This window comes from Muscardinus avellanarius (genome assembly GCF_963383645.1).
Source record: "Muscardinus avellanarius genome assembly, chromosome: 14".
Classification (NCBI taxonomy): domain Eukaryota; kingdom Metazoa; phylum Chordata; class Mammalia; order Rodentia; family Gliridae; genus Muscardinus; species Muscardinus avellanarius.
The window spans coordinates 65,548,673-65,692,851 of NC_137800.1; the positions used below are offsets into that span (position 1 = coordinate 65,548,673).

General features: G+C 41.9%; 3 protein-coding genes across 6 annotated transcripts; 1 reads left to right on the top strand and 2 right to left on the bottom strand.

Annotated features, from left to right (window-relative positions):
- Nucleotides 1-2,119: 2,119 nt before the first annotated feature.
- SSR1 (signal sequence receptor subunit 1) lies at nt 2,120-25,588 on the bottom strand (the record flags this gene model as incomplete). Of its 4 annotated transcripts, none has more annotated exons than XM_080710012.1 (8): nt 2,120-2,187; nt 6,264-6,357; nt 10,109-10,187; nt 11,880-11,956; nt 13,939-14,201; nt 16,882-16,969; nt 22,440-22,552; nt 25,510-25,588. In XM_080710012.1, the coding sequence occupies 8 exons, from the start codon at nt 25,586-25,588 to the stop codon at nt 2,120-2,122; spliced, it is 861 nt and encodes a 286-aa protein (XP_080566138.1). The 4 variants fall into 4 exon arrangements, with proteins under 4 accessions (XP_080566138.1, XP_080566137.1, XP_080566140.1 ...); XM_080710011.1 differs by having other exon boundaries at nt 2,120-2,217; XM_080710014.1 differs by having other exon boundaries at nt 13,939-13,997; nt 16,882-16,965; nt 22,436-22,552.
- Nucleotides 25,589-32,581: 6,993 nt separating this feature from the next.
- On the bottom strand, nt 32,582-86,215 carry CAGE1 (cancer antigen 1; the record flags this gene model as incomplete). The annotated part of the gene is made up of 16 exons (XM_080710270.1): nt 86,045-86,215; nt 83,444-83,528; nt 78,019-78,542; nt 73,842-74,900; nt 70,620-70,766; nt 66,478-66,588; nt 60,487-60,567; nt 59,444-59,551; nt 54,653-54,757; nt 53,557-53,627; nt 50,614-50,682; nt 45,401-45,437; nt 44,465-44,566; nt 38,958-39,104; nt 33,897-33,957; nt 32,582-32,673 (listed from the first exon to the last, which is right to left on the bottom strand). The coding sequence occupies exons 1-16, from the start codon at nt 86,132-86,134 to the stop codon at nt 32,582-32,584; spliced, it is 2,889 nt and encodes a 962-aa protein (XP_080566396.1). The 5' UTR covers nt 86,135-86,215.
- A 4,279-nt stretch (nt 86,216-90,494) lies between these two features.
- Nucleotides 90,495-121,182, top strand: RIOK1 (RIO kinase 1; the record flags this gene model as incomplete). Its single annotated transcript, XM_080709890.1, has 17 exons — nt 90,495-90,565; nt 92,342-92,543; nt 95,941-96,031; nt 97,715-97,784; nt 99,141-99,183; nt 103,583-103,675; nt 104,575-104,687; nt 104,782-104,862; nt 106,211-106,297; nt 106,676-106,813; nt 107,703-107,806; nt 108,244-108,350; nt 112,079-112,144; nt 114,586-114,705; nt 115,485-115,538; nt 119,009-119,158; nt 121,029-121,182. The coding sequence occupies 17 exons, from the start codon at nt 90,495-90,497 to the stop codon at nt 121,137-121,139; spliced, it is 1,701 nt and encodes a 566-aa protein (XP_080566016.1). The 3' UTR covers nt 121,140-121,182.
- Between the last annotated feature and the right edge of the window lie 22,997 nt (nt 121,183-144,179).

Here is a 144,179-nt window from a genome sequence, read left to right on the forward strand (position 1 = left end):
AAAAATACATTCGATGTTTCTGAGGCACTCATCTGCACCTCAGAAATGAAAGCGCGGGTATCCAAGGGAAATGACGTAGGAATAAGAAGGACTGGCAGCTCTAACACTATGGTTTTGCAACTGCCTACAGTGTCCCTGGTATTCAACATTACCCTCTAGAGGCCATTTAAATTTTGTAATTGCATTATGTTCTAAAAGCTTCACAAACTTAACTCACAAAAATGTTTTGAAAAATGTCCCTCAAGAAGGGTCTATGTTACATTAAGCCAAAAAACATAGTTAACTTAGACCTTACAGAACTTTTTCAAAATAAACTACTGAACATACAGCCCAATTAAAAACTCAAAACACTTTTATATAAAGTGACACTTTTATAGAAAGTTTATAGTCCAACAATGCCAATATAGGTAATTTGACATCTCAGCCCCTACTTGAAGTGATTGACAATTAAACAGTAGCTTCTTTTGTCACTGGTTTTGGCTCAGACAGATCTTTAAATACTTAAAAAGCTTGGAGAAGACTTTTCTGTTAGTGTATGTATTGTTTTGTTGTTTTCTTCTTCGTTTTGGTGGGCATGAGTATGTGGGGAATACACAGAGGATGAGAATGAAGACAGCTCAGAAATTAAGGAGCCACTAAAATTTCATTTACCATTATAAAATATTATGTTGAGAGAATATGGCTTAAAGACAAAGGGGGAAAGTCTCTTATTTGTCCATACTTTTACTTTATTCTTTATCCAGTTTGACAATAATGTCAAACTTAATTTACTGTGTATGGCAAAAGTAACTAAGAGGATTTTATGAAGTCAAATTTCATTGGTTTTGAGGTCTTACATGCTTAAATGATTGAAATTTTCCAGATTTTTCTAATTTCCAAAAGATTAGAAAAGAAACAATTATGTAACTGCTTTAAAAATTTCCAATTCACATTTTTGTATATTAAAGTTATCTGGAATATATCTTTGCACCTATAATGTGATCTATTCAGTCTGTAGACCAAGGCACCTTTTCTGAAGAGAGGATACTTATACAAAAGAAAACAAAATTCTCTCTTAAATTAAAAAAAGACAAGGCTAGGGATCTAGTTTTTGCCTATCATGCAAGAGGCCTTGGTTCAGATCCCCAGCACTGTAAAAACCAATGACAAACAAGAAAAGCTCAACTAGGTCCAAGATCATTTCAGAGCTCACTCTCAGTCAGAAACAAAAACAATGGACAACAACTCAGCTTGTACAATGTACCATTTTCTTTTTTGTTTAAAAAAAGGGGTGGGGCTAGAGGTGGGATTTATATACTGATGTCAGAATTCTCATGTTTCACAATTTTGTTTCCAAAATTCCTTGAATCCATTTGGAAAGTTTCCTGAAGGTGCGCATTATAGTAAACAATAGCAAAATACCAAAAACAATTCTATTGCTAAAAAAGCAGCTACTCTTGCTCATGCCTTTAGAATACGTTATAGAAAAACAATTTTAAAAAGATGCTAATTTGTGCCATCAACTGGGATTTGAGACATTCCAAATTAAAAAAAAAATAGATTGAGTCAGGACATCTATAATCAAATTAGAGGCAAATACTGAGTTTGGGGGCAAAAATCAGAAAATGTCAAAAAGTAGAGATAACAGCATTATATTTAGTTTTTTTTTTTTTTTTTTTGGGGGGGTGGTACTGGGGATGGAACCCAGGGGCCTTCTACCTCCGGGCTACACTCCCAGACCTATTTTATATTTTATTTGGAAACAGGGTCTCTTAAAGACAGTTGAGGCTGGCTTCGAACCTGTGCGATCCTCCTGTCTCAGCCACACCCGGCTTATATTTAGTATTCTAAAGGCATGTTGCAGGCAGTTCAACAATGATTCTGGTAAGACCAAATGCTCACATACATACACACGCACACACATAGATTTTAATGGTTTAAAAAAAAACCAAATTTGTTACTTTAGAAAAATGAATGCAGTGCATTTTCAGCAATATTATCGCCACAGACTCTGATTGCTCAGTCCACACATAAGTAGTAGTTGCCTTCTATGGTGATATGGCTTCTCTGCACTAATTCCCATCAGGCCGAAAACATTAGGGCAGGGTAAGTACAGACTGAATTGTTGCACAAAGGACATTTACTCATCAGATCCCACTGGTCTCTTCTGCGCCCGCTTCCTGGGCACCCTTCTTGGCGAAGCTTTATCTGAAAGAAAAGAGAATGTTTTAAACTTGTCTGATTATCGTAAGTCTATTGGATGCAAAGAACATTTAAAAAAAAAGTATTTTCCTTCAACTTTACCACTAAGTTCAAAATACACACACAACTCATGCAAGGACGTGTAATGACAAATGCCTCCTAACTGGCTACAGGTTTCTAAAATAGCCTTTAAAATGATCTTTCAAGGGGAACTACAGTTAAAATGAAACTTGTTTTGGAACTAGTGAGAAAAACATCTGATCTTGATTGTTCTACTACTGTAAAATACCATGCAAAATCTTGAGTACTACAACTTAACATGTTTATACATGCGTAAGTAAATACTTTTAAAAATAGTTTTTTTGTTTTTTGTTTTTGGGTGGTACTAGGGGTGGAGAGTCTTTCTACCTCCAGGCTATACTTCCAGACCCATTTTCTATTTTATTTGGAAACAGGGTCTCACTAAGTTGCCGAGAGCCTCAGTAAGTAGCTGAGGCTGGCTTTGAACCTGCGCAATCTTCCTGTCTCAGCCTCCGAAGCGCGGAGATTACAAGCATGTGCCACTACGCCTGGCTAAAAAATAGTTTTAAAAGTGTTACATCTGCAGCTCAAAAATATTTATGTAAGTTTCTAATCGAGGATTTACTTTTTGTGTGTGTGTGTGTGGTACTGGGAATGGAACCAGGGGCATTCTACCTCCAAGCTACACCCCCAGCCCTATTTTTTATTCTCTATTTTCAAACAGGGTCTCACTGAGTTGCAAAGAGCCTCACTAAGTAGCTGAGGCTGCCCTCGAACTGTGAACCTCCTGTCTCAGCCTCCCAAATGCTGGGATTATAAGTGTGCGCCACCACGCCCAGCTGGAAGATTTACTATTTATAAATGCAATCATGCAGTTTGCTTCTTTTTTGGTAATAAGCAACCAGATACACAAAATTAATACTTAAATGCTCAAACCATTCTTTTGCACATAACATCATCTTTTTATATCTCTTTATCTTCTACATTAAATTCTTAATATGGTTTATTAAATAGAAAATAAACTTGTGGTTTTTCCACTTTTATTCATTAAGAGAAAACATCTAGGCATTTCTTTAAAAAAGGATAGGCAAGCGGGGCATGGTGGCGTACGCTTGTAATCCCCACGCTTGGGAGGTGGAGACAGGAGGATCGCACTGGTTCGAAGCCAGCCTTGCTGGCTTAAGAGACCCTGTTTCCAAATTATAAAATAGGTCTGGGAGTGTAGCACGGTGGGTAGAAGGGCTTCCAGGAACCCCAGTACCACCACCAAAAAGAAAAAAAAGGCTAGGCATATCTTCTCCCTGACCATTACTATCTTCTTTTCTTACTTTTATTTGCAGTACTAGGGATCGAACCAAGGGGTATGCTACTTTTGAGCTGTATCCTCAACCCTTTTTAAATTTTATGTTTTGTGGTACTGGGGATGAAACTCAAGGGCATTCTACCTCCAAACTACACCCGTAGCCCTATATTTTATTCTTTATTTTTGAAACATCACCTCACTAAGTTGTAGAGAGCCTCACTAAGTAGCTGAGACTGGCCACAAACTTGCGATCCTCCTGTCTCAGTCTTCCAAGTGCTGGGATTACAAGCGTGTGCCACCACAGCTTCAAATTTTATTGTGAGATAGGATCTCACAATTTCCCAAGCTGACCTCAGACAGAGATCCTCCTGCCTCAGCTCCCGAAGCATAGCTGGAATTACAGGTGCCCATCACCATGCTTGGCACTTTTTCTTATTTTCTAGAAGTAAGTTTTCTAACTGATCCCTGACTTAACAAGAAATTTGGAGCCAGGTGTGGTGGCATACAACTGGTACTTGGGAGGCTAACACAGGAAGATGACAGGTTCAAGGACAGCCACAGTAAGTAGTGAGAATCTTGTCAACCTTGCAGGACAGTTTCAAAATACAAATTTAAAAAAATAGTGCTGGGGTGAAGCTTCAAAGTAGAATGTCCTTGGGTTCAATCCCCAGTACAAAGAAAAAGAAAAGCTGAGCCAGAGATGAAGTTCAGTAGGAGAGTATTTGCCAAGATAAGTGAGGCCCTGGGTTCGATACCAGCAAAACACACACACACACACACACACACACACACACACACACACACGGAGGAGAGACACACATAGCTAGAAAGTTACATTTCATAATGCTTCATTCTTAATTTAATTTCTGGTTAAGGTTTCCCTAAATATACATTTAAAACAATATCATTAAGCAAAACCCCATACTATTCTATGAAAATCTGGTAACCTGTCACTACATAGTTAACCTAGTGTGGTGGCACATATCTGTAATCCCAGTACTTGGGAGGCTGAGACAGGAAGATTACAGGTTCGAGACCAGCTTCAGTAACTTAACAAGACTCTCAGCAACCCAGAGAAAACTGTTTCAAAAAACAAAGAATAAGCCTGGTGTATGCCTGAAATTCTAGTACTTGAGGAGGCTGAGAAAGGAGGAGTGCAGGTTCCAGGACAGTCTCAGGATCTGAGTGAGGGCCTCACCAATTTAGTAAGACCCCACTTCAAAATAAAAAATAAAAAGGCATTATTAGTGGTACACGCTTGTAATCCCAGCATTTGGGAGGCTGAGACTGGAGTATCCCGGTTCGCGGACAGCCTTCAGCTACTCAGTGAGGCTTTCTGCAACTGACCCTGTTTCAAAATAAAGAATAAAAATAGGGCACGTGGTGTAGCTTGGAGGTCAAATGCCCCCTAGGTTCCATCCCCAAACCCCCCCACACACACAAAAAACGGCATAATTATGTATTATGGCACATTTATATAAAATACTATCTAGTTATTAAAACAAGGCAAATATATATGTAACTTGCATAAAAATATCTAACGCATTAAAACTGAACTTGAAGAACTGCATGGCCAGCAAATCCTTTGTGCTAAACATTCATATAGGAACACATATGTAGAAATACTTGTAAAAAATAAACATCAATTATTTATAGAAAATGTGATTAATGGCACTAGGAATTAATGGCCTTTTCACTTTTGTATAGCTTTTTACAATGAGTCTGTACTGCTTTCATAATACTCTTAAGTCCTTCAATAAACAAAAAATTTTTACATTTCTTTTTATAAACTGTTATTTTAACAAGCTGCCATTGTAATAAAATGGAAATGTACCTGTTACATAAACTATCATGTAGTATTTTAGGTTTATTCTTTCGAATAGCAATGAGTAGCTTTCCTAATGAATATTGTATTAGAAAACTGTCCCATTACTCATTAAACTTGTAAAATATTCATATGCTATGCAACCCCCCCAAAGCCCAAAGCTCTTGCAAACACCATCAAAAAATAATCTCCTCACCTCTTCTACTCTGCACTGAAGCAACAGGAGGAAAAAAAGAGATAGGAAACAGATTAGGATTGTAGAGAATTAACAACACATTTGAGAATAAATTGCAGGTCTGGAAGTATTTCTAATAGAAAGCATGAAAATACTACAAAAATATAAATCTTTAAAGTCTTCATTAATCATTTCACTAAAGATTATACAAATAATGAAGAGAAGAAATAATAAATAAGACTGACAGCCTGGCGTGGTGGCACATGCTTGTAATCCCCACGCTTGGGAGGCTGAAACAGGAGGATCACACAGGTTTGAAGCCAGCCTCAGCTATGAGTGAGGCTTTCTACAACTTAGTGAGACTCTGTTTCCAAACGAAATATAAAATATGTCTGGGAGTATAGCCCGAATGTAGAAAGCCCCTGGGTTCTACCCCCAGTACCACCAATAAATGAATGGATGAATGAATGAATGAATGCTGACAGCCAAGCCTGGTGGTGCACACTTGTAATCCCAGTACTTAGGAGGAGGCTGAGACAGGAGGATCATTCAAGTTGGAAGCCAGCCTCAGCTACTTAGTGAGGCTCAGTAACTTAGTGAGACCCTGTTTCCAAATAAAATACCACACACACTAATAATAGTAATAATAATAATAATAATAATAATAATAGTACAGACCACACATTTTTGCTAATTCTGAAATATTTAATTTCCACTTAAAGAGAAAAACACCCTAACGAGTTTGGAAGACTACTTACTGATCTGATTCAAAGTTTCCTGGGGAATCCAACTCATGTCAACATCGTTCTGACTTGACGTACCCATTTCTACTTTCTGTATGGGTCTCTTGCGCTAAGAGAAATAAAGACATTTTTTAAAGGTGTTCCATTATATAGTTCATCCAAATTTTAAAACACAATCAAGAAACTCAAATTTGAATGTCTTAGTAAATAAACTGCTCTTTTCTAGTGTTAAATGTATTTTTAAAAAAGCCAGATGTGTTGCTGAGCGTGGTGGCGCACGCTTGTAATCCCAGTACTTGGGAGGCTGAAACAGGAGGATCACATAGGTTCAAAGCCAGCCTCAGCTACTTAGTGAGACTATCAGCAACTTAATGAAACCCTGTTTCCAAATAAAATATAAAAAATAGGACTGTGGGTGTAGCCTGGAGGTAGAAAGCCCCTGGGTTCCATCCCCAGTACCACAAAATAAATAAATAAATAAACAAATAAACAAATAAATAAATAAAGCAAGCCAGCCAGCCAGCCAGTTAAAAAAAAAAAAAAAAAGAGCCAGGTGTGTCAACCATGCATGCTGGCACACGCTTGTAAACCCAGCATTCGAGAGGCTGAGACCAGAGGATCGTGGTTCGTGGACAGTCTCAGCTACTTAGTGAGGCCTGTAACTCAGTGAGACCCGGTTTCAAAATAAAGAATAAAAAATAGGGCAGGGAGTGTAGCTCGGAGGTCAAATGGCCCTGGGTTCCATCCCCAGACCCGCAAAAAAAAAAAAAGTAAAAAAATAAAAAAGCCAGGTGTGGCTGAGATAGGAGGATCACACAGGTTTGAAACCAGCCTCAGCTAATTAAGCTCTCAGCAACTTAGTGAGACTGTTTCCAAATAAAGTATAAAATAGGTCTGGGAGTATAGCCTAGAAGTAAAAAAATCTAGGCTATACTCCCAGACCTATTTCTAGTTTTTTAAAAACCTAGTTTAATTTCTGGTTAAGGTTTCCCTAAATATACATTTAAAACAATATCATTAAGCAAAACCCCATACTATTCTATGAAAATCTGGTAACCTGTCACTACACAGTTAAACTAGTGTGGTGGCACATATCTGTAATCCCAGTACTTGGGAGGCTGAGACAGGAAGATTAAGGTTCTAAGAAGATTAAGGTTCAGGAAGATTTAAACTAGTCTTCTAGTTTAAAAAACTAGAAGACCTAACTTCTAGTTTTTACTACAAGTAAAAAAACGGTTCCACCGTCAGACAGACAGACAGACACACACACACACACACACACACACACACACACACACACACACACACACACACACCTGGGCATGGTGGCACAAGTTTATAATCCCAGCATTTGGGAGGCTGAGACAGAAGGTTCACGGACAGCCTCAGCTATTTAGGCCCTCTGCAACACAGTGAAACCCTGTTTCAAAATAAAGGAAAATAATAGGGCTGGAGGTGTAGCTTGGAGGTAGAAAGCTCCTGGGTTCCCGCAAAAAAAAAAAAAAAAAAAAAAAAAAAAGGTTTTCTCTACTCCCAGACCTATTTTATATTTTATTTGGAAACAGGGTCTCATTAAGTTGCTGAGAGCCTCACTAAGTAGCTGAGGCTGGCTTTGAACCTGTGCGATCCTCCTGTCTCAGCTTCCCAAGTGCAGGGATTACAAGCATGCGCCACCAAGCCCGGCCTAAAAGAAAAGTATTCTTAAACCAGGCATGGTGGTGCACGCTTGTAATCCCAGTACTTGAGAGTCTAAGACAATGATTGCAGACCAAGTGAGGCTCTTGGGAACTTAGTGAGACCCTGTTTCAAAAAATAATGAAAACTAGAAATGCCAGGCATGGTGATACATGATTGTAATCCCAGCATTTGGGAGACTGAGACAGGAGGTTGGTGGTCTGCAGACAGCCTCAGCTACTTAGTGAGGCCCTTTGCAACTCAGTGAGACCCTGTTTCAAAATACATAAAAAATAGGACTGGGGGTGTAGCTCAGAGGTAGAATCCCCCAGGGTTCTATCCTCAATACCTGGGGAAAAAAATTCTTCACAATTATTTTCAGGCTTTTTCGTTTTTGGGGTACTGGGAATTGAACGCAAGGGCATTTTACCTCTAACCTAGACTTCCAGCCTTATTTTGTGTGTGTGTATGTGTTTGAGTACGTGGTACTGGGGATTGAAGCCAGAGGCATTCTACCTTTGAGCTACACCCCAAGCCCTTCTTATTTTTTTTTTGGTGGTAGTGGGGGTGAAACCAAGGCCTTTCTACCTCCCGGTTATACTCCCAGACCTAGTGTGTGTGTGTGTGTGTGTGTGTGTGTGTGTGTGTGTGTGTGTGTGTGTGTGTGTGTGTGTGTGTGCGCGCGCATGTGCGCGCGCGCATATACATATATATATATTTTTTTTTTTAATTTGGAAACAGGGTCTCACTAAGTTGCTGAGAGCCTCACTAAGCAGCTGAGGCTGGCTTTGAACCTGTGCGATCCTCCTGTGTCAGTCTCCCAAGTGCTGGATTACAAGCATGCGCCACCACACCCGGCCAAGCCATTTTAATTTTTTTTCTATGAAACAGTCTAGGTAAGTTGTTCAGAGTTTCGCTAAATTGCTGAGGCTGATCTCAAACCTGTGATTCTCCTATGTCTCCCAAGTACTAGAATTACAGGGCTGCACCATCACACCTGGCCCAATTTATCTTTCTGTTTTTGAAACAGGGTCTCACTACATTGCCGAGGCTGGCATCAAACCCGAGATCTCTTCAGTCTCAACATCCCAAGTACTGAGATTACAGGCATGTGCCATCACATTCAGCTTGTTTTCAGGCTTTAAAGACTCCATTATCAGGAGCCGGGCATGGTGGTGCATGCTTGTAATCCCAGCATTTGGGAGGCTGAGACAGGAGGATCAGGTTTGCAGGCAGCCTCAGCTACTTAGCGAGGCCCTTGCAACTCAGTGAGAGCCTGTTTCAAAATTAATGAATAAAAAATAGGGCTGATGATGTAGCTCAGAGGTAAAATACCCCTGGGTTCCACCCCCAATACCACAAATAAAATAAAACTTCATGTTATTAGACCATTGATGGACGAAATGATACAATGGTTCTTTTTTCCTTTATACTTAGGAATTAAATAACAATAAAAAAATAAATTTCTTTCCTTTTTTTTTACGGTACTGAGGATGGGACCCAGGGCATTCTACCTCTGAGATACATTCCCCAGCCCTACTTTTTATTCTTTTTTTTGAAAGAGGGTCTCACTGAGTTGCAAGGGCCTCACTAAGTAGCTGAGGCTGTCCACAAACCTCAATCCTCATGTCTCAGCCTCCCAAATGCTGGAATTACAAACATGCATTACCATGCCCAGCTCTGAGCATACTTTAGAGTTGCAATAACAGTAAGAATAAAAGTAACTCTGGAGGGTGTATATAAGACACAAATTGAGTCAGGTGTAGTGGAGAACACTTGTAATCCCTGCATTTGATGAGAGACTGAGAAGAGATGATCCTGGTTCAAGGACAGCCTCAGCTACTACTCAATGAGGCCCTTTGAAATTCAGGGAGACCCTGTTTCAAAATAAAGAATAAAAAACAGGGCTGGGGGTGTAGCTCAGAGGTAGAATGCCCCTGGGTTCCACCCTACTAAAAAAAAAAAAAAAAAAAAAAAGACACTAATTGCAGGCATGTATGAAAGTCTGAACAAATTCAAATCACACAAAACAAGGTCATATTTTTGGATTTCATTTTCAAAAGTACAATAAAGCTGTAAATCTATAAACCTATAGTGAGAGTAATAAACCATAAAGAACTAGGTGTGCTTAACTCAGTATCACAACTTCAGAAATACGGTATTAAGAACTGTTTAACTCTAATTACCTTTCTAGATTCTAGGAGCTGATGAAGGCCAATGACAACCAGAAGTCCAAGACCAGCAAGGAACATATACATAAAAATTCTGCCATAAAGGAGAAAATAAAAACTAGCTTTAATTCTTTAGAAATACCATAATTAATTATAACTATAATTCTAACATATGACATAACTTGTGGGGAAAAGGAATAAGATTATTTTTAACTCAGATCCAGACAATCCATTTTATAAATTTTCTTTGATATTAAAATCAGTTTCTCAACAAAAACATAATTTGATCTATAATGAATAAAATTTTGATAATTTATGCTTTATTCAAAGCTCAGTTTATATAATTACATTAGGTTTTATCTGTATTAAATTTTAGATTTTGCACAACTAAGTTTAAAAATTACTTTAGTAGTTGGGAGTGGTGGCACACACTTGTAATCCTGATCCTTTGAAGGCTGAGAAAAGATGACCACAGGTTCACAGCCAGACCCAGCAACTTAGTGAGACCCTGTTTCAAAAAAAATAAAATTAAATAAAATAGGGCTGGGCGTATAGTTCAGAGGTAGAATGCCACTTGGTTCAACCCCCAGCACCAAAATAAATAAATAAATAAATAAATAAATAAATAAATAAATAAGTTAATAAACATTACTTTAGGTGAATTATATATAACTCCACAATAAGAAATTATGATTACCATCATTCACGGAAAAATAATTTTTTAAAATAAAACACTATAATTTATACAAAATTAGTAACTTTAGAGGTATGACTTAGCTTAATCATTAGCTTCAGCTTGAGAGCATAGAACAGTTAAGAATTCAGAAGGCTAGAAAGCAACTTTCTAAAAACAACCTTACTTTTTTTGTAGTACTAAGGAGTAAACCCAGGGCATGTTACCTGGACTACACACCCAGCCCCACTTTTTTTTTTTTTTTTTGGGGGGGGGGTGTCTGGGGATGGAACCCAGGGGCATTCAACCTCAGAGCTGCACCCCCTGCCCTAATTTTTATTCTTTATTTTGAAACAGGGTCTCACTAAGTTGCGGAGGGCCTCACTAAGTAGCTGAGGCTGTTCGTGAACCGTGATCCTACAGTCTCAGCCTCCCGAATGCTGGGATTACAAGCATGTGCCACCACGCCCGACATCCTACTTTTTGATTTTGAAATAAGGTCCCACGAAATTTCACAGGGCCTCACTAAGTTGCTAAGGCTGGCCACGAATCAACTACTATCTTTTAAAAAAATTTTTAGTTTCAACCATCTTTCTTCTTGGTATAAGAATAACCTAACCTAAAGTACGAACGTATATGTTAAGGATTTCACCAAATCTGTATAGTCCATTCCATTTTAATCACTTAAAAAATACTTTCAGCTGGGCGAGTCGGCGCATGCTTGTAATCCCCGTGCTTGGGAGGATGAGACAGGAGGATCGTGCAGGTTCAAAGCCAGCCTCAGCTACTTAGTGAGGCTCTCAGCAACTTAGTGAGACCCTGTTTCCAAATAAAATATAAAATGGGTCTGAGAGTATAGCCCGGAGGTAGAAAGCCTCTGGGTTCCATGCCCAGTACTACCAAAAATAAATAAATAAATAAAATAAAACAAAATAGGTCTGGGAGTATAGCCTGGAGGTAGAAAGCCTCTGGGTTCCACTCCCAGTACCAAAATAAATAAATAAATAAATAAATAAATAAATAAATAAATAACCAAAAAACAAAATTTTGAAATCAAAGCACGCCTTCCAGTTGTACCTTATGAGATATCTACACACTGCAACTTTCACTTACGTTTCTCCATCTAACCCATCCTCTCTTTCAATAATTGTAACTGTTTGATTGAAGACAGCATCTTGGAATACATTGCCCTGTTTAAAAAAAAAATTATAAAAATCTGAAATGAATTTAAAGGAAAAAAGTTTAAAAGATTTCTTAAAACTACCTTAACAGATTAATAAAGCTTTCTTATCACTAAGTAAGATTCAACAAAATTATATATAATTGCATTATTCATTACCAGGGACTCAACTCTTTGATGTTCATTTCTATTATAAAATTAAAACATCTCCAATTTTGCCAAAGTTGTCCTCCACTTCCCTTGGAAAGTGGTGAGAAGGCAGTATAAAGAAACAGAAAAGCAGAGTAAAAAATGAGACAAAACTTGCAGAAAGAAACAAAGTTGTCGGGCATGGTGGCTACATGCTTGTAATCCCAGCATTCAGGAGGCAGACAGGAGGATAGTGGTTTGAGGACAGCCTCAGCTACTACTTAGTGAACCCCTTTGTAACTCAGAGAGACCCTGTTTCAGAATAAAGAACAAAAATGGGGCTGGAGTGTTGCTCAGAGGTAGAATTCTCCTAGGTTTGATCCCCAGTACTACCCAAAAAAAAATGGTTTCAGGCTAGTTCTTAGCAATCTGCTGCTACAGCTACTGTTATACATTTCTATGCTTTCTTCCTTGTTTTGCAAGATTACAAACAGCAGAGGCTAGAGTGCTAATATCACCAATAAAAGTATATTTTTTTATTTTTTTGGTGGTACTAGGTTTCCTGGAAGCCTTCTACCTCCCGGCTACATTCCTAGACCTATTTTATACTTTTTTATTTTTGGAAACAGGGTCTCTTAAGCCAGCATGGCTGGCTTCGAACCTGCGCGATCCTCCTGTCTCCACCTTCCAAGCGCAGGGATTCCAAGCATGCGCCACCATGCCCGGCTAAAAGTGTATTAAAAAAAAAAAACAAAAACTAGTTATAAGCTGGGCGTGGTGGCGCATGCTTGGAATCCCAGCATTCGGGAGGCTGAGACAGGAGGATCGCGGTTCACAGACAGCCTTAGCTACTTAGTGAGGCCCTCTACAACTCAGTGAGACCCGGTTTCAAAATAAAGAATAAAAAATAGAGCAGGGGGTGTAGCTTGGAGGTCAAATGGCCCTGGGTTCCACTCCCAGACCCGCAAAAAAAAAAAAAAAAAAAAAAAAGTTAGAGCCGGGCATGGTGGCACATGCCTATAATGCCAGTACTTGGGAGATGGAGGCAAGAGGGTCACAAGTTTCAGGCCAGCCTAAGCAACTTAGCAAGGTCCCTCAACAAGACCCTGTTTCAAAATAAAAAATAAAAGCTAGGCATGGTGGCACACCCTTGTAATCCCAATAGTTAGAAAGCTGAGACAGAAGGATCACAAGCTTGAGGACAGCCTCAGCAACTTAATGAGACCATATTTGAAAATAAAAAATAAAATCGGATTGGGGGTGAGGTAGAATGCATCTGGGTTCAATCTCCAGTACAACAAAAAGTAAATAAGTTATAGCTGTGCTGAAGTTATAGCTTGGAAGTAGGATCGCTCTGGGTTCAACCTCTAGTACCCCCCCCCAAAAAAAAAAAGGCTGGGGTATAGCTCAGAGGTAGAATCCTGAGGTTCAATACCCAGCACTGCATGTGCACAGAAGAAGCTATTTATATTTTATCTATGAATGTAGAAAATAATGGAAAAAGTGTTACGGAAAACAGTAAGATAGGCAAAAGGCAAAGAAAGTTGGTACGAAACAAATCAGCATGTAAGCATGTAACAGACCCACTATGGGACTCACTGCTTCCTAAGACCCAGCCCACAGCACTCCACACTCATACAGCTGCACCTAATTACACAAAGCTGAAGCTTAGAAGTTTCAGTGCCTCTTGTGACCATCTCCCCACTGGATTACACACTTGAAGACAATTGTGCAATTTATCTTTGCATTCCTGATTTCTATCAGTTTCAACCAAAAAATAGGCACTTGAATAAATATTAATAAACAATGTCATCTGTTCCCACCCATCTGCAACCTTAGAAAAAAAGTTTTAAAGGGCCTTACATTCAAATCTTTGTAGTTCAGATTGATGACCAAACCAAAGGGTCGTCCACCCATGGGCTCTGCGGGAATGAAGGAATACTCAAACGTAGCCTGTCTCTGGGGTGGGACTACAGTGTTCAGAGGAAGAGCTGTGAAGTTCTGAATATAAAACTGGTAGTCCTGAGGATAACGAAATGAGGCATCTAGGGATTCCACAATAAAATCTTCTGTCCCCTTGTTTGTGAAGCCTACCAGGAACTTCACTATGTTATTTGCTGGAAAATCTGAGAAACAGAACAAAGACAAGAAATTAGAACAATTCGCAGAGTATAAAATGAAACAGACATTACTAAATAGAATTTAGCAAACTTTCCTACTGTATGTGGACTTGGTTTTCAGAATCCTTTTCAAAAGAGTACTCCAATCACATACCAGCAACTGACTGAGCTGGAGTATGAGCTGAAACTCTCGTCTGCACGCCAACTCACGGGCGAACTGCGCATCTCAACTTCAGACCAGACTGCAACCCAATTACGTGGTCTAAGAAAGGAGTTGTGCACTTTTGGCAGTAAGATTATCATGCAAGGGATTACACAACTCAGTATGTTGATCTATGCGAATAAATGTAGAGGAAAATAATAAAAAGCCTAAGAAGTTCATCGGAAAATGAGTACTAGAACATAAAAAATTATTCTGGCAGTCCTCATCCAATTAAACAACTATTCAAAGTGCAAATCCGAAGGTAAGTCAGCTACAAAAATAAATGAAAAAAAAAATCACCTAATCAAATTATACTTTGTGTAGAGTATGTTGGGAAAGTTGGAATACATGAAAATAAAATAGGAAATTCAGACCTAGAAAATTAGTAATTTTCAATATTAAGTCTTCAATAATTTTACTGTAGTCTACTGAGCTGAGTTCCTTCCAGTACAGCACAGGATATGGGGTCAGACAAATCTGGGTTTGAACAGTCACCACAACCTATGAACTGAGTAACCCCAGAGAAGTTCCTTAACCTCTCTAAACCTCAGTTCAACAATAACTATAGGCCACAAGGTTTGTTAGGATTAATAATACATGTAAAATATTGAAAACAGTATCTACTGCAGAAACTCTCAATAAATATTAGCTGTTACAGAGATAGGTTGAATATCCCTAACAGTAAGATAGGAAATGCTCCAAAATCTTAAACTTTTTGAGCAGTGACATGATGAGGCAAGTGGAAAGTTCCACAATTGATCTCAACCAATGGGTTGAAAATACTGTCTAAAATCACCTTCCATCTATGTGGATAAGGCATATGTGAAATATAAATAAATTTCACCTTTTAACTTGAGTCCCATTCCCAAGGTATCTCATTTTGCGTATGGAAATATTTCAAAACTCAAAAACATCGAAAATTTAAAACACTTCTAGTCACAAGCCTTTCAAATATGGAATATTCAACCTATATTTTCTTTTAATGAAACCTACACTTTAATTGAAGCCTAACCGGAAAGCTTTAATATTTCACTATTTTTTTTTCTTTGCAGGTCTGGGGATGGAACCCAGGGGCATTCGACCTCCAAGCTACACCCCCTGCCCTATTTTTTATTCTTTATTTTGAAACTGGGTCTCATTAAGTTGCAGAGGGCCTCACTAAATAGCTGAGGCTGTCCGCGAACCACGATCCTCAGGTCTCAGCCTCCCGAATGCTGGAATTAGAAGCGTGGGCCACCACGCCCAGCTATTATTTCACTAATATTTATTTATTTATTTATTTATTTATTTATTTATTTATTTATTTATTTATATTTTTTTTTGGTGGTACCGGGGGCAGAACCCAGGAGCTTTCTACCTCTGGGCTATACTCCCAGTCTTACTTTATATTTTTTATTTGGAAACAGGGTCTCACTAAGTTTCTGAGAGCCTCACTAAGTAGCTGAGGCTGGCTTTGAACCTGCGCAATCTTCCTGTCTCAGCCTCCCAAGTGCGGGGATTACAAGTGTACGCCACCACGCCCGGCTTTTTCACTAATATTTAAACACAAAAAATATAAGACTTATTTGCTGGGGCAGTTTAAAAAAGTTTAAAATAGCCAGGTGTGGTGGCCCACGCTTGGGAGGCAGAGACAGGAAGATCACGCAGGTTCAAAGCCAGCCTTGCTGGCTTAAGACACCCTATTTCCAAATTAAAAAAATATATATAAAATAGGTCTGGGAGTGTAGCCTGGAGTTAGAAGGGTTCCATCCCCAGTACCACCAAAAAAAAAAAAAAAAGTAAAAGTTAAAATAGTATCTTAGTTGGGCGTGGTGGCACATGCTTGTAATTCCAGTACTTAGCAGGCTGAGACAGGAGGATCTGGGTTCACAGACAGCCTCAGCTACTTAGCGAGGCCTTCCACAACTTAGTGAGACCCTGATTCAAAATAAAAGATAAAAAAAATTGGGCTGGGGGTGTAGCTCAGAGGTAGATGCCCCTGGGTTCAATCCCTAGCACCACAAAAAACCAGTTCTGAAAAATTGTTGTTTGAAAAGAACATTCATTTCTAGATAAAAGGGATAGGATTTATTTTCCCCTTACTTAAATTCCAGCAATCCTACAGTACAGACACTTGTATGTGTGTGTGTGTAAAATTTTTTCAAAATACTTGTTTGCGAAATATTTGTTATGTTGAAGAGGAATATGAATAAATATCTTAATATCAGCAGGGTGTGGTGACTCATGCCTGTAATCCCAGTAATCAGGAGGCTAAGAAAGGAAGGTTGAAGGTTCAAGGACCACCTCAGCAACCTAGTAAGACTCTACTTCAAAAGAAAAATATAATAAGGCTGGAGCGGGAAATAACTCAGAGGTAGAATGCCCCTAGGTTCAATCCCTAGTACCAAAAATTAAATTAAAAAAATACCAATAGTTTTTCCCAAAAAGCAAGTTTGACACTTATAAACTCCTATATACACATTAAAACTAACAATTCTGTATTACCTTCTCCTTTTACAAACAAGATAGTTGTATCTGCACTTGGTGATGCTTCTGGTTCACCAGATGCATCTTCTTCCTCTTTATCTTCTGCCTAAGAAGAGCATTAAAAATTACTATGAGAGGAAAAATAATCATCATTTAAATATAGAGACTTCTACAAATTTCGGACAAAATATTGCTTCTTCACTGTCTTGGTATGAGTGGTATGAAGTTCACTGTATCGCATCAGTTCTAGAACACATCAGTTCCCTGAGGATATGGTTGATCTGATCTGGTCCTCGGTGAAGCCTGAAATTCTGTATTTCTAACAAAAACATCCAGGAAATGCCGTCACTGCTAGAATTCTGACATTTTGAACTGTGAGATTTTGGAGTCAGGATTAGTAAACTTCCTTTTTTAAAGACCTAACAGCAAATAGGGCTTATTGGGCCCTATGATTCCTCTTGTGAATACAAAACTTTGAGGCTGCAGCATCAAAGCAGTCACAGAAAATAGATGATGGAGCTGGGTGTGGTGGCACAAGCCTGTAATTCCAGCATCTGGGAAGGTGAGGCAGGAGGATTCTAAGTTCAAGGGTGGCCTCAGCAACAGTGAGACTCAGCAACCTAGGGAAACTCTGTTTCAAAACAAAACAAAACAAAAAAAATGGGCCGGACGTGGTGGCGCACGCTTCTAATCCCCATGCTTGGGAGGCTGAGACAGGAGGATCACACAAGTTCGAAGCCAGCTTCAGCTACTTAGTGAGGCTTTCAACAACTTAGTGAGACCCTGTTTCCAAATAAAATATAAAAAAGGTCTGGGAGTATAGCCTGGAGGCAGAAAGCCTCTGGGTTCCACCCCAAGTACCACCAAAAGAAAAAAAAAAAAAAAAAAAAAAGCAAAACAAAACAAAACAAAAAAAAGGAATTGGGGTGCAGCTCGGAAACAAAATATGCCCCTGGGTTCTATCTCCTGATAAAGAAAGGAAGAAAGAAAGGAAAGAAGGAAGGGAGGGAAAGAGGGTAAAGAAAAGAAAAGAAATCAAATGCTGGGCTTGGCAGCGCACATCTGTAATCTCAGTACTTGGGAGGCTGAGTAAGGAGTATCACTGGTTCAAAGCCAGCCTCAGCAACTTAAGTGATGCTCTAAGAAAATTAGAGACCCTGTTTGTAAATAAAAATTAAAATAGGCTAAGGGTATAATTCAGATGTAGAAAGGCCCCCTGGGTTCAATTCCAAGCACCACAAAAAAATAAGTAAAATAAAATTAAATAAAGTGTGAACAAACTTTTTACTTAAAATGTTAAATCTCAGAGCTGGGAGTGGTGGCGCACGCTTATAATCCCAGCATTCAGGAGGCTGAGACCGGAGGATCGTGATTCATGGACAACCTCAGCTACTTAGTGAGGCCCTCTGGAACTTAGTGAGACGCGGTTTCAAAATGAAGAATAAAAAATAGGACAGGAGGTGTACTTCGGAGGTCGAAAGCCCCTGGGTTCCATCCCCAGACCCACAAAAGAAAAAGAAAAAAAAAGTTAAACCTCAGGACATCATTTCTTCAGACACTAATGGGGATTTGAAGTAATCATCTATTTGAAATATCCTGGTACTTAATAAACTGAGATACTTACGGGTATCATTATTTACCAACATTTGACCTTTCATATATGTAAAACACTCTTTTTTTCCCATAGGTAAGACTTCTCAAAGACAAAGACTGCACCCTACTTTTAAAACTCTCCAGAGCTGGGCGTGGTGGTGCACGCTTGTAATCCCAGCATTTGGGAGGCTGAGACAGGAGGATTGTGCAGGTTCGAAGTCAGCCTCAGTCAGCCACTTAGTGAGTCCCTTTCCAATTCAGTGAGACCCTGTTTCCAAATAAAAAATAAAAATAGGGCTGGAGGTGTAGCTCAGAGGTAGAACCCCTGGATTCAATATCCAGCACTACACACACACACAAACATAAATTTTAAAAAATAAAATTCTCCAGACCCAGCTCATACTCTTAAGAGAAGGCATTCATTTTACCTCCAAGCCACACTTAATAGGGTTTGTATTATAAGTACCCTTAATGATACCATTCATTTACTTAGAGTCAGTTGTTTTTTCTTCTTTTTTTGTGGTACTCAGGATTAAATTCCAGCATTCTACCTCTAAGCTATACTCCCAGCCCTATTTTTACGTTTTATTTTGAAACAGGGTCTCACTAAATTTCACAGCTGAGACTGGCTGTGAACCTGCAATCCTCCTGTCTCAGCCTCCCAAGTACTGAGATTACAAGCATATATCACCATACCCAGCTTTTATCTTTCTGGTGTGTGGTACTAGGAATTTTTGTGTGTGGAACAAAGGGGCATTTGGCCTCTGAGTTACATCCCCATTCCTTTCTAATTTTGTTTTGAAACAGGCTCTTGTTAGGTTGCTAAAAGTCTCACTTCATTGCTGAGGCTAACTTTTAAACCTTTCAGTCTTCCTGTCTCAGTCTCCAAGTACAAGGATTACAGGAGTACATCACCATGTCCAGCTCTGGTTAAGGTTTTTTTGTTTTGTTTTGTTTTGTTTTGTTTTCTGGTGGTACTGGGGGTGAAACCCAGGGGCTTTTCTACCTCCGGGCTATACTCCCAGACCTATTTTATATTTTATTTGGAAACAGGGTCTCACTAAGTTGCTGAGAGCCTCACTCAGTAGCTGAGGCTGGCTTCCAACCTGTGTGATCTTCCTGTCTCCGCCTCCCAAGCACGGGGATTACAAGTGTACGGCACCATGCCCGGCTGGTTAAGGTTTTATTTTGGAAAAAAAGACCAAGTACAAAGAGCTGATCACTGTGAGGTGTCCCTGTAGTGTCAACTATAATGGAGGCTGAGGTGGCAGCTTGAATGAAGTTCTAGACCAGCTTAGGCAAAATTGCAAGATGCTATCTCAAAAGAAAAAGACACTCAAGTTGGAAAGAGAACAGAGACAGAGAGGGTAGAACTATAAGCTGTAGGAATACAGTGGAAAAGGTATACGTGAGAAAGAATTAAGAGAAATCACAACTAAGCATTGATTAATGAGTTGCAGAATAAACAGAAATAGAAGATATAAGAAGGCAACATTCAAATCACTGGAGCCAGCCGGGCGTGGTGGCGCACGCTTGTAATCCCCGCGCTTGGGAGGCAGAGACAGGAGGATCGCGCAGGTTCGAAGCCAGCGGCGCGCGTTGGCTTAGGAGACCCTGTTTCCAAATATAAAAAAAAAATGTAAAAATAGGTCTGGGAGTGTAGCCCGGAGGTAGAAGGGCTTCCAGGAACCCCAGTACCACCAAAAAACAAACAAACAAACAAACAAACAAACAAAAAAAAAACAAATCACTGGAGCCCTACCAAATGGGAAGTTATCTGCAAAGGTGGGATGGATGATAAGTGCTTTTTTTTGGACATATAAAACTTGATGTACAGCTGGGCATGGTGGTGCATGCTTATAATCCCAGTACTTGGGAGGCTGAGGCAGGAAGATGACAGGTTCTCAGCCAGCCTCAGCTGCTGAGGACCTTAGCAACTTAATGAGATCCTGTCTCAAAATAAAGAATAAAAAAAATGGCTGGGGGTGTAGCTTGGAGGTAGAATGCCCCTGGGTTCAATCTCTGGCACTGAAAAAAAGACAACCTAATGTACTCAATGGAGCACCCAAACAGTGCTATCCTGTGAAAAGCTGGAAATGTAAATATGCACCTCAATAAAGGAGGTGGCTATAAATGAGATCTGAGTCATCAATATTGATCAATATTGGTGGCAGTGGTTAAAACCATAACCATAGGCTTCATCAACATTAAGAGAGTGAAGCTGGGCATTTGCAGACAGCCTCAGCTACTTAGTGAGGCCCTTTGCAACTCAGTGAGACCCTGTTTCAAATTAAAGAATAAAAAAATAGGGCTGGGGTGGCCGGGCACAGTGACGCACGCTTGTAATCCCCACGCTTGGGAGATGGAGACAGGAGGATCGCGCAGGTTCGAAGCCAGCTGTGCTGGCTTAAGAGACCCCGTTTCCAAATAAAATATAAAAAAATAGGTCTGAGAGTATAGCCCAGAGGTAAAAGGCCCCTGGGTTTCATCCCAGTACCACCAAAAAAAAAAAAAAAAAAAAAAAAAAAATAGGGCTAGGGTGTAGCTTGGAGTGAGCAGAAGAGAAGGTAGTAACAGAACCAGCAGCAGCATTGGGCAGGGAACACTAAGAGAGGAGTGCCATTGAAGACAACATGAAAGGTCCAAAGTGTCATCAGCAATGCTAAGAGCTCAAACACTAGAACTATAAAAAATGGGGCAGGAATTTAGCACTCAGATTGTTGGTGACCTTGGCAAGTTGTTTCGCTATATATATATATATTTTGCAGAAAAGAAGAACTGTACTGGTTACTCTTTAAAGAAGAAACTAGAGCTGGGCATGGTGGTGCATGCCTATAATCCTAGTACTTTGGAGGCTGAGATAGGGGGACCAGCCTCAGAAACTTAGAGCCGCTACAAATTAGTGACACCCTGTTTCAAAATAAAATAGGGCCTGGGGTGTAGCTCAGGGGTAGAAGACCCCTGAGTTCAACTCCCAGTGCCACATACACAAGAAAAAAGAAAAAAATTTAAAAAAGAATAAACTGGGAGACAGGTATGGTGGTACATGCATCCAATCCCAGCTACGTGGGAGGCTGAGGCAGGAGGATCATTTGGTTTGAGGCCTGCCTGGCCAACTTAGTCTTAGTGAGATCCTGTCTTAAAATAAAAGTTTTTTTTAAAAGGGTAGGAGATATAGGCAGTATAGTATTTGCCTAATATAAACGAGGCCCTGGTTTTGATCCCAGTTTAAAACACACACACACATACACTTTCTCTCTCTCTCTCTCTCTCTCTCTCTCTCTCTCTCTCTCTCTCTCTCTCTCTCTCACTAAGTTGCAGAGGGCCTCTCAATAAGTATCTGAGGCTAGCATTGAACCATGATCCAGCTGTACTTTTACAACAGTCAAACATACCCTAAAAGTCTAAGTGTAAAAACAAAAGCTATCAGAAAATGTTTCCTAAGCTGGACATTATAGGTTCAAGTTTAACATGAAAAGAGAAAAACCTGTGTAGGATAGATTACAGTAGTTCCAAAGAGGAAATGAAATTAGCTAGAATGCTGCAATGATCCTGATTCCAGCTGAAACTCTTACTGTCAAACAGTAACTATATCACAAAAATTTCAGAGCTGGATGACATCTAAGAGATTTTCTCTACCTCTGTGCTCTTCTCAGGACCTTGTTCCTAACACCCAGCACAGTGCTGGCACTCAATGTATGAGACTCAATGACAGCTGAGTGTATGAGAGAAAGCAAGAAAGAGGAAACAGAGACCTAGACAGAAGCCAGAAAGCTAAGTGCAGTGCCAGTGCCACCACACTGTTACCCTCCTAAACCCATCTGTGTGACTTTAAACTCTTCCTTCAGTGTACCATCTTTTTCTCTGCTCTAAAAAATGTTTATACTCCATACTCAAATAACTAGCCCCAATTATTCCAAGTTCAATAAACTTTAATAAACCTCTAAAAGAATATCAAACTTGTCTATAAAAAGAACACTAACCAAATCTGTGGGTTCATCTTCTTCTACCTCAGCTTCATCATCTTCATCTTCAATTATTGAATCTTCCACTGTTTCTTCATCTTCTGTCAGATCCTGAGCTGCTGCTAATGAGCCTAACAATAAAATACAAAATAAGCAGTTAAACTTTACCCAGAATACTAATGTTTCCCTTTTTTTTGCAGTACTGGGGATGGAACCCAGGGGCATTTGACCTCTGAGCTACACCCTCTGCCCTATTTTCTTTTCTTTATTTTGAAACAGGGTCTCACTGAGTTGCAGATGGCCTCACTAAGTAGCTGAGGTTGGCCGTGAACCGTGATCCTCCCGTCTCAGCCTCCCAAATGCTGGGATTACAAGTGTGTGCCACCACGCCCGGCTCTGTTTCTTAATATCAGGTATATATAAGAAAACATCCCACTATAGTAGTTCAATCTTCAGGTCACTTGAATGATGCTAAATTAGAATGCATTTCAGAATATTTGTATTATTTTATCAGTAGTCTTTTAATTTTTTTTTTTGTGGGTCTGGGGATGGAACCCAGGGGCATTTGACCTTCAAGCTATACCCCCTGTCCTATTTCCTATTTTTTATTCTTTTTTTTTGGGGGGGGGTGGTACTGAGGGTGGAACCCAGGGACTTTCTACCTCCAGGCTATATTCCCAGACCTATTTTTATATTTTATTTGGAAATAGGGTCTCACTAAGTTGCTGAGAGCCTCACTAAGTAGCTGGGCTGGCTTCAAACCTGTGATCCTCCTGTCTCAGCCTCCCAAGCATAGGGATTACAAGCGTGCACCACCACGCCCAGCTTATTCTTTATTTTGAAACAGGGTCTCACTAAGTTGTGGAGGGCCTCCACAAAGTAGCTGGGGTTGTCTGCAAACTGCAATCCTCCTGTCTCAGCCTCCGGAATGCTGGGATTAAGCGTGCGCCACCACACCTGGCTTATCAGCAGTCTTAACAGCGGCATGTTGATATTAATTGGAAATATTGCTCAATTTTAAGAATCACCCAACTTTGGAAAAATGAACTGCAGAAATTAAAGATGCCTTGAACCCCAAAGAAAGAAGTCTAGAATGTTGGTTAAATAAATTAAAAAGTAAGTTTGTTGCAAAAGTAGAAATTCCTTAAATTTCATCCCTATCATTAACCATATGAAAATAAAACATAAGGACAACAAAACCCCTTAGGTATAAAAGCTAGTAACATTTTCAGTAAGTAGACAATAAATGTTGTTAGAACTGACTACAGTTAAAACTCTTAGAATTTGATAACATGCGCCGGGCATGGTGGCGCACGCTTGTAATCCCCGCGCTTGGGAGGTGGAGACAGGAGGATCACGCTGGTTCGGAGCTAGCCTTGCTGGCTTAAGAGACCCTGTTTCCAAATAAAAAAATATTTTAAAAAATAGGTCTGGGAGTGTAGCCCGGAGGTAGAAGGGCTTCCAGGAACCCCAGTACCACCAAAAAATAAAAAATAAATAAAAAAATTAAAAAAATAAAGAATGTGATAACATGTAATTCCAAGGGGCAAATATCTATATCCTATCCATGGCAAAAACTAACCCGCAGGAAAGGCATTTTGCTTAGTACAACAGGTTTATAATTTCAAGACTGAGAGCAAAGAAAAAATTCAATTATTTTTGCCAAATATATTTTAAGACATTTTGTGTGTATATGTGCATATGTCTGAGAATTGAACCCAAGGACATTCTCTCTCTGAGCTACATGCCAGCCTTATTTTATTTATATTTTTATTTTGGAACAGCATCTCACTAAGTTGCTGAGTGTCTTAAGTTGCTGAGGTTGGCCCTAAACCTGCAATTCTCCTGTCTCAGCTTCCCAAGCATATGACCTTACCCAGAGAAAATACATCTTAACACCACGAAGTAAAAATAGAAACGTTAATGCCCAAAAATGATAAATTATAATTTTACAGGTAACACTATTCTAAATAAGTCACATTAAATCTATTTCAGCCAAGACCCTTAAAAGCATTTTAAAAAAGCAACTCTTCCACCGCTTCTAAGAAAGAGTGATGATGTGGCAATCCAGTGGTGGGAAGGGCAGCACATGCGATGTCCAGGAAAAAGTGTATAATGAGCCATGCATGTCAAGTCTTCCTCACCTTGGGCTCTTACTCGCCAGGACTAAAATAATACATTCATGACTTAAGAGATCATTTAAAAAAAAAGTTTAAAAGATCATTGGGATAGTAATTTAAAGTTACACTAGAACTATATAGAAACCAGTCACTTCACTTTCTTTGGCCAAATAACTCCTGGACACCAGTCCTCATGATTAGGCAACAGACTGCTAAAACTAATTCAACGGAATGAAATTCTAGTGATCACTTAGGCTAATTCTTTCGCCTTACAAATTAGAAAACCAAAGTTCATAATAAATACCATGTCAAGAAGCCAAGGTTGCACATTTTTCTGTTCTGCCATCTGAGTTATTTTCAACCCAGGTTAACTGTTGGAATGAATAAACCTGTATTTTTTAAGAAAAGGTAAAGTTCAAAATCGACTGTTCCCCCCCCCCCAGCACAAAACTATGCTTCCAACCAACAAAAGATGGTCACAAGATAAGGAGAGAGTGGGCAGAACGACGAGAGACCTTCCACCGGGATCCTTCAGTCCACCTGGAAGTAGAGAATGACAACTGGGGGGAGGATGGGGAGTTTTTTGGGAACCGGGCCTCCCGATCACACAGGCATCGGGGTGCTGACAAGGAGAGACGACGGCAAAACGATGTTCTAGTAATTTAAGTGCAGAAAGCGAGTTTCAGGGAATGAGAATGAATTAAGGCGGACGCCCGGCGTGGCCGCTAGGGACACGTCAGCCCAGGGAGCGCGGGGCGGGGGGCGAGCCCGGGGGCCAGGCCGGCGGCGGCGGCTCCGGCCCGGCTCTCGGCCCGGCCCGCGGGCGCCGCGGCACCACGACCCGAGGGCGGGCGCGGGGAGAGGCCGGCGGGCGCCGCGGCCCCCAGTCCCGCCGCCTCCAGCTTCAAACTTGCCGTCGCCGGCGCGCCCTCGCCAGCCCAGCCCGGCGCCCTCGCCTCTCGCCTCACCTCCCGGGCCGCCCCGGAGCAGATCGGCGTCGGGGAACACGAGCAAGAGCAGCAGAAGCAGGCGGGGGAGGAGTCTCATGGCGCGGCCGGTCCAGTGCCCTGTCCCCGTCCGCGAATGCTCTCGGCCGCTCCGGCGATAATGGCGTTACCCTACATCCGGGCCACGGAAGGGGCGGGGCGGGGCGGGGCGGGGCGGGGCGCGTACCACGCACCGGCCTTTGCCACGCCCCCTCCCTGGCCGCCCGGCGCCGCCGACGTGGCCGCGCGCCTCCGAGAGGCTGGGAGCGCGGGCCCCCTGCGCGGTCACGTGGCCGCTGGCTGGGCGGGGAGGGAGAACGCGGCCCTGGAGCTCTCGCGAGAGTTGTAGTAGTCGTGGGAGTCGTGCATCACGGCTTCCAGCGGGTTCTCTATTCTCTGGTCCGTTCCCTCCAATTAACGTTGTTGGTGGTTACTTTATTTGAATGACCATCCGCTCCGAGCGATACACCCTTTGCATAATTTTAAGTAACTGTGACATCAAGAACAGGAGCATGAGCAGTATGTGACGTTAGGAGCAAAAAGACGAGGGAGGGTAGCATTGTTCAAAAATAAAAAATAAGAGAGTGGAAAGTCTGTCCCCTATCTACCCACTCCCTTTCCTGCAGTTAGGTAAAGATAAAGTTTCCTTATATGACATTCCAAAGTTACGCTTGTAATCCCAGTACTTGGGAGACTGAGACAGGAGGATCGTAGGTTCGCGGCCAGCCTCATAACTAGTGAGGCCCTACACAACTTAGACCCTGTTTTAGAATAAAGAAAAAATCCGGCTGGGAGTGTAGCTCGGAGGTAGAATGCCCCTGGGTTCATTCCCCAGTACTAAAAAAAACAAAAATCACCTAGAAAAGTACCTGGCAAGCAAGGCCTGGTGGCGCATCCTTGTAATCCCAGCATTTGAGAGGCTGAGACAGGAGGATCGCGGTTCGCGGACAGCCTCAGGTACTACTTAGTGAAGTTTTTTGCAACTCAGTGAGACCCTGTTTCAAAATAAAGAATGGAAAATAGGGCTGGGGGTGTAGCTCGGAGGTAGAATGCTCCTGGGTTCTATCCCTGGTACTGCAAAAAAAAAAAAAAAAAAAAAAAGAAAAAGAAAAGAAAAGAAAACCTGGCATATACTAACTAAGCAAGTGGTAACCATATAATAAATATAGCAATGGCTGTACACTTTTCTTTAGTTTTCTTCTCATATATTTTATTTAGGTTTGTTGCAGTAATTGGGTATTTCATGCAGTTAATCTGAACACTGGTTAATGTTAGCCAGGACCAGCATGAAATGCCATACTGAGACTTCCGGGAAGATGGCGACCGAGAAAAGCGGGGCTTAAGAGTCCCGCTAACAACCAATCTCCATTACCACAAAAAGAGCGCCTTTCATAGCCAGAAGACACCATCACCAGAAAAACAAAAAAAACCACCAGGCTCCAGAGAGAAAGCGGACTGAGAACAGAGCTCAGGGCCACAGAGGAGACACACGAGCCCGAGGACGCGGCAGCAGCGCCATACTGCCGGCGGCAGCGGCGAACTCAACGGACGGCTACAGCAAGCCAGGTGAGCCGCTGCGGAACAGCCAGGCGGGATCTTTCGGCGCAGACAGCATTTAAAGCTCCCAGTGGCTGAGCTCAGCACACGCTGCAGGGATTCAGAGTGGAAATCAAAACCAGAGAAGAAAAAATACGCCAGCCTCATGGCCGAGGGCGTGGCAGAGGCGCCATATTGCCACCGGCGGCGGCAGCAGCAGCAGTGAATTCACCGAGTCCAGTACAGCTACATCTGCGTACTCAAGAACAGTGAGTCAAATTGCGGGCCACAGAGGAGAAATCGCAGTATTGTGCCTTGTTGGGGCCCACTCGGCAGGACCGAGGTGGCACCCAGGCTTGTTGCCAGCGTGGACTCAAGATGGCGCCTGGGCTTGCAGCCAAGTCACGAGGCTCACGAGGCTGGCGGTGCCCTGAGCCTGCGCAGTGAGCCCTATCAGGCGCCTTACGGATAATTAGTGACGCAACGCCTCGTGCTACCACCTGCCCGCCCAGGAGAAGGTTAAAAAGCGCGCATGCCCTAGCGGGGAGGAAGAAAGGAGAAGGAGCTAAGAGGGTTGGTGGACAGGAAGAGCAGTTCCTTGGCGGACTGCTCTGGGCTCCGAGCTGGGACGGACATGTTCACAAAGCCACCACTGTGACCGGTGTGTGCTGCAGCAGAGACGTAGAGTGCCACGGAGGAGGGTTGGTGGAGTGATGAGGGAGAGGATAGAGGACTGATGTTGTTTTTACCTGAGAGAGCATTGAAACTGGGGTAATAAAACTGCTTGAGGAAGATCGTGTAAGAGTCGTCACTGCGTGCGACAGTGCCTCCTGGGACTTGACCCAGTGAGGGAGTGGTGGTGGCAGAGATATCACACCATAGGAGAACGTGCAACCTGGCACCCCCCATAGTTTAAAGCAGCCTCTATCGACTCTCTGGGTCGGAGACTCTGTGATACAACACAGTAAAGGAGTAGTGGGGTCTGAGATAATACAGACTCGAGATCCAGAGCACCTTAAGTGAAGCCATAGTGACCCAAGGGAAGAACCCAGAGAAGGCACAAACCTCCGAAATCATGGGAAAGAGGAATAACACTGGAGTAATGAATGTGCACAACCCCACAACATCAGAACCTGATAAAACAGAAAATCAGAGATTTCTAGAAGATCAAATCAGGAAAATAACTGTAGAAATAATAGAGGTGCTTCAAAAAGAACTCAGAGAGAGCCAAAAAGAGATAAAGGATGCAATTAATGAAGTAAAGCCCTCAATTCAAAGCACAAACAACTGATTAGACCACATGGAGAACAGAATCTCGCTCTTAGAAGATGAGCAATCCAAAAATGAATGCATAGTTTCTAATCTAGAAAAAGATATCCAACAGCAGGAATCTGACATTGAAGAAATATGGGCCCATCTTAAGAGAGCTAACCTAAGAATAATTGGAATAGAGGAGGGAAAAGAAAGTGATACCAAAGGGATCAACAATCTCTTCAAGGAAGTAATAGCAGAAAATTTTCCAAATATAGAGCAAGAGGTTGATACACAGATCCAGGAAACTTATAGAACTCCCTTTAGACAGGATCGGAGAAGAGGATCCCCACGCCATATAATTGTCAAAATGACCAATGTGGAAGCCAAGCAGAGAATCTTAAAGGCAACAAAAACAAAGGGCCAACTGACATTCAGAGGCAAACCAATTAGAATCACTCCAGACTTCCCAAACCAAGTCATGAGAGCCAGAAGGGCTTGGAGTAACATATTCCAAACTCTGAAAGAAAACAACTTCCAGCCAAAAATTTCCTACCCAGCAAAACTTTCTATCAAATTAGATGGAGAAATAAGAAGCTTCCATGACAAACAGAAACTGAAGGAATTTATGTCTTCAAAACCAGCGCTAGAGAAAATACTCAAAGAGATTAACTACAAAGAAGAAATAGGTAACACTCACCAGAACCAGAGAAACAAGAGTTTCCATCCAACAGACAACTAAGATTGGTTATCTGTGGAGATTCATTATTTATGTTAGTCTTTTATCTATCTCTAAGTTGTATTGTTTGCCTTTATTGTTGTTAATTTTTAGGATTTCTAGTTGGAATATTAATATACCTTCAGATATAGCATTTGGAAATATTTTATCGAATTCAATTAGTAACTTTTAACTCTGTTTACATTGTCTTTGGATATACAATATTTTCTTTTATTTTTTAGGGAGTTTGTATATTCTTCTGTTGCCTGTGCCATTGAAATCATATCCAAGAAATCACTGCCAATTTCAATGTTGTGAGGTTTTATGACCCAGATTTTCTCCTAAAAGTTTATAGTCTTAAGATTTATATTTAGGTCTTTTATCTATTTTGAGTTAATACTTGTATATGGGATTAGGTAAAGGTCCAATTTTATTCTTTTCCATGTAATTATTATTTTTCAACAATATTTAGTTAAAAGATTATTATTTCCACCACCAAATGTTCGTGGAAACCTTGTCAAAAATAACTTGACAATATAGGGAAGAATTTAGCTCTAGGCTTGTATTTAACTCCAATGGTCTATATATCTGCCTTTAGAACAGTACTACACTGTTTCAATTATTGTAGCTTTATATGGTTTGAAATCAGAAAATATATATCTGCTTGCTTTGTTCTTTTTCAAGATCGTTTTGGGTATCTAGAATTCATATTCCATATTAGGATAGATTTTTTTCTGAAAAATAAATATATAAATATATGATAGTTTCACCTAAAAAAACAGAAAAAAATATGCTCTAGTAAGAAAGAAACCAAAAAGAAATATTGAAATGCTATCTTTAAATCATCAAACACTTGGTATCAGACAAATGAAACTGTTATGTGAGATTATCATTTTTAATTTTGGATAAATTGCTATAATACTAGATGTCAACCACTAAGCCAAGCATGGGAAGGAGGGATGGGGAGAGAATGGGGTGGGGATCGGGTGGGGGCTGACTGGGCGATGTGTGCATGTATGTCTACAAAAGTTTGTATCCCACTATGATGTATGAATACAGTGCACCAATAAAATAAAAAAAAATAAATAAAAAAAAATGAAATGCCATACTGATGAAACTAGCTTTTGGAGGTTATTACTAGTAGTCAGTTACTTTTCCTTAGAAATGTGCTCAACCACGAACTCATTTAATCTTCTGAACATTCCTGCTGAGACAGTTAGGGACCACCAACAGGACTGGGCAAGTACGGTCCTCGACCTTAACTCATGTCCTGACAGCCGTGAAGATAGTACAAGCCAGGCCCCTGTTGCAGGCCTATAATCCCAATACTTGGGAAGCTGAGACATAAGGATCACAGGTTCAAGGCCAGCACTCAGTAACTTAGTAAGACCCTGTTTCAAAATAAAAGATCTGGGGATGTAGCTCAGAGGTAGAAGGTCCCAGGTTTGAATCTCCTGTCTGTCTGTCTGTCTGTCTGTCTGTCTGTGTCTGTCTGTCTGTCTGTCTGTTTGTCTCTCTCTCTCTCTCTCTCACACACACACACACACACACACACAGCCAGTGCATGTTCTCCCTCCCCCTCCTCATCTCTCCTTAACTCACAGCTTGTTAGCTATTAAAAGGTTGTTCTGTGTGTCAATAGCAGAGACCCCTAAACAACCCTATCAGTTCAGAAACTAGGCACATCACATGGGCCAGCATGCGCTTGCCAAGACTCTAGGGACAAACACTATAACAGATAATAACTTGAGAAGCCATCAAAACAGCCAATTCCCAGGACCCTTGTTACTTGCCATGAGTTGTATTCTCTTCCATTTTCTATCTATGTACTCTCTTAAGGCTACAATGACTTGTGCTCATCACGAGAGACAGATGTTTCTACATAAGGAAAACTAAAATAGGATGCGAGGATGAATGTCCTCCTCAGGGTCAGAGTGCCTTCAAAGGAAAAGAAAAAACACACCTTTGAAATGTATCTAATGCAGCCTGGCGTGGTGACACACGCTTGTAATCCCAGCTTTCTGGAGGCTGAGACAGGAGGATCACAGTTCGCAGATAGCCTCAGCTACTACTTAGTGAGGCCCTCTGCAACTCAGTGAGACCCTGTTTCAAAATAAAGAATAAAAAATAGGGCAGGGGGTGTAGCTCAGAGGTCAAATGCTCCTGGGTTCCATCCCCAGACCCGCAAAAAAAAAAAAAAAAGAAAAGAAAAAGAAAAAAGAAAAGAAAAGAAATGTACGTAAAGTTAGTTAACATTCCTAAAACTTTAGTACCAACACACTTTGTAACAGCCCTCTCAACAAGAATAAAAGTGAGTTTTCCATTTGTCCTAAAGGCTTGACACTCTCGTGGTCTCTCTTCTCAAGGAGAAGTCCTAGTAAAAGCTTTGGCCTGGCTTTTCATTCCTACTGCCACCAAGTCAACGTTCCAATGTCTGCATCACCATGAGTGGGACCTTATTATTTACCAAGGAGAAAACAGACATAGAAGTGACTAATTCTCCCAAGGTTTCAAAGAGCTAGCAAATAGCAGACGCAAGGTTTGAGCGGGACATCCTATTTCTAGAGGCCTATTTCTACCCCCTAGGCCATCTGCTATTCTAGTCCTGAATGGTCTCAGTTTAAGAACTCCTTGTTGGGCGGGTGTGGTGCCACAGGCTTGAAATCCTAGTACAGGAGGACCGCAGGCTCAAGGATAGCCTCAGCAAGTAGTGAGATGCCCATCGATCTAGTGAGACTCTGCTTCAAAATGAGAATAAAATAGGGGTAGGGGTGGAGCTCAGCGGTAGAATGCCTTTGAGTTCAATTCCCAGAACGACAAAAAAACAAAAACAAAAAAACAACTACTTCTCCTGGTGTTTCTGTAAAGGCAGCTTGTGACTGTTGCGGTTACTTGTCTACTTTGTCTAAGTTACAACCCGATAGTGCTGAGCTACACCACTCAGCTCCCCTCTGCCAAGCCACCGGTGCCACCTCTGCTGCTGCCGGCGTTGCTGCAAAGGCATTCCCCCACTTTGCCCCTGTGTACAGCTATCAGAGCTGCCACCCTGCCAGAGCCACCAGGGCTGCTGACCCTGCTCCGCTGTGGTGCAGAACCTGCTGAGCTCTCGACTGATAGGAAGATTCTCCTCCTTCACTTTGAAGCACTTTCTGTTTCATGAAGTTTCAATTTTTGTTGTGGTTTGTTTTGCTGTACTAGGGGTTTAACCCAGGGTTACTGTACCAGTGAACTATATCCCTGGCCCATTTTTATGTTATCTTATTATTGAGAGAGACTCTAAATTCCCCAGACTTCAATTTGCTATCCTCCTGCTCTCGCCTCCCAAGTAGTTGAGATTACAGGCTTGTGCTACCGTTCCTGTTTTTTCCTTCCCTCCCTTCCTCCCTCCTTTCCTTCCTTCCTTCCTTCTACATCCTTCTGTTTGACTTGCTGCTCTCTCCTAGCAACAGAAAGAAGCTGATGGGGACTGTACTAGAAGGTAAAGTTGGAGACACCTTGTGATACTGAAAGTCACGCCTGGGTGTCATCAATGCAGCAAGGATATCTCACTTACTCCTTCTTTAGAGGACTGACTTCAGATGGGGAGAGCTTCTCATTCTTTGTTACAGATTCTAGGAGGTCTATCTTGCCAGTTTCAAGACCTGTTCGGATATAGCCTGAACTTGTGAGGGTAATTCAGTTTAGGCTTAGTCTGGGACTTCCACTCCAGTGACCCCATCGAGTGATTCCTAGTGGATTTTATTTGGGACTTAGATTTTAGACAACCAGCTATAAAAGGTGCAGCAGGACCAACAATGTGTTCCTATCCTGGATGTCACAGATGTGATGAATTTAGGGAAAAATAAAAACATAAACACAGAAAACAAAGAAGCCTGTGTGTTTTTGTAACTTTATTCCTTTAAAACTGTAAGCACAGAGGATGGCAAAAGTGTTTATTACGCACTGATTTTTTTCTATGTATCCCCTAGGTAACTACAAATCTTCTGTCCTTCAAATCTTTGCTCAGTGAGGTTTACCATGACCTTCTGCCTGAAGATTCCAACTTTCCTGCCTCCTACACTCTCAATTCCCCCACTATTTTCCTCCTTTTCATAGCGTGTGTTACCTTCGCTCAAATATGAGTTTACTCTGTCTCCTGTCTGTCTGCTGTCTGTGAACACTGCAACCAGGGGATTTATGCTTCAGACTCATTGTTAGCAAACACTGTCTGACACCCAGTGGGAACAAGCAAAGGTATGGTATTACAGTCACGTCTTTCTTCCCTAATTACAACCCAGTTTTGATTGTAGACCTATCATCATGGTTTGGATCTGAAGTGTCACCCAGGCCCATATGCTAAAGGCTTGGTCACCAGCCTAATGGGGAAGTGGTGGTTCCTAAAGGAAGGAAGTCAGATCACTGTGGGGGGCATGTCCTTGAGGAGGGATTGGGAGCTCAGCCCTTTCTTACCTCTGTCTTTGCTTCCTGGTCACCTTGTAATCCCAGCATTTGGGAGGCTGAGACATGAGGATCGCAGTTCGTGGACAGCCTCAGCTAGTGACGCCTTTTGCAACTCAGTGAGACTCTGTTCCAAATTAAAGAATAAGAGGCGGGCGTGGTGGCGCAGGCTTGTAATCCCAGCGCTTGGGAAGCCGAGACAGGAGGATCGCACAGGTTCAAAACCAGCCTCAGCTACTTAGTGAGGCTCTCAGCAACTTAGTGAGACCCTGTTTCCAAATAAAGTATAAAATAGGTCTGGGAGTATAGCCCGGAGGTAGAAAAAACCCTGGGTTCCACCCCCAGTACCACAAAAAATAAAAAATTAAAAATAAAGAATAGAGGAAATCACAACTGCCTGCTCATTCACCACAAACCCACCGCTTACCTGCCTCTGTACCCACAGGCTCTGTCCTCCTTTCTGCTACAATAAAACATTGTTTATTGGCCTATCAAAGGCCAGAACAATTTGTGGTTTGGATCATTTTCCTGCTCAAAGACATGTGATTCTGAAAATAGCCTCCTCTTCTTAACTCACAATCAATTTCTTCTTTAATTCATCCCTCCCAGCATAGTATTTATCATAAAAAACAAAACTCTCCCTTGGCCTCTTATTTCACTTTTATTTCTCTGCTCCCAACACAGCGAAACCTCACGATCCACCTCTCGATTTGCTTCTCAGCCTATTCCAACTGGGCTTCTAGTTTTAACTCTCCACTAAGACTTGCTAAATCTAATGATCCTCGTGTAAACCTTCCCTCCCCTTCTTCTTCAACATCCTTTCTCTGGGCTCACTGAGCCATATTCAGTTGCTCTCCCTTCCATCTCAGTGGGCATCTCCTCTGCCTGGTGCTAAATGTAGGCATGCTACAATGGACACCAACCACCAAAAAAAAAAAAAAAGAAAAAAGAAAACAAAAACACAGTCCTAGAGGCAAGATGGTCGGGTACCCAACAAGAGCACGGCTTAATTAATATACAATTAAAAAAATCAAGCCAGGTGTGGTGGTGCACGCTTGTAATCCCCACACTTGGGAGGCGGAGACAGGAGGATCGCACAGGTTCGAAGCCAGCCATGCTGGCTTAAGAGACCCTGTTTCCAAATAAAAATATAAAAATAGGTCTGGGAGTGTAGCCCGGAGGTAGAAGGGTTTCCAGGAACCCCAGTACCACCAGGAAAAAAAAAATCAAGAAGCACCAGGAGGCTGATGACAGTCACCCCAATAAAAAGTTATGATCCTGCTATGGTCTGAATGTGGCCCCTAAAAGTCACTCATTGGAATTTACTTACTTATCTATTTTTATTTTGAAACAGGGTCTAACTTACAGAGGACCTCCCTAAGTAGCTGAGGCTGACCATGAACCTGTGATCCTCCTGTCTCAGCCTCCCAAGTACTGGGATTACAAGTGTGTGCCACCACACCCAGCATCACCTTTTGGAATTTAGACTCTAGTGTAATAGTACTGAGGTGAGACATATACAGGAGCCGATTTCATCACAAGGACAGAAGGCTCATGAATGGGATTAGTGATTTTATGAAAGTGCTGGAGAGAACCGGCTAGGCCCCCTTTCCCCTCTGTCCTTTCTGCCATGTGAGGGCGCCATATTTATGCTCTCCAGAGAATGAAGCATTAAGGTACTATCTTAGAAGCAGAGACCAGGCCCTCAACAGATACCAAACCTCCTGGTGCCTCGATCTTGTACTGCCAGTCTCCAGAACTGTGAGAAATAAGTTTCTGTCTTACGTAAGTCACCCAGTCTCAGGTATTTGTTGTAGCAGCAGAAAAAGACTAAGACAGGCCCGTTACTCAGCTGGCCTGTTCTAGAGCTAGTTCTCCATCCCAGCACCCAGTAACTAAAGCAGAAGCCAGGTTCCTATGACAAAGAGTCCTGACACACCACAACTGCCTTTTAGCTGCTAACATCCCATCTGTCCTCACAGGGACTGTGGCCATTTATACAATGCAATTATGCAGTGAAGAAAAGGGAATCCTCAGCCGGGCGTGATGGCGCACACTTGAATCCCAGGACTTGGGAGGCTGAGACAGGAAGATCACAGGTTCGTGGCCAACCTTAGTTACTTAGTGAGGCCCTCTGCAACTTAGTGAGACCCTGCTTCAAAATAAAGAATAAAAAATAGGGCTGGGGGTATAGGTTGGAGGTAGAATGCCCTTGGGTTGAATCCTTAGTACTGCAAAAAACCAAACCAAACCAGACAAAAAACAAAAAACAGGAAATCCTCAAACCTTTTGAGGGTTGTTGGGCACAGGTCTAAATCAGCATTATATTTAGGATCCAAAGTGTCAACATACCCTGTTTCAGAGTAGGAGAGTGTATGGGAGTCAGGTACTAAATGAGTCCCAGCTCAGATCCAACTAATAGTGGTCCTTTAAGTCACCAGATCCACTCACACCTGGTCTCTCAAATACATAGGATGAATGGACACACTTGGTGGTTGAAGTAACTCTCATGATCAATTCCCCGATATGTAGGATCAAAGCTAATAAAAGTACATTTCTGAGAGCCAGGCATGGTGGTGCACACTTGTAATCCCAGCATTTGGGAGGCTGAGACAGGAGGATCATGGTTCTCAGACAGCCTCAGCTACTTAGTGAGGCTCTCTGCAACTCAGTGAGACTCTGCTTCAAAATAAAGAATAAAAAATTGGGCTGGGGGTATAGCTCAGAGGTAAAATGCCCCTGGTTCCATCCCCAGTACTAAAAAAATAAAATAAAGTAAATTAACTATACAATCAAGCCAGATGTGGTGGTGCATGCCTGTAATCCCAGCATTCAGTAGGCTGAGACCAGAGGATCGCGATTCACGGACAGCCTCAGCTACATAGTGAGGCCTTCTGCAACTTAGTGAGACCCTGTTTCAAAAAAGAATGAAAATAATAGGGCAGGGAGTATAGCTTGGAGGCTGAATGTCCCTGGGTTTCATCCTCAGACCAGAAAAAAAAAAAAAAAAAAAGGCCAGGTGTGGTGGCACATGACTGTAATCCCAGCGCTTGGAAGGCTGAGACAGGAGGATTGCACAGGTTCAAAGCCAGCCTCAGCTACTTAGTGATGATCTAGCAACTTAGTGAGACCCTGTTTCCAAGTAAAAGAAAAAGTATAAATAGGTCTGGGAGTGTAGCCCAAAGGTAGAAAAGCCCCTGGGTTCCCTCCCAGTACCACCAAAAAAAAAAAAAAAAAAAAGGAAAAAATGGTGGTGGTGGTACTGAGGGTGTAGCTCAGAGGTAGAACCTCTGGGTCTAATCCCTAGTACTACCAAAAAATAAAATAAAATAAGGGCACAGATACAGTAGAGGAGAGGGAGTATTATTTTCAGATAGTATTTTAACTAAGACTTGAATAATACAAATATCCTAAATATGAGTAACTGAAGGAAGGACATTCGACAGAAAGGGAAGTACCCTACAGAAAAAGGGAGCAACGTGGGCAGAGGTGCAGCCATGTGGAGTCACGGCAGGGCAGGCAATGGGGGCTGGAGTATATAATAGGAACCTGAAAAAACCTACCCATAAAAATGGGATCTGCTTGAGTTTATGGATATGAGTATATATATATATATATATATATATATATATATATATATATAAACTAACATAACTGTTATGGAAATACAGTTATCGAAAGCACTCTGAATTTAGAAAGTCTAAGAAAATGTGTCAAAGTGCTTTGTAAACTGTAAATAAGTCTTTCAGAAGGTCTAATGGGGAGTGGAAAGGACTACTGTAAGGACCATTATAACTCTAAAAGAAAACAGGCATGCAAGCTGGGTATGGTAGCGCACGCTTGTAAGTCCAGTACTTGGGAGGCTGAGACAGGAGGATCGCAGGTTAGCAACCAGCCTCAGCTACTTAGTGAGGCTCTCTGCAACTTAGTGAGACCCTGTTTCAAAATAAAGAATAAAAACTCAGGCTAGGGGTATAGATCAGAGGTAGAATGCCCCTGGGTTCATTCCCTGATACCGCAGGAAAACCAAACCAAACCAAACCAAACAAAAACAAACAAACAAAAAACAGGCATGCAAAAGGGATTTCTTTTCAAGGCCAGTGTAAAAATTCAATAAAGAGTTATAAAGTGCAGGTATGAGAGGATAAAAGCATCTGGTGAGGCAAGTCACTGAGGAGATGCTGTGGGTCACAGTCGAGGAAACAAGAGACTAGAGGCAGGAGAAGAATGCTGATCCGCACACAGACACCTCCAGAGGGAAGAGATAGCGCCCCTCTGCAGTCCTGAGGAGAGGCCAAGGCTTTGCTCTGTGAAGCAACAGCAGTGGCTCCTTTCAGCCCTCACCCTCCCTCCAGCTTCCTCTAAGAACCCCTCAGTTTGCCCTGCCCCAGCTCAGTTGCCCCAGCGAGCGTGCCTGCCCGGATTGCCCATCCTGCAGCCTCAGAGGAGGAGCGGTGTGTCCCTGCCTCCACCGAGTCTCTCTTTCTTGTTCTGAGACCCTGTTTCTTCAATTATCCCTGCTCTCTCCTTTACCTCCAGCTCCTTCTCTGAACATGGGACCCTTCTCAGCATATACAAAACTACTAGCGAAATGCCTCCACCTGGATATTTCACCACACCCCCAAACTCATCACAACTCTCTCACAAACCTGCTGCCCTTCTTGTCTTCACCTCTGTTAAGGTAGCCGCCATCCACCCAGAACTCTGCTAGGCTTCCTGGACCCCATCCTCACTGCCATAGCTGACCAATCACCATATCCTCTTCATTTTACCTATGAAATTACACGGCACCCACGTCTCCCTCTCTGTCCACGGCACTATGTCCCTGGTCAGTCTGTCTTCCTGGGGGTGCCACAGCACAGCCTCAGAGTACTCCTGCTCCAGCATCGCCATTAACCTACTCCCATGTGGCTGTTAGGGTGATCTTTCAAAAATACACACCCAACACATTACTTCTCTCCTTAAAATCCCTCAGAACGCTGGGCGTGGTGGCACACGCTTGTAATCCCAGCATTTGGGAGGATGAGACAGGAGGATCGCACAGGTTCGAAGCCACCCTCAGCTGCTTAGTGAGGCTCTCGGCAGCTTAGTGAGACCCTGTTTCCAAAGAGAATAAAAAATAGGTCTGGGAGTATAGCCCAGAGGTAGGAAGCCCCTGGGTTCCACCTCCAGTACCCCCCCAAAAAAAAATCCCTCAGAACTTCTCATGAGGATCAAGTTAAAATTTTTAGCTTAGTGGCTTTCTATTTCTGTTACACAGTGCTCAGGGTTAAGCAGCGTATCCATGTCATTGCTGGGGAGTTGCCCCACATGCATGTGTTTTGAGTCTGTAAATAGAGAAAATATATATATTGGCTTCTTTTTCCAACTTAAACAATAGGTTTACTAAAGCATGAAATGAACGGTCGCACACCCTGCATTCAGGTTCTCTTGTAGCTTTTGTTTGACAGTGCATGTCTTTGAAAGCATGCGTCAATGAGACTCGCACAGAAGTCAAGTCCTGGGGAGAAGCGTCATCGGTGTACAGCGTCAGCGCTGCCTTCTCCAGCCTTCCCACCTGGGTGTTGCTTCGAGCCCTGCCAGCCCCGCCATCCTCTCCCTGCCTCGGTCTCCTCGAGATAATGAGTACATAACCCTATTTGTGATAAAACTCTGAAAAGTTCATTTTTATGTATTAATAGTATTTCTAATGTGTGCTGCAAAAATGGCTGTAAGCCTCATAGTCATAAAGTTACATTTTCCTTAAAAAAAAAAAATTTAGCTTAGAGCTGGGTGTGGTGGTGCATGCTTGTAATCCCAGTACTTGGGAAGCTGAGACAGGAGAATCACAGGTTCCCTGCCAACTTCAGCTACTTAGTGAGGTCCTGTTCAAAATAAAGCATAAAAAAATAGGCTGGGAGTGTAGCTCAGAGGTAGAATGCTCCTAGGCTCAATCCCCAGTACCACAAAAAACGAACAAACAATAAAACTTAATTTAGCAATTCATGTTCTTTATGATCCTCCCAATCTCCTGCCCTGTGAAGAAGGCAGGGTTCAGACCCTGCTGTGGTTCGGGGATATGATGGGGTGTCTCCAGCCTCCAGGCACTGCATGTGCCCTGGCTTACCTCTACTATCTGGGAACACCTAGTCAGTACCCAAGATCTGGCTTAGGAATTGCCATTTCTGTCAACTCTTCCCTGCAGTGTTCTTACGTGGTCCAGGGCCAGGTCCTGTCTGCTCCTGTAGCACTCTGAGCAGTTATCTACAAACAGTTCTACAAGAGTTCACTTTTCCAGCTTCCCAGCAGATTACATACTCCTTGCGATCCTCACTTCATTTTTCTTGTATCCTTGGCAACTGACAGGACCATCACATTTTTTATTGAAAGTCGTTAAATGTTTATTGAAAGAAAGACTGGTTTGGATGCACCAATGAGCCCTGCACCAAGGGAGACACATTCACTTTGAGATAACCTGCAAGTAAAAGAACGTAAGTGTCTCACAATGTACATGTTAAATCAGCATGTGTGCACAGAGCCCTGTTTGTGGACAACTGTGTTACTGCTTCCTGTTTCATCCCATTTGTGTGCAGATCCCAGATTTAGCTGCCTTTATCTTAATAGCTGCCTTTCAAGCGAGGCATGGCGGTGCACGACTATAATCCCAGTACTTGTGAGGCAGAGACAGAAAGATGGCAGATTTGAGAGTAGCCTCAGCAACTTAGTGAGATTCAGTTTCAAAATTAAAAATAAAGGGGCTGGGAGTGTAGCTCAGAGGTTGAATGCCCCTGGGTTCAATCCCTAATACCAGACGTACACACAAAAAATAATTGCCTTTTTTCTGTCATGTTTTAGTTTTCCCTAGTTGATCCCATGAAACCATATTAATACTAAAACCAAATGTCTCTTTTCACAACTCGAGTCACTTCAAAGCTTTCAGTGCTCAGTTTTCTGAAATGAAACACTGCCATAGCTGCCAATCATTGTACACTTCTCATGGCTTAATTTGTCCTAAGTCATGTTCCAACTTTTTTGTGTGCTTCACCATTAAGGCACACATTTCTATTTTTCTTTAAAATGAGTTCATTGAGCATGGTGCTGCACGCTCATAATCCCAGTACTTGGGGAGGAGGATCACAGGTTCGAGGATAGCCTCAGCAGGTAGTGAGACTCTCATCAACTTAGTAAGACTCTGCTTCCAAATTAAAAAAAAAATGGTCTGGGGACATAGCTCAGAATGCCTTTGGGTTAAATCCTCAGTCACACACACACACACACACACACACACACACACACACACACACTTTCATGGAAATGGTAAATATGCCAATCCCAGCTGACAGAATCTCCCAGCTGCCTGGGTCTCCCCTACCTCAACCACCTAACCTGCCCAGACCTCTCCAGAGCCCCTAGGATGGTACCGCCCACTGGGCAGGACCACATGGCTCATTAGTGCAGCTGTAAGAGTCTGGGCCACCATGTGAGACCCTGGTGCACCATCTTTCGGCCCAAATGTTCCAACTTTTTTAATTTTAGAAATGATCAAATTTTCTGTGTCCAAATTCACATACGAACTCTTACAAAATTTCTCAACAACAAAAAGTCAACAATATTACTATTTAGCATTTTCTTCAGGACTTGTTATATAATCTACATATATATTTCTTTTGTACAAAGCTGACTAGTTTGAATACAATACGCTCAGTAAGATTACATAATTGCTTCCTTTCTAGTCAAGGTATGTTTTGATCAATAGCTATACTTTAAGTTTAATTTTGGGATTTATGAAAGGGATAATATATGTGTTGTGTACATGTATTTCCCTTGTTGATTTCATGAAATCAACTGCCTCTGGCTCCTTGGTTTAAATTCAGAACCAATTCCTCAAAACTAAGATAAGGGAGTTAGGTGTTGTGGCGCACCCTTGTAATCCCAGCATTTGGGAGGCTGAGACTGAAGAATCATGGTTCGCTGACAGCCTCAGCTACTTAGTGAGGAGACCCCGTTTCAAAATAAAGAGCTGGGCATGGTGGCGCACACTTGTAATCCCAGCATTCAGGAGGCTGAGTCAGGAGGATTGCGGTTCACAGCAAGCCTCAGCTAGTTAGTGAGGAGGCCCTTTGCAATCCAGTGAGACCCTGTTTCAAAATAAAGAATAAAAAAAAAATAGGGCTGGGGGTGTTGCTGGAAGGTAGAACCCTCCTGGGTTCCATCCCCATTACCGGAAAAAAAAAAAAAAAAAAAAAAAAACTATGTTAAAGTGGAAATTATAAGGGTTAGGTCTTAAGGGACTAATTCCCTCTTTTCATTTGGGGTTTTAATTCCAAAGTATTTCATGATTAGGGTCTATTTATATTTGTTAATGACAGAATAGCCTGCCTGCCTCCCTAGAAAGAACAAAGAAATATGTCTTGCAGGAAAAATAAAAAGTTGATGTGAAGCCCAGCATAGTGGTGCGCACTTGTAATCCCAGTACTTGGGAGGCTGAGATAGGAGAATCGAAGGTTTGAGACCAGCCTCAGCAAGTAGTGAGTTTCTCATCAACCTAGTGAGATTCTGTTTCAAAATTAAAATAAAAAATAGGGCTGGGCTGGTGGTGCAAGCTTGTAATCCCAGCATTTGGGAGGCTGAGACAAGAGGATCGCAGTTCACGGACAGCCTCAGCTACTTAGGCCCTTTGCAACTCAGTGTTACCCTGCTTCAAAATAAAGAATAAGCTGGGCATGGTGGGCATGTTTGTAATACCAGCATTTGGGGGGCTGAGGTAGGAGGATTGCGGTTTGAGGACAGCCTCAGCTACTACTTAGTGAGGCCCTTTGCAACTCAGTGAGACCCTGTTTCAAAATAAAGAATAAAAAGAGGGCTAGGGTGTGGCTCAGAAGTAGAATGCTCCTGGGTTCCATCCCCAGTACCACAAAAAAAAAAAAAGAGTAAAAAATAGGGTTGAGGGTGCAGCTCAGAGGTAGAATGCCACTGGGCGCCATCTCCAGTACTGCCAAAAATAAATAAATAAATAAAATATGGGGGTGGGGGTGTAGCTCAGAGGTAGAATGCCCCTTGGTTCTGTTCCCTGTAGCACACACACAAACAAAAACTTCATTGTTTATACAGATTTTTTTTGTATTAGTGGGAATTAAACTCAAAGGTATTCTCCCTCCGAGCTACATTCCCAGGCCTTTTTTTGTGTGTGTATTTTGAAACAGGGTCTCACTAGGTTACAATGAGTCAAACTAAATTGCTGAGGCTGACCTCAAACCTGCAATCTTCCTGTCTCAGCCTCCCATGCACTGGGATAACAGGTGTGTGCCACTATGTATGTATGTATAAATATGTATATTGTGGTGCTGGGGATTGAACCCAGAGGCATTCTACTTATAAGCTGCACTCCCACCCACCCCCCCCCTTTTTTTTTTTTGCGGCACAGGGGATGGAACCCAGGGGCATTCCACCTCCGAGCTACACCCCTAGTACAATTTTTATTCTTAATTTTGAAACAGGGTCTCACTGACTTGCAAAGGGCATCACTAATTAGCTGAAGCAGTCTGTGAACCGCAATCCTCCTGTCTCAGCCTCCCAAATGGTAGGATTACAAGTGTGTACCACCACACCCAGCTGCCCATTTAATTTTTTTAGGGAACAAGGTCTCACTAAGTTTCTGAGAGCTTCACAAAGCTGCTAAAGCTGGTTTCAAACCTGTGATCCTTCTATCTCAGTCTCTCAAGTACTGGAATTACAGGCATAGGCCACCATGCCTGGCTTATAGATTTTAATATATTATTTGTATGATTAATTAGAGTAGTATACTTAGTAAAGATTCTTCCTGAAATGGTTGACAAAAACTAGTGCTTAACCTTCAGTATTGTTTAATCTACACGATTTCTATTTCATTTAAAAAATATCTGGCATCTAAACCAGGTATGGTCACATATGCTTATAATCCCCATATTTAGGAGGCTGAGACAGTAGGATCACAGGTTTGTAGCCAGCCTCAGTAACTTAGTGAGGCCCTCTGCAACTTAGACCCTGTTTCAAAATAAGATGGGCTGGAGGTGTAGCTCAGAGGTAGAATGTCCTTGGGTTCAATCTCCAGTACCCACCTCCCCAAAATCTGGCATCTAAAAATGAAAGAAAAATGTTTCTTAAGTTTTTGGGAAAGACACCCATTCAATGACAGAACTCCTGAAATTCTATTTTTTTTTTTTTTTTTTTTAGGTATGAAGTATTGAACTCAGGGCATTCTACCACTGAGGTACACTCCACCACCTCCACCACTGCATGCTGACCTTGAATCTAAGATCCTTCCGTCTCAGCCTCCAAAGTACTAGAATTGCAGACCTGCGTTACCATACCTGAGTCTGAACAGCCAATTCTTGATAACATATGGAAAAGGGATATAAAGAAAGCCTACAGACAGATGACCTCTACAGATAATACTTGTGCTATATTTTAATTAGCATCTTGTTTTTATTTCAACTTTTCTCCCACTGAGAAACATTATGAAACACAAGATTGGTTGAGTTTTACCTTCCTGATTTGGTTGCCAGTGGCAGAAATTGTAGAAACAAAAGCCTGAATAATTCATGATTTGACATACAACATAGTCCTTCAGAATTAAGAACTGAAAGTATTAGCCAGGCATGGTGGCACATGCTTGTAATCCCAGCACTTGGGAGGCTGAGACAAGAGGATCACGCAGGTTCGAAGCCAACCTCTGCTACTTAGTGAGGCTCTCAGCAACTTAGTGAGACCCTGTTTCCAAATAAAGTATAAAATAGGTCTGGGAGTATAGCCCGGAGGTAAAAAAAAAAAAAAACAAACAAACCCTGGGTTCCACCCCCAGTAACACACACACACACACACACACACACACACACACACACACACACGAATTGATAGTATTAAGGCACCACCATTCAACTACTAGAAAAGCTGGGTCTCAGAGGAGACACACCCTACTGATCATTCCCCTCTTCCACATATCTGTCACAAATAGGCCATGGTATTCATGAAGCATACCCATGGCCTGGGGTGGGAGAGGGTGGCAGCAGCCATGTATCTATTAGGCATGACACCATCAAGTGCAGCTTTGGTCCTGGGTCCCAAATCTACCACCCACTTCTATTTAGTACATAGTATGAGATAGGTGCTTAGGGATGCCAGAATGAATGTGAGGCAATCTCTGAATGAATGTGAGGCGATCGCTGCATCAAAAGAGTTCTAGTCAAATCAAGGGAGTCTAAGAAGAGAACTGTGATTCTAGCGGCCCTATGTCAACAGGTCCAGTGTGCGCACAAGGGAGAAGCGCGTCAGTTCCCTCTGGGAGACAGGGCAGGAAAGGCTCCGTGGAGGAGAGGAAGCTGAGCTGGCTGGTGGGTGTGAGGTGGGAACTGAAGCGAGCAGGAGGAAAGGAGCAGAATGGGTAGAGTAAGCTCGTGGGCATTAACAGGATGGAACACAAATAACATGGCATGCTCAGGAACCTGCTAGTGTAGATATGGCTGGTGTATGTGATGAGCCTGAGAGGGCTGCGGATGGTAACACTAGGTAGGAGCAAGGGCTGGGTCACCGATGACCTTGGACCTTGATTGGGAACCAATGAAAGGCTGTAGGCATGACCACATCTTGCTTCTGAGGGATCTATGCTGTGGAGGATGGAATGGAGGGGCGCAAACGCCACCTAGGAAGTGACTGCAAGTGGTAGATGAAAAATGATAGGGCTTGAAATGAAACAGTGGCACCAGGGATGAAGTCAAGGGACTCAAGCAAGGAAAAGCTCAGAGGGAGGGGCTTCTATTAAAGGACACGCCGTGGTAGGAGGCACATATCTGAGGCAGAGGGGAAGGCTCAGTTGATCATCACTGAAATGTAACTACAGGAATGCATATTTAATCTTGTGTTAGTGTCAATTCACACATACAACATTCTTTATAATAACTATCAAGGATGACCTACCAAGGTCAGGGACTTTGGATGATTTTCTAATCTTGGTCTGTAGAAAAAAAGAAGAAATAATGTAAAAAAATGGGGAGGACTAAAATAGTGAACATGGTAAACAATCATGTCATTATTTAGCATATTCCCATCTTCACTTTTTATGGGGGGGGGTCCTAGGGATTGAACCCAGAAGTATTCTACCTCTAAGCCACACCTCCAGCCCCCTTTTTATTGATTTTTTAAAAATCTGAAACAAGGTTTGCTAAGTTGCTGAGGCTGGCCTTGAACCTGCAATCCTGTCTCAGCCTCTCAAGTACTAGAATTATAGGCATGTGCCACAATGCTCGGCTCCCCCCTGACTTTCTTTTTTCTTAAAAATACACTTTATTGTTGAATTATAGTTGCATATCATAATGGAAATCATGTTAACAACGACATATGTGCACACAGCATTGGGTGGGCCCCTCTTCCCTCTTTTTAAGTACTGGGGATTAAACCCAGTGACATTCTACCTCTAAGCTACACTCCCAGCCCGATTTTTTATTCTTTATTTTTAAACAGGGTCTCACTAAGTCGTGGAGAGAGCTCCACTAAGTAGCTGAGGCTAGCCACGAACCTGTGTTCCTCCTGTCTCAGCCTCTTAAGTCCTGGGATTACAAGCATGCGCCACCACGCCCGGCTTCCCCCTTCACTTTCAAGGAGAAATTGCCCTATGGGACCCAAAAAGTTTAAAATAAAACTTTTTAATATATATGACATATGGGTCATTCTTTTATTCTTTTGTTGTTGTTGCTACTGGGGATGGAATCCAGGGGCATTCTACCTCTGAGTTACACCCTCAACCCTACTTTATTTTATTCTGAAGCAGGATCTTACTGAGTTGCAGAGGTTGCTGAGGCTGGCTGCAAACCTGTGATCCTCCTGTCTCAGCCTCAAGTACTAGGATTGTGAGTGCGCACCGCCACGCCTGGCTCTCATGCTTTCAATCTTAATGAACTTGAATACAAATACTGAGCCACAGTCTCATTGCCCTCAACATTCCCATAGACTTAGAAAAATATTCTGACTGTGACAAGAGAACCTAATTTCCTTGAAAGTGATGAAGAACTAGAAGCAAAATTTAGACATTTGAAAACTATTAAAGCACTTCCTTTTATATCCTGATTTGCTACTACTTCCAGATAATTGGCAAAAGAAGGCAATTATTTTGAGACGGTGTTTGCACGCTGAAGACACTGAAGTCAACTGGCTAACAGGAGGCTCCAGAGACGGGAGTAGCTGAAGACTGTAGTAGGTCTGGAGTTTCTTAGCAAATGGCCTTATCAGCTGAAAATGGCTCACCATCCCTCCATTTCAAGGCCAGTCTAAATCTATACAAATAGGCCTCTAATCCTTTGTGGAAAGAAGCCAAAAATAAGTAAACAGATGTTCTGACTGATGAAGAGGTTATTATTATGTAAATAATTAATATATATATATAAATTTTATTATGTTAAAATAGTCCTAGAAGCTGGGTATGGTGGCGTATGCTTGTAATCCCTGCGCTTAGGAGACGGAGGCAGGAGAATGGCGCAGGTTCGAAGCCAGCCTTGTAAGAGACCCTGTTTCCAAATAAAAAATATAAAATAGGTCTGGGAGTATAGCCCAGAGGTAGAAGGGTTCCATCCCCAGTACCAAAAAATACCAAAAACCAAAAACCAAAAAACAGTCCTAGAAAAATATTTCATTTCAGTTTCCCTCCAACTCCTGTAAGATCCACATTCTCTCTAAATTAGCACTTACTGAGTGTCTGTGATACAGCAGGCATCAGAGCCGCATTCTTTCATATCAAGCTGGGGGGGTAGCTCAGTGTCAGAGGGCTGCCTAGTATGAACAAGGCTATGGGCTCCATCCCCGGCGCCATGGCAAGGGGAAGAAATCATAATTAGCCTATCACTTTACAAAGAGTAGTTTAAATCTGCTCAGGGGTTTTGATTTTCAAAACAGAGCTGTATTTACGCACGGTATTCTGAACAAACATTCTCAGAACATAACTGAAGCAAGATTCAACTATTATCAAAAAGACAAAGGATAAGAAATGCTGGTCAGGAAATGGAGAAATGAGAACTCTTGCACACTACTGGTGGAAATGTAAAAAATATAGGTTCCTCAAAAAATTAAAAATAGAACTAACATATGACCCAGCAATCCTACTACTGGGTATATGTCCAAAGGAAATGAATACAGTATGGTGAAGAGACATCTCCACTCCCATGTTCATTGTTCATTGCAACATTATTGACAATAACCAAAAAATGGAAATGGCCTGAACATCCATCAATTGATGGATAAAAAATGTGGTATATATACAATGGAATACTATTTAGCCATAAGAATGAAACCCTATCACTTGTGATAATATAGAGCTGGAGATCATTGTTAAGTGAAATAAGCCAGGTACAGAAACACAAGTACTGTATAATCTCATTCACGTAGAATATAAAAAAGTAGATCACAGAGTCAGAAGAAGAGTCGAAAGAAGAGTCAAATGGTGGTTACCAGAGCCTAGAAAGAGTGTGAGGGGGAAGGACAGGGAAAGGTTGATCAGTGGGTACTAAGTTACAGTTGAAAAGAAATAAGAAGTTCTGGTGTGCTAATATTTCACAGTAGAGTGACTATATATAGTGATAATAGGCTATTTATTTATTTATTTATTTATTTTGTGGTACAGGGGACTGAACCCAGGGCATTCTACCTCTGAATTGTACCCCCAGGCTGACATCGCTCCCTTCCAGAGGTGACTTGATACTCCTTCATCAGCCCCAAAGAATCTAGTGTTCTCTTCCAGTTTCTTATTGCTGGTATCCCTCCAGGGCACCCTGGGCACAGCCCAAGATAAACTCTCACTTGTATGGTGCTTACTGAATCACCACATCCACTCTTGGTCCTGACAGGCTTGGAGAGAAAGGCTGCTGCCCACACAGCCCCTGGGTTATGCTGCCATCCCTGGTTTTAATTCTCTCAGGTGTGAGCGAGTCTGGATCTTCTGTCTCCCAGCACTTTGGGAACAGATTTCAACGCTCTCTAGAAACCCCTCATAAAGCCTGAGGTCAAAAAGGTGGGATGACTTGGAGGAAAAGGAAGCTCACAACATGACAAACGCAAAGAAATTGCTAATATTCTTCACACTCCTCACTTGTTAAAATGAACCTGGCAGAGGGATAGGAGTCATGGAATGGGCTGCAATAATTTCCTTGGGACTCTCTGCACATGGGAAAAATGTATTTTTACTTTTGGGACTTGTAACTGTTTTATTAGCAGCTAAGGAACTGGGCCAGAAAAAGTCCATTTTAACATCTTACTGTGCTCTTAAGCTTACAACACAGATACTGAGACTCTTCTTTTTTTTTTTTTTTTTTTTTTTTTGGTGGTACTGGGGGTGGAAGCCAGGGGCTTTCTACCTCTGGGTTATAGTCCCAGACCTATTTTATATTTTATTTGGAAACAGGGTCTCACTGAGTTGCCGAGAGCCTCACTAAGTAGCTGAGGCTAGCTTCGAACCCATGCGATCCTCCTGTCTCAGCCTCCCAAGCACTAGGATTACAAGCATGTGCCCGTCTATTCTTCTTCTTTTAATATATTATAAGATTTAATGTTGCTGGACATGGTGGCACATGCCTATAACCTGAGGCTGAGACAGGAGCATCACAGGTTCACAGCCAGCCCCAGCTACTTAGTGAGGCCCTCTGCAACTTGGTATGATCCTGTTTTAAAATAGAGCTGAGGGTGTAGCTCAAAGGTAGAAAGCCCCTGGGTTCAATCCCCAGCAACACACACACACACACACACACACACACACACACACGTAAGATTTAATGTGGGTTTAAAAAAAATTCTGAAGCTGGGTGTGGTGGCACATTCTTATAATCCCAGTACTTGTAAGCCTCAGACAGGAGGATCACAGGTTCAAAGCCAGTCTCAGCCACTTAGTGAGGCATTCCACAACTTAGAGAGACCCTGGTTCAAAAATAAAGAATAAAATATAGGACTGGGGTGCCAGGGGTGGTGGCGCCTGCTTATAATCCCAGTACTTGGGAGGCTGATACAGGAGGATCATGGTCCACGGCCAGATGCAGCTACTTAGTGAGGTTTTCTGCAACTTAGTGAGACTGTTTCCAAAGAATGAAAAATAAGCCGGGCGTAGTGGCGCATGCTTGTAATCCCAGCATTCGGGAGGCTAAAACAGGAGGATCGCAGTTCGCAGACAGCCTCAGCTACTTAGTGAGGCCCTCCGCCAACTCAGTGAGACCTTGTTTCAAAATAAATAATAGCCAGGCGTGGTGGCGCACGCTTGTAATCCCCGCGCTTGGGAGGCTGAGACAGGAGGATTGCATGGGTTCGAAGCCAGCCTCAGTTACTTAGTGAGGCTCTCAGCAACTTAGTGAGACCCTGTTTCCAAATAAAATATAAAAAAGGTATGGGAGTATAACCCAGAGGTAGAAAGCCTCTGGGTTCCACCCCCAGTACCACCAAACAAAACAAAACAAAAACAAAAACAAAACAAAATAAAGAATTAAAAATTGGGCAGGGGGTGTAGCTCAGAGATTGAATGCCTCTGGGTTCCATTCCCAGACCCGCAAGAAAAAAAAAATAAAAAAGAATGAAAAATAGGGCTGAGGATAGAGCTTGGAGGTAGAAGGCCCTTGGGTTCAATCTCCAGTACTGAAAAAAAAACCCAAAACTCAAAAATTGAAATAAAATGAAAATAAAATAGGGCTTTGGGTATGGCTCAGAGGTAGAACACTCCTGGATTTCAATCCCTAGTACCACATACACACAATTCTGGTCATAAAATAAATAGCAAAATAAGCAAATCTTTGTAGGCAAAATCTTATTATACATGTAAAAGGTGATTGTACATCATGAGGCCAAGAAATCTATTTTTCCATTTCTGTTCAACAAAGAAATTCTTCAGATAATTACTTAAAAATAATTACAGGGCTGAGAGTGTATAAGAGCATTTACCTAGCATATATAAGACCTGGGTCCAATTCTTAGCACACACCACACAAAAATAAAAATAAAATTAAAATAACTAAAAAATACCAAGCACTTTCCTATAATTTATGTTATCTTTCTTAAACATAAGTAAAAAAGTTTCAACAATGTATTTATGTGTGTGTATATATATATATATTCACACACATATCTTTAAGTTAAAGACATTCATGTTTTAAAAAAGGAAAACTTACCTTGGTTTTCTGGCTTTCTCTTTAGGTCTTCTAATTAAATCTTCCAAATGCTTATTTCTCTCTTCTAAACTGAAGGAAGAAAACAATTGAATGTTTTACTGAAATGAACTTTTCTAGATGCGTTTTTTGTCACGTTCATTATGAGGGATAAAGTCAAATGATAGCCTATCTACACACCATCCATCCATCTCACCATACAGGAATTCAGGTTCTCCTCTAGCAACTCCAATTATTTCTTCATTTATTTATTGGTACAGGGCATTGTACCTCTGATCAAACTCCAAGCCCCCTTTTTATCTTTTTAGTTTGAAATAGGGTCTCGCTAGGTAGCTGAAAGACTTGCTACATTGCCGAGGCTGGTCTTGAGCCTGCCGATTCTCCTGGAATTACAGGTGCGCATCACCAGGCCCAGCTAACTCCAAGTATTTGATCAATTTTTCCCTTCATAGGTCCTAGGTATAAAGAAGGGAACTAAACAGTAGCAAAAACTTCAAAGTGACATTCAGGTATTCTTCTGTTTGTAGTGGGTGGAGAACAGATCCGATTATCTGAGTAAATACAACATTCTACTGGAAGTAGCATGTTAAAAACAGAATCCCTACTCAGGCATGGTGATGTGTACTTATCAAGTACTTGGGAGGCTGAGACAGGAGGATTGCAGGTTCGAGGACAGCCTCAGCAAGTGGTAAGACTCTCACCAACTTAATGAGACCTTGTTTCAAAATAAAAATAAAATAGGGCTGGGGATGTAGCTCAGACATAGAATGCCCCTGGATTCAATCCCCAGTAATGCACGCGCATGCACACACACACACACACACACACACCCTCTGAGCTGTGAACTGCTTTATCGTGGGAAAACATGTAATGGTGTCACAAGACAGTCCAGAACTTTGATGGAACCTGCAATCCTCCTGTCTCAGCTTCCAAGTACTGGGATTGCAGGTGTGCACCACTGCTACTGGCTTAGTTTATTTTTTATTTAAAAAGAACTGAGGATCCGGGCGTGGTGGCGCACGCTTGTAATCCCAGCATTCGGGAGGCTGAGACCGGAGGATCACGGTTCGTGGACAGCCACAGCTACTTAGTGAGGCCCTCTGCAACTCAGTGAGACCCGGTTTCAAAATAAAGAATAAAAAATAGGGCAGGGGGTGTAGCTTGGAGGTAGAATGTCCCTGGGTTCCATCCCCAGACCCGCAAAAAAAAAATAATAATAATAATAATAACCCAGTACTTGGGAGGCTGAGTCAGGAGGATCACAGGTTTGAGGACAGCTTCAGCAAGTAGTGAGACCTGTGTCAAAATAAAAATAAAATAGGGCTGGGGGTGTAGATCGGAGATAGAATGTCCCTGGGTGTAATCCCCAGTACCACAAAAATAAATAAATAAATAAATAAATAAAGCATCTGATGTGGAAAAGAGGATTACAGATTCAAGACTAGCCTCAGCAGTTTAGCAAGACCCTCAGCAATTTAGTGAGACCTTGTTTCAAAATAAAATATAAAAAAGGTTGGGGGAGTAGCTCAGAGGCAGAATGCCACTAGGTAAAATAAATAAATAAATAAATAAATAAATAAATAAACAAACAAACAACTGGAGTAAAGTGCTATGGCCAAAATGGCAATTTTATACCTTTCCCCCCCATGATATGCAGGATTGAACTCAGGGGCATTCTGCTTCCAAGGTACACCCCCAGCCTGATTTTATTTTTTATTTAGAAACAGGGTGGTTTCACTAAATTGCTGAGGCTGGTCTCAAACCTGCAATCCTCCCATTTCAGCCTCCCAAGTCCTGGAGTTACAAGTATGTGCCACTATGCCTGGCCAATTTTATACTGTTTTTAAATCTTATTTGTATTTTGATATTTCATTATTGTAGCTCAGAGGTAAAAGGTTCCATTCCAAGTACCACACACACACATTAAAAAAAAAACTTTTATAGTTACCAATACCTTCATTTTCAGTTATCTTGTGATAAAAGTTTTATAGAAAGTTTATAATTTGGGGGAGGAGGTAAGTGGTTCCTACATAAGCTTAGGCTTATCAGGCTTTATAAATAGCCAACACAGTTTAAGTGAAATTGGGGTAAAGAGAGAAGAAGCAGAATAATAAAGATAATAAGTCAGTGGAAAGCTGCAAAACTTACGAACACTAATTCTGGAATGTTTTAGTATGAATCTCATTCTGATGAGTTTTTCTGGTACTTGATACATATGCACCATACGTGGTGTGGTGCATTTGGTGTGCATTCAATGGTTTTTTTGTGAATAAATTGTAAGCATTAGAAAGCTATTTTATTTGATTATGATAATATACTCGAACATTTCTGGATGTTTTTCACTAATTCCCATTAAAGTTGAATGAAGCTCTGAGATAAGAAAATGAAAATTTTGGTTGTTCAAGTGATCTACACTTTAAGGAAACTAGTCATATTAATGAAGATGGTTTGAATTTATAAAAGTGCACATTTTTCTTCTTTGCAGGAGTAAAATAAAATGAACTTAGAAGCAAATGAGACTAAAATAAAGTATTAGAGCTGGATGCTGTGGCGTATTACCATAATACCAGTACTTGGGAGGCTAAGACAGGAGAATCACAGGTTTGAGGTCAGCCTCAGCAAGTAGTGAGATCTCATCCACCTAGCAAGACATTGTTTCAAAATAAAAATAAAAAATAGGTGTAGAGGTGCACACTTGTAATCCCATTGTACTGGGAAGGCTGAGACAGGAGAATCACAGGTTTGAAGACAGTCTCAGCAAGTAGTGAGACTCTAATCAGCCTAGCAAGACTCTGTTTCCAAATTAAAAAAAAAAAAAAGGTTGGGAGTGTATCTCAGAGGAAGAATGCCCCTGGGTTCAATTCCCAGTGACACACACACACACACACACACACACACACACACACGAATATTTACAAAGTTAAATATTTCATTTTATCAACTTACTGTGCAATCTGGAAATGGGATATCTCCAGCCTTTGGTCAGCACATTTGATAATTTCTTCATATGATGTAACCTTGAAAACATAAACTAAACAGATTATTCTTTGACAAATTCTAGTATTTTTTTTTTTGGTAGTACTGGAGATTGAACCCAGGGGATTCTACCTCCAAGCTACACCTTCAGCCCCATTTTTTCTTTTTGATTTTCAAACAGGGCCTAAGTTGCCGAGGCCCTCACTAAGTAGCTGAGGCTGGCGGCAAACTGAGATCTTCCTGTCTCTGTCTCCCAAGTACTGGGATTACAAGTGTGCACCCCCATGCCTAGCTGACAAATTCTAGTATTCTTATTTAATTTTGTTGATTTTCTCCTTTTTAAAAATCTCTACAATTTGAAGTTCAATTATTTGATGACAATTAAAAATTCATAATATATTATATATTGAATATGAATAATAATATAATTATACCTACTTATCATGCAGGAAAAAGTAAAGTGCCAAAAATGTACAACTGTAGTGAGTCAACTATAACTATATATATGCACACCAACTAAGGCTTATGCTCTATTTGGTTAAAGTTAATACAGCTTTTTCTGTTTATTTTTGGTAGTACTGAGGATTGAACCCAGGGGCATTCTACCTCTGAGCTACACCCCCAGCTCTATTTTATTTTTATTTTTGAAACAGTATCTCACTAGGCTGATGAGATTCTGTTTGCTGAGGCCATCCTCCAACCTGCAATTCTCCTGTCTCAGCCTCTCAAGTACAGGAATTATAGGCGTGCACCACCATGCTTGGCTTGTTAATGCAGTTTTTAAAAGTAAAAGAATCCTAAGTTGGTAAAGCTTATCATTACCATGACGATGAAGCAGTAATACAAAAACTTCAACTTGCCTTCAGCAGAATGGACAGGCATACAATGCTACTTGCTTGCTTCCGGCTATAAGACTAATGGGGACATTTTAGAATGCCATTATGAAGTAAAAGGGACTAATATTATCATGCTATATCAAACTTCAGATTCTCTTCAGTTTTAAGATTTTAGTGTTTGAATATTTGACATATTTTTAAGGGCAAAACTTGTGTAAGAAAATATGTACCTTATTTGTTAAGTTGCCTAAATGTCTTTGATACTTGTCATTTTCTTCAATTAGTCTGTTGCAATGGTCTTCTTTAAACTCTAGAAGACTTCCCAATTTTGTGATCTATGAAGAAACATTAGTAAAAATACTATCCTAGAAACTATCACATGGGTATTAAGAGCAAATGAGAACAATGAGCTGTACTTTATGCCAATATTCTCCCACTAAGTCCCATTATCCCAGATGCAACATGAACTTAAAGACTAATTATTTAAAGCAGCGGCTGTAACCTAGCAGTAGAATGCTTGCCCAGCATGCACAAGGCCCTAGGTTTGATCTCCATCACAGGAAAAAAAAAAAAGAAAGAAAAAACGGGGGTGGTGGTAATTTCCATTATTATTGTTTCATCTCTCTCTCTAATCCCCACTCTTTATTTTCCTAGAGTATTTTAAAGCAAATCTGCCAGCATATTGACTCATACTTTTCAATATATATCCCTAACAAATAAGGGCTTTAAAAAACACAATACTACTGCTATCATCTACTAAAGTGAATTTTTCTTTCTTTTGGTGCTAGGAATTGAACCCACAGATTAGCGCTTGATAAGCATTGCGCTCTACCACAGAACAATAAGCCCAGTTACTTCTTATTATCATCTAATATTCAAACTGTGTTCACATTTCTGCTATCATCTTACAAATACCTTCTCATAGTTCTTTTGTTGGCGTTCGCACACTGCATTTAGTTGATTTTTTCTTTAAATCGCTAGCCTCTTTCAGTCTGCAATAGCTATTCTCTTCTCCCATCCTTTCTCATACCAATTATTATTTATTTACATTCTTCACATTCTACACCTATTGTCATGGTATCATCTAATATAGTTCCTGTCCACCAACAGTTAGCTCTATAACATAGATTCCCCAACATATTGGCTTACTACCCCTCTTCAGAAAAAAATTACTCAGTGCTCCGCTGGGTGCTTCTACTGCCCCCTTATTTTTATTCAGTGTTGCCCGATTGCATCCAAGGCTACTACTGCTCCTCCTCAATCAGTCTAACATCTCTCCCCACCAGGGATGGTATCCAACTTTGGGAGTCTGTAGTTAGAAACTAGTTTTCAGATCGAGTTGTTTTGGTAATAATACATCATAGATGGCCAGGTGTGGTGGCGCACGCTTGCAATCCCAGCATTCGGGAGGCTGAGACAGGAGGACTGCGGTTCGGGGACAGCCTCAGCTACTTAGTAAGGCCCTTTGCAACCCAGTGAGACCCTGTTTCAAAATAAGAAATAAAAAAATAGCCGGGCTTCGTGGGGCAGGCTTGTAATCCCAGCATTCGGGAGGCTGAGACCAGAGGATGGAGGTTCGCAGACAGCCTCATCTACTTAGTGAGGCCCTCTGCAACTCAGTGAGACCCGGTTTCAAAATAAAGAAGAAAAAATAGGGCAGGGGGTGTAGCTCGGAGGTCAAATGCTCCTGGGTTCCATCCCTAGACCCGCAAAAAAAAAATAAATAAATAAAAAAATAAAATAAATAAATAAATAAATAAGGCTGGGGGTGTCGCTTGGAGGTAGAATGCCCCTGGGTTCCATCCCCAATACTGCAAAGAAAAAAGAAAAAAAGAAAAAAGAATACATCATAGATGTATCATGTCAGGAGGCACAGAGTATGTCTGTCTGTCTGTCTCTTTTTTTTTTTTGTGTGTGTGTGGGTCTGAGGATGGAACCCAGGGGCATTTGACCTTCAAGTTATACCCCCAACCCTATTTTTTATTCTTTATTTTGAAACCAGGTCTCACTGAGTTGCAGAGGGCCTCACTAAGTAGCTGAGGCTGTCCGTGAACCCCAATCCTCTGGTCTCAGCCTCCCAAATCCTAGCCAAAAAGGCTAGGATTACAAGCCTGCGCCACCACTCCTGGCTTCTGTCTCACTTTTAATGGGCTTGATATTGACCAGATGGTCCATCTGGCCCATTCATTACAAGTTCCAGATCAGTCTTAAGTTATTTAGCTGCCATTAAGATAACTGCTTAGATTCCTTATATTCAAAGATGAAAAACCAGAATTTTCTAAATGTATCTTTTCTTCTGCCTCTAATAATATACATTCTTCAATGAATAACTCTACATGAATTATTTGGCTTCTCTGAGATATAGTTTTTGCAGAAAACACGACAGTGAATTTTATATATATATATATATATATATATATATATATATATATATATATTTTTTTTTTTTTTTTTTTTTTTTTTTTTTTTTTGCGTACTGGGGATTGAACCCAGGGGCATTCTACCTCTGAGCTACATCCCTAGCCCTATTTTTCATTCTTTATTTTGAAACAGGGCCTAAGTTGTGGAGGGCCTCACTAAGTAGCTGAGGCTGGCCATGAACCTGCGATCCCCCGTCTCAGCCTCCTAAGTACTGGGATCGCAAGGGAGTGCCACCATGCCCGACTTTTTTTTTTTTTTTTGAGATGGAGTCTTGCTATGTTTCCCAGGATATCCCTGAACTCAGGGGTTCAAGTGATCCTCCTGCCTCAGCCTTCCAAGTAGCTGAGACTACAGGCACATGCCACCATACTGGCTTTAAATTTTTGATTCACACTTAATAGTTGTATGTATTTATGCAGAAAAGTGGATGGAACTAGAGGACATTATATTAAGTAAAATAAGTCAGACACAGAAAGTCAGATACCACATGTTCTGTCTCATGTGTAAATGCTAAAAAAAAAATTGATCTGAGTGAAAAATAGTGATTACTTAGGTCTGGGAAGAGTCAGAAGAAGAAGGGACACTAGTTTGGATATGGGTATCAAAACAGAAAGAAGTAATGAGTTCCAGTGTTCTAACAGTGGGGTGACTAGTTCACAATAACCTACTATACATTTTACGAAAAACTAGGAGAGAGGAACTCAAAGTTCCAAACACAAAGTAATAATAAGGAAATGGAAATGTTAATTATCCTGATGGGTAAATTGTATACATTTATTGAAAGATCATAATGTACCAACAAATTTTTAAATTCCTCTATAATTATATAGATAATAAGGTAATATTACCATTTTATTCTATCATATTTTTCCCTGCTTTTTATTTTTTTTTCTTTTTGGTACTGAGAATTAAATCCAGAAGCTTTCTATCACTGAACTATACCCCCTGCCCTATTTTATTTTTTAGTTTTGAAATAGGGTGTCACTAATTTGTCACTAAATTGTTAGGCTGGCCTTGAACCCGGGATCCTTCTGTTTCAGCCTCCAATTACTGTGATTACAGGCATATGCCACCATATTTGGCTTCTCTGTTTTTATTTTTACATACCACCTGAAGTAAACTATGACAGTTATTTCTCAATCATGGTTATTGTACACAGCTCTTACGGTAGCATCTGCAGCAATATAAACATGCTTCATCCATAATGAAAAAATAACACGTAGCCAAGCATGGTGGTGCACTTTTTAATCCCACTACTTGGGAAGCTGAGATGGGAGGATGGCAGGTTCGTGGCCAGCCTTAGCTACTTAATGAGACCTCTGCAACTTAGTGAGACCCTGTTTCAAAATAAAAAATAAACTAGGGCTAGGGGTGTAGTTGTGTAGTTCAGAAGTAGAATGTGTTCAGTCCCCAGTACCAAAAACATAACAAAGCAAAACAAAAAACAAAAAAATACATCAATTCCATACTTTTGTATGTATATAATATTGCCATAATGTTAGTATGTGACCATTGTTTTTTTCTTTTTGCAGGTCTGGGGAAGGAACCCAGGGGCATTCGAACTCCAAGCTACACCCCCTGCCCTATTTTTTATTCTTTATTTTGAAACAGGGTCTCACTAAGTTGCAGAGGGCCTCACTAAGTAGCTGAGGCTGTCCGCAAAACACGATCCTCAGGTCTCAGCCTCCTAAATTGCTGGGATTACAAGCATGAGCCATCACGCCCGGCTTAGTATGTGGCCATTTTTTTTTTTTTTTGGTGGTATTGGGGTTCCTGGAAGCCCTTCTACCTCTGGGCTACACTCCCAGACCTATTTTATATTTTTGAAACAGGGTCTCTTACGCCAGTGCGGCTGGCTTCGAACCGCGGGATCCTCCTGTCTCTGTCTCCCAAGTGCGGGGATTACAAGCGTGCGCCACCACGCCGGGCAGTATGTGGCCATTTTAACAAGTATATATTTTAAATTTTTTTATTGGTACACTATAGTCATACATCTTAGTGGGGTACAAGATGGCAAAGGCATACATGCATACATTACCCAATTATCCTTTACCCAATTCCCACTCCATTTAACAAGCATATGTATATGTATATATATAGGTGGTACTGGGGTTCCGGGAAGCCCTTCTACCTCCGGGCTACACTCCAGACCTATTTTTCTTTTATATTTTTATTTGGAAACAGGGTCTCTTAAGCCAGTGTGGCTGGCTTCGAACCTGCACGATCCTCCTGTTTCTGCCTCCCAAGTGCGGGGATTACAAGTGTGTGCCACCATGCCCGACTACAAGCATTTTTTTTTTTGGTGGTACTGGAGGTGGAACCCAGAGGCTTTCTACCTCCGGGCTATACTCCCAGACCCATTTTCTATTTTATTTGGAAACAGGGTCTCACTAAGTTGCTGAGAGCCTCACTAAGTAGCTGAGGCTGGCTTCAAATGTGCGCGATCCTCCTGTCTCAGCCTCCCAAGCGCGGGGATTACAAGCGTGCACCACCACGCCCAGCTTACAAGCATATTTTTTAAGGTTGAAAATTTCTCAAACTTATTAATAAAATGGTGTCAGGTAAAAATCAACAGCAAGGCAACAAAAGGTCTTTCTTACCAAGAAATCAAGTTCTTCATTTAGATTGTGGTACTTATCCAGTTTGGCTCCCAATAAGACAGGTGCATCTATGACATTCTTGGCTTCCTCTGAATTGAAATCTGTGGCCTAAGATTAAACACATTTGTGCTCATTTTCAATACTTACACATCCTTAAATCATTTGGCAACAGGTATGTCATTACTTTAAAAATCAAGCCAGGTATGGGGGTGCACACCTATAACCCCAGTACTTGGGAGACAGAGACAGGAGAATTGCAGGTTCCAGATCAGCCTCAGCAACCTAGCAAGACCCTATTTCAAAATTAAAAAAAAAAAATAAAAAGGGCTGGGGATATAGCTCAGAAGTAGAATGCCCCTTGGTTCAACCTCCAGTACCACACACACACACACACACACACACACACACACACTCAAAAAAAATCAGAGAGATAATGCAGTGATTAGTGCTAGAATCATAGAGTACAAAATTTATAGCTAAAGCCAGGTGTGGTGGTGCATGCCTCTAATTCCAGTACTTGGGAGTGTGAGACAAGAGGATTGCCGGTTCTTAGTCAGCCTCAGCAACTTAGTGAGGCTTTCTACAACTCGGTGAGACTCTATTTCAAAAAAATAAAAATTAGCCGGGTCTGGTGGCACACGCTTGTAATCCCAGCATTTGGAAGGCTGAGACAGGAGGATCACAGATCGCAGACAGACTCGGCTACTTAGTGAGGTCCCTTTGCAACTCAGTGAGACCCTGTTTCAAAATAAAGAATAAAAAATAGGGCTAGGGGTATAGTTCAGAGGTAGAATGCCCTGTGTTCCATCCCCAGAACTGCAAAACAAAGAAACAAACACTAAAAACTAAAATAGAGGTAGGGTATAGCTCAGAGATAGAATGCCCCTGTGTTCAATCCCCAGTACCACAACAAAACAAAACAAAAAAATTGAAAACTTATAGCTAGAAGACTTCAACAAATTTACTGAGAACATAAATAAATGAAATATATAAAATTGTATTTTTGTATGTTAAAGACAATGCATAATAAATATTAAACTCACCTCAATAATGTGATCTTGAAATGCTTTTTCATTAGCAATTAACTCTTTAAATGCTGTAATTTTGTCTTTATGCTTCAGCAGCTAAAAGAAAAAGCATTGTATATTTCAGAGGATAAGAAATAAAACTGCATTCTATCACATTTATGATAAAACCATCATGCCATGCAGAGTTCTAGTCTCCAAAAGACATCCTGTTTTTACAGCTCTTCTGAGGAAAAGAGATCGCACAGCAGCCCTCAGACTGCCAAGCTCAGAAAGGCCTGCTAGGGAGGCCTCGGACCACAAGCCATGGGAGGGTTTCCACAGTTCCTTGAGAGGCGCGCCTCACTGGGCTAGCCTATTTGTTCAGAGCATGAGGTTTAAACTGAGCATGTGATTTCCATCTGGGGGCCGAAATTTTGGTATGTGCTGGCAAAGGGTGCCCAAGTGAATAGCTCCCCGGGAGGTGGGGTGGGAGGGCACTAGGTCTTTAAAAAGCTTCCCTGGTAGCACTTCACACCTGTCCTCCCAACTCACTGTTGGGGAATGAAGCCTATCCTGTGGGGCCTGTGAAGTGCTCCTGGAAGCTTCCACCTCATTCCTTCCTGGCTATCCCTTAGCTGATTTTGCTTTCTAGACTTTTGCTGTAATAAATCATGGCTGTGATGAAAACTAGACTAGATTCTGGGTCTTTTGAGTCACTTGGGAAATCATTAAATCTGGGGGTACCCTTGGGGGGAGACTTATCCTAATACTCAAGTATTATTATAGTTTAGCCACTAAAAAAAAATTTTTTTTTGTGCAGTCTACCTCCAAGCCACAACCTCAGTCCTATTTTATTATTTAAGTTGCTGAAAGCCTCACTGAATTTCTGAGGCTGGCTTTGAACTTGTGATCCTCTTGTCTCGGCCTCCCAAGTACTGGGATTATAAGCATGTATCACCACATCCAGTTAAAATTATTATTATCATTATATTATTATTTGTGATACTAGAGCTTGAACTCATGGCATTCTACTTTATTTTCTATTTTGAAACAGGGTCTTGCTAGATTGCTGAGAATCTCACTACTTGCTAAAGCTGTCCTTGAACCTGTGCTCCTCCTGTCTCAGCCTTCCAAATACTGATATTACAAGCATATGCCACCATGCACAGGTTTTTTTTTTGTTTGTTTGTTTTTTTGTTTTTTTTGGTGGTACTGGGGATGGAACCCAGGGACCTTCTACCTCTGGGCTACACTCCCACACCTATATTATATTTTATTTGAAAACAGGGTCTCACTAAGTTGCTGAGAGCCTCACTAAGTAGCAGAGGCTGGCTTTGAACTTGCACGATCCTCCTCTCTCAGCCTCCCAAGCACTGGGATTACAAGCATGTGCCACCACGCCCAGCTCACCATGCACATTTTTTTATACTTTTTTTTTGTGTGTGTGGTACTTGGGGTGGAACCCAGGGGTTTTCTACCTCCGGGCTATACCCCCAGACCTATTTTTGGAAACAGGGTCTCACTAAGTTGCTGAGAGCCTCACTAAGTAGCAGAGGCTGGCTTCGAACCTGTGTGATCCTCCTGTCTCAGCCTCCCAAGTGCGGGGATTGCAGGCATGCGCCACCACGCCCGGCTTTTTCACCATGCACATTTTAAAATTACTTTTTAAAGAAAAAAAAATTGGGGCTCGGGCGTGGTGGCACACACTTGTAATCCCCGCGCTTGGGAGGCAGAGACAGGAGGATCGCGCAGGTTTGAAGCCAGCCGTGTGCGCTGGCTTAGGAGACCCTGTTTCCAAATAAAAATGTAAAAATAGGTCTGGGAGTGTAGCCCGGAGGTAGAAGGGCTTTCAGGAACCCCAGTACCACCAAAACAACAACAACATCACAACAACAATAAAAAAAAACACTGTTTTAAGTGGTCACAAGTACAAATAAAAAAAAAGTGGGGCTGGAGGTATATCAGTGGCAGAATGTATGCTTAACATGCACAGGTTCTGTATTCAATCCTCAGTACCCCCTGAAAAAAGCCAATTTTGTCCAAATGCAATTGATAGTTACCTCTTTGTTCACTTGTTCCTGTAGTATAATGACTATAAATCTTAATATTTAGTATCCAAATTCTCCAAATGTTACATTATTACATTTTTACTATAAAATATTTCTACTATTTAAAACAAATAGAGAAAAAATTTTAGGGCACCCCCAGGTAACCAACATTCAGCTTCAACAATTCACAGCTAATGTTCCTCTCTTCTAGCCACCCAAGCTTCCAAAAGGAAAGGAGGCCAAGGGAAGAAGGGAGCCCAGGCTCCTGGTGTCATCAAGAAGCAGGAGGTGCCGGGCGTGGTAGCGCACGCTTGTAATCCTCACATTCAGGAGGCTGAGACCAGAGGATTGTGGTTCGCGGACAGCCTCAGCTACTTAGTGAGGCCCTCTGCAACTCAATGAGACCCGGTTTCAAAATAAAGAATAAAAAAATAGGGCAGGGAGTATAGCTTGGAGGTTGAATGCCCCTGGTTTCTAGCCCCAGATCCACAAAAAAAAAAAAAAAAAAAAAAAGAAGCAGGAAGCCAAGAAGGTAGAAAACCCCATTTGAGAAAAGACTTAAGAATTTTGGTTTTGTGTGTGTGTGTGTGTGTGTGTGTGTGTGTGTGTGTGTGTGCATGTGTGTGTGTGCATGCGCACACACGTGCGTGCATGCATGCATATATTTTACTGGGGAATGAACCCAGGTGCAATCTACCTCTGAGCTATACCTCCAACCCTTTTTATTTTGAAACAGGGTCTGCTGTGTTGCTGAGAGTCTTGCTACGTTGATGAGGTTGTCCTCAAACCTGTGATCCTCCTGTCTGTTTCCCAGTACTGGATTACAGGCGTGTGCTACCATGCCTGGCTAATTTTGGTCTTTTCTTTTTTTTTCATATTTATTTTTAATTGGTGCACTGTATTCATACATCATAGTGGCATACATACTTTTGTAGACATACATGCATACATTGCCTAGTCAGCCCCCACCCGATCCCCACCCCGTTCTCTCCCTATGCCCCCCTCCTATGCTTGGCTTAGTAGTTGACATCTAGTATTATAGCAATTTATCCAAAATTAAAAATGATAATCTCATATAACAGTTTCATTTGTCTGATACCAAGCTTTTGATGACTTAAAGATAACATTTCAATATTTCTTTGTGCTTTCTTTCTTACCAGAGAATCTATTTTTTTCTATTTTTTAGGTGAAACTATCATATATTTATATATTTATTTTTCAGAAAAAAAAATCTATCCTAATATGGAATATGGACTCTAGGTACCCACAACGATCTTGAAAAAGAACAAAGCTAGAAGATATATATTTTCTGATTTCAAACCATATAAAGCTACAATAATTGAAACAGTGTAGTACTATTCTAAAGGCAGATATATAAACCATTGGAGTTAAATAAAAGCCTAGACCTAAATTCTTCCCTATATTGTCAAGTTATTTTTGACAAGGTTTCCACGAACATTTGGTGGTAGAAATAATAATCTTTTAACTAAATATTGTTGAAAAATATTAATTACATGGAAAAGAATAAAATTGGACCCTTACCTAATCCCATATACAAATATTAACTCAAAATAGATAAAAGACCTAAATATAAATCTTAAGACTATAAACTTTTAGGAGAAAATCTGGGTCATAAAACCTCACAACATTGAAATTGGCAGTGATTTCTTGGTTATGATTTCAATGGCACAGGCAACAGAAGAGTATACAAACTCCCTAAAAAATAAAAAACATATTGTATATCCAAAGACAATGTAAACAGAGTTAACAGTTACTAATAGAATGGGATAAAATATTTCCAAATGCTATATCTGAAGGTATATTAATATTCCAACTAGAAATCCTAAAAATTAACAACAATAAAGGCAAACAATACCCTTTAGAGATAAGTAACAGACTAACATAAATAATGAATCTCCACAGATAACCAATCTTAGTTGTCTGTTGGATGGAAAATCTTGTTTCTCTAGTTCTGATGTGTGTTACCTATTTCTTCTTTGTAGTTAATCTCTTTGAGTATTTTCTCTAGTGCTGGTTTTGAAGACATAAATTCCTTCATTTTCTGTTTGTCATGGAAGCTTCTTATTTCTCCATCTAATTTGATAGAAAGTTTTGCTGGGTAGGAAATTTTTGGCTGGAAGTTGTTTTCTTTCAGAGTTTGGAATATGTTACTCCAAGCCCTTCTGGCTCTCATAACTTGGTTTGGGAAGTCTGGAGTGATTCTAATTGGTTTGCCTCTGAATGTCACTTGGCCCTTTTCTTTTGTTGCCTTTAAGATTCTCTGCTTGGCTTCCACATTGGTCATTTTGACAATTATGTGGCATGGGGATCCTCTTCTCCGATCCTGTCTAAAGGGAGTTCTATACGTTTCCTGGACCTGTGTATCGACCTCTTACTCTATGTCTGGAAAATTTTCTGCTATTACTTCCTTGAAGAGATTGTTGATCCCTTTGCTTTCACTTTCTTTTCCCTCCTCTATTCCAATTATTCTTAGGTTAGCTCTCTTAAAATGGGCCCATATTTCTTCAATATCAGATTCCTGCTGTCGGATATTTTTTCCTAGATTAGAAACTATGCGTTCATTTTTGGAATGATCATCTTCTAAGAGTGAGATTCTGTTCTCCATGTGTTCTAATCGGTTGTTTGTGCTTTGAATTGAGGCCTTTACTTCATTAATTGCATCCTTTATCTCTTTTTGGCTCTCTCTGAGTTCTTTTCGAAGCACCTCTATTATTTCTACAGTTATTTTCCTGATTTGATCTTCTAGAAATCTCTGATTTTCTGTTTTATTGGGTTCTGATGTTGTGGGGTTGTGAGCATTCATTGCTCCAGTATTATTCCTCTTTCCCATGATTTCGGAAGTTTGTGCCTTTCTGGGTTCTTCCCTTGGGTCACTATGACTTCGCTTAAGGTGCTCTGGATCTCGAGTCAGTAGTATCTCAGACCCCACTACTCCTTTACTGGGTTGTATCACAGAGTCTCCGGCCCAGAGAGTCAATAGAGGCTGCTTTAGACTGTGGGGGGTGCCAGGTTGCACGTTCTCCTATGGTCTGATATCACTGCCACCGCCCCTCTCCCACTGGGTCAAGTTCCAGTGAGTACAGTACTGGGATTTCTCCACTGTGGCCCATAATTTGACTCACTGTTCTTGAGTACGCAGATGTAGCTGTAGTGAATTCGCTGCTGCCGCCGCCGGTGGCAATATGGCGCCGCTGCTACGCCCTCGGCTGTTGGGCTGGCGTTTTTTTTTTCTTGGTTTTGATTTCCACTCTGAATCCCTGCAGCGTGTGCTGAGCTCAGACACTGGGAGCTTTAGATGTCCTCTGCGCCGAGAAATCCCGCCTGGCTGTTCCGCAGCGGCTCCCCTTGGCTGCTGTGGCCGTCCCGTGAATTCGCCGGTGCCTCCGGCTTATGGCGTTGCTGCCGCGTCCTCGGGCGTGAAGCCGCGTCCTCGGGCGTGAGGATCTCCTCTGTGGCTCTGTTCTCAGTCCGCTTTCTCTCTGTAGCCTGGTGATTTTTTTTGTTTCTCTGGTGATGTTGTTTTCTGGCTTTGAAAGGTGCTGATTTTGTGGTAATGGATATTTGTTGTTAGCGGGGCTCTTAAGCCCCGCTTTTCTCGGTCGCCATCTTCCCGGAAGTCCTGGTCTTTTCAATGTTTCCATTATTCCAAGCGATGATGTCTGAAACCACTACAGGAATATCAAACTATTCTTCAGGAATCAATAGTACCACATAAAAGTAAAAATATAATCATACCAAATTTTTTGTAGATTAATTATATTTTAATACACAGTTATAAAAACAATTCAAATGTTGAATATTATATCTACTTAGTGAGGGGCATGGCATAGTAAAGCTAATCTAGTTCCACAAAATAATTCTTAAGTAAGTCTCAATTTTACAAGTGACTTCTCTGTGACCCTTTCCTTAAGCCATTTTTTCACCAAATTGATCATTTTTAGAATGAAGAACATAGTACCTCTTTATCTAAATCTTTCTTTTTAAGATGAAGGCTCTTCAATTTTTGAAGCATTATGTCACTAACTTTCTGATTTTCTTTGAAATGTTCAGCATCAGGATTGGTGATGTCCTAAGAGTAATAGTTCGGGAAATCAGGTTAAAAGATTTTCTTACGAAGCTAAGAGGAAGAAGGAAAAAATGTGAATAAAACAAAGCTCCCTTCCAAAATAGATGGCCAAACCAAAGGAGATAAAATCATATTCAACTCCATTCTTCAAATACTCTCCCATAAACTGGGCATAGTGGTACATGCCTATAATTCCAGTACTTGGGAGGCTGAGACAAGAGGATCACAGGTTCAAAGATAGCCTCAGCAAGTAATAAGATTCTCACCAACTTAGCAAGATTTTGTTTCAAAATAAAAATTTTAAAAAGTTGGTCATGGTGGTACACACTTGTAATCCCAGTATTTGGGAGGCTGAGACAGAAGGATCGAAGATTCGTGGCTAGCCTTAGCAACACAGTGAGACTCTGTTTCCAAATAAAAAAGTGAATAAAATAGGCCTGGGGGTGTAGCTTGGAGGTAGAATGACCCTGGGTTCAATTCAGAGTATACAAAATAAATTAATTAATTTAATTAAAAATAAGCTGGGCGTGGTGGCGCACGCTTGTAATCCCCGCGCTTGGAAGGTGGAGACAGGAGGATCGCACAGGTTCGAAGCCAGTAAGGCTGGCGTAAGAGACCCAGTTTCAAAAATATAAAATAGGTCTGGGAGTGTAGCCCGGAGGTAGAAGGGCTTCCAGGAACCCCAGTACCACCAAAATAAATAAATAAATAAATAAATTAAATAATTAATTAAATTAAAAAATAGGGCCGAAGATAGAATGCCCCCAGGTTCAATCTCCAGTGCCACAAAAACAAAAACTCTTTAAGATATCTCATGCAACATCAACCTGGGAGACCTCTTGTTAAATCATGCTTGCACATATGCTGTTACTGGTGCAGGTGAGCATTACTGCCAAGGTGCTAACAGTCATCTGTAATAACTACACACACACACATGTTCATATACTCCTTACCCCGTAGCCCGATCAGTTCAAGGATCCCCATTTTATTTTTATTTATTTATCTTTTTGTGGTGCTGGGGATGGAACACAGGGGCATTCTACCTCAGAGCTACACCCTCAGCCTGATTTTTTATTCTTTATTTTGAAACTGGGTCTCACTAAGTTGCAGAGGGCCTCATTAAGTAGCTGAGGCTGTCCGCGAACCCAGATCTTCCTCTCTTGGTCTCCCAAGTACTGGGCTTACAAGTGTGCGCCACTACACCTGGCTATGGATCCCCATTTTAGACCTGACACCAGACATTGAACAAGCCTGGAACAATGCTGAAACTTGAGACACTTCAAGGGTACCCAGCAAGAAAATAACTGTACCAAAATGATCCGGGGTCAAAAGTGCAGTAGAAGTATGTACCACATTGGAAACCTGGGACAAAAAGAACCTCAATTTTTGTAAGATTTTTTTTTTCCTTAGTTGAAAAAGGCTAGTTAAGTTAAAGAATGGAATAAGGATTGAATAAGATAATCATAAGACTCTAGGACAATAAATGTAAATACCTCCAAGAAGATATCAGGAAGTAAGCAAATACTTGCTACTGTAAGCTAAACTCTATATTTTTTTTGGTGGTACTGGGGTTCTTGGAAGCCCTTCTTCCTCCGGGCTACACTCCCAGGCCTATTTTTTTATATTTTTGAAACAGGGTCTCTTACGCCAGCACGGCTGGCTTCGAACCTGCGCGATCCTCCTGTCTCCGCCTCCCAAGTGCGGGGATTACAAGCGTGTGCCACCACGCCCGGCTTTAAACTCTATATTTTTTAAATTTTGTTTTATGGTGTTGGGGATTGAACCCTGGGGCATTCTACCTTCTAGCTACACCCCCAGCCCTATTTTATTTTTTTATTTGGAAACAGGATCTCACTAAATTGCTGAGGGACTCGTTAAGTTGCTGAGGCTAACTTTGAACCTGAAATCCTGTCTTAGCCTCCCCTGTATTGGGACTACAGGTGTGTACCACTGTGCCTGGCTATTAGCTAAACTCTGTATCAGGTACTAGACATACAGCATCCCAAGTCTCTGACCTTGAAGGCTCGTGTTTCAGGTGGGAGTGAGAGACACAGAGTAGGAAAATACTGTCCTTGGGATGTGATGTAATCTACTACACGATCTATATTGAGAGGTATGGCAGTGAAGAATCAGCCAGCAAGTAAGACTGAAAAAGAACAGTAGCTACCATGAGACAGGAGGAACCCAAACAAACAGGGTAAGTAAGCAGGTGGACACGGTGGCACACACTTGCAATCCCAGTACTTGGAAGGCTGAGACAGGAGGATCACAGGTTCTAGGCCAGCCTCAGTACCTCTAGCTACCTCCAGTAGCCTAGTGAGACCCTGTTACAAAAAAAAAGTCCTGGCAGTTTAGCTTGGAGGTTGAACACTCCTGGGTTTAATATCTGATACCAAACAAATAAAAAAAAAATCACTAAATATAGATGTATATATATAGTTGTGTATACATACATATGTATACATACATAGTAAGCAATTATTTGAAAGAGTGAGGTGAAAATGATTATAGCAAAGAAGAATCTGTGCCACATTAAAATTCAAATCTAGCTGAGCGTGGTGGCGCATGCCTGTAAGCCTGGTACTTGGGAGGCTGAGAGAGAAGGATCCCAGGTTCGAGGACAGCCTCAGTAACTAGTGAGATTCTTAGCAACCTAGCAAGACCCTGTTTCAAAACAGAAAATTTAAAAAAGGGCTGGGAGTGTAGCTTAGAGGTAGAATGCCGCCAAAAATAGTTAATAATAAATATAAAATTTGAATTTTTGAAAACAAAGCTATATGTAGTTGGGCTACCATTTTTGTGATCTATACATAAAATGTTTAGCCCGGTTTCTGGTACTCCAGAAAATTTTAGTTAAAACAAAACAGAAATAGGGTTTGCCTTCTATCAGGGACATGGCAAACCTATGTCCCCAAATTTCAGATCTGACAAGTGCATTTAAGATAAAAGAAATGAGCAGGTGTGGTGGGTCACGCTTGTAATCCCAGCATTCGGGAGGCTGAGACAGGAGGGTCAGGGTTCACGGACAGCCTCAGCTACTTAGTGAGGCCCTCTGCAACTTAATGAGACCCTGTTTCAAAATAAAGAATAAAAAATAGGGCAGGGGGTGTAGCTCAGATGTCAAATGCCTCTGGGTTCCATCCCCAGACCCGCAAAAGAAAAAAAAAAAAGATTAAAAAAATGTACAATAATGGAAGGGAAGAGAAAAAGCTATTTGAAAATGTATCAAGTACATACCCTTTAATATGTTTTCTTATTACTGTAGTGCTTCCCAGGGAAGGAACAAGTATCATTTCTCCTATTTAAGATGAGAATGCTAAGTCTGAGAAAGGTTATTTGGCCAAGATACATAGCCAGGAATTGGTGAAATGGGAATCTGAATTAATCTGATACTTCAATCATTTTCCATTCTATTGTATACAGCTCCTCCTGCCCACATCCGTTTTGTAGATTAAGTAAACAGCTCATTAATGTGAACAATCAATAATCACTAGGAGAAAATGAGCCAAAATATTAAAACTATTGGTCAGAATGCTTAAGTACTAAATGAAGGGGTTCATTTGATTTCTTTTTCTCCTTTCATTTATATATATAATTTTTTTTTTGCAGTACTGGGGATGGAACCCAGGGCATTCTACCTCTTAGATACACCCACAGCCCTACGTTTTTTATTCTGAAACAGGGTCTCACTGAGTTGCAAAGGGTCTCACTAAGTAGTGGCTGAGGCTGTCTGCAAACCACGATCTTCCTGTCTCAGCCTCCCATATGTTGGGATTATAGGCCTGCATCACCACGCCCAGCTTCTTTTCATATTATCTTTTATATTTTATCTTCATGTAGACTTGTGGAAACAAAGTTTTGAAAAAAGATAAAGAATAAATAGCAGGAGAAAGGGCGGGCTGACTGACTGGTTTAGTGCCCTATATTTTTGTTCCTTTTCCTTCCATAATTTAATTTTTTGTTATTGTCTCTCCTGGTTTGGTTCAACCTCAGTGTTTCTTCCCCCCACCACAAAATCTGGTTTTTGTTATTACCTGGCATGTGAGCAGTCCTACAACCAAAGCCAGAAGACTGTGGATTTTGGAGGACAGCTGAATTTTCTTCCCATCTGGGGTACTCAGGCTCTCTTCTTCACAAGGCAAGCAGTTCAGGAACAAATTAGAATGGATCATTTTTGTACCCTACATGGACACAATTCAAATTTGTCATAAGGAAGACAAAGAACCTGAATTACCTTTTAAGAAAATATCAAATAAAATACCACTCTTTAAAACCTTGAGCAGTGGTTCTCAACCTTTTCTTTGGGACATGTTATACTCTTAAAAATGATTGTGGACCCCAAAAATGTTTTGTTCCTGTACGTTATAACTATTAGTTTTATTCCATATAGATTATAACAGTATTTTCAAGTATTACCAATCAATAATAAATCAATAATAAATAATAAATATAATAAATGATAATAAAGAAACAAAAAAATTTTAATAAAAATGACCATATTTTACAAAATAAAAAATGAGTTAAAGGAATGGTAGTGTTTTACATTTTTTTCAAAAAATTTTTTGGTGTGCATAGTGATAGGGATGGAGCCCAGGGCTTTGCACATGCTAGGCAAAGAAAAATTTACCATCCCATTTTTCAGTTTTTTTTTTGTATTGAGGATTACACCCAGAGGCATTCTACTTTCGGAGTTATACCTCAACCTGATTTTATTTCTTATTTGGAAACAGAGTCTCACTAAGTAGCAGAAGCTAGCTTCAAACTTGCATCCTCCTGCTTCAGCCTCCCAAGTACTGGGATTACAAGCATGAGCCACCACACCCAGCTTTGCAAATATTTTTAATTCTGTATTAATAAAAAACAGCTGGATTCTCTTATTTGCTTCACACATCCCATCAGCTATGAGGAGCAATTACACCATTACATCACATAGCTTCTAGAAAAATCTACACTGAAGAAATTAATGGAAAGGCAGTAGCCGGGAGGGGGGAAGGGAAAATGGGGGCGGGGGGGGAGAGGGCACCAAATATAGTTTAAATGTATACTATTTATGTTCAATAAAAAATTGTTAAAAGAAAAAAAATAAAAGATAAGAATAACAAAAAAATTGTAAAAAATAAATAAATAAAAAAATAAAATAAATCTGGCCGGATATGGTGGCGCATGCTTGTAATCCCCGCTCTTGGGAGGCTGAAACAGGAGGATTCACAGGTTTGAAGCCAGCCTCAGCTACTTAGAGAGGCTCTCAGCAACTTCATGATACCCCTTTTCCAAATAAAATATAAAATAGGGCTGGGAGTACATCCTGCACGTAAAGCCTCTGGGTTCCTCACCCAGTACCACAAAAATAAATAAATAAATAAATAAATAAATAAATAAATAAATCTGGACAAAAGATGAAATACAATGTTAAATATCTACCCAGAGGTTCTCAAACTTGTTTGGTTTGCCACATCTTTTTTAATAAAACAATTACTCACTGCCTCCCTGGAATCCATGTCCTTTAAGAGAATAAGCAGAAAGATGCAGTGACAAATTTGCATTTTTATGTATCTATATTTTGTTCCAGATACCTCCAGGGGGAGGTATTGCCCACTTTGGGAATCTATGCTACAGTTAAAAACTAATTCATTTAGAGCTTACCAAATCAAAATTTATCCTGATTTGGCTAGAAATTAATCTGTTTTTTGTGCTACTGGGGATGGAACCCAGGGCCTTCTACCTGTGGGATATACTCTCAAACCTATTTTATATTTTATTTGGAAACAGGGTCTCACTAAGTTGCTAAGGGCCTCACTAAGTAGCTGAGGCTGGCTTTGAACCCGCGTGATCCTCCTGTCTCAGCCTCCCAAGCACTGGGATTCCAAGTGTGGGCCACCACACCCTGCAAGAACTAATCTTAAAGTTACCTTTGCTTAGGTCAGTGTTCATAAAATGTGGTCCCTGGACCAGCAGCATCTACAAAACCTGAAATTTTAGGAATGCACGTCCTCAATCCCCAAATGAAACCTACTAAATAAAAAATTGGGGGAGGCCGGGCGTGGTGGCGCACACTTGTAATCCCCGCGCTTGGGAGGCGGAGACAGGAGGATCACGCAGGTTCGAAGCCAGCCGTGCACGCTGGCTTAAGAGACCCTGTTTCCAAATAAAAAATATATATATATAAAAAATAGGTCTGGGAGTGTAGCCCAGAGGTAGAAGGGCTTCCAGGAACCCCAGTACCACCACAAAAAAAAAAAAAAAATGGGGGAGGGGGCAGCAGCCTGTGTGTTAACATGCCCTTCAGGTCATGCTGGTACATGCCCAAGTTTGAGAATCCCTGGTTTAGTTAATCTTTTGAGAGACATTAGAAACTTTTTTTGTATGTGTGTATGTGTGTGGCAGGGAGGGCTACTGGGCATCAAATCCAAGGGCATTTTACACTTCCAACTCTATTTCATTTTTTATTTTGAAACAGGGTCTCACTAAGTTGCTGAGGGCCTCACTCAGTTGCTGATGCTGGCCTTGAACCTGTGATCCTCCTGTTTCAGTCTCCCAAGTAATGGGATTATAGGCCACCACACCTGGCTTCTAATTACCTAAGTAGTTAAAGTTAATAAGATTTTATTATACTTAGTAAAGATTTGTATACTTTAAAGTAGCTTACAAAACTGAAATATAGTAAGTATACTCTTGCTTGTGAAAATTATCCCTTTCTGGATGTGCTTTCAAATTTTTGGCTGCAAATAAAATAAAATAAAACAAAAATCAGCCCTTTGAATTACTGATGTTAAAAACAACTGCAATCTCTCCAAACATAGTAGGTTCTGATGCTGATTTTGAATGCTTTATACTTTTACAAAACTAATATATGATCCAACATATGTTTGTTTTACTTTGTAAATCAAATACACAATTGTAATATTTAAGTTTATTGCTGAATAGGATTGAGGGCCATACTTGGAAAATCCTTCCTCAAAGGTAACTTCTAGGAGATGTTTTAGGTGATTGGTTATGGGTGCCCACAAAATTCTCAGGTTAATTGTTGCTTCTACCAAAATACTAACAAGAAGCCAACAATGGCCACTCTTTAAGTTGAGTGCCCATGAACCAAGAGACTTCTTCCAAACCTGTGGTTCATTTTGCTGTTTCTCTTTTTGTTAATAATTCTTTCTGCAAACAAATATTATATGTAGTGCCATGTCTAAATGTGTACCACCAGACTACTAGGAACTTTTGGAATTCTGTGTGAGGAGATTCAGAATTTGTATCAGTACCTTGGTAAGACCCGACTCCACTGCCTCCACCAATTTTTCTGAGAGCTGGACTGCCTCAACGCTAGGAACACAGCTTTGTTCCTCGTTCTGTGCAACCTGCTGCTGCAGTCTGGCATTTTCATATTTTACTCCATCCATCTGCTGCTGAAGTTTTGTGTTCTTGGCCCTTTCGTTTTCACAAGTGAATAGCAAATTTTTAACCTGCGCGGTCAATTTCTCAATTCTCAATTTCAATTTCTGTCTTTCTTTCAGGTATTCCTTCTCATGTCTCTGGAATTCCTCCTGTAAAGACAAGAACTCTTGTTCTCGGGTCTCTTTTTCCCTTTTCAGCAAGTCCAAAGCAGAAGCGGTAGCCTTCTCCAATTCACCTTTGAGTTGCTGCAGCCTTTCTACCTCCTCCTCTTTCTTGCTTAAGGTCTTGTCCATCTCTATACATTGGCTCACAGATCTATTTTTCTGTTGCATTTCGGTGATGCACCTTTCCTGAAGACGAATATAACTGACCTTGATCTTCTTAACTTCGTGCTGCAAGGCTTCCTTCTCTTTCTTCAACTCCTGAAGACGCTTCTTGGTGTTAGTTAAAATCTCTTCCGAATTCTGCAATTTCTTCTTAATATCGTTCCTCTCTAGGATTATGTTGTACTTGTCGTCAATTAATTCCTCGATATTCTCCTTCAGCTTATTAATGATATCAACGAACACCTGCTGTTTGGTAATCTTCATCTGTAGTTCTTTGCTTTTCTTCTCTAAATGCAGGTTCTTATTCTGGAGGTCTTGGATCCGCATTTGCTGCTTTTTGTTAGTCAGTTTTAATTTCCGTAAGGCTTCATTTAAAGCCACGTCCTCCTCTGAAAGGTGTAAGCTTTCAAAGCTTTGCCCTGTGTCAGGCGTCCCGCAGTTCTCCCAAGACGTGCCACCACTTCTGGAGATGCCTGTCGGAGACCAACGTGAACAGGTCCCTGGGCTTCCCACACCTTCTGTTGGGACATCCTCCTGGTGACTGACTAAAAGCTCAGGACTCTCCCCAGAATGCTGTGTTTCTTTTGAGCAAACTTCAATCTGTAAATTACAGTAAATAAAATAATTGTGAAAAGGTAGGATCACAAGCTTTGGAGTCAACATTAGCCTTAAATTCTAGATCCCTGGTTTGGTTTCCTCACCCATAAAATAATAACAACACCTACTTCTTTTTTTTTTAACAGTACTTGGGGTTGAACCTAGGGGCATTCAACCACCGAGCTACAATCCCAGTCATATTTTTATTCTTTACTTGAAACAGGGTCTAAGTCGTAGAGTGCCTCACTAAGTAGCTAAGGCTGGCTACAAATCTATGATGCTCCTGTCTCAGCCTACCAAGTACTGAGATTACAAGCATGCACCACCATGCCTGGCAACAACACCTACTTCTAATAATAGTACCTGCTAAACCAAGTTAATACCTAAGTATTAGTTGCTGAAAGTATGCATCACACCAAGCAACATAGCAGAAATATGTATCATGCTTACTTTGATAAAAAATTATACTTTGGTACCCTCAACATTTCCTGTGATGCAAACTTTTCTGAACATATATAAGATTCTTTCTTTGACTACAAATAAACTTAAATAAATGAATGTATCAATTACCTAAAGACTATGAAGTCTCTCTCTTTTTTTTTTTTTTGCGGGTCTGGGGATGGAACCCAGGGGCATTTTGACCTCCGAGCTACACCCCCTGCCCTATTTTTTCTTCTTTATTTTGAAACCCGGTCTCACTGTGTTGCAGAGGGCCTCACTAAGTAGCTGAGGCTGTCCGCTAACCATGATCCTCTGGTCTCAGCCTCCCAAATACTGAGATTACAAGTGTGTGCCACCATGCCCGGCTTTTATGAGTTCTCTTTTGAATAAAGACTGTGAAAAGTTCCTCTCAAGCATTTGCCCTACTCACCATGCTGTGACTCCTAGGAACATTAGAGTGGGAGGTGAACACACCTCCTGAGTGACTGCAGGCCAACAATGCAACGTTTTGGGTGGGGAGTTGACAAAGGACAGCAAATTGTGCTAAGAAACACTTAAATGAACATAGCATCAAAAATTCAGTAAGAGCTGGGCATGATGGCGCATGCCTATAATTCCATTACTTGGGAGGCTGAGACAGGAGGATCACATGCCATTCAGAAACTTTGTGAGACCCTGTTCCCAAATAAAAAGTAAAATAGAGCCAGGCATGGTGACACACACTTGTAATCCCAGTACTTAGAAGGATGACCAAGGAGGATTGCAGGTTCGTGGCCAGCCTCAGCTATTTAGTGAGGCCCTGTTTCAAAATAAAGAATAAAATATAGGGTTAGGCATATAGCTCAGAGGTAGGATGCCCCTGGGATCAATCCTTAGTACCTAAAAAATAAGTAAATAAATAAATAATAAAATAAAATCGGGCTGGGGATAAGACTCAAAGGTAGAATGTCCCTGGGCACCATCTCCAGCACCACAAAACAAACAACAACAACAAAACTCAGTAAGAGAGACCTGTAGGAGTGGCATTAAACCAAGTTAGAGATACAGGTCCCCTATATTTTAATGGTTGTTTGCTATGGATAAAGACAATTATCTTGAGGCCTTTTAAGCTCTGAAATCTGCTCTTACTACCTAACCCGTGCCACATTTCCATCTTCATCTACTATACCCCTCCAGCCCACAGCAACCCTAGGTTTCTTGGATACTGGGATTCCTTCAAGTCTGAGGAGAGGCCATGCTCCCTGCAGCCACAGGGGTTCTGCAGATGTCCCTTGTGCATGGGATGCTCTCATGCCCATGGATACCTAATGAACTCCTGCTCATCCTTTAGAATTCAGCTCAATCACCACTTTCAGGGACACCTCCCCAGACTCCTTGACCACAGTAGTATACTGATCATAGATGACTGACTTTAGTGCAGCTCTCACCTTAGATGCAAAATTATGTTTGTGTGATTATTTGATGAATGGTTACACCTCCCTAAAGTCCCTTTTCAACTGCTTGTCATCCACTTCTAAATGAATGAACAAAAACTGCTCATATTTGAAAATGAAATATAATAGTCATAGCTTTTCATATCAAACTCACACTGATAGGTGATTATACTATTTTTGGATTCTATTTGCCTATACCAATTCTCAGAGCTATTTTCTAAGAGAGAAAGTAGAATTTATAGTGATGGTACCTTCACTGCTTTTAGAAAACTACATGTGTGCGCAGAATCAATAAACCAAAAGACAAATTAATGTTTTAATTTTAGCAAAAAATGTAATATTTTAATTGCCCACAGAAGTATAACACAATAGAAAAATCTTAAGTTTTTCTTTTTTTTGGCTTAAGTTTTTCTTGTCAATTAATTTAATCAACACCTCTACATGCCTTCCTTTTTTCAACTTTCCTTCTCTGTAAACTCTGAGGTTCAACTAGTTTGGTGGGGGAAAAAAACACATAAAAATGTATTACTTCTTCTTTTTTTATTTGTGGTACTGGGGATGAAACCCAGGGGCTTTTCTATCTCTGGCTATATCCCAGACCTCTTTTTATATTTTATTTGGAAACAGGGTCTCACTAAGTTGCTGAGAGCCTCACTAAGTAGCTAAGGCTGACTTCGAACCTGTGCGATCCTCCTGTCTTGTCTCCCAAGCGCTGGGATTATAAGCGTGCCCTAAAATGTATTATTTCAGTGCACTATGTAGATGCTATGGCCCATAAAAAGATGAATAAAACAGATTTCTGATCCTCTTAGAAATGAGTTTAGTAGAGCTAATTCCCAAATAACTTGAATGTTACCAAAAAAATTGTATTTGAATTGGTTATGATCTCAGAGTCTATTTTCCCCAGGGGAACAAAATACTGATTTGTTGATTTAATGTTATTTGGGAAAGTCTTAGATTATACATAAGTAGCAGAAAACCCCCATTTTATTTTATTTTATTTTATTTTATTTTTGGTGGTACTGGGAATGGAAGCCTTCTACCTCCGGGCTGTACTCCCAGGCCTATTTTTTATATTTTTATTTGGAAACAGGGTCTCTTAAGCCAGCGCGGCTGGCTTCGAATTTGTGTGATCCTCCTGTCTCTGCCTCCCAAGTGTGGGGATTACAAGCGTGCGCCACCACGCCCGGCAAATCCCCCATATTTGTTAATATTCCACAGGCTTTAAAAACCATGAACAATCTTACCTCCTCTGTTTTATAATGAACTCTCATATCAAGCAGGTTACAGCTATTGTCATCATAAGATGGGTTTTCAACATTTCTTAGGAAATGTTCTTTATACAAGAAGCTTTGAGGTTGACTAGGGTTGAGGTCAGATTCTGCAGCAGTATTTCTTGTCTGTGAATTTTCTATAAATTGTAGTGTCTCTCCATTGCAGTGGGATAGATGTGGACTTCTAGGAGATTGTTTGACACACTCATAAGCAGGTTGGTCTTTATTTAGAAAAATGCTAGTTTCCATTGGATTTTCTTCTTTACATGATTCCTGTTTAACATCATCATCTTTTGCATAATCGTACACGTGGCTTTGCAATTCTGGATTATCTGTGTAAGAAAAGCCTTCTGTCAGATTTTGAAATGCTGGCATTTCATCATGAAATACTTCCATCTGATGAAATTTGCAAATGGGTTCAAATTGTCTCAAGGAAGAGATGCTGGTGGTAATTGGCTGGATTTGTAAATTCGGTGAGTAACTTCCAACATTGGTATCTCATTAGAAAGAGATAAAAAAAACGAATGAGCTGACCATCAATGTACGTGTTCACTGTTATATTAAGTTAACTGTTGAAGCATTTTAAGAATTACATATAATTTAACCTTATTCATTGTGTATATTTTAGCATGGCTTTGTGCTAACAAACAAATCCTTTACATGGGCTAAGGAAGTCTTCAAATGAGTGCCACAAAAAAGTATGCTCTGTATCATTCTGGTGAAATACCATTACAACAAATTCCAAGATATACTCAAAGTTATCTTATTATATATTAATGATAAAATATTTCATTATAAATATGTTAATTATAAAATATTTCAAAAGAACACAAAATCACATAAAAAGCATAATAGCAAACAAACATTTTTTTTTTGTGGTACTGAGGGTGGAACCTGGGGGGGGGCTTCTACCTCTGGGCTACACTCCCAGACCTATTTTATACTTTATTTGGAAACAGGGTCTCACTAAGTTTCTGAGAGCCTCACTCAGTAGCTGAGGCTGGCTTTGAACCTGTGTGATCCTCCTGTCTCAGCCTCCCAAGCACTGGGATTACAAAAGTGCACCACCATGCCCGGCTAGCAAGCATACATTTTAAAAATTTGTTTTTTTTTATAAACTTGTGATCTCATGAGATTGGTACTGCTATTATCTCCATTTTACAGATAAGGAAATTGACACACAAGAGATGTTAAGTCACTTGCCTAAGATTACAGAGCCAATAAGCAGTGCCGCAGAACTTCCAGAGTACTTTTTCCTTTGTGGTACTGAAGGTTGAACCTATGGGCATTATATCTCTGAGCTTCACCTCCATCCCTATTTTATTTTTTCTTTTGAAATAGGGTCTCATTAAGTTGTGGAGTCTCACTACTAGAGTACTACTCCTAAAGGCAATGCTAAAGTGTTTCTCAGTATAACCAAAAAAATTTTTTTTTGGGTGGTACTGGGGTTCCTGGAAGCCCTTATACCTCCAGGCTACACTCCCAGACCTATTTTTACATTTTTATTTGGAAACAGGGTCTCCTAAGCCAGTGCGCACAGCTGGCTTTGAACCTGCATGATCCTCCTGTCTCTGCCTCCCAAGCGCGGGGATTACAAGCGTGCGCCACACGCCCAGCATCAGTATAACAAATTTTACAAATTTAACATGTTTAAAAAGTCAGAAGCAAATAAGACAAAATGAAATAAAATGCTATAAAATTAATAACCCCTCTTTTCTAGCCTTCCTCCCTTTTCCCTCCCCAAAGATGATCACTATACTGAAGCTCATATGAATTAATTCTTCCTATTAATATTTTCAACTTTTACTAGTCATTTATGTACCATAAATAATATATATTTCCAGGTGTAGTGGTGCATACTTAATAATCCCAATACTTGGGAGTCTGAGACAGGAGGATCACAGGTTCACAGCTAGCCTCCACTACTCAGTGAGGCTCTCCACAACTTAGACCCTATTTCAAAATAAGAAATAAAATAGAGCTAGGGATGTAGTTCAGGGGTAGAATGTCCCTGAGTTCAATCCCCAGAACCTCCCTCCACAAAATATATCAAGTTAACAAACTTGTAATTTTTTGTAATTACATGTAATTCATGTAATTTTTTCTTTTTTGCAGTACTGGGGATGAAACCCAGGGGCATTTTACCTCCAAGCTACAACCCCAGCCCTATTTTTTATTATTTATTTTGAAACAGGGTCTCACTAAATTGCAAAGGACCTCACTAAGTAGCTGAGGTTGTCCATGAACCGTGATCCTCCTGTCTCAGCCTCCCAAATGTTAGGATTACAAGCGTGTGCTACCACACCTGGCTCATGTAATTTTCAATTAATTTTCATATAATTTTTCACAACACCCCTAGACCAAACTAAATAACTAACAGTTCCATTTAATTAGTTAAGCACAATCCGGGCACAGTGGTGGGTGCAGCCTTAGAGACTGTGTATGGTCCCTCCTCCCCTGCTTTCTCTTGCTTCCACTCTCCATGAATAATTCAAGAAAATATTATAAGCTTCTTCTAAAGGTATACATACATTGCTATGTAATTTTTATTAGATTTTTTGTTACACAAGTAAAATATGCTTTCTAGTGTAACTTTCTTGTGTCAAAATATTAAATGACAAAATCCTGCTATTCTATTGTTTGGAGTTATCTGTAAGTCAGATCATGTGCTAAAAACATAGGAATAAATTAGAGTGTATATGTCTTTAATTGATCATTCAGCTGGGCGTGGTGGCGCACGCTTGTAATCCAGCATTCAGGAGGCTGAGACCAGAGGACTGTGGTTCAGCCTCAGCTACTTAGTGAGGCCCTCTGCAACTTAGTGAGACCTTGTTTCAAAAAAAAAAAAAAAAAAACCCAGCAGGGGGTGTAGGTTGGAGGTAGAATGTCCCAGGGTTCCATTCCCAGAACTGAAAAAAAAAAAAAGATAATTCTTTGATGCTTGTTAAATAATGTGTAAACACAAGAGCATAATTGTTAGCTCAGTTTTTTAACATTTGAGATATATAAAACAGAGTTTTAAGCCAGGCGTGGTGGCGCACACTTGTCATCTCAGCATTTGGGAGGCTGAGACAGGAGGATCCGTGTTCTCAGCCAGCCTCAGCTACTTAGTGAGGTCCTTTGCAACTCAGTGAGACCCTGTTTCAAAATAAAAAATAAAAAATAAATAGGTCTGGAGGGGTTGCTTGGAGGTAGAATGCCACTGGGTTTCATCCCCAGTACCGCAAAAAATAATAAATAAAAAATAAAAATAAATAAGAGTTTTAATAATGATGTGACATCTAATTCCACCAAACAGTAATTCATAAAATAATTAACTTAGAGGTCAAAGACAGAATCTTAAATGCATCAAGAGCAAAGGACAGGTGACATTCAAAGACAAAACAATAAGAATTACTCCCGACTTCTCAATACAAGTCATGAAAGCCAGGTGGGCCTGGTATGATATACTCCAAATCCTGAAAAAAAAAAATTCCAACCAAGACTCTATCCAGCAAATATTTCTTTTGAAATTGATGGAGAAATGAAAACTTCCCGAGACACTAAAAGAATTTATGACTAAAAAGCCAGCTCTAGAGAAAATACTTAAAGAAACTGAACACAAGCTGGGCCTGGTGGCTCATGCTTGTCATCCCAGCATTTGGGAGGCTGAGACAGAAGGATCAAGGTTCGTGGACAGCTTCAGCTACTTAGTGAAGCCCTTTGCAACTCAGGGAGACTCTGTTTCAAAATAAGGAATAAAAAATAGGACTAGGGGTATAGCTCGGAGGTAAAATGCCCCTTAGTTCCATCCCCAGTACTGCAAAAAAAAAAAAAAAAGGAAGAAAGTAATTGAATACAAAGAGGAAACTATTATTAACATTAAGACGCAGACCACAGAACAATAATTCTGGGAGACTGCAGTAACCTCTCAAAGCACTAGATTTCCTAGACAAAAGATCAGTTAATTATCTTCAGAGTTAAAGAACAATATAAACCATATCGATCTAATAGGCATATATAGAAAATTCTATCTAAAACAACCGATTACATTCTTCTCAGCAGCTCATGCAAATGTATTCTATATACTATTATTCTGCTGTTTCCATCAACACTATCATTTTATATGGCTAATTATATACATATATAATGTGACTATTAAATATACATGTATGAGCCGGGCATGGTGGCGCATGCTTGTAATCCCTGTGCTTGAGAGGCTGAGACAGGAGGATCTCACAGGTTTGAAGTCAGCCTCAGCTATCTAGTGAGGCTCTCAGCAACTTAGTGAGACCCTGTTTCCAAATAAAATAAATATACATGTATGAGCCAAGTGTGGTGGCACATACTTGTAATCCTAGCATTTGAGAGGCTGAGACAGGAGACAACAGGCTCACAACCAGCCTCAGCTACTTAGTGAGGCCCTTTGCAACTCAGTGAGACCCTGTTTCAAAATAAAGAATAAAAAAAATATGTCTGGGGATATAGCTTGGAGGTAAAATGCCTCCGGGTTCTATCCTCAGTACTGCAATATATATCCTCAGTACTGCAATATATATACATATATATATATATATATATATATATATATATATATACACACACACACACATACATATATGTATTAATATATTACTTTAAACTTTTTTGATTATAAATCCTGGGAATATATTCAGAATTAAAACTCTTGGTTTAAGAAGTTTGTAGACTGTTAGTAAGCATAGCTGAATGGATAGGTTAATTTGTATTTCCACAATTAGGATAGCATGTGTTCAGGCTGCTCACCCCAATGTATTCTGTGACTGTTTTTGTTTTGTTTTGTTTTGTTTTGGTGGTACTGGGGTTCCTGGAAGCCCTTCTACCGCGGGGCTACACTCCCAGACCTATTTTTATATTTTTGGAAACAGGGTCTCTTAAGCCAGCAAGGCTGGCTTCAAACCAGCGTGATCCTCCTGTCTCCGCCTCCCAAGCGCAGGGATTACAAGTGTGTGCCACCACGCCTGGCGTGACTTTTTTTTTTAATAATATTTAATCCAATATGCATAAAGTAAAATTCTAATTTTAAAAAATCTCTGTATTAGCTGGGCATGGTGGAACATGTTTGTAATCCCAGTACTTGGGAGGCTAAGCAGGAGGATCACAGGTTTGAAGACAATCTTAGCAACTTAGTGAGGCTCTCAGCAACTTAGTGAGACCCTGTTTCCAAATAAAATATATAATAGGTTTAGGGTGTATCCTGGAGGTAGAAGGCCCCTGAGTTCCATTCCCAGTAAATAAAAACCCTGTTTTATAGCATTCTTGAAAATTAAATGTAATAATAAAGTACTTAGTATAGTAATTGGCTATTATTATCACAGAAAACATACACAAAAAATTCTGTTTCTGTTTTGTATATTGTCTACAAAGAGATACTTACCACCTAAAAAATTGTCTTGTATGCTATAAATATCTTCATAATGTGGGGGTTTAAGCTCATTTTCCCTTTTTATATCCTCTGTTTCATTCTGTATTAATAAAAATAAAAATATATGAATAATTCAAGAAAATATAAGCTTCTTCTAAAGATATATACGTTGCTATGTAATTTTTTATTACAGTTTTTGTTACTCAGGTAAAATGTGCTTCTAGTGTATCTTTCCTATGTCAAAACATTAAATGACAAACAAAATCCTGCTATTATATTGTTTGGAGTTATCTGTAAGTCAGATCACATTCTAAAAACAGGGATTTATGAGTGTATATGTCTCTAATTGATAATTCTTTGCTTCTTGTTAAATCTTGTGTAAACAGCACTAGAGTAATTGTTTTTTTAAGCATTTAAAATACATAAAAGTTTTAGTAATTGCTGGGGTCCAGCCCTAGCAGGAGTCGGGGGTCCTGTGTTGGTGAGAGAAAAGTTGAGGTCCAGTGAGAGAAGACTCTGACACACAAGACCAGATGCAAGCTTCTCCAACTTTATTCAGGATTTGTTACAATCTTTATACTTTCCTTCTTGTCAAGGTAGACAAAACCACAGTCATGCAGGCAGAGAACTTCAAGGACAGAAAAAGTCATTGACAGACTTCAGGACAGGGTGCCAGACATTTAATAAATCATAGAAAGTATGCTTTGCCTCATATCATAAGGTCAGCTTGAACTTAATCTTATATGTTGGCCCAAACTAAGGTCAGCTTGAGCTTATTCTTTGGCCCAAACTTTATCCTTGGGGAAAAAAAAAAAAAAGATCTTTGCTGACTCAGTCTCTCATACGCTGCTGCTGCCCATTTATTTTAGTTATAATGCATATACATAAAATTCCAATTACACATGTTAATTCAAATAATTTAAAAATAATTCTTTTGAAGGGGGAAGGGCTAGTTTTTCTCGCAGGGGACTCCAGCCTTTGTGGGTCCCCTGGCCGAGCTTTTGCTCAAGGTCTGCAGGAGATGCTGTGGCAAGTAATGATGTAGCATCTAATTTCACCAAACAGTAATTTATAAAATTGATGTAAGGCTTATTTTCAGTTACCTTAATATTACCTAAAATGAAAAGATTTATTAAATTAACATTAAAATAAGATAATAAAAATATTTAAAAATTTGAGGAAAATATTGGTTTAGTAATAAATAGCATATCAAGTGTGTGAATTTCAATGATGACCTAAAATATTCTTATCTCCTATTGAAGTCAGCTGGCTACAAACCTCTATTCAGTAATACTTAAAAAAAAAATGATCCTATATATTCAATGTACTTGAAGTATCACTCTTGTAATCCCAGCATTTGGGAGACTGAAACAGGAGAATCGCAGTTCTCAGACAGCCTCAGCTACTTAGTGAGGCCCTTTGCAACTCAGTGAGGCCCTGTTTCAAAATAAAGAATAAAAAATAGGGCTAGGGGTGTAGCTCGGAGGTAAAATGTCCCTGGGTTCCATCCCTAGTACCACACACACACACAAAAAAAAACCCCTTGAGTTACAGCTTTATAATAATCTGTTTTTTAAACTTGGTACTAATTCAAACAGTTCTTCCTAGTTAGATTTAAAAAATATAAATAATAAGTACATTTGAAAAATAATATAGTACAGCTAGACATGGTGACTTGGACCTTATTAACACTACAATACTATAACCAATTTTTTTTTCAAAATAAATTTTTGATTAACTATAAAAGAGAATCCTGGACATTGTAGAGAGTTTATTCTAAGACCCACTATCACATTTAAGGATACATGTCCACCATACATCTGTAAATTTTAATTTGTGAAACCTTAGTTTGTTTTCAGTTTTTATTACTTTTTTTTTTTTTTGGTGGTACCAGGGATGGAACCCAGGGGCATTCTACCTCTGAGTTACACCCCACCCTATTTTTTATTCTTTATTTTGAAACAGGGTCTTACTGAGTTGCACAGGGCCTCACTAAGTAGTAGCTGAGGCTGTCCGCAACTGCGATCTTCCTGTCTCAGCCTCCCGAATGCTAGGACTACAAGCGTGTGCCACCACGCCCGGCCAGTTTTTATTACTTAATGCATTCCTATGCACTCTTACTAACGGCTATCAAATACTTAGAACACTCATGAAGATCTTGAGACATTAAAATCTCTTTTATTTTGGAAGAAAGGGCACTAAGGAATTTTCATGAAGATATAGGAGTCATTTACATGCAGGGTGCTGTCAATGTCACTATAAATGGCAAATGAATCATGTGCATCTGACATGTTCAAAGATGCACTAGGTCAGAAGTCAGATCCCTGGGGGCTTCTGTCCTGCCTCTGTGACACCGTGGCCATGGCCATTAGTTGTACTCTTGGGACTTCATGAGCAGGCTAGAAAGGATCTATTTTAATTCCTTATCAGTAAAGGTCTACCTCTTTGCATACTCATAGGAGTGGGAAAACAAGGCCAAGGCCCTGAATTCCTCTCTTTTATGTGTCCATTGAAGATTCTTTTATTGTTCCTCCTATTTTTTAAGAAACGTTCTCATGGAAGACAAGGTGAATACTGAATGCATCACACCTCCCAGAACTTATAAACAACGCACACCTGAGGCAAATCTGAAGCGGCGAGGCTGATTTCCATGCAGAAGGGAGAATCGGAGCGAGTCAAGTCTTGAGAAAAGGCGCTGAAGTTCATGGCATCCAATTCTGACAGGCTTTCCAATTTTTCATGAGAATTATCCGCTTCAGAATGTACAGGATCTGAAGGTGATGACCAAAACTTGTTTTTGGTTTTGCAGTGCCAGAGATGACGACCAAAACATTTTATAGTCTTGGTTCCTAACTGCCGAATGATGGAAGGCCTCTTAACACACACACACACACACACACACACACACACACACACACACACGTTTTAGTATCTGTTAGCATTATCATTTACAAACAAAAAGTCCCCCCCCATTAACATTTAAAAAAGCAGTAAAGTTTGCTGCCTTAAGTTTTAAAATATCATTTGTCAAGTTATTAAAATTTAGTCTGAAGCCAGGTGCGGTGGCACATACCTATTATTCCAGTATTTAGGAAGCTAAAGACAGGAGGATTATAAATTCAAGGCCAGCCTCTGAAACTTAGTGAGATTCTGTTTAAAAATTAAAAATAAGATGGGCTAGGGTTTAAGTCTGAGAGAGAATGTCCCTGGGATCATTCCTAATATTAGAAAAAAAATGTAGTTTGAGTATACCATGATAGCCTGGGATGCTAGTAGATACTAATTTGGACAAAAACAGGTCAATATATGTAACTGCTATCCCTAAAGGCTTGTGGCCAAGAGAGTGAAGAGATTTCTCAGTTACTTAATCAAAGGTTACTTACAAAAATTATTACAGCCCTATTAGTTTTCACAAAACACTGCATTTGTTTACTTGATTGATACTTTTCTATTTGAACAACTCATTGTCAAGTCAAATACAACACTGTGAAAAGTTTTCCCTCAGCACTTTTCTATGTTACATCTGTTCTTTCAGGCATGGGAGGTTGAAAATCTGGAGGCATCTGGGCATCTCTCCATCTCATTTTCTATAGCTATTGCTACCAAGTTTTGTCTATTTTCCTTTTTTTTTTTCTTTTGTGGTACTGGGGATGGAACCCAGGGGGCCTTCTACCACTGGGCTACACTCCCAAACCTATTTTATATTTTATTTGGAAACAGGGTCTCACTAAATTGTTGAGAGCCTCACTAAGTAGCGGAGGCTGGCTTCAAACCTGCACAATCCTCCTGTCTCAGTCTCCCAAGTACTGGTATTACAAGCCTGCGCCACCATGCCTGGCTTGTCTATTTTTCCTTAAAAAACGTCTTCTCATTGTCTATGTCTTCATTTCATCTCCTATGTCAACACACTTGATTTATATTTGTCTGCCAGAAGATGGGAGTAGGATGCCCAATTACAGCATCCGAATTCTTTTATTTGACTTTCATGATTTTCCATAGCCTGCTCTTCTATTACTTACCCCAAACTGCCCTCCCTACCCCAAACTCCCTTTTTTTTACCCTGCAAATAGATAATGATTTCTACCACTTCAGCAATTGCTCCTGGCACAGGCTTCTCTCCTAAAACCTTCCCATCCACTCCTTCACCATTTTAAAAATTCTTACAATATCTTTAGTTTCTTAATCATTATTTTCCTTTTTTTTTTTCTTTTTTCTTTTGGCATGGGAGATTGGAGCTAGGGGCATTTTACTTCTGAGCCTCATCCCCAAGCCCTATTCATTTTTGTGGTGCTGGGGACTGAACTCAGAAGGTTTCTACCTCTGAGCTACACCTGCAGCTCTATTTTACTCATGAGATTGCTGAGGCTGGCCTCTTCTAACCTGAGATCCTCCTGCCTCAGCCTTTTAAGTACTGGAATTACAAGCATCAGCCACCATGCCTGGTTTTACTCTAAAACTTGATTTTATATGTTGGCACCCATTTGTTTACTCTTTACCACTGTTCTAAGGGTGGTAATGTTTTTATTCACAGATTATAATTGCATGTGAGGAGTCTATTCATGCCTCCTAATGGGGAGAGGTCAGTATTGTCTTCACAGTAAATATTGAATAAATCCTGCTTTCTAATGATTAATTTCTTATTTATTTTATTTATTTTGTGGGCATAGAGATGGAACCCAGGGGGCATTCAGCCTCTGAGCTACACCCCCTGCTCTATCTTTTATTCTTTATTTTGAAACAGGACCTAAGTAGCTTGAGGCTGTCTGGGGACCTCCATCCTCTGGTCTCAGCCTCCCCAATGCTGGGATTACAAGCATGCCCTGGCAATTCATTTCTATTAAATACTCTCAATCTGAAGCCACGATCTATTTGCTTGGGTGAATTACACCTCATCACTTGGTAAAAAATAAAAAAAAAGTAAGCCAAGAGGGCTAGGCAGGACTGGTGAAAAGCCCAATCTTATCTTTCTTTCTTTTTTTTTGGTGGTACTGGGGTTCCTGGGAAACCTTTCTACCTCCGGGCTACACTCCCAGACCTATTTTTATACTTTTTTAATTTTGAAAACAGGGCCTCTTAAACCAGCCACGGGCTGGCTTCAAACCTGCCCGATTCTCCTGTCTCTGCCTCCCAAATGCCGGGATGACAAGCATGCGCCACCACGCCTAGTTTATGTTCCCCTTTTCTGTCTTCCCCAAAAATAAATGCTACCGGGCCACCTGAATTATGAACGATCAAGGGACATCAAAAACTCGTTATTCTCCAAATGCAAAAACAAAACCAAGCCTATAAAGTTCCCCTTTTCTTTTCTTTTTTTGGTGAACGTGTAATTCCAATTACTTAGTTCATTCCTCCTCTGGAGCTGCACAATCTGCCAGTTTATTTTTTTGTGTGTGTGATACTTGAGATTGAAACCAGAGGCATCCTACCTCCTCAGTACACCTCCAGCCCTATTTTTATTCTTAATTTTGGAACACTAAATTGCAGAGGGCCTAAACATCTGAGGTTGGCCATCAATCTGTGAGTCTCTGGTCTCAGCCTCCCTCCCAAGTATTGAGATTACAAGCTTGTGCCACCACGCCCGGCTTTTTTTTTTTTTTTTTTTTTCTTCAACCAGGCTTTTTTCCAATCTCCCACTTCTGACTTTGGCATATTTATGTTAGATTTTTTAAGACACTTATTCAAATGTTTCGATAGCTATTCCGGACATTCTAAAGTTGTTTTAGAAGAGCCGGGCGTGGTGGCACACACTTGTAATCCCAGTACATAGGAGGCTGAAACAGGAGGATCTCGGTTCTTGGCCAGCCTCAGCTACTTTATGAGCCCTCTGCAACTTAGTGAGGTCCTGTTTCAAAATAATAAAAGATCGGGCTGGCGGTGTAGCTCTGAGGTAGAATGCCCCTGGCTTCAACCCCCCCCACCCCCACCAAAGAAATACGTAAAGTTGTTTTAGGTCAGGAATCTTGTCTTAATAGATGTTACGGAGTTCTTAGTAAAAACTCTAAAATTTTGTATTTAATTTTTTTTTTTCAGTCGTAGATTCTGTGTGTGCGTGGGGGGTCTTCCAAAAATAGGTCTGGGAGTGTAGCCCGGAGGTAGAAAGGTTTCCAGGAACCCCAGTACCACCAAAAAAAAAAAAAAAAAAGAAAGATAAGATTGGGCTTTTCACCAGTCCTGCCTAGCTACACTCTCATCCCTTTTTAGTTGTTTGGAAACAGGGTGTTGCCAAGTTGCCGAGTCTCACTATTGCCGAGGCTGGTCTCGACCTTGCGATCATGCTGTCTCAGTCTTCCAAGTCCTGGGATTGCAGGCAAGGGCCACCGTGCCCGGCTGTGGGCTTTTTAAAATGCACATCTTACTTTCGCCTCAAAACAACACATTAAATTTTTTAAGACGAAAAAGTGTGCTCACTTCCATGATCCATAGGGAACTTTCCGGACCCACGGTAAAGACTTGGCGCTTCCACCCCGGGGCCGGGCTCTGGCTCGGACGCGGAAACCGCCTTCCAAAGGGGACCGCAGAGGCCCTTTGCAAACTGCCGGCCGCCGCGCCTGGAACGCCCTGTGTGACGTCCGCCCGCGCCAGCCAATCACGGCCGGCGGGGAGGCGCCCGCGGTCCACGCCTCGGCGGCCCCGGTAGAGAACGGCCCGCTGAGTGGCGCATCTTTCTGCGGGGGAACCACAGAGCGGAGGCCAGGGACACAGATCTCCTAGAGGAATGGGCAGTTCACGACTAGCTGAGCTGGCATCTCGACGCTGTGGCTTGTCCCTCCCGCGCACCGTCCGGAGGGGGGTGGGGGGACGCTGGAGACACCGCAAAGCGCATGCGCAGTACGTCCGGCGGCGCTGGGCTTCCGGTGAGGGTGGGGCTTCCGGTCGGAGGCGAGGCGGGGCTTCCGGCTGGCCCAGGGTGCTGGGCTTTTGGTCCTCGTGGCCGGCGTTGTGCCATCTGAAGGGTTTGTGAAGTGGAGCAAAAATCTGAAGGAATTTGCCGCTCGTAGCACCGTCTCGGTGCCGTCCTTACCCGGCGCAGAGCGGGCGTTCTCGCTAGGGCTCCCGTGCCTTCATCATGGACTACCGCCGGCTGCTGATGAGCCGGGTGGTCCCCGGGCAGTTCGATGACGCGGATTCCTCCGACAGGTAGGCGGCGTCCCGCTCCGTCCAAATTCTGCTCTCTCCTCTGCCCTTTTGGGGTGTTGTCACTTATTTGCTTTAGGGTCCCCCTTTTTCTTCGTCCCAGCTGGATCTTACCTCCTAGTTTAGGGCAGAGCTCATGAAAGCCACTTGTCAAGGAGGTCTGCAGATTCCCAGCACGGTTAGCCTAGCCGAGAGGCAGGGTTGGGGATAGCAGCTGGGAAACAGGTCTTTGTGTTTTAACTACACTGCCAAATATTTATGGAGCACTTACCGCGTTCAGGTTTTGTCCTTGTCTGGAGAGAGTGTCGAAGAAGACAATGCAAGTCTCTACTGTCAAGGAACTTTACTTTCTACCTGGGATGGAGGGCAGACCTTCAAAAAAGTAATTTAATGCCGGGCGGGCTGGTGCATGCTTGCAATCTCAGCATTTGGGAGGCTGACACAGTAGGATTGCGTTTCGTGGACAGCCTCAGCTACTTAGGCACTTTGCAACTCTGTGAGACCCTGTTTCAAAATAAAGAATAAAAGGGCTAAGGGTGTAGCTCGGAGGTAGAATGCTCCTGGATTCTTTTTTTTTTTTTTTTTTTTTTGCATGTACCATGCAAGTAATTAAAATGGGTTGGTATACTAAGTAATGGTCAGGGAAGGATCAGCTCAGATATGAATGACTGGAAGGGAGCTAACCTCGGGAAGAGCAGAGGGAACAGAATTTCAGGCAGAGAGGACAAGTGTAGAGGCCCCAGGGTGAGATCCCTGTGGAATGAAAGGAAGCCCAAGAAACCAGAGCCTGGAGCTACCTGGAGGTGATTGAGAGAGAAATGAGAAGGGGCAGGTGGAGTGGAGCTTTCTAAGTCATAGTAAGGAGTTATGGTAAACACCGTCCTGATGGACAGGACTTGCTTGAATTCTGAAGGAGAAAGCTTGTTCTCTGATGGGGAAACTAATATTAATTTAACAAATTATATGTGAGTTGAGTAAGTAGTACAGAGGAAAAATGGATGAAGAATAGGGAAGACTTCCCTGAGCGAGTAATAGTAAGCTGATATGGGAAGGATTAGTAGGGCTTAGACAAAGAAGTGAGAAGGACTTTCTAGACTTATGGCTATAGATCAGCATATGGAGGGGGGAGTGTGTGTGTGTGTGTGTGTGTGTGTGTGTGTGTGTGTGTGTGTGTTACTGTGTTATGCTGGGGATTAAACCCAGGGGCCCAGGGGCATTCTACCCCAGCCTTATTATTATTATTATTATTATTATTATTATTATTATTGTGTTATGCTGGGGATTAAACCCAGGGGCATTCTACCCCAGCCCTATTATTATTATTATTATTATTATTTTATTTATTTATTTATTTTTGGTGGTACTGGGGGTGGAACCCAGAGGCTTTCTACCTCCGGGCTATACTCCGAGACCTTTTTTATATTTTATTTGGAAACAGGATCTCACTAAGTTGCTGAAAGCCTCACTAAGTAGCTCAGGCTGGCTTCGAACCCGTGCAATCGTGTGATCCTCCTGTCTCAGCCTCACAAGTGCAGAGATTACAAGCGTGCGCCACCATGCCCGGCACGTTCAGAAGATTTAACACACGATATGATGTACTTCTTCCCTAGTAGGACTTGGGCTTGGAAAAGCAAACAACTGCAATAGAATTGAGGAAGAGGGGAATTTAGTATTGAAAAGATGGAGTTATTGGAAGATAAGAGATTTATTAGTATATATTTAGTTTATCATATATATTCAAATAGAGAATTTGTAAACATGTCAAAACATTTTTTCTAGTGAAAATGTAGATTTGAAGACAATCAAAGTGGACAATGACCTATTTGAAGACTTACAAAATAATGTCACTGACAAGAAGGATGAAAATGAGATAGACGATGAGCACGAAGAGGACTATGATGATGACAGTGACTGGGACTGGGATGATGGAGTTGGAAAACTCACCAAGGGTTATTCCTGGAGTGGTGGGAGTAACCCACAGGTATTTAGATGAGTCTGAATATCTTTATGTTAATCTGCTTATGTCTTTTTTTTAAAGGACTTTTTGTGATTTCTGGAATTAACTGTTTTTGTTTTGTTTTTGCAGGCCTGGGGGTGGAACCCAGGGTTATTCGACCTCCAAGCCTACATCCCCTGCCCTGTTTTTTATTTATTTTGAGACAGGGTCTCACTAAGTTGCAGAGGGCCTCACTAAGTCGCTGAGGCTGTCTACCATCTGCGATCCTCCAGTCTCAGCCTCCTGAATGTTGGGATTACAGGCATGTGCCACCACACCTGGCTCAGCTGTTTATTTTTTATAGGTTATATTGTTCTGTAATCGTGGCATTGGTTTTTATTTTTTGTCCTTTCCATATTTCTCACGATGTCTTGGGTTTGGGTTCTTTACATATTTAGAGTGTCCTAAGAGCCAGTTGGTTGCAAGTTTGAGGCCATCTTGGACAATTTAGCAAGATCCTGTTTAAAAAAAAATTAAGCTGGGAGTGGTGGTACACATTTATAATCCCAGCATTTGGGAGGCTGAGACGGGGATCATGGTTCGCGGAAAGCCTCAGCTACTTAGTGAGGCCCTTTGCAACTCAGTGAATCCCTGTTTCAAAATGAACAATAAAAAGTAGGGCTGAGGGTGTTGCTCGGAGGTAGAATACCCCTGGGTTCCATCCCAGTACTGCAAAAAATAAAAATAAATAAGTAAGTAAATAAGTAAATAAATAAATAAATAAGGCTGGGGATGTAGCTTAGTGGTAGAGCACTCGCTCAGCGTGTGCAGAGGCCCTGAGTTCAATCCCCAGTGCCAAAATAAATAAATTGATTAGAAGTATTAAGATTATGAGCTTAAAATGTGCATAGGAAAGGACATGCTTAGGTAATCAACTACAAATGCATGCCTGTAAACCCAATTTTTGAGAGTCTGAAATAGGATTGAAGGTTCCAGGACAGCCTTAGCTAATAGGTGGTCAACAACCTATATAGACCCTGTTAATAAAAGGGCTGGGGCTGTAGCTCAGAGGTAGAATGGCCCCGGGCTCAATCCTCAGTACCACCAAAAAACCCAAAACAAAACGGAAGAAAAGAAACAAAAAAATTCAATCTCAATACCAAATCAAGAAATGCAGATTAAATATAGAGATGCTAGTTTCTCACCTATGAAACTGACAAAACACAAAATATGTATTTAATAGGTTAATAGGTAGAACTATTTGGTTAACTAGTATATGATAAGAACTTGAGAAGGTTATAGATGTTTTGACCAGCATTGCTTCTGGGAGTATGCCAAAACTTGGTGGCATGACAAAGCCTCCAGGGTTGTTTGTTGTAGAGAAACATTGGAAACAGTTTTGATTAAATTTACTGTGGGGCTGATTTATGCAATGGAGTATTATGCAGACAAGAATATGGTGCAATAGAGCTGGACATGGTGGTGCACTCCTGTATTCTCAGTACTTGGAAGCTGAGACAGGAGGATCGCAGGTTCAAGGACAGCCTCAGCAAGTAGTAAGACTCTCATCAACCTAGCAAGACCCTGTTTCAAAATAAAAATAAAATAGGGTTGGGGGGGTGTGACTCATAGGTAGACAGTCCCTTAGTTCAATCCCAGGTACCACAACACAGACACAAAATAGGTTGTAACAGAAAATTACATGAACGAGGTAGGAATATATCAATCCACCATGTGCAAAAAACAAGTACCAAGCTGGGCATGGTGGCACATGCCTGTAATTTCAGTACTTGGGAGTCTGAGATTAGCGGATTGCATGCTTGAGGCCAGCCCCAACAGTTAAGTGAGGCTTTCTATAACTTAGACCCTGTTTTATTTTTATTTTTTATTTTTTATTTTTTTGGTGGTACTGGGGTTCCTGGAAGCCCTTCTACCTCCGGGCTACACTCCCAGACCTATTTTATACTTTTTTATTTTTGGAAACAGGGTCTCTTAGCCAACGCAGCTGACTTCGAACCTGCGCGATCCTCCTGTCTCTGCCTCCCAAGCGCTGGGATTACAAGCGTGCGCCACCACGCCCGGCGACCCTGTTTTAAAATAAGGCTTGAGTCGGGTGTGGCGGCGTGGCGCATGCTTGTAATCCCAGCATTTGGGAGCCTGAGACAGGAGGATGGTGGTTTGCAGATAGCCTCAGCTACTACTTCGTGAGGCCCTTTGCAATTCAGTGAGCCCTTGTTTCAAAATAAAAAAAAATAGGGCTGGAGCTGTAGCTTGGGATTAGAATTCCCCTGGGTTTCATCCCCAGTGCTGCTAAATAAATAAATAGGGCAGATGGTTGTAGCTCAGAGGTAGAACACCCCTGTATTAAATCCCCAGTACAGCAAAGGAAAAAAGGAAAGAAAGAAAGAAAAGAAAAAGAAAAAAACAAGGTCTCACTAGTTGCCGAGAGTCTCCGGTTTGACCCCCAACTCTTTATTTTTTATTTGGAAATAGTGTCTCACTATGTTGCTGAGGCTGTTCTTGAACCTGTGATTCTCCTGTCTCTGCCTTCCAAGTACTGGGATTATGCCCATCTCCGAGGCCCTTTATAATCTATGCTATGTTCTCTTATTTATAAGTTTTAAATGTTGCCTTTGCTTCTCTTTGCCATTTTTTTAACTTTATGCACAGCACCAGTCTTAACTGCTAAGCCTCATAGTTAATTTTTCCTAAAATATTGAGCCCTAAGTGAAATTCTTAGGATGAGCTTAATGTCCGTTTTAACTCTTAGTAAAAACTTTGGAGATAAATGAATAGTCTCAAGTATTTATTTACTTATTTTTGTGGTACTGAAGATTGAACCCAGGGGCATTCTACCTCTGAGATATACACCCAGCCCGGTTTATTATTCTTTCTTTTGAAACAGGGTCTCGCTAAGTTAGAGAGGCCTCACTAAGTAGCTGAGGCTGGCCACGAACCTGGGATACTTCTGTCTCAGCCTTCCAAGTACTCAGATTACAGGTATGTACCACATACCCAGCTTTTTATTTTGAAACAGGGTCTTGCTAGGTTGATGAGTCTCACTACTTGCTGAGGCTGTCCTGGAACCTATGACTCGCCTATCTCAGCTTCCCAAGTGCTGGTATTACAAATATGTGCCAGTACACCTGGCTTGCTCTCAAAATTTAAATCTGATATCATACAAATTAAAAAGTTTTAGTTTGTTATTTCTAGTATTGAATACATTATAGAAGGGAAGCAACAACTTTATGTGGACTTTGTTGTAGGCAGTAACTTTACCTTCTGCTTCAGATGTCTTGAGCAAAATTGATTACTTTCCTTAAGTGTTCTCCAGTAGGTTGGGGCTTTAACAGCTAACTGTGAATGAAGGAGAATGCATGTAATGGTGAACCTTAGGTTTGTATTTACAACCAGTACCTTACATTCTACTTATTTTTTATAGGCAAATCGACAGATTTCCAACTACAGTTCGGCCAAAATGTCTACTCCAGCTGACAAGGTCTTACGGAAATTTGAAAATAAAATTAATCTAGGTGAGTTAATAAAATACATTACTCACTTGAGGAAGTTCTTCAGAAACCAGGAGGCATTATAGAGTCTTATTGAATCAAGAGATAAATACATGCAAGTGACGCCAGGCGTGGTGGCGCACGCTTGTAATCCCCGTGCTTGGGAGGCAGAGACAGGAGGATCGCGCTGGTTTGGAGCCAGCTGCACTGCCTTAAGAGACCCTGTTTCCAAAAATAAAAAAGTATAAAATAGGTCTGGGAGTGTAGCCCGGAGGTAGAAGGGCTTCCAGGAACCCCAGTACCACCAAAAAAAAAAAATATATATATATATATATATATATACGTGCAAGTGTTAATGACTCAGTAATACTGCTTTAAGAAAATTAATACATTTTAGTGATTTAAAGTCATGGCTTCTGACCGGACGTGGTGGCGCATGCTTATAATCCCAGGGCTTGGATCACACAGGTTCAAAGCCAGCCTCGGCTACTTAGTGAAGCTCTCAGCAACTTAATGAGACCCTGTTTCCAAGTAAAGTATAAAATAGGTCTGGGAGTATATCCTGGAGGTAGAAAAGCCCGTGGGTTCTACCCTCGGTACCACCAAAAAGAGAAAAAGAAAAATCATGGTTTCAGAGATACTTGAAGTTCTGTTTTCTTATCCATTGTGGAAATATGAAGTTACAGATACCTAACCTATTCAGTTTCTTATATGTTCTTTATTTGATTGTATAGTAGGATCATCTAATAGTAACATGTTAAAATATCACTGTAACTATATAGTAGGAGTTAATCACTTAGTTAGCTGTTGATACAAGGAATCAGATTTTTTTTTGTGGTACTGGGGATGGGGATTGAACCCAGGGGCATTCTACCTCTGAGCTACACCTTCAGCCCTAAGTTGCAGAGGGACTCACTAAGTAGCTGAGGCTAGCCACAAACCTGGATCCTCCTGGTTCAGCCTCCCAAGTATTGAGATCACAAGCTTGTGCCACCATGCCAGCAGAGTGTTGATTTGAAACACCAGTTAAAAAGCACAGGGTTGAGCTGAGCAGGGCATGGTGTTGCACGGGAGAATCACAGGTTCAAAGACAGCAAATAATGAGACCCTGTTTCAAAATTAAAATAGGGCTGGGGGTGTGGCTCCCAGGTAAAATGCCCTTGAGTTTAATCCCTAGGACACACATACACACACACACACACCCTGCAAGGTTGACTTTCTCTTAGGTTAATGACTATAAGCACCACAGTGTTTTTTATATAAATGTTAATAAATGCTGCATTAACAAATATAAGTATTATAGGTTCCTCATTACCATAATAGACCTATAACTTAAAAGAAACTGAAGTTTTCAGAATTAAACCTGGTTTTAGACAATTATAGTATGTATTTTGTACAAAATAGTAACAAATGTCTGGAATTCAGTGTGCAGATACAGTATTTTTTTAGGTATTTCTTTATCTAGAATTCTGTAGAATTCTGCCTTAATAATTAGAGATACAGTGATGAAAGTGACAGCACTTGTTATGAAGGAAACAGTTTAGTGCTTAGTTCTAAAGACATTAAATTACTTTCATTAATAAAATATGTCCTAACTAATAAAATACTTAGAAAATACAAAAAGGGGGAAAGTATCACATTCAGAGAAGCTGTTTATGTCTTTGTCTTACATATGGTTTACATTGTGGGTTTTTTTTATATTTTTAGATAAGTTGAATGTTACTGATTCTGTCATAAATAAAGTCACTGAAAAGTCCAGACAAAAAGAAGCAGATATGTAAGTAATATTTTAATTATAAAACATAAGTGATAGGGACTGCTTGTAGACTGAGGAGCATAATTATTTTGCAAAGAATGTTCATTTATATCTTTTTTTTAGCTTTAATGAAGGTAGCCTGTACCTTTGTAAATTGGAAATACTAATCAGTCTTCTTAAAAATATATGGTAAAAGCCAGGCATGGTGGCGCACGCTTGTAATCCCAGCGTTTGGGAGGCTGAGACTGGAGGATCGTGGTTCATGGACAGCCTCAGCTACTTTTGTGGACAGCCTCAGCTACTTAGTGAGGCCCTCTGCAACTCAGTGAGACCTGGTTTCAAAATAAAGAATAAAAAACAAGGCAGGGGGTGTAGCTCAGAGGTAGAATGCCCCTGGGTTCCATCCCCAGACCTGCAAATGTGTGTGTATGTGTGTGTGTGTGTGTGTGTGTGTGTGTGTATGTATGTATATATATATATGTAAATAAGTAATAAAACTATAATCTTGTGAAATTCAAAAATTAGCTTTCATGAGGGTAACTGTGTTTATAGGTTTCAGTTTAGGCTAAATGTGTTAAAATGTTCTGCTTAGGATTTACTGGAATTAATTCCTTTCATAAAGTATTTTTAAAAATCCAAGGGAAAATTATAAACCTAAATAATGATATAACTGATAACTTTCCATTTATACTTTTGTTCTCAAAGTCAATTTTTTAAAGATCTGACTAGTTTAAGATATCTTATATGCTAATAACTAATATTTTCCCTTCTATAGAAAATAGCATTAAGGTAACAGCTAGCATTGTTAGAATTGATGCTGAGAACCAGTTTCCTTACGACTGATTGCCTTGTCCAAGTGATTCCAGCTGCATGAGAAACACCATAGCTGTCATTTCACTGGCTTGCGTGACTGCATTTGAAATCCATTTGGGTCAGTGTGCTAGATTGAGAAACCTAGTACATGAATTGAAGTAAGTCAGAATCTCAATTGGAAGACTCTTGAAATGTTAAAAAACTCGCACCTTTCCAAAGGACGACTTCAGAGAGAAAGCCTTATAGATAAATTACTTTATTCTGTATTCATTAAAGATTCGAAGGACAGTACAAACAGATTCAATATTTTCTTTGCAGCTCTGCCCCAGATACTCTGTAATCCTCTGGAACATGGGAGATACTTTTTTCTTACCACATATAATTTTTTTTCCTCTATAGAATTGAATTGCATGCTCATAGAAAATATAGTTTTACTGGATCAAATCATGAAATCTGTTAGGAAGGAAACTACTTAGGAATGTTCACAAAATGGCGTACATTTAGAAGCTTTATTTTGGCCTCTCACTGAACTTTACGTCAACTGTCCTTTTTGTTTTTGGGTAGGTATCGCATCAAAGATAAGGCAGACAGAGCAACCGTAGAACAGGTACAGTTTCAGTGTGTTGCCAGCTCCTACTGTAACTTGGCGTTTCTTTCCTCTTTGAACTGTAGTTCCCTTCATCCTTCTTGCTTAATACTAATGTTACATAAAAGTTATTCCTTTCTGCAGTTTTGAGACTGACACTTTGTTTTATAATAGGACCTTCCTAGGTGAATTAAAACTGTGGTCCTTCCACAGCTCAGTGAGCTGCACAGAGTGCCTTCCCCGCTTCAGAAGCAGGTGATCAGACTGGGAATCTTTCTTATGTGAAGTCTAGAAGAATTTTGTGATCTTTCCCAGAAAATAGGTTGATGATTTGTCCTGAAATCGGGTGTGTAGGTGAGGGCAGAGAAAGGCAGGTAATGCTTCCATAGTTCTCATTAGAAATCCTTTTCATGTGTCTTTTATTTCTGTTCAAGAACCGGAGGTAAATTGACCCCTAGTTTGCCCACATAACGAGGAATACCATGTAAAGAAAGTGAAAGGGTCAGAACATTGCTATTGCTGCCCTCTCCCCCTTTCTCCCACATTGGTGCAAACACAGTTTATTTATTTATTTATTTATTTATTTATTTATTTATTTATTTATTTATTTATTGGTGGTACTGGGGGTGGAACCCAGAGGCTTTCTACCTCCGGGCTATACTCCCAGACCTTTTTTATATATTATTTGGAAACAGGGTCTCACTAAGTTGCTGAGAGCCTCACTGAGTAGCTGAGGCTGGCTTCGAACCCGTGTGATCCTCCTGTCTCAGCCTCCCAAGCACAGGGATTGCAAGAGTGAGCCACCACGCCCGGCTACAAACACAGTTTAGGCTAGTAGTTTCTTCACTGACAGATCCTTGATTTAAGATTTAAGTACTCCTCATATCATCCACCTCAGTTCTTAAGATATCAGCATCTATCCTGACAGTTCGGAGATGTAGAATCATTTGTGCCATGAAGAATTCCATTGTTTGCCGGATGTGGTGGTACACACTTGTAATCCCAGCATTCAGGAGGCTGAGACAGAAGGATTGTGGTTCACAGACAGCCTCAGCTACTTAGTGAGGCCCTTTGCAACTCAGTGAGACCCTGTTTCAAAATAAAGAATAAAAAATAGGGCCGGAGATGTAGCTCGGAGGTAGAATGCCCCTGGTTTCCATCCCCAGTACCGCAAAAAAGAAAAAAAAAATTTCACTCTTAGGCAGAAATAGGGCCCATAGTTTATTATTATTTTTATTTACTTATTTTTTTTGAGGGTCTGAGGATGAAACCCAGGGGCATTCAACCTCCGAGATACACCCCCTACCCTCTTTTTTATTCTTTGAAACAGGGTCTCACTAAGTTGTGTGTGTGTGGGGGGGGACTCACTAAGTAGCTGAGGCTGTCCGCGAACTGCGGTCCTCCAGTCTCAGCCTCCCAGATGCTGAGATTACAAGCGTGCACCATCACATCCGGCTCCCATAGTTTATTTTAAATGATTTTTTTATGTGTGTGATTTAAAAAAAGGATGGTCCAGATCAGAGAGATGTAAGATTAATTATTTTAGGTTCAAAGACCCTAAAATAGTAAATTCTTTTCTCTTTCAAAATTCATTTTGACTGATAGAGTATATGGTTTGGGTCTTAAGCTTTTTTTTTTTTTTAATGCTGCTTCATATGTTTGTTGTTTTTTTCTCCACTTTTTCCTCAAGCCATATGGTATATTGTTCCTTCCTGTGTTCCTTACTTGTCTACGTATCGCTTTTGTAGGAGTGCAGGTCTCCACCCAGATTTCCATAGAGGGCCAGCTATTTTCCTCTTACTCACCTGTGCGTTCGAAAAGGAGTAGAAGCTAGTGACTGTTTATCACTTTCCTCCCATTCTTCTCTAGACCACAATGGTTAGTCTGGCATTTAGTCCTATAGTCTTCCAAGGCTGTATTCTTTATATTAACCTATGTTTCTGGTGTGAGTGTGGCTTCAGCCATCTTATAGAATGCCAGACTCTAAAGGCTGGCTAGGTTTGGCCAGTTTTTATTCTCATTTCATGGGTCTGGAAGGGTCATCTGAGCTACAAGGAGTATTTGATGATGTCCCTTGAAACGGCACACAAAATATTAGGATGCTTCAGTGTGATAGATGGATACAAACAGACTTTAAATTTCTTACCTCGGGTTGATTTAAGAGAACTTTGAACAAGCCTGTTGGGAAGCTGAGACAGGAGGATCACAGGTTTGAGGCCAGCCTTAGCAACTTAGTGAGACTCTCACCTAGCAAGATCCTGTTTTACAATAAAAATAGGGCTGGGAGTATAACTTGGAGGTAGAATGCCCCTGCGTTCAATCCCTAGTATTACTACCACTAAAAAGGGGAGGGGGTTGAACTGCTTTTTACACAATATTGAGCCTTCCCCTGATGTACTCATTTATTAGTACATCATTATTATTACAGGAGTACATCCTGTATTATTACAGGAGCCTGCATTTTTAAAAGGTTAGCTAATAAATAGTTTGGGAATTGGATCTTTTTTAGGAACCTTTTTTTTTTTTGGTGGTACTGGGGTTCCTGGAGACCCTTCTACCTCCAGGCTACACTCCCAGACACCTATTTCTTATAATTTTATTTGGAAACGGTCTCTTAAGCCAGCGAGGCTGGCTTTGAACCTGCGCAGTCCTCCTGTCTCTGCCTCCCAAGTGTGGGGATTTTTAGCAACCTTTTAACAAAAAACAAATTTTTTTTTCAGAACTGGGGATTGAACCCAGGGGTTTTCTACCTCTGAGCTATACCCCTAGCCCCATTTTTTACTCTTACTTAGAAACAGGTTCTCAATAAGTTGCAGAGGGCTTTACTAAGTAGCTGAAGCTGTCTGCAAGCTTGTCATCCTCCTGTGTCAGCCTCCCAAGTACTGGGATTACAAGCATGTGCCACCACACCCAGCTTTTGTAAAATTTAAAAGCTTACAAGAAAAACCGGGTGTAGTGGCGCAGGCTTGTAATCCCAGCATTTGGGGGAGGATCGCGGTTTGCAGACAGCCTTAGCTACTTAGGCTCTTTGCAACTCAGTGAGATCCTGTTTCAAAATAAATAATAAAAAATAGGGCTGGGGGCATAGCTCGGAGGTAGAATGCCCCTGGGTTTCATCCGCAGTACCACACATAAAAAAATATAAAAATAAATAAATAAATAAAAACTTACAGGATATAGAAAAGCAAACTGTAGCCAAGATTTGACTCATAGGCCTAGAGAAGTGTGCCATCCTCAGTACCACCAAAAAAAAAAGAATGTTAGATATATTGTTAATGATTTTATCATTACATGTTTAAATGATAGTGGTTTAGATATATTGGGTAAAATAAGATTTTAAAAATTTACCTTTTTTATGGTACTGGGGATTGAATTCAGGGGCATTCTATCTATTACTTATGCTCCCAGCCCTATTTTTATTTTTATTTTGGTGGTACTGGGCTTCCTGGAAGCCCTTCTACCTCCGGGCTACACTCCCAGACCTATTTTTTATATTTTAATTTGGAAACAGGGTCTCTTAAGCCAGCGCGACTGGCTTTGAACCTGCGCGATCCTCCTGTCTCTGCCACCCAAGCGCGGGGATTACAAGCGTGCGCCACCACGCCCGGCGGCCTGTATTTACTTTTTAAAATGTTACTAGAAAATATAAAATTAGGTGCTTTGCATCATATTTCTCCTAGCTAAAAGCCTGGGTCCCATTTCTGCTTCATTCAGACTTGATAGGCTTTTTTCTGTGACTCCACAAACATCTTGGCTTATTGTCTGTTATTCACCTTGCTATTTATTTATTTATTTATTTTTGGTACTGGGGATGGAACCCTTCTACCTCTGGGCTATACTCCCAGACCTTTTTTTTTTTTTTTTTTTTTTTTTTTACTTTTATTTGGAAACAGGGTCTCCTAAGCCAGCAAAGCTGGCTTCGAACCAGCGGGATCCTCCTGTCTCCGCCTCCCAAGCGCGGGGATTACAAGCGTGCACCACCACGCCCGGCACCTCACCTTGCTTTTTATATAAATTACTAAAAATTAAAGTGAAAATAATTACCGTGCTGGGTGCGGTGGCTCACACTTATAATCCCAGTATTTGGAAAGCTGAGACACAGGTTTGAAGCCAGCATACTAGACCCTATTTCAGAATAAAAGGGGTTGGGGGTATAGTTCTGTGGTAGAATGTCCAGATTTCATTTCTAGCACTGTCAGTCATTACAAAGGGGTGGGGATGTGGCTCAGAGGTAGAATGCCCCTGACTGCAATCCCTAGTATCACACACAAAAAAACCCACCATGATAATTACTCTCTTTTACTCAACCAGGATAGCATAACAGAGCTAAACTCTTCAGCTCACTAAATTGTCATATGCTTTGATGAGAAAGATTTAGAACCATCTTTCTCGATTTTCAATTTTTTGCATTTCTTTTTAGGTTTTGGATCCCAGAACAAGAATGATTTTATTCAAGATGTTGACTAGAGGAATCATATCGGAGATAAATGGCTGCATTAGCACCGGAAAAGAAGTGAGCTTTTCTTTGGATGACTGAATGTTTTCACGTTAGTTTGCTTATTTCAGGTATCAGATGAAACCTAGGCGCTTAGTAAATGAATTGTGCCTTCAAAAGAAAAGGGGCAGGGGATGCATCTCAGTGGTGCAGCACCTGCCTGGCGTGCACAAGGCCCTGGGTTCACCCCCAGCACTGCAACACAGAAGGGGAGGAGACGGGGGAAAGAATGGAAAGGGATTGTGCTGTGTGAGCTCCATAGACGTGTACTTAGACCAGCTAATAGGTAACGTAATCATTGATTAATTGTGGTGATGTGGTATATAGCTTTGTGGGGAGATTTATGACGTTTCATATTTTATTTCATACCTTCAAAAGATAGTGCTGGGCCGGGCGTGGTGGCACACGCTTGTAATCCCCTCGCTTGGGAGGTGGAGACAGGAGGATCGCGCAGGTTCAAAGCCAGCCTTGCTGGCTTAGGAGACTCTGTTTCCAAATAAAAATATAAAAAATAGGTCTGGGAGTGTAGCCCGGAGGTAGAAGAGTTTCCAGGAACCCCAGTACCACCAAAAAAAAAAAAAAGATAGTGCTGGGCCAGGTATGGTGGTGCATGCTTCTAATCCCAGTGCTTGGGAGGCTGAGACAGGAGGATCACACAGGTTTGTAGCCAGCCTCGGCTACTTAGTGAGGCTCTCAGCAACTTAGTGAGACCGTTTCCAAATAAAGTATAAAATAGGTCTGGGAGTATAGCCTGGAGGTAGAAAAGCCCCTGGGTTCCGCCCCCAGTACCACACACAAAAAAAGCCGGTTTTTGGATATTTCACTTCACTTTTGAGGTTAGAATCCAAATAGATTAGAAAAGTAAAGTACTATAGTTATTCAACACAATTTTTTCTTTTTTTTTACTTAAAAAATAGGCTAATGTATATCATGCTAGTACAACAAATGGAGAGAGCAGAGCAATCAAGATTTATAAAACTTCTATTTTGGTGTTCAAAGATCGGGATAAGTATGTAAGTGGAGAATTCAGGTGAGCTCAGATTTCCTTTTTTTAAATTTCTGTTTCTTAAAACATGAAAACAACAGTGGAATGATTGAAATAACTATTATTTTTCTTGTTCAAGATTTCGACGTGGCTATTGTAAAGGAAATCCTAGAAAAATGGTGAAAACATGGGCAGAGAAAGAAATGAGGAACTTAATCAGGTGACTGTCGGGGCGGGTGTGTCTGTTATGCCTCCACATCAGCTTCAGCTCTTTCTGCTCGCAGGTCCCAGGATAGTTCTTCCAAATGGAGAGATTCTTAGTTAACTAATTGTTTATTTATGGTCCTGGGGATTGAGCCCAGGAGTATTCTAACTTTGAGCCGTACCCCTAGTCCTATTTTATTTATTTTTCGCGGTATTGGGGATGGAATCCAGGGGCATTCTACCTCCCAGCTACACCCCCAGCCCTAGTTTTTATTCTTTATTTTGAAACAGGGTCTCACTGAGTTGCCAAGGGCCTAAGTAGCTGAGGCTGTCCAGAAACTGTGATCCTCCTGTCTCAGCCTCCCAAATGCTGCGATTACAAACGTGTGCCACCATGCCTGGCTCTAATTTATTTTTTATTTTAAAACAGGGTCTCAGTAAGTTGTGGAGGGCCTCACTAAGTTGCTGAGGCTGACTGCCAGCCTGTGATCCTCCTGTCTCAGCCTCCAAAGTACTGGGATTACAAGAGTATACCACCACACCTGGCTTATTTATTATTTATGTGATACTAGGTATTGAACCCAGAACATTATTCTTCCATGCTATACCCCCAGCCCTTTTTATTTTTATTTTTATTTTATTTTGTTTATTTATTTACTTTTTGTATGTGTGTGTGGTACTGGGGGTGGAACCCAGTGGCTTTCTACCTCTGGGCTACACTCCCAGATCTATTTTATATTTTATTTGGAAACAGAGTCTCACTAAGTCGCTGAGAGCCTCACTAAGTAGCCGAGGCTGGCTTTGAACCTGCGCGATCCTCCTGTCTCAGCCTCCCAAGAGCGGGGATTACAAGCATGCGCCACCATGCCCAGCCTTTTATTTTTAATTTTGAAATAGGGTCTCGCTAAATTGCCAGCGCTGGCTTAAACTTGCATCCTCCGGTCCGAGCCGTCCAAGTATTGGGATTATAGGTATGCTCCTTCCCCTCCCAGCTGAGTCTAGGATTTTTATTAAGCATTTTTCAGGCTGACCATCTTGAGATAATTGTAGACAAAGCTGCTTTATTTCACCACTTCTAAGATGTACCCTTTTTTTCCACAGTTTAACATCTCTGGAATTAGATTGGGTGTTGGAGGCTGTGGGATGTAGTATAATTGCAAGTGTTTTATCATTCTTGGTAGTAAATTAATGGTACAGCTTAAAATCATTGGTGTCTTATTAGAGTTTATGAAATACGACGATACAGTCGTGCAGTTCTGAAGCTATTTCCTAAGTGCAGTATTAATCTCGTGGATTGCATCTTTTGTAATTGGTTTAGATGTCTCTTTTTTCAGTTGCTCTTTTCATTTGTTTAAATATCACAGGCTAAACACAGCAGAGATACCATGTCCAGAACCAGTAATGCTAAGAAGTCATGTTCTTGTCATGGGTTTTATTGGTAAAGATGACATGTAAGTATATGGAAGGCCTTAGAATTTCATACCCAGAGCTGTATTTCAAGTGCTTTGAACTGTACAGTTTTTCCCATTTGAATAATTCTTTCATGAGTCTTTCCTACTATGTTAGTGTGAACTACCAATTTACTTTTTGAAATCTCAAAATGCTTCAGAATAATAAAATAGTGCTGTTTTTGAGGAATGTTTTATCCGGTGGCCTAGAAAAGCTTTTGTTTGTTGGCAACTTCTGGGGTGGGATATTTATAGTAAGATGAATTTTTCTCTGTACAGTTCACATGAGTTGTAGAAGGGGAGTATATTTAACAGTGTAGTATGAAGCAGGAAAACTTTTTCTTGCTCATTTTATCTTGGTTCATTTCATTTGTATTCAAGGCCTGCACCACTCTTGAAAAATGTCCAGTTATCAGAGTCCAAGGCTCGAGAGTTGTATCTGCAGGTCATTCAGTACATGAGAAGAATGTATCAGGACGCCAGACTTGTTCATGCAGACCTCAGTGAATTTAACATGCTGTAAGTGTGCCTTGTCCCTTAGAAACATCCCATAAATCCTTTCATGTCCTTTAAAACAGTAGGTAAAAATCCCAATCCAGAAAGCCGTACCATATTCTGAAGTTGTAAAGTTGTCATAATGTAAAAGATCTGCCCATGTAATTTAGACGAAGAAAGATTTATTTGCTAACAGTTTTCGGGTTGAGTCCGTGTGAGGTCAGGGGGGAAGCAGAGAAAGGGAGAGCACAGGGCCCGCTGCTCACATGGCGGAGGCTGGAAGCATGAGCAAGTGAGGGGAGGAGGAGCCACAGATAATCCCAGGGCTGCACCCCAGGGGCCCACCTCCCCCGGCCATATCCTGGCATAGTCCACCACTCAGATAAATCTGTTTCAATGGACTTACCCACTGCTGGGGTTATAATCCTCATGACTCAATTACATCAGCTCCAAACACCAACTTAAGACCTCTTCAAGGGGCCATTCTATAACAGTTAAGAGGTAGTCCCTGAGTCCCTGCCAGGCCTCTAATTTCAGTGTTTGGGATGTTGAGACAGTAAAATCTCAGGTTCGAGGCCAGCCTCAGCAATTTAATGCAATCCTGACTTCAAATTTTTAATACGAAATAAAAAAGGCTGAGGGTGTAGCTCTGAGATGTTCACTCCCTAATACCCCCAAAAAAGAAAAAAGAGGTAATCCCTGCCTTCAGTGATTATAGTCATAGAACTGACCACTTTAGTCATTAACAGAGTTAATGGGCTTTGGAAATTTTACTAGTTTTTATCTCTTGATCCAGATGTCCCCTTTTTGTCTATCTTATGAATTATTTCTCTTTAAGAATAGAATTTTTTAAAACAAAAAGTCTTAGTACAGTATTGATATTCTGTACCTTCTGTTATCTCTGGCCCACAAGGTATCATGGTGGAGATGTGTACATCATTGATGTCTCTCAGTCTGTGGAACATGACCACCCACATGCCTTGGAGTTCTTGAGGAAAGACTGTGCCAATGTCAATGGTGAGTACAAAGTGGAATTTTCCTTGGTGTGGGTGTGGGTGTGGGTGTACTGGGGATTGAACTGGGGGCACTTTACCTCTCAGCTACACTCCAATCCCTATTTTATTTTTTATTTTGAAATGGTCTCCCTAAGTTGCTGAAAGCCTACTAAGTTGCTCAGGCTGGCTACTAACCTGTGATTCTCCTGTCTCAGCCTCCCAAGTCCTGGGATCACAGGTGTGTGCCACCACGCCTAAAGAAAGTGGACTTTTCTAGCAGCTTTTTATGTATGTTCTGTACTCAAACAGTTGGTGTAAAGTCTTGTCACTACCTTGTTGAATGCAGCGATACTTGAGCCATTTTCTGAGAGACAGTATATACTTTTTATTTTTCTATATAGCAATTGAAATACTAACTTTCCCTTGTAAAGCTATCGTTAACATTTTTTCTTTTGAGAGATTTCTTCCTAAAGCACGCTGTTGCGGTCATGACTGTGCGGGAGCTCTTTGAGTTTGTCACAGACCCTTCCATCACGCCTGAGAACATGGATGCTTACCTCTCAAAGGTGAGGTGGGGTGAGGGAGAGGAGAGGTGAAAGCAGCAGAGTCGTTTGCATTTGTGTGGCACTTCTGCGGAACTCAGATTGCTTAGTGGAATTTACACATTTTGATGACTTCCTAAGCCTTCTCATTTCACATATGGAGAATTAAAAACATAGCAAAACAGCCCATGGTAAATTTAGGCTTCTTGACTTTAATCACCTGGCAAAGACCACATTGATTCTCACCCTCTGTGAATTTTTAGTAGGGAACCTGTTAGAGTTTTGGTTATTAATTCTTTTCCAGTGTTTCTTAGATGGCTTTCTGAATTTTAGTTTTGTTTTGGGATACTGAGGATTGAACCCAGGAACATTCTGCCTTTGAGTTTCATCCCAACTCTTGTGTATGTTTGTGTGCCCAGTTTTTCTATTACTTTATTTGTTTATTTATTTATTGTGGTGCTAGGGATTGAACCTGGGGGGCATCTACCTCTGAACTATACCCCCAGCCCTATTTTTTATTCTTTATTTTGAAACAGGGTCTCACTAAGTTGCAGAGGGCCTAAGTAGCTGAGGCTGGCCGCGAATCTGCGATCCTCCTGTCTCAGCCTTCCAAGTACTGGGATTACAAGCTTGTGCCACCATACCTGGCTCTATTTTTTCTTTTTAGAATAAAGATTGTTTTGAAATAAGGTCTCGCTAGATTACTGAGATTTTCGCTATATTGCTGAGGCTGTCCTTGAACTTGCAATCTTCCTGTTTCAGCCTCCCAAGTGGCCTGTGCCACCATGCCCAGCTCCCTGCCCTTTTTAAAATTTTATTTTGAGACGGGGTTTCTCAAGTTGCTGTGGCTAGTCTTGAACTTGTGATTCTCCTGCCTCAGCCTCCTGAGTGTTGGGACATAATCATGCATTACTGTATGCCTAGTTTGGAATTTTTAGTTATAATAAGATACACATAAAATCTGCTATTTAATCCTTTTCAAGTGTTTAGTTCAGGAGCATTAACTACAGTCATTATTGTGCAGACATTACTACTCTTCAACCTCAGAGCTTTCCCATTATTCCAAATTAAAACTATATGCACTAAAACATTAAAACTATATGCATTAAACTATATGCACTAAACAACTCCCAGCCTCTAGCAGTCACCATTTTATTTCTTCTCTTTATGAATTTGGCTACTCTTGGTACTTCTTTTTGTGTGTGTGGTATGGGGGTTCCTGGAAGCCCTTCTACCTCCAGGCTACACTCCCAGACCTATTTTATATGTTTATTTGGAAACAGGGTCTCTTAAGCCAGCATGGCTGGCTTCGAACCTGCACGATCCTTCTGTCTCCGCCTCCCAAGCGCGGGGATTACAAGCAGGCACCACCACTCCTGGCCTCTCTTGGTACATCTTATAAGTAGAATCATAGAATCTTTGTCTTTTTGTAACTGGTTTATTTCACTTAGCATAATGTCTTGAGCAGGGTTCGTGTTGTAGCAAGTGACAGGATTTCTTTCCTCTTCTTCCTTGTATATGTACCACATTTTGTGTATCTATTTATCTATTAGCAGATGCTCAAGTTGCTTCCACCTTTTGACTGTTGTGAATAGTGCTGCTATGAACATGCGTATATAAACATATTTCAAGGCCCTGCTTTTCTTTCTTTTGAATGTATACCCAGAAGTGGAATTACTAGATCATGTAGTAATTCTAGTTTGAAGTTTTCAGGGAATTGCCATACTTTTTAAACAGTGGCAGCTGTACTAGTCTGCATTCTTAGCAGCAGTGTGCAGGGTTCCAGTTTCTCTACACCCTTACCAGTGTTTATTGTTTTATGACTTCTTTGGCAGTAGCCATCCTAATGTGTGTGAGGTAGTATCTCAGTACGGTTTTAGTTTGCGTTTCTCTAATAATTAGTGATGTTGAGCGTCTTTTCTTGTGTTTTTTGCCCATTTATTTATCTTCTTTGGAGAAATGTGTGTTCAAGTCCTTTGCCCATATTTAAGCAGATTGTTTGCTTGCTGTTGAGTTGTAGTTCTTTATATATTATGGTATTTGCAAATATTTTCTCCCATTTCGTGAGTTAACCTTTTTACTATATTGATTGTTTCCTTTCATGCACAGAAGCTTTTAGTTTTGATGTAACCCAGTTTATTTTTTCCATTTGTCATCATTGAATCACAGGATTTTTAATACATGGCACATAGTTCTTACACGGGTATCAGGTTTGATCCTACTTTCTCACATTTTCCTCTTTTCCTGGACTGCCTTCCTGTTGCTGTCTGTGCTTTGCTTGCTCTGCCTAATGATCTTTAAAGCCCAGTGAAGAAACATTTCCAGGGGAAGTTCTGCAAAAATCATTGTTCTCATAAGTATCTTTCCTTTTTATATGGCTATAATAGAAGTAGTCACATATCACTTCCTAGTCTACTAAGTTCTTTTTACTACTGGACCATAAACTCTTAAAGGACAGAAGCTTTTTGTGTGTGTGTGGTATTGAGGATGGAACCCAAGGGCATTCTACCTATGAGCTCCAACCCCAGCCCTATTTTTTATTCTTTATTTTGAAACAGGGTCTCACTGAGTTGCAGAGGGCCTCACTAAGTAGCTGAGGCTGTCCGCGAACCGCGATCCTCCAGTCTCAGCTTCCCAAAAGCTGGGATTACAAGCATGCGGCTCACGAGTTTTGTATATTGTCAGCACCTGATCAGTACTTGGCACATAGTAGGTAACCACAAAGTTAATTGAATTATCAGCTGGGCTTAGTGGGGGCATGTTTGTAATGCCAGTACTTGGAAGGCTGAGACAGGAGTGCAGGTTCAAGGCCAGTCTGAGCAACTTAATGAAACCTTGTGTCAGAATAAAAAATAAAATGGGCTAGGGGTAAAGCTTAGAGGTAGAATGCCATTTATTTTTAATCTTTTGAATTTAGTACTGATTTTAATGTCTGTTATTAAAATAAATCAGAAAACCCTATTTACACTATTTTTCTTCTATATAGCCTAACTGGGGTAGAGAATAGATCTTCAGTTTATAATTTTCCAAGCCAAAGGAACCTATAGAGTCTTTGTCAGCTTCTTAGTTTCAGTCATGGTTTGCCCAGAGAGCTTTCATTGGTGGTTTATACTACAGCAGCATTAGAGTCATCTATGCATTCTTGTGATTCCCTTTGCTGTCTTCAAAGGAATTAAGGGATCTTTTCATTTTGGGGGGGACAGGGAAAGGGTGACAGGGTCTCACTATGTTGCCCAGGCTGTCCTCAAAATGCTGAACTCAACTAATCCTCCTGCTTCAGTGTCCTGAGTAGCTGGAACTACAGGTGCATGCCACTGTACCCAGCTAGTTCCTTCATTGTTTGGGTCTCAGTTTTCCTTTAGTAAATATTTTTGCTAACAATTTCAGAATTTTTAGTGTTGCCTTTGCTTTTTTGTAGTGCTGGGAATAGAACCTGGGCCTCGTGCATGCTAGGCAAGTGCACTACCACTGAACCACACTCCCAGCCCCAGAGTAGTATTGCTTTTGAAGAAGAGGGGCAGGGGATCTCTGAGGCTAAGAGTTTATTCTGTTGGGGGTCGGGGGTGATGGCAAGTGTTTTGCTGGGATCTGTGGTAGAGAGCAAACCCACACCATTAGGTGTGATTACCTTCAGAAGTGTGAAGAGATAATGTCTATAAAGATCAGAACAAGTTCATACTAAAGAGATGGCATGTATCTTTTCTAGGCTTAAGTAAAGAAAAAATATATTTATTTTTTGTTCTCTTTAAAAGGCAATGGAAATAGCAGCTCAGAGGACCAAGGAAGAAAGGTCTAACCAAGATCATGTGGATGAAGAGGTAGTATTTATTATCTATTTACAGCCTTAGGGAATGCATGTGCTTTGAGCTTTTATATTTTATATTGGTAGAACATGAACTTGATTCTCATAGATACATGGTACATAATTCGACCAGGCTAAGTTGCATAATTTATATTCCATTGTATTGTTCTAGTCAGCAATCTATTATAGCCCTTGGTCATAGGTAGAGAAAAGCTTTTGGTTTTGTGGGGTGTTTTGTTTTATTTTGTTTTGTTTTGTTGTAGTACTAGGGATTGAACCCAGAGGCATTCTACCTCTAAACTATACTTCCAGCCCTTTTTTATTTTTTACTTTTGAAATGGTCTCACTAAATTGCTGAGGGATTCACTATGTTGCTGAGGCTGTCCTTAAACTTGCAATCATCCTGTCTTGGCCTCCCAAGTATTGGGATTACAGGTGTGTTCTATCCTACCTGGGCACTGCAGAAATATTTAAAGAGCCTGTGGGGCATGTTAAGAAAGAAAAACATATTTTTAGTTTACAATTGTAACTTTTTTTTTTTTTTTTTGGTGGTACTGTGGGGTGGAACCTAGAGGCTTTCTACCTCTGGGCTATACTCCCAGACCTATTTTTTTTTAAAACTTGGAAACAGGGTCTCACTAAGTTGCTGAGAGCCTCACTAAGTAGTTGAGGCTGGCTTCAAAACTGCATGATCCTCCTGTCTCAGCTTCCCAAGGGCTGGGATTACAAGTGCACCACCATTCCTGGCTCCAGTTGTAACTTTTTAAATGACTTAAGTATTGATTCCATAAATATTGTAAATCTTAAATACTTTAAATATTTATGCCTTAAATTAGTTTAGTGTAGGAAGTCAGCATTTTTTGTTAAAAGATTTATCATAGGCTTTTTTGGGGGTGGTGGTACTGGGGGTGGAACCCAGGGGCTTTCTACTTCTGAACTATACTTTCAGACCTATTTTTATGTTTTATTTTGAAACAGGGTCTCATGAAGTTGCTGGGAGCCTTACTAAGTAGCCAAGGCTGGCTTTGAACCTGCTTGATCCTCCTGTCTCAGCCTCCCAAGTACTAGGATTATAAATGTGTGCCACCACTCCCGGCTGGCTTTTTTATTTTTTAAATTCTTAAAGTTCTTAGTGTGATGGATGATTAAGTACCCTCTATTTATAGCAGTTCGCAACCTTCTTTCACTCCAGCAGCTGGGTAGGTGATGTTCCTTTGTACGGTATAGCCAGGTAGTGCTTGCCTTCTATAACTCCACCCCTTTCCCTCATACTTAGATGTTACTCTAAGGATAACTTTTGATGAGCTATGATGCTTTTTTTCTTCCTTAAAATAAATTATACGCAAGCTGGGAGTAGTGGTGCACGCTTGTAATCCCAGCATTTGGGAGGCTGAGACCAGAGGATCACGGTTTGTGGACAGCCTCGGCTACTTAGTGAGGCCCTCTGCAATTTAGTGAGACCCTGTTTTTTTTTTTTTTTTTTTTTTTTTTTTGTGGTACTGGGGTTCCTGGAAGCCCTTGTACCTCCGGGCTACACTCCCAGACCTATTTTTACATTTTTATTTGGAAACAGGGTCTCCTAAGCCAGCGCGCGGGGCTGGCTTCAAACCTGCGCGGGGATTACAAGCGTGCGCCACCACGCCCGGCATTAGTGAGACCCTGTTTTAAAATGAAAAATAAAACATAGGGCAGAGGGTGTAGCTCAGAGGTCGAATGCTCCTGGGTTCCATCCCCGATCCACCAAAAATAAATAAATAAAATAAAAATAAATTATACGCAGCTGGGAGTGGTGGCTCTTGCTTGTAATCCCAGTACTTAGGTCTAGACAGGAGGATTGCACATCCATAGCCAGCATCAACAACTTAGGCCCTCTGCAACTTAGTGAGACCCTGTTTCAAAATAAAATAATAAGCCAGGCGTGGTGCCACACACTTGTAATCCCAGCATTTGGGAGGTTGAGACTGGAGGATCGCAGTTCTCCGACAGCCTCAGCTACTTAGTGAGGCCTTCTGCAACTCAGTGAGACCCTGTTTCAAAATAAAGAATAAAAAAACAGAGCAGGGGGTGTATCTCAGAGGTCAAATGCTCCTGGGTTCCATCCCCAGACCAAATAAATAAATAAATAAATAAATAAATAAATAAATAAATAAATAAAAAAAAATAGGGCTGGTGGTGTAGCTCAGAGATAGAATGCCCCTGGGCTCAATCTCCAGTAACATGTACACGCACACACACACACACACACACACACACACACACACACAATTATATGTAAAATGTAGTGCCTTTTCATCAGTAACTAATTGTTTTTGGCACACCATATAGTAGATACAATACCAGGGGGTACAGACAGCTTGGCTGAGAATTAGTAGGGGAGCTGATGATGGGAGAGTCTTCCATACTTCCAGGGGTGTATGAGTAACGGTTTCAATTTTGCTTCTCCCCTCTGTCTGTTAGGTGTTTAAGCGAGCATATATTCCAAGGACCTTGAATGAAGTAAAAAATTATGAGAGGGATATAGATATAATGATGAAATTGAAGGAAGAGGACATGGCCATGAATGCTCAACAGGACAATGTGAGTACCTTGCTTTGTATATAGCAAACAGGTCTGTGACAGAAGAGGACTGTTCCAAAGCGTGAGCCGCTTGAGTGCCTCTAATCTTGAGTGTTGGCTTCTGAGCCAGAGGGTGGCTAGCCCCCTTTGTATGAGCGTGTCCTCTGTGTACATTGGACGTAAAGATAATTCATTGGTATAGATGAGGGTGATACATTTGAATAAGTCCAACAGATACAATTAGAGAAAAGGGAAGAATCTTACAGAAGTCTAGGCTGTAATTGTTTTATTATATTAGATCCACTAACATATTTCATACGTGTACATTTTCTACTAAAAGACCAGATTGTAAATTTTTCACTTTGCCACCCAAGAAGTAAGATTTATGTAGGTTTTTATATAACCAGAGACAAAATTGATATTTCCCTAATTTTTATTCATAATTTAAAAACCCTCTAATAATTAAATAAAACTTTTTATAATATAGATTTACTAGTGAGAGAAATGTGGAGTTATTTTGGAGAAGGGGATAACACTTATTGAGGTTCAAAGTTTGTATTCACGATTGTCAGATTAATATTCATTTGTACAATCTGTTGGGTAACTGGTTGGATTTGATCTGTGGGCTTGGTGTGCCTGCTGTAGAAGAGTAACATCATGGTGTAAACCTTCCTTACTATGAGGTAACATTTAAGTATAATCATAGAAGATACTAGTTAATCCACATTGTTTAATGGTACAATGTGTAGCTATCACTGTCCAGTTTTTATGTTGATTTTTTTCTCCCTTTTGGTTACAAGATTCTATACCAGACTGTCACAGGACTGAAGAAAGATTTATCAGGAGTTCAGAAGGTATGAAGAACATGTTATTATTGTTTGTGTGTAAAGTCTTTTAAAGGATATAAAACTTAACTTAAAATAATATTAAAATTTTTAAAATGGGCCGGGCGTGGTGGCGCACGCTTGTAATCCCTGCGCTTGGGTGGTGGAGACAGGAGGATCGTGCAGGTTCGAAGCCAGCCACGCTGGCTTAAGAGACCCTGTTTCCAAATAAAAATATAAAAAATAGGTCTGGGAGTGTAGCCCGGAGGTAAAAGGGCTCCCAGGAACCCCAGCACCTCCAAAAAAAAATTTTTTTTTAAATGATCAGCCAGGCTTGGTAGCAAAGGCCCTTAACTTGGGAGGCTGGAACAGGAGAGTTGCAAGTTCAAGGCCAGCCTTGGCAACTTATCAAGATCCTTCATAAAAATAAAAAGGGCTGAGGTGTAGCTCAGTGGTAGAACGCCCCCAAGTTCAATCCCTAGTACCTCCCACACAGAAATTAAATCTATTATATTTATTAATGTAATATTCTATGGGCTTATTTTTTTATGGGTCTGGGGATGGAACCCAGGGGCATTCGACCTTTGAGCTACACCCTCTGCCCTATTTTTTATTCTTTATTTTGAAACAGGGTCTCACTAAGTTGTGGAGGGCCTCACTAAGGAGCCAAGGCTGTCTGCGAACCATGATACTTCAGAAGGAGCCAAGGCTGTCTATGAACCGTGATACTTCAGTCTCAGCCTCCCAAATGCTGGGATTACAAGCGTGGGCTACCACGCCTGGCTCCTATGGGGATTTTTAGAAATGTTCTTTGTGACGTTTCTAACTGTGTTAATGGAATTTGAAAATGTATTTGTTAGTCTTTTTTTTCTTTCTGAATTGTTCTGTTGTTCTAAGTGAAGCTTTTTTTGTCTTCATTTGTAAGCTATTAATGATAGCCATGTGCTTATTGTTTTTACAATGAGCTGAAAAATAGTATGGATTGATCCCCGGTTCCAAAAAAGACAAAAAAAAAAAAAAAAAAGTATGGAATGTGGTTACCAGTATGTAACACTGAAAAACAGTCTCATGAGTTCAGTAGTCTTATTGTGTTGAGGTCCTATGTAGTGTTCCTTTTCTTTTTACATTTTAGAAGGGCAAGGATTAAGTATTTCTAATTGCAGCAATAAAGGTAATTTTGTAAGTCTTCTTAATTAAAGGGTTAAGTAAAGGATCACAATTTGCCTTCAAAAATTGATTATCTGGCTAGCATAGTGGTGCATGCCTGTAATCCCAGTACTTGGGAGGCTGAGACTGGAGGATCACAGGTTCAAGGCCAGCCTGGGCACCTTAGCAATACTGTTTGAAAATAAAAAGGGCTAAGAGTGTAGCTCAGAGGTCAAGATCCATGAGTTCAATCCCCAGCAGAGCAACAACAAAATGAATGATACTGTGAAAATAATTAATGTACTGTGAAAATAATTAAATTTGGGGAATTCCAGTATTTTGTATTTCGAGACCTGGGTCTCACTAAGTTCTGACAATCTCACTACTTGCTGAGGCTATCCTGAAACCCAGACAGCCTCCCAGGTACCAGGATTACATGTGTGTACCACCATGCCTGGCTTTGTTTTTCCAAGTTAGATAAAGCATGTAGTATAGAAAAGTTGTGCTTTGAATTCCAGTGCATGAAGATCTTGTTATAATTATCAAGAAAATTTTCTTTAAAAGATTATTATAAAGTAGCTGAGCATGGTACCACCAGGTTGTAATCCCAGTACTTGGAAGGCTGAGACAAGAAGATGGCAGGTGCAAGGATAGCCAGCCTCAGCAACTTAACAAGACCCTCCCCAACTTAGTGAGACCCTATTTCAAAATAGGGCTAAAAGTATAGCTGACAGGTAGAATGTTCCTGGGATATTCAATTCCTAGTGCCACATTTACAAAAAAAAAAAAAAAAAAAAGATTTTTAAAAAGAAACATTGTTTTATTTACTTATTTATTGGTAGTGGTAGTGGGGATTGAACCCAGGGACATTCTACTTCTGAGCTATACCCCCAACCTTTTTTTTTTTTTTTTTTTTTTTGCTGGTCTAGGAATGGAAACCAGGGCCATTCAACCTCCAAGCTACACCCCCAAACCAGTTTTTTACTCTTTATTTTGAAACAGGGTCTCACTAAGTTTCAGAGGGCCTCACTAAATAGCTGAGGCTGTCCACGAACCATGATCCTCTGGTCTCAATCTTCCAAATGCTGGGATTACAAGCGTGTGTCACCACGCCTGGTCTATTTATTTATTTATTTATTTATTTATTTATTTATTTATTTATTTTTGTGGTGCTGGGAATTGAACCTAAGGACATTCTACCTCCAAGCTATATCCCCAGCCCGATTTTTTATTCTTTATTTTGAAACAGGTCTCACTAAGTTGTGGGGTCCTCACTAAGTAGCTGAGGCTGGCAGCGAACCTATGATCCTCATGTCTCAGCTCCCAGGTACTGGGATTATAAACATGCGCCAAAACACCCAGCTCCTTTTTATTTTTGAAATGGGGTCTCAGTAGGTTAATGAAACTTTCACTACTTGCCGAGGCTGTCCTTGAACCTCTGACCCTCCTAGCTCAACCTCCCAAGTAATGGTATTATACACGTGTGCCACCATGCCCAGCTAGTGAATTTTTTTTGAGATAAGATCTAGCCATGTCACCCAGTGTAGCCCCAGATTCAAGTGGTTACCTCAGCCTCCCAAGCAGCTAGGACCACCTTTCCTGTCTTTTAAGAGTTTTTAAGAGAAATTTCCTTTATAAAAAGGCTCCTTTTTAAATTTAATTTTTTATACTTTTATTGGTGCATTATAGTCTCACATCATAATGCAGTTCACAGTGTAGCGCTATATATGCACATAGCACCTGGCCGGCTTTTTCCCAACTCCCTCCTCATTCCCCTCCTTCCACATCCTGGTTGAGATTGGCAGTGGTGTTCTAACATATGTACATGTCAGTGGAAGTGATTCTTTCAGTGATCCTCCCTTTCTCCTTCCTCTAATGTCCCAGTTTCTCCCTCGCTTCTACATATAAGAGAAGGCATGTGACCCTTCAAAAGGCTCCTTTTTTGCTGGACATGGTGGCACACACCTTAATCCAGTACCTGGGAGGCTCAGACAGGAGGATCACAGGTTTTAGCTGTGAAATTATTCAAGTAAATCTTTATTTCTTTTTATCTCTGTACATCACACCTTCCAAATCTCAGCCTAGCCCTTCTGATTTGCTGAAAGTGGCAGCACAGTTCTGCTATTTTTCTAAGCCACCCAGTAAAGCCCTAGTTCCTTCATTTGAGTATATTCTTAAGTCCCATTGGAACTGCCACTTTGATCTTTCTCTCTGATGTTGATTTACTGTTTCAATGTTTTATTGTTTTTCAAAATATATCTTTAAGGCTGAAATCCAAATACTGGCACTAATACATTTAATAACAAAAGATAACTAGTTGACTTCAAATAACATGGTTCTGTAATAATTTAAAGGTCCCTGCACTTCTAGAAAATAAAGTTAAGGAAAGGACTTGTTCCGATTCAGAAGATGCTGGCAGCTGTGAATGCTCTGACACAGACTCTGAAGAGCACGGAGACCAGGCTTGCGACAGGAAGACCACTGACCCTGACATTGACAAGAAGGTCGGCCGAGTACTGAAATCCCCCTTTTCTTCATTGTGATGGCGCGGCTGCTCTCATTTCTCTTTGCTGAAGGATCTAGCTAGATAGTGATGTACCTTTAATTCTAATTACAGTTTTCAGTAACTAAATATTAATTTTGCTTTGGGGGTGGGAAACATTAGAGATTGGGCTGCAACTTATGAAGAAAAGCAGTGCAAACATTTAGTAACCTCCACAGGAAGCCTCATCTGGTGGTGCACTCCTGTAATCCCAGAACTTGGGAGGTTGAAACGGGAGGATCTGAGATTCAAAGCTAGCCTCAGAAATTTAGCAAGACTCTGTTTCAAAATAAAATTTATTTTAAAAGGCCTGTGGGCTGAGGGTATAGCTCAAAGATAGAATACCCCTGAGTTCAATTCTCATTACCGCCAAGAAAAAAATTCATAAGGATATTTCTGTTTAGTTGTCTACGAACTTTTGTTAATAAAGCTCACTGGAGCCAAGTGTAGTTGTGTGCGTGCCTGTAATCCCAGTACTAGGTAGTCTGGGGCAAGAGGATCAAAGATTCAAGGACAGCCTCAGCAAGACTCTTCGTCAATTTAGTGATATCCTGTTTCAGAATAAAAATGAAATAGGCCTGAGAGTATAGCTCAGAGGCAGAGTTCCTGGGTTCAAACCTCAGTACCACAAACAGGAAAGAAGGAAGGAAGGCGGGCGGGCGGGCGGGCACAGTGGCACTTGCGTATAATACTAGTTCTTGGGAGGCTGAAACAGGAAGATCATGGGTTTGAGGACAGCCTCAACTACTTATCAAGAATTCTGTTTCAAAACAGGCTGGGGAGCAGGGCATGGTGGCATATGCTTGTAATCTCAGCATTTGGGAGACTGAGAGTGGAGGATCGTGGTTAGAGGATAGCCTCAGCTACTTAATGAGGCCCTTTGCAACTGAGACCCTGTTTCAAAATAAAGAATAAAAAAGTAGGGCTGGGGGTGTAGCTTGGAGATAGAATGCCACTGGGTTCCATCCCCAGTATTGCAAAAAAAAAAAAAAAAATAGGGCTGAGGAAGCCAGGTGTGGTGGCACACACTTGTAATTCCAATATTTGGGAGGCTAAGACAGGAGGATCACAGGTTTGGGGCCAGTGGGGCCAGTCTCAGCTACTTAGGCCCTCCGCAACTTAGTAAGATCCTGTTTCAAAATAAAAATAAGGCTGGAGCCGTGCGCGGTGGCTCACGCTTGTAATCCCAGCATTTGGGGGGCTGAGACAGGAGGATCCAGGTTTGTGGACAGCCTCAGTTAGCTACTTAGGCCCTCTGCAATTCAGTGAGACCCTGTTTCAAAATAAAGAGTATAAAACAGGGCTGGGGGTGTGGCTCGGAGGTAGAATGCCACTGGATTCTATCCCAGTACCGCAAAAAAAAAAAAAAAAATAGGGCTGGGGAAGCCAGGCATGGTGACACACACCTATAATCCAGTACTTGGGAGTCTGAGACAGGAGGATCACACAGTTTCGAAGCCAGCCTCAGCTACTTAGGCCCTCTGCAACTCAGTGAGATGCTGTTTCAAAATAAAGAATAAAGAACAGGGCTTGGGGTGTGGCTTGGAGGTAGAATGCCCTTGGGTTCTATCCCCAGTACTGCAGCCAAAAAAAAAAAAAAAAGGGCTGGGGGTGTAGCCTGGAGGTAGAATGCCCCTGGGTATAGCTCAAAGATAGAGTGCCCCTAGGTTCAATCCCCAGTACCAAAAACAAAAGGTAAGCTCAAAGACAGTTCTATTCCAAGTTTCACCACCAACTTTTATGCTATATCCACTTTTATCCTCTCAACTACTTAGTTGTAATTTATGTGTGCTCTAAGTAATGAAATTTGTGGGGTCTTTTATTTATTACAGGAAAGAAAAAAGATGGTCAAAGAAGCCCAGAGAGAGAAAAGGAAAAACAAAATTCCTAAACATGTGAAAAAAAGAAAGGAGAAGACAGCCAAGACAAAAAAAGGCAAATAGGACGAAGCTCCGTGGCACAGTCATTTCCCATCAGCTGCTTTTCTTACCCAGACTCAAAGCTGCATCTGGAAGGTGCCTCTTGACTTGAACCAAGTGTGTTTTAGTCATGCTAGGAGACCGACTGAAGTGTTTTCCTGTAATTATGTAAAAAGCCCTCGGTTCTGATGTTCTAGATTTAGTCATTGACAATGCCTGATATTGACAAAAGGTTTATTTAAGCTACTATTTTAATGAAGAACTTCATACATTTTTATTTTTATGTGTTTTCTCCTGCGCGTCTGTCTTGGGAAGCATCATAAATGTGATAAACACTCGTCTGTGACCTGACGTGAGTGTGAAGCCACTTTGGACAGACTTGGGGAGTCGTTTTGTTCTCTTTGTACATGCCAAAGACACATTTGCAGTTACTTTATTATGAGGCCGTAGTTTCTTTAAGAGTTTCGCTCATAAGAGAATTCATTTGGTCGTCAGTGCACCCATTCAGGGCAGCTCTGTCCCTGGATGTGTCGATCATTTGTAACGCACTCACACTTCAGCCTCAATACTCTTTTTTGACCTAGGACTTCAGAGTTTATACACTATTTCTTATTCAACCATTCAGCAAGTTCATACATCAGATATTTGAGTATTTTAGGTGCTGGGAATATAGCAGTGAACAGAGCAGACAAAAATTATTGCCTTTGGGTAGTTCACATTTTAATAGGAAGACACCAAACAAAATTGTATCAAAAGGTGATAAATTCTGTGGAGAGAAATAGTGCTGAGAGGAGAAAATGATGGGGACTTGGGGATTTGCAATTTAAAATTGCTTGCAAGACTAGGGATGTGTAACAGTGGTCAAAACTTGCCTAGCATGCATGAGGCCCTGGGTTACACACACACACACACACACACACACACACACACACACAGTTTGTGAGCTCAGCATTGTAGTATATATCTGTAATCCTAGTACTTAGGAAGCTGAGACAGGAAAATCACAGGTTCAAAGCCAGCCTCAGCAAGTTTGCGAGACTGTTTTAAAAGAAGAGCTGGGGGTGTAGCTAGGAGGTAGAATTCCCCAGGGTTCAATCCCCAGTACCAAAAAAAGGGAAAAGTTTTTTGGACCACACTAAGAGGTAATATTTGAGCAAATACTTAAGCTGAATCATGTGCGTGTCAGGACTGCAGAGCATTGTAGGCAAAGTGAAGAGCCCGGGGTAAAGGGCCTGAGGCACAAATGATGCCTCACAAATTCCAGAAATAGGGCCAGAGCAGCAGAAAGAAGGAAAAGGTAATAGATGAGGCCAGATAGTATAAGGCTGTTGGAGGGTTTTGAGCAGAGGAGTGATGTGATCTGACTTCTTTTCTGCCTTGCTGGGTGTGGTGGTGCATGCTTTCACAGCCAGCCTCAGCAACTTAGTGAGACCCTGTTTCAAAGTAAAATAGGGCTGGGGCTATATCTCAAAGGTAGAATGCCTCTGTTCAGTCCCCCGTACCACCAAATAAAAATGCTCTGGCCCTGGAGAATTAACTAAGGAGCAAGGGTGGGAGATGAACTGGCTGTTTGTTTTAAGATGCCGATGGCTTGCTCTAGGGTGGTAGCAGTGGATATGGAAAGACAGGATTGGACTCCCAAGGGGTTAGAGTAGGGAAGAGTGAAGGGTGACTTTTTAGGCTCTGACCCAGGAAGCTACAGAGGTTATTGTAGTTGCTACTTAACTGATGGGAAGGAATGTTTATGGAACTGGCTTGAGACAGAGAGTACGATACAATCTTGTGTTACAACAGAGCACAAGTATTGAAAGAACTTATCATTAAAAATGTTTTTAAAACATCCTTCATGTTAAAAAAAAATAGCTATTTTGACCATTACCTTCAGAAACATTCTATATAGACCCGGGCATGGTGGTGCATGCTTGTAATCCCAGCATTTGGGAGGCTTGAGACCGGAGGATTGCAGTTAGAGGACAGCCTCAACTACTAAGGCCCTCAACTTAGTGAGACCATGTTTCAAAATAAAGAATAAAAAATAGGACATGGGATGTTGCTCAGAGGTCGAATGCCCCTGGGTTCTATCCCCAGACCCGCAAAATTTTTATAAAAAAGGAAAGAAAAAGATTCTATATAAAAAGTCTTAGCTCCATCTTAAATTTGTACCAGCTTATTTGATGGTGGGTGGTTGGGAAAATCACTTGAGCTAATAAAATTGAAGTTCCTTTTCTAATATTTTCCCTTCCCTGACCTTGAAGTTGAAAATATGAAATATTTCAGTGAAAAACAAAAGTTTTATTTTGTGTGTGCGTGGGGGGTTGTAGAACCCAAGGGCTTTTCTACCTTCAGGCTACACTCCCAGACCTATTTTATACTTTTTTTTAATTTGGAAACAGGGTCTCACTAAGTTCCCGAGAGCCTCACTAAATAGCTGACGCTGGCTTCGAACCTGTGCAATCCTCCTGTGCCTCCCAAGTGCAGGGATTACAAGCGTGCGCCACTATGCCTGGCTCCAAAGTAGTTATTCTAAAGTAGTCTGCAATTAGCAGAACAAGAGGGAAAAACAGACTGAGAACCCTGGGCATATTTGGAAAGTTTATCTCCAAGATTTATTTCTTGTATCTGGGTTTTATTCTCTGATAGGCGTGCTCACATCCGGTGGTCAACTCCTCAGAACTGTCTTTTGCTGAATCTAATGCACTTTCTCAGTTTGGACTCAATTCCATATGGTCAAAAAATGGCAGGATTGAGGGAGGCAATTCGTTTTACATTGCTATTGGAGTGGAAATGGGGGGAATTAGCTTGTAAAACAAGATTAGGAATGGTAGGGGGATTCGAACCTGAGAAACATTTTTCTGCTACCTCTCTCGCTGGTGTGGCTGTTTCCATTTGGACTCTAAATGAGAAGGCTGAGACTGAGTATAAACACTGACAGTGTTCTTGGCAAACTTCTGAAAATATATTTCTCTTGTTTTTATCTTTCTCATCAGAAGGCTTGAGTCAAGGAAACTTATCATAGGCTGCTTCCTGGCTTTTACTACAATTATTATTAGTGTGTGTGTGTTACTGAGGTTGGAACCCAGAGGCTTTTCTACTCCCAGGCTACTCCCAGACCTATTTTATACTATGTTTGGAAACAGGGTCTCACTAAGTTGCTGAGAGCCTCACTAAGTAGCTGAGGCTGGCTTCGAACCTGTGCGATCCTCCTGTCTCAGCCTCCCAAGCGCAGGGATTACAAGCGTGCACCACCACGCCCGGCTACTACAATTAAATTTTGGTTGCTTGATAGTTACATGGTTATACAGTAACTTCCCATTTGGAAAGATGAGATTTGAGCCTTTGAGCCCAAAACTAAGTACACAATCTTGTTAATTGCAGATGTATCTGATTTTTATGATATTTTGTTTATTTTCTCATCCCTCTAAATAATGCAGATGTTTCTATAATTTTTCTGAGAAAGCTGGGTCATTTCCTTGAGATAAAGATCACAGATCTCTCCTGTGCTGCTGCCATTCTCATTCTTCCTTCAGTAAAGCAGTTAGGGAGGTTCCATCATTTGAGCGAAGGAATAGGAACCATGGCAGCTTCTTGCCAAGATCTAGTGAGGTATGAGTCAGTAGTTTTTGGTTGACATCAAGTCTTCTCCAGCTTTATAACTTTATGGAGAGGGATTCAAGATATTGAAAAGCACCAGGCATGGTGGTACATGCTTGTAATCTCTGCGCTTGGGAGGCGGAGACAGGAGGATCGCGCAGGTTCCAAGCCAGCCGCACTGGCTTGAGAAACCCTGTTTCCAAATAAAATATAAAATAGGTCTGAGAGTGTAGTCCAGAGTTAGAAGGGTTCCATCCCCAGTACTACCAAAAAAAAAAAAAAAATCTCTGTACTTTGGTACTAAGAGTTGTTGGAGAAGACCTCCTTATACACAGTGCTCCCTTCAGTTCTATACTAGGTAATTATTCATTGGCTGTGGACCTATTCTGTTTTGTGATTCCTTTATGATTTTATTAACCTTTTGGCTCAGAAAATGAGAGAAAATGAAATATGCCTCTAGGAGCTGTTAAACATTCCATTTAAGGACATCTCAAATGTCAGATTGTGAATGATGCCTTTTTTTAAAAAATCCTTTTCAGTTTTAAAACCTTGACAAATTTTCTAATTCTTAGTTGTCTATACATCTAGTCAAGATCTTGAATAGTAAGAGCTTTGCATTGATTTCCAAGGCTAATATAGTAATAGAAGAGTTAGAAGGGGCAGCAGCATGAGCAGTTTCTATTTCTCAGGTATAGTTTCCCATAATATTTTTTGTGGCCGCATGGAGTGGATAGGCTTCCATCACTGGGGTCATAAGCAAGAGCCCTGCACATTTCTATCCCTTGAGTTGGATTGAGTTACCCCTACAATTTGGTTGTAGTTTTTAACTTCCATGTCCTTTGGGTTTGTGTTGTGTTGGAGATAAAGGTTTCTGTCAGTTGTTCCAGGGGAAATCACAATGTCAGTTATTGGGTTGTTGAAGCCAGTCTCCCAAGGAAGAGATTGCCGTGTTGCACCTATGCCTTCCGGAGATCTGAGCCCTGGTTGTGGTGTGGAAGCCTCTAGGCTTGGATTGTATCATCTGGACTATCTGTGGGACCCCTGACTTTGGTTTTCAGCTTTCTTTTATTGTCTGTCGCTCCACATCCTTCTGTTTTGGCTGCTGCTGGGTCAGGATCCTGAAGAGGCTCCTTAGAGCAGCTAGACGAGCTATGGTACACAAGATCCTTTTTCTCTTTTTTCCAGGATAGAAGTACGACACGTGAGCATGGCTCTCTCGAGATCTCTGAGATATGTTTCCATGTCTTATGTTCGTGCCACTTACGGTTTTAATTAAAGACTATAAGCTTTTACCATCTTTGGGTGAACATTGAGTTTTCCCACATTGTGTAGAGCAGTATAGGGTCATAATTTGTTTGTGGAAAAGTGATGGTAGATCCTTTGTGGCCAAATATCGTTGGAGTCAGGTTGCTAGGGTACTGAGCTAGAGAAGCAGGAGCGCTGCGATGGGAAGGCAGGGTTGCCCCTGTTGGGAGTGGCTGTGGTGGACAGCAGATAAAAGCACTGAAAGTGGAAGGAGCAGAGCCCACAGCTGGGACTGAAGTGGTCATCTGTGTTCTGACAGGCTCAGGGAGAGACAAGCTTGCAGTCAATACAAGTGGGCCCATGGGAGTGTAGCACCAGTTCCCGCCGTACACAGGGGAAGCGGGTGGCACCTGGTGACACGACAGGGCCCTCAGAGGAGAGCCAGAGCTTAGGTGGAACGAGGGAAAGGGAGTCCCCCAGAGACATCTAGGATAGTTCTTTGGTAGAGCATGGTCATGAATTTAAAGACATTGGGATGGTTTCAGGGATCAGAGAGGGAGACCTGTTTTTTTATTTGACCGTAGGTGCAGGCCCTTTTGGTTTGGGTGTATCCGTTTCTGAGATCTTGATGCGGTTCACTGTGCTATAACTACTGTGAAGGTGCGGGTACCCTCCTCACAGTGTTTTTATGAAGGATGCCGAGAAGAGCTGATGGGGAACATCTGCGGTGGGTGGGTTGGGCTCCTGTTATCTGAGCCCACTGCTGAGTTGCTAAGATGGAGCAGCCAGACACTTCATGTGCTTCTGTGGAAATACGAAAGGAAGTCCATAGAGCCACATGTAAAGGATCCTATCTTTCTCCTAAAGTATTAAGCCTGAAACTGCATAGCTTCTAGATGTAATTAGCAGTTTACAGGACAAGGGAATAAGATAAATGATACAAGGAGGATGTAATCCACCAAATCTGGGGGGCGGGTTCATAAGAAAAACAACTATTTAAAAATATTTTATAGCCGGGCGTGGTGGCACACGCTTGTAATCTCCGCGTTGGGGAGGCTGAGACAGGAGGCTCGTGCAGGAATAGGTCTGCGAGGTAGAAGGCCCCTGGGTTCCATCCCCAGTCCACCAAAAAAAAAAAAAAAACTTACTAAAATCTCCAGAGGTGTAAGACGCATGTATCCCAATGCCACAAATTTCATTTTGATCCTGATTAGATTAAACAAATTGCAAAAAATTGGGATGTTTTCTTTTATACAAGAAAGAAAATTTAAAATAAATTAAGTGATGGAAAGGAGTTGTTAATTTTATATAATCTATGACTGATATTGTGGTTACATTTTTTAATTGAATATCTGGTATTGCTTCAAAATACTCCATTCTTCATAAAGAAAAGTGATAGATGAAACAAGATTAGCAGGTCATAATTGCTAAAGCTAGGTAATGGTTATGTGGGGATGCATTATACTATTCTGATGATTTTTAGTATGAAAGTTTCTATTAAGTTTTTTTTAATGAGATAAAGTATATTGAGCAATTACCAGATTTTCTTAGAGCAGTACTATATTATACAAGTGTCCGTATTTGTCATTTTACTTTCTTAATTTCTTTGCCTTGGTATCAAGGTATAACCATGTATGGCTAGTAAGGTAGGTCAGGACAGAATTGTAATGCCTACTAGTAGTATCCTAGTTTGGCGGCACTTGAAATGTCTTCTTATGGTGTGGATCTCAAATATACCCCAAAGGCCAACTGTTTAAGTCTTGGTTTTCAGCTAGTCTTGAGGGGTAGCCTAGTGGGAGGAAGCTAAGTCATTAGGGGTGTGCCTGTGAGGGAGATTTGGGGACCCTGGCCCTTTTCCCTCTGACTCCCGGCAATGACGAGGTCTTGCCCACCATGATGTTCTGACTCTCGGCAGGCCCAAAGGTAATGGGCCAGGGAACCATGGAGTGAAACCTCCGAAACCGTGAGCCAAAATAACTGTGAGCCAAAATAAAAGTTTTCCTCCTTTTTTTTATTTTTTATTTTTTTGTGGTACTGGGGGTGGAAATCAGGGGCTTTTCTACCTCCGGGCTATACTCCCAGACCTATTTTGTATTTTATTTGGAAACAGGGTCTCACTGAATTGCTGAGAGCCTCACTAAGTAGCTGAGGCTGGCTTCGAACCTGTGCAATCCTGTCTCAGCCTCCCAAGCGCTGGGATTACAAGCGTGCGCCACCACGCCCGGCTTCATTTCTTCCTTTTAAGATGTTTTATCTCGGGTATTTTGTCAGGAATCCAATTCACTATTGCATGAAGTTAGAGAATTTGGTTTTGGAACAGATGCTTGTAGACGACTCAGTTTGCCAGATGTGATCTTTGCTTTAAATATAACGTCACCTGCTCAGTGAGACCTAACTCCCCACTCAATTTGAAATCGCAATCTCCTCGATTCCCCAGGACCCCATCTTTCTCTGCTTGCTTGCTTGCTTTTTGTTTTTTGTTTTTTGGTGGTACTGGGGATAGAACCCAGGGGCATTGTACCTCTGAGCTACACCCCCAGCCCTATTTTCTAGTTTTTTTATTTTTTGAAACGGGGCCTCACTGCTGTCCGGGAACCACTATTCTCAGGTTTCAGCCTCCCGAATGCTGGGGTTACAAGCGAGCGTACGTCACCACGCCCAGCTCTACATTCTTTTTATGTAGCTCTTCTAACAAAGTACTTGCACGTTACATTTACTTAGGTATATTCTGCATCCTCCATCAGTTTCCAGCCTTTGACCAGAATGTAAGCTCCCTAGGGCAGGGACTTCTGTCTGTTTTATATCCCAGCACCTAGGATGGTGACTGAACGTAGTAAACCACTCAATAAATACTTAAATGAGTAACATGTTGTTTTCTAAACAAAGATGTGGGCTGATTTGCACCCTCTTGCCTATCCCGTGACCATGCGTGTTATTTCATGGTGCTGCCCTGCACACTGCCTGCACCACACAGAGGAACTGATGCCTTTTACTTATTTTTATATATTTTTTTTAATTTTCAGGGGCATTCTCCCTCCAAGCTGTGCCCCAGCCCTATTTTATATATTATTTTATTTTATTTATTATTTATTTTGTGGGTCTAGGGATGGAACCCAGGGGCATTCGACCTCCGAGGTACAGCCCCTGCCCTATTTTTTTTATTCTTTCTTTCTTCTTATTTTTTTTATTTTTTATTTTTATTGGTGGTACTGGGGGTGGAACCCAGAGGCTTTCTACCTCTGGGCTATACTCCCAGACCTTTTTTTTTTTTTTTTTTTTTTGGAAACAGGGTCTCACTAAGTTGCTGAGAGCCTCACTAAGTAGCTGAGGCTGGCTTTGAACCTGTGCGATCCTCCTGTCTCAGCCTCCCAAGTGCGGGGGTTAAAAGCGTGCACCACCACGCCCTGCTTTTATTCTTTATTTTGAAACCGGGTCTCACTGAGTTGCAGAGGGCCTCACTAAGCAGCTGAGGCTGTCAGCGAACCCGATCCTCCGGTCTCAGCCTCCCAAGTGCCAGGATTACAAGCATGCGCCACCACGCCCGGCTATTTAATATTTTACTTTGAAGCAGGATCTCACTAGTTTTCTGAGAGACTCACTGTTGAACTGACGCATTTTAAACTAGGTGAAGAGCAGGGTGGTATTTTTGTTTTGGCCTTGTAAGGTCGTTTGACTATCATCCACAGTTCTCAATCAGAAAAGCAGATTTACTAATGAATGACTCCCAAAGCACCACCATGTATTAGAAAAGTGGTGGGCTTGTGTGTGTGTGTGTGTGTGTGTGTGTGTGTGTATTTGTACATTTTGCCATCTTTCCCAATGTTACAAATGGAAACATTTTTTTAATTTTTTTGAGATGAAGGCTTGTTATATCGCTCCCCTGGGTGTGCCTTGAATTACTTGGCTCCTCTGATCCTCTGGCCTCGGCCTCCGTAGCATATAATCCTGTGTTTAAACAAGACCTCTGCTTACTCGGGGAGCAGACAGATTCGCACAGTGGCTGCCCTCATGGTCCTTCCCTTCATGGAAGCGTGCCTTCTATGAAGCAGAAAGCAGTACCCCAGCCCCAAGGGACTGCTGTGGCCATCCGTAGATATGCAGTCTTGCCCAGCCTCGCTTTTCCTTAAACGATACTGATACTGACGGTAATGCTGGCAGGCGAGTTTCTGCCACTTAAGCAGATAAACATCAAGGCTTACTGGGGGTGGGGAGGGTGCAACTTTAGCCCAAGTTTACAGCTGTTGCTAAAAACGTACTGAGAGACTGGGAAGTTGTTTTCCTTTGGGAGAAAATTTCCTACCTGTTCACTGGGGGTATTGGACAGAAGTTCATAAAATCTTCAAAATTCTGTTATTTAAGCTGGATGTGATGGTAAACCCCAATATTTGGGAGGCTGAGACAGGAGGATTGCAGGTTGGAGGCCAGACTTAGCAATTTAGCAAGCCTCTCAACATCTTAGTCACACCCTGTTTCAAAAAAAATTTTATATGTATATATTTATGTTTATATATTTCTATAGTATATATGCATAATATATTGTAATATATTTATATATCATTTAATATATATTAAATATTTAATATATTTATATGTTTCTATATTAAATATATTTATATATTATATATTTATGTATATTCTATATATTTATGTATATTATATATAATATATATAAAATAGGATTGGGGTGATAGCTTGGAGGTACAACCTTTCTGTATTCAATCTCTAGTGCTACCACAAGTCAGTTACCACAAAAGTCTGGTTCACAGTCTCCTAAGGCAGCATTTACTGTGTGCTGTTTTGGGTTTTTTTGTTGTTGTTGTTGTTTGGTAGTTAAGCTCAGAGGCATTCTACTTCTGAGTAGAATTTTGAAACAGGGCCTTGCTAAGTTGCTGAGACTGGCCTCGAACTTAGGATCCTCCTGTCTCAGTCTCCCAAGTACTGGGATTACAGGTGTGTGCCACTAGGCTGGGTTCGTTGTGTGCTGTTTTAATTTTACAGTAGGAACATCATTCATTATGCCTTCGATAATTTTGATCCTCTAGGGGGCGCTGTGCCCTTGGGTTTCGTTACTAACAGGCACTCCGCGGCATGGATAGGCCGCCCTGTGAGAACGGTAGACCACGTGGGATGCCAGGAACAGCCAAGTTCATCTTTTCACGTTCTCCTTAAAGATTAACTTATTTCATGATTGGACACATATTTGGTGATTGGTTTTTAAACTAATCCTCACATCCTCACTGAAGATCTCCCAAGAAAATACTCCTCAATGTTTCCCAGAAGTTATATTTCATTTGTCTAAAAAATTATCTGTCTTAGTTAAAATGACATACTTTAGTGAAAGAACAACAAATATAGACTTTTTTTTTTTTTTTGGCAGGTCTGGGAATGGAACCCCAAGGGCATTCATTCGACCTCTGAGCTTACACCCCTGCCTTATTTTTTATTCTTTATTTTGAAACAAGGTCTAAGTTGCGGAGCGCCTCTCCGGTCTCAGCCTCCCAAGTACTGATACAGGCACGCACCAACATGCCTGGCCCGGCTCTTTTTATTTTTTATTTTGAAGCAGGGTCTCATAAGTTGCTGAGGCTGGCCTAGAGCCTGTGATCCTCCGTTCTCAGCCCCCCAAGTACTGGGATTACAGGGGTGCACCACAATGCCCCACCTATGATTTGGAATTTAAAACCAGCGCTCGTGCATTGTGGTCTTTAAGTCTTTAACAGCCCTTAGAGAAGGAGGAGGAGGAGACGAAATGATCTTCACTTCCAGCACTGCTGCTGGGAATGTGTTCTGAAGAGTAAATGAGGACTTTCATTTCAATTGGAGATTAAATTCGCACTAAATTATAAGTGGCCCATTGGGCAAATCTTGCCATGGCAGTGGGCCGTGGAGTGCCCAAAGGGGTGTGGTGGGAAGCCAAGAGAGAAGCGCAGAGGGTGGAGAAGTCCAGGAGCCTGACTTGACAGTTTTCTTTGTGCCCCGCCCAGCCCTGTCCTGCTGCTGCAGGAGTGGCTGAGTCCTTTCAGGGTCCCGTGAGCTTGTCTGGAAGCCACTCCCTGTTCTGGGCACCATGGGACCGGGACCTCTGCAGGGTGCTTGTGGACTCCTGTGAGGCTCACACCTAGCAGCCCAATCCAACAGGCCCAGCCATTAGGTGATCAAATCCACGCCCAGCCAGAGGGTGGGACGGTGGGCAGAGCCTGTGGCATCAGCTGAGCGTTTACCTCCACTGCACCTTGGGGCCCCACAGTTCCTCTAGTTTGGAAGCCAAGTGGTAATGAGGGGAGCCAGATTTGTTTTTTTGTTTTATTGTAGAACTAGGGATTGCACCCAGGGGCGCTCTACCACTGAGCTACACTCCCAGCCCTCTTATTTTTTCTGAAGCAGTCTTTGCTAAGTTGCCCAGGCTGGCCTTGAACCTGAAATCCTCCTGTTTCAGCTTCTCCAGCACTGGGGTTACAGGCTTGTGCCACCCACCACACTGGCTCAGGGACTTTTTTAAAAATTGTTATTGGGTATTTTTGGTTTTGCTTGGTTTAGATTCATATCAGCCTCCTTATGAAGGGTCGAGTTACCAGCTTCGTGTAAAGTAGAAACTCAGCTGTGGTCAGGGTCCCCCTCTCCTCCTGCAAGAGCTGGGCTGCTGCTTCTCTACCTTATGAACAGCTGCAGTCATCCCTTGGTACCCATGGGCCATGGGCTCCAAGACCCCTCAAGGATACCCAAACCCACAAATGCTTAAGTCCCTCCACAAAATGACATGGTCTTTGCCTAGAACCTAAGTACATCCTCTTATATACTTTAAATCATCTTTAAATTACTTGTAACACCAAGACTATATGAATTCTATGTGAGTGGTTGTTCCATTATATTATTTAGGGAATAATGAGAAGATAAAAAGTCTATACATGTTCCACACAGGGGCAACCATTGAATGCCTGACTATATTATACAGGAATGAGAGGCCAGCCGAACAATACTCAACGAGTGTTGGAGAGACAGGCCCTGTGAAGTGATGGGAGGCCACAGTGGGGTACGTCTGCACACCTGCACGGCACCGTAGTTGTGTGGGTTTAGCATAGCACAGGGCAGTGAATTCAGGTTCTGCTTTTAGGAATTTTTTCTGAATATTCATTTCATATCTTGAGATTGGTTGGATCTGTAGATTGTAGAATCTGTGGATATGGAAGGCAAACTGTATATCTTAAGTTTGCTGTCTTTAACCTGTGTCCTCCTGTCCTCCAGGAAAGTATCCTTTCTCTCTCTCTCCTTCCTTCCTTCCTTCCTTCCTTCCTTCCTTCCTTCCTCCCTCCCTCCCTCCCTCCCTCCCTCCCTCCCTCTTCAGTTCTAGGGAGTAAACCCAGGGCCTCTTACACGCTAAGCAAGTGTTCTACCACTGTGCTACACCCCTAGCCCTTTTAAATTTTTATTTTGAGATAGGGTCTCTCTAAGTTTCTAAGCCTGACCTCAAGTATGCAATCTTCCTACCTCAGTTTCCCAAGTAGCTGTGATTACAGGTGTGCACCACCATGCCCAGCTATTCCAGTGTCCTGACCAAAATAGTGAGTGGTCCTAGGGTGGTAGCTGGATTTGATCTCCTAGCATCTCTCTAAAATACCTCTGAGCTGGGCTCAGTGACACACACCTATAATACCTGTACTTGGAGGCTGAGACAGGAGGATCACAGATTCCAGGCCAGCCTTAGCAATATAGAGAGACCCTCAGCAACTTAGTTAGACCTTGTTTCAAAATAAAACAGAACTACATGTGATGGTGTGCGCTTGTAATCCCAGGACTTAGGAGGCTAAGACAGGAGGATAGCGGGTTCAAGGACAGCCTCAGCAAGTACTGAGACACTCATCAACCTAGCAAAACCCTGTTTTAAAATAAAAATAAAAGAGGGTCGCGGGCCGGGCGTGGTGGCGCACGCTTATAATCCCTGCGCTTGGGAGGCGGAGACAGGAGGATCGCGCAGGTTCAAAGCCAGCGTGCTGGCGTTAAGAGACCCTGTTTCAAAAATATAAAATAGGTCTGGGAGTGTAGCCCGGAGGTAGAAAGGCTTCCAGGAACCCCAGTACCACCAAAAAAAAAAAAAAAAAAGAGGGTCGCGGGACTCTGGGCCCTGGGCCGGACCACATGTAGCACACCAGACCCCTGGAGAAACCGGGCCCAGTACCCTGGGTCCTGGGCAGGGGTCGCGCGGGGCACGCCAGCCGGGGCCCGGGTCGCGGGACTCTGGGCCCGGGCTGGACCGCGCGTAGCACGCCAGACCCCTGGAGAAACTGGGCCCAGTAAGACCCTGGATCACGGGCAGGTGTCGGGCGGGACACGCTGGACCCCAGAACAGCCGGGGCCTGGGTCGCAGGACTCTGGGCCCCAGGCAGAGTAGTGCGGAGCACGCTGGACCCATGGGGAAACCGACCGGGTCACAGTGCTACTGAGTGCTGATACCACTACCTCCTCAAACCACATATACTGTCTTCTCTTATTAAAAAAAAGAAGAAAAAGGAAAAATATCGGAGAGGGGGTAAGAAGGCCGTGGCAGATGCCAGGACACTGGAGGTACAGACAAAACTTATCCAAATGCACTGGAACTTATGGAAAAATTCCCCGTGAAGGAGGACTGCTGTTTCTCTATATTGTTAAGAATCTTGGACATCACCTGTAAGGAGAGAGTTTAGCGGAGACCAAGGAGAAAGGCAGTGTTGAAAGCGGTCTCCGCGATGGCGGTGGAGACTTGTATTTAGGAGAAGCAGAAATCGGATCCTACAAACCTTATTTTTTTTGGAGAAATTACACCAAATGTCGAATGCTACCTTCACGCATGCTTAGGAACACTGGACAACATTTAGAGTGGAAAAAGGGCTTGGAAAGGATTTGAAATGGTAGAGGCAGTGGCAATGGCAGTGGCCAGTACTCAGGGGAGGCAGAGATCTGATGCATTACACCTGGAACCTTTGAAATAATAACCCCAGAGGCAGAATGCTACCACCACACACCCTCGAGAACGTGGGACAATTGGTTGGGCGAAAAGGGTGCTTGGATTGGAGCCTGCCGAGGGGTGAGGCCGGCGACGGACACAGCAAAGCTGGGATTGGAGCCGGCCATGAGGCAAGGTCGGTGCTGGAGCCTCCGAGACCAGGATCGGAGTCTGCCGAGGGGTTAGACTGGTGCTGGGGCCAGTGAGGCCAGGATTGGAGCCTGCTGTGAGGCAAGGCCAGTGCTGGGGCCTTCAAGGCCAGGATTGGAGCCTGCTGAGGGGTTAGGCCGGTGCTGGGCCCAGCAAGGCTGGGATCGGAGTCTGCTGTGAGGCAAGGCCGGTGCTGGAGCTTCAAGACAGTGATTGGAGCCTGCTGAGGGGTTAGGCTGGTGCCGGGGCCAATGGTCAACATCGGAGCCTGCCGTGAGGCAAAGCCACTACTGGGGCCTCCGAGGCCGAGATCGGAGCCTGCCAAGGGGTTAGGCCGATGCTGGGGCCAGTGAGGCCGGGATCGGAGCCTGCCGTGAGACAAGGCCAGTGCTGGGGCCTTCAAGGCCAGGATAAGAGCCTGTTGAGGGGTTAGGCCGGTGCTGGGGCCAATGGCCAGCATCAGAGCCTGCCGTGAGGCAAGGCCGGTGCTGGGGCCTTCAAGGCCAGGATAAGAGCCTGCCAAGGGGTTAGGCCGATGCCGGGGCCAGCGGCCAGCATTGGAGCCTTTTGTGAGGCAAGGCCGCTACTGAGGCCTCCGAGGCCGAGATCGGAGCCTGCCAAGGGGTTAGGCCTGTGCTGGGGCCAGCGAGGCCGACATTGGAGCCTGCCGCGATGAAAGGCCAGTGCTGGGGCCTCCGAGGCCAGGATAAGAGCCTGCTGAGGGGTTAGGCCAGTGCTGGGGCCAATGGCCGGCATCAGAGCCTGCTGTGAGGCAAGGCCGGTGCTGGGGCCTCCAAGGCCAGGATCGGAGCCTGACAAGGGGTTAGGCCGATGCTGGGGCCAGCAGCCAGCATCGGAGCCTGCCTTGAGGCAAGGCTGGTGCTGGGGCCTCCGAGGCTGGGATAAGAGCCCGCCAAGGGGTTAGGCCGGTGCCGGGGCCAATGGCCGGCATTGGAGCCTTCCGTGAGGCAAGGCTGCTACTGAGGCCTCCAAGGCCGGGATCGGAGCCTGCCGAGGGGTTAGACTAGTGCCGGGGCCAGCGAGGCTGGCATCAGAGCCTGCTGTGAGGCAAGGCTGGTGCTGGGGCCTCCGAGGCTGGGATCGGAGCCTGCTGAGGGGTTAGACTGGTGCCAGGGCCAGCATGGCCAGGATCAGAGCTCACTGTGAGGCAAGGCCGGTGCTGGGGCCTCCGAGGCTGGGATCAGAGCCTGCCGAGGGGTTAGGCCGGTGCTGGGGCCAATGGTCGGCATAGGAGCCTGCCGTGAGGCAAAGCCAGTGCTGGGGCCTCCGAGGCCGGGATCAGAGCCTGCCGAGGGGTTAGGCTGGTGCCGGGACCAGGAGCCAGCATTGGAGCCTTCCGTGAGGCAAGGCTGCTACTGAGGCCTCCGAGGCCGGATCGGAGCCTACCAAGGGGTTAGACCAGGGCTGGGGCCAGCGAGGCCGTCATCGGAGCCTCCCGTGAGGCAAGGCCAGTGCTGGGGCCTCCGAGGCTGGGATCGGAGCCTGCCGAGGGGTTAGGCCAGTGCCAGGGCCAGCAAGGCCGGGATCGGAGCTCACCGTGAGGCAAGGCCGGTGCTGGGGCCTCTGAGGCTGGGATCGGAGCCTGCCGAGGGGTTAGGCAGATGCCAGGGCCAACAGCCGGCATCGGAGCCTGACAGGAGGCAAAGCCACTACTGGGGCCTCCGAGGCTGGGATAAGAGCCTGCCAAGGGGTTAGGCCGGTGCTGGGGCCAGCGAGGCCGGGGTTGGAGCCTACCGTGAGGCTAGGCCGGTATTGGGGCCTCCGAGGCTGGGATCAGAGCCTGCCGAGGGGTTAGTCCGGTGCCGGGGCCAATGGCCGGCATAGGAGCCTGCCGTGAGGCAAGGCCGCTACTGGGGCCTCCGAGGCCAGGATTGGAGCCAGCTGAGGGGTTAGGCTGATGTCAGGGCCAGCAAGACCAGAATTGGGGCCTCCCATGAGGCAAGGCTGCTGCTTGAGCCAGCGAGGTCTGGATCAGTCCACCGGGTAGCCAGGCCACTACTGGGGCCGTCAAGAGTAGGATCGGTACTTGCAATGCGGCATGCACAGAGAAATATCGCAGAAAATATAAATCAGACGCTTCTCTTAATCAGCAATAACTAGGAGGAAAAGGGCAACAGGAAGAGGTTGAGCTATAGAAAGGACCCTATAGTGAAGCAAATAATGTGACCAATCAGAGGGTATGTAATACTGGAGGACGGAGCCTCTTTAAAACACAGGAGGTACATAAACAAATGTATCAAAGTAAATCACCAAAGAAGCGTGCGATGGAGGGAGGGGGAGGGAATGGGATGGGGGCTAGAGGAGGGCTAATTGGATGATGTGTGCTTGTATATCCTCTCAAGTCTTGTACTCCAATGTGATATATGATTACAGTGTACCAATTAAAAAAACAAATATTTAAAAAAATAAATAAAAAATAAAAATAAAATAGAGCTGGGGGTGTAGCTCAGAGGTAGAATGCCCCTGGATTCAGTTCTTAGCACCAAAGCCAAAATACAAAATAAAATACCTTTGACCTTGAGGAACAGTTCTGAGTCCCTAGGTTACCTCAAAGTGGGCTGAAATGCTCTTACCCCCGGAGGCTGGGGTGAGGAACGCAGAGTGTATCTGGGCACAGCTTTCCAGAGAGGCAGTTTGTAATAGTGTCACAAGATGAAAATCCAGCTCTCTGACTGCATGGGCTTGCTGCAGACAAGGCAGCCCTGGGGGGGAAAAAACCTTCAAAGATCTTAATGATGGGAAAACATTTGGCAGTAAAGAGGGAACAAGCTCTTACAAGAAAGTAGGTCCAGAAAAGATCTCTGAATGGCATATTTTGGGTTTGAAATTCCAGCTGCTTCCGTCTTCAAGCCAAAGAGAGGCCCTGCCCACCCCCAGTGGGCTCTCCAGTCCAGCCACCCCCTTGGGGGCCCTCACCCCATAGGATGTGCTTTGAGCCAACTACTCTTAGCATCCCTGCAAAGACAGGAGTCCATTTGCCAGAACCATGTGATTTTTTTGGGGGGAGGAGAATTTGAACATTTGGGGGACCTTGGGTACTGCAAGTGGAGACCTGGCATGGGTGGGGCTGCCGGTGCTGCTGGCTGGAGCTGCCGTCACATGCCCGTCATATGGAGGCCGTGCATGCAAGGTGCCATGAAAAATGATGCGTCTGCAAACGCTGAAGGAGAATGAAAGCTGTCCACCCAGCACAGGATCCTGCACCTTCCAGGCGTGTGCAGGGCCAGAGCTGTGGATGTCCAGAGCTGGAACTGCAGATGGGAAGGCCAGCCCTGAGGGTGCCCTGGGCGGGTGAGGGTCTGGCGGCTCTTGGGTTTGGTGGCCTGGCCTCTTGGGCTGTGGTCTCCATCAGGAAGGTGGGTGGTCCAGGTCCCCCAAGGAGCCTCGAAGCACCTTCAGGCCACAGCCCTTCTGTTGCTTCCCAGCGTAGGGGGCAGGACTGTCTGTAATTTGTGTTTGGGGTGTGGAAATGGGATTCACCTGCTGGCAGCCTGGGACAGTCTTGCTCTGCACACACAATTCCAAGAAGGCAAAGAGTAAAAGGTGGTAGCTGTGACTGTCAGCATCCTGCCCTGGTTCTGAGGACAACAGTGGGTGTGTCCTTCCCTAGGGGGCCGCACCCCTCTGGGGCTCTTTCCTCTTTCCTGCTGGCTACAGAACTGCCAAAGCCTAACCCTCCCACAAATTCATTTTTTGTAGAAAATAAATGAATGACAGAATGAAATGCCACCCAATTACTATTCATTCCTTTCCTTGGGCTCTAATGTACGAGAATTTTTTTTCCCCGTGGTACTGGGGATGGAACCCAGGGGCCTTCTACCTCCGAGCTACACTCCCAGACCTATTTTATGATTTGGAAACAGGGTCTCACTAAGTTGCTGAGAGCCTCACTAAGTAGCTAAGGCTGGCTTTGAACCTGCACGATCCTCCTGTCTCAGCCTCCCAAGTACTGGGATTACAAGCGTGCGCCACCACACCCGGAGCATTTTTTTTTTTTCCCCTAAGAGGTGGTGGTAGAGCAAAGCTCAGTGGCTCATGCCTTTGATCGTAGTATTTGGGAGACTGAGACAGCAGGATCACAGGTTCAAGGCCAGCCTCAGCAATAGTGAGGTCCTGTTTCGAAATAAAGAACTAAAAGGACTGGGGCATATATAGCCCAGAGGTAGGATGCCCCTGGTTTCAATCCACAGTACCAAGAAGAAAAAAAGTTACTGTTTTCTAATGGAATCACACACACACACACACACACACACACACACACTGAAAATAATACAAGGCTTAAGTGCTAAGTTGTGTGGCCCAGGCAGTATGGCCCATCTACCTGTTCCGGGAAGGGCCCCAGCGGTGTGGCTTGGGGTGGCTGGGGTCTGGCAGGGTACAGTTAGACTAAAGAATGTGTGCACTTGGTTGGGAGGAGGAGGGTAAGAAGCTGAGCTCCATGGCAGGGATGGTCACAGAGCAGCTGAGAAGTTCGTCAGCTGGCATGCCTTTGGGTGCAAGGAACAGTAAACAGTACAGACAGAAATTATATGTGTGTGTGTGTGTGTGTGTGTGTGTGTGTGTGTGTGTATGTGTGTATATATATAATATATATATTTATTTATTTATTTATTTATTTATTTATTTATTTGGTGGTACTGGGGTTCCTGGAAATCCTTCTACCTCTGGGCTATACTCCCAGACCTATTTTTATATTTTTTATTTGGAAACAGGGTTTCTTAAGCCAGCAAGTTTGGCTTCGAACCTGCGCCATCCTCCTGTTTCCGCCTCCCAAGTGCGGGGATAACAAGCATGTGCCACCATACCTGGCAGAAATTATATTTTTTATGTTAAAATTGTTTGATTCAACATGGAGCCCAACCAATCAGAATGGTCCTGGCCAGGGTGATGGAGCAAGCCTGAGTAGCTCATGCTGAAATCCGTTTTTATCATGTTAGAAATAATTATCCAAGGTGTCAGAAGAGGCACATGTTCTAAAATGGGATCCAGGGTACATATCGGGGTTCAATTCCCAGTATCACAGAATAAAATAGGGCTGGGGGTAGGTTGGAGGTTGAATGCCCCTGGGATTTATCCCCAGTAACACGCACGCACGCACGCACGCACGCACGCACGCTGTACAACCCCTTTGTCCTACCTCACACCAAACAGGACTCTTGGCTAGCCTCTGTGCGCATGCGCACACTTGCATTTCCCCCCCCCCCACACACACACAAACTGGCCAGTCCAAAACACCTAGCCGGCTGGATACCCGGACGTTATGTCCATCCGAAAGCCAGTTCCCTGCAAAGGAGCCCTCAGCCAATACAACCCACAGAGCTCTCAGAGAGGCAACCTGGGGCTTAAAACCAATTCTTAATTTTGAGCAGGTGCGGGACAAGTTCCCAGGGGCACCAGCAGCAGGACTAGTAGCATTTGGAAATAGGACGCTAGAACTAAAGCTAACTTTTTGTTGTTGTTGTAGTTGCGATATGGGGGGTTAGTACCCAGGGGCATTCTATCTCCGAGCTACACCTCAGGCCCTGTTTTTTACTCTTTATTTTGAAACAGGGTCACATTGAGTAGCAAAGGGCCTCACTAAGTAGCTGAGGCTGTCCACAAACCGCGATCCTCCGTCTCAGCCTCCCGAATGCTGGGATTACAAGCGTGGGCCACCACGCCCGCTAAAGCTAACTATTTTTATCATAGAAGTGTAGGGAAGGAAAGTGTGAGTTGTTAATGCCAGACCTATATGGGTTGTAGATGACCAGGGTGAAATAACAGCAAGTGTAGAAAGTGTAAAAGCAGCTCAAAATTCTGTGTGTGTGTTTGTGTGTGTGTGTTTGTGTGTGTGTGTTACTGGGAATTAAACTCAGGGGCATTCTACCTCCAAGCTACACCCCCCAGCCTTATTTATTTATTTATTTATTTATTTATTTATTTATTTATTTGTGGTACTGGGGTTCCTGGAAACCCTTCTACCTCTGGGCTACACTCCCAGACCTGTTTTATATTTTTATTTGGAAACAGGGTCTCTTAAGCCAGCGAGGCTGGCTTCGAACCTGTGCGATCCTTCTGTCTCCGCCTCCCAAGCGTGGGGATTACAAGCGAGCGCCACCACGCCTGGCCTTTTATTTTTATTTTGAAGCAGGGTATCGCTAGTTCGATGAGAGCCTCAGTTGCTGAGACTGTCCTTAAATCTGCAGTCCTCCTTTCTGGGATTACAGGCATGCACGACCACGCCCAGCAGCCTCACTCTTCAGAGTGTGAACCTGTGACATCTCTTCCTCAGGCTCTGGCCCCTGGTCTAGGCGCCCTCTTCTTCACCCTCCTCTTCTTCATAGCTCCCCCTGCTACTGGGGCAGTAGTCCAACTGCGAGAACAACTGCTTCTCCTCCCTGGCCTGGTTTCCAGCGGTACAGTGCGGTGCCTCTGAGGATTCTGGGGTGAAAATTACATCCTCAGCTTTCCCCGTTTGTTTAGGACTCAGCTATTTTTCAGATTAGCCAAGTCCCTTCCTTGGCTACATCTGTCTCCAGATTCTGATTTTATTTTTCCCTGTCTGCCATCCTCCTGGATCCTCCGTTGGAGTTCTGTTTGTTTTCTTTTTAACTGTTCAGGAAAGAAAATTAGGTCGTGTGTGCCACTTACCCTTACCCTGAACCTCACCCTAACAGATTTATTGATTGTAGTTTAGGGTGTACGAACCCTGCAGGAATGGCCTAGAAATGTTTTATTTCATTGGTGGAAGCCATTGAGAGAAAAGGAATTTTTTTTTTTTTTTTTTTTTTTTTTTTTTGTGGTACTGGGGTTCCTGGAAGCCCTTCTGCCTCCGGGCTACGCTCCCAGACCTATTTTTACATTTTTATTTGGAAACAGGGTCTCCTAAGCCAGCGTGCGGGGCTGGCTTCGAACCTGCGCGATCCTCCTGTCTCTGCCTCCCAAGCGCGGGGATTACAAGAGTGCACCACCATGCGCGGCTTAAAATTTTTAAAATATTATAATCAGATGCACTGTAGTCAGATAAAAGCCCACCTCTTTTCTGTATTCTTTTAAGAATCTTACCAAGCAGAACCAGTTTCTTTCCATCTCTCTCTCTCCTCTCTCTCTCTCTCTCTCTCTCTCTCACATTCACACAGCTTTAAGGATCATATGGACCCTCACTATGACAATTAAAAAAATCACAAAATAACAGGTTAGTTCAGAAACATTTGATCACGGACATGGTTTATAGACTTCCTCCGCACATGAAGATTGAGGATGTAGCTTCAGTGGCCGAGAGCACTTACTTCATGCCCAAAGCCCTAGATTCAATCCCTAGTGCCCAAAATAAATATATAAATAAAAATGCCAGGACTCAGTGATAATAAAAGCAGAGGGAGTTTTAATTGGTCGGTTCTTGTCTTTCACACCTTCACGGACAAAGCCTTTCCTATAGTCTAGCCACACCCCTTCCCTTAGTCCGCCTCTGTCTTGAGGATTGTAGGAAAAAGAGGCTCACAGGGCCAGGTGTGGTGCCTGCCTGAGATCCCAGTACCTGGGAAACTGCGACCCAAAGTTTGCAGGTTTGCAGCCAGCCTCAGCAACTTAGTGGGACCCTGTTAGGAATTATAGGGGAAAAAAGGGACACGGCTCAACAGCAAGGAACAGGCTTTATTCAGGGATAAAACCTGAAAGGGAGCCCCTGACCAGGGAAGAACCCATGCGAGTCGAAAGCCACTTCCATTTTGACTTGGGGCTTCTTCTTTTTTTTTTTTTTTTTGGTGGTACTGGGGTTCCTGGAAGCCCTTCTACCTCCGGGCTACACTCCCAGACCTATTCTTACATTTTTATTTGGAAACAGGGTCTCCTAAGCCAGCGCGCGCGGCTGGCTTCGAACCTACGCGATCCTCTTGTCTCTGCCTCCCAAGCGCGGGGATTACAAGTGTGCGCCACCATGCCTGGCGACTTGGGGCTTCTTTATGGGGGCTTAGGAGGGAGGCAGAGCAAAGCAGTCATGCATTTCTCCAATTGGTGGGCTTGACACCGGGCCAGGTTTGGTAAATTTATGGGCTGGGGAAAGGAGGATGGTCAGGAGGGTTTCTCTTTGCCTTGGGACCTTTCTTGGGTCTCAGTTCTCAGTCTCTTCTGGCAAGACCTCCCAGTGCCAGCAGACTCTGTTTCCAAATAAAAAAGGGCTGGAGGGGTGTAGCTTGGATGTTGAAGGCCCAGAGGTTCCATCCCCAGCAACACACACACACACACACACACACACACACACACACACACACACACACGGATAATGGAGGAAGAAGTTTAGATTTTAGACAGAAAATGCAATGTTTCGGGGATTTCAGAAATTTCTAAACTTCAGAAACTATAATGATTGTTTATTATAGCTCTTTATATTATTCCAACTTTCTAAAATTCTGCCTGGGAAAACAATGTCCTTTTGTGTGTGTTTTGTGTGTGGGACATTCTACCTCTGAGCTACGCCGCCAGTCCTATTTTTTATTCTTTTATTTTGAAACAGGGTCTCACTAACTTGCAGACGCCTCACTAAGTAGCTGAGGCTGTCCGTGAACCTGTGATCCTTTGGTCTCAGCCTCAGCCTCCCCAGTACTGGGTTACAAGTGTGCACCACCACACCCAGCTCAAACTGCGTGTTTTCTTATATTCATCTCTATCCGGCATATTCTTAGCATATATTTGTTGAGAACCAGTGTGCCTGCCCTGTGAGAAGGGTTGAGGGATGACCTATTTGAAACGCCCCTTAGAAAGTTAGTTTGAGCCGGGCGGGCATGGTGGCGCATGCTCGTAATCCCCATGCTTAGGAGGCAGAGACAGGAGGAGCACACTGTTTCCGAATAAAAAAGTATGGAACCCCAGTACCACCAAAAAAGAAAGAAAGAAAGAAAGAAAGAAAGAAAGAAAGAAAGAAAGAAAGAAAGAAAGAAAGAAAGAAAGAAAGAAAGAAAGAAAGAAAGAAAGGGAGAAAGAGAAAAAAAGGAAAAAGAAAGTTTGTCTAGCTGGAGAAAGACTATATATATGTATGTATGTATGTATGTATGTATGTATGTATGTACTGGAAATAGAACCCATGGGTGTTTTACCCCAGAGCT